At 43.3% G+C, this 142359-nt stretch overlaps 8 protein-coding genes and 1 long non-coding RNA gene across 17 annotated transcripts; 3 read left to right on the top strand and 6 right to left on the bottom strand.

Annotated features, from left to right (window-relative positions):
- Positions 1-22114: 22114 nt before the first annotated feature.
- Positions 22115-30646, top strand: sat2a.1 (spermidine/spermine N1-acetyltransferase family member 2a, tandem duplicate 1). Its single transcript, XM_014206882.3, has 6 exons — positions 22115-22327; positions 23095-23146; positions 23550-23633; positions 24730-24831; positions 26480-26520; positions 28587-30646. Exons 1-6 carry the CDS (start codon positions 22265-22267, stop codon positions 28758-28760), a joined length of 516 nt encoding a protein of 171 aa, XP_014062357.1. The 5' UTR covers positions 22115-22264; the 3' UTR covers positions 28761-30646.
- A 3441-nt stretch (positions 30647-34087) lies between these two features.
- LOC106608761 (tumor necrosis factor ligand superfamily member 12) lies at positions 34088-48900 on the top strand. The gene is made up of 6 exons (XM_014206883.3): positions 34088-34900; positions 36464-36545; positions 45796-45852; positions 45969-45992; positions 46226-46356; positions 46502-48900. Exons 1-6 carry the CDS (start codon positions 34700-34702, stop codon positions 46766-46768), a joined length of 762 nt encoding a protein of 253 aa, XP_014062358.1. The 5' UTR covers positions 34088-34699; the 3' UTR covers positions 46769-48900.
- A 1006-nt stretch (positions 48901-49906) lies between these two features.
- Positions 49907-81896, bottom strand: LOC106608762 (ATP-dependent chromatin remodeler CHD3). Of its 5 annotated transcripts, none has more exons than XM_082977469.1 (39): positions 81212-81895; positions 78603-78736; positions 78260-78439; positions 78036-78160; positions 77517-77812; positions 77221-77399; positions 76952-77084; positions 76302-76483; positions 75836-76108; positions 75556-75759; positions 75108-75325; positions 74858-74989; positions 74557-74653; positions 74175-74366; positions 73593-73793; positions 73229-73366; positions 72898-73019; positions 72474-72647; positions 72070-72211; positions 71569-71700; positions 71215-71332; positions 70959-71083; positions 70383-70614; positions 68850-69067; positions 68408-68585; positions 67988-68074; positions 67488-67576; positions 67171-67304; positions 66812-66956; positions 66144-66342; positions 65728-65894; positions 65244-65613; positions 64924-65061; positions 64329-64437; positions 63768-63900; positions 61690-61885; positions 60858-61021; positions 60522-60648; positions 49907-53280 (listed from the first exon to the last, which is right to left on the bottom strand). In XM_082977469.1, exons 1-39 carry the CDS (start codon positions 81372-81374, stop codon positions 53177-53179), a joined length of 6450 nt encoding a protein of 2149 aa, XP_082833595.1. In that variant the 5' UTR covers positions 81375-81895; the 3' UTR covers positions 49907-53176. The 5 variants fall into 5 exon arrangements, with proteins under 5 accessions (XP_082833595.1, XP_082833592.1, XP_082833593.1 ...); XM_082977466.1 differs by lacking the exon at positions 49907-53280 and adding an exon at positions 53706-56841 and having other exon boundaries at positions 81212-81896; XM_082977467.1 differs by lacking the exon at positions 49907-53280 and adding an exon at positions 53706-56841 and having other exon boundaries at positions 67988-68053.
- Positions 81897-82570: 674 nt separating this feature from the next.
- Positions 82571-87435, bottom strand: LOC106608763 (uncharacterized). Its single transcript, XR_001329575.3, has 2 exons — positions 86980-87435; positions 82571-84038 (listed from the first exon to the last, which is right to left on the bottom strand). It is a non-coding gene; the product is annotated as an uncharacterized LOC106608763 (long non-coding RNA).
- A 33-nt stretch (positions 87436-87468) lies between these two features.
- On the top strand, positions 87469-96528 carry lsmd1 (LSM domain containing 1). 3 transcript variants are annotated; one of them, XM_014206806.3, is made up of 3 exons: positions 87469-87587; positions 94209-94354; positions 96097-96528. In XM_014206806.3, the coding sequence occupies exons 1-3, from the start codon at positions 87571-87573 to the stop codon at positions 96219-96221; spliced, it is 288 nt and encodes a 95-aa protein (XP_014062281.1). In that variant the 5' UTR covers positions 87469-87570; the 3' UTR covers positions 96222-96528.
- A 1336-nt stretch (positions 96529-97864) lies between these two features.
- dnajc3b (DnaJ (Hsp40) homolog, subfamily C, member 3b) lies at positions 97865-104992 on the bottom strand. The gene is made up of 12 exons (XM_014206889.3): positions 104487-104992; positions 103967-104077; positions 103515-103639; positions 103262-103336; positions 102760-102903; positions 102341-102522; positions 101937-102056; positions 101019-101124; positions 100664-100784; positions 100240-100372; positions 99848-99996; positions 97865-99625 (listed from the first exon to the last, which is right to left on the bottom strand). The coding sequence occupies exons 1-12, from the start codon at positions 104569-104571 to the stop codon at positions 99483-99485; spliced, it is 1494 nt and encodes a 497-aa protein (XP_014062364.1). The 5' UTR covers positions 104572-104992; the 3' UTR covers positions 97865-99482.
- A 296-nt stretch (positions 104993-105288) lies between these two features.
- cldn15a (claudin 15a) lies at positions 105289-108033 on the bottom strand. The gene is made up of 5 exons (XM_014206890.3): positions 107570-108033; positions 106864-107028; positions 106463-106544; positions 106191-106298; positions 105289-105947 (listed from the first exon to the last, which is right to left on the bottom strand). Exons 1-5 carry the CDS (start codon positions 107784-107786, stop codon positions 105851-105853), a joined length of 669 nt encoding a protein of 222 aa, XP_014062365.1. The 5' UTR covers positions 107787-108033; the 3' UTR covers positions 105289-105850.
- A 7100-nt stretch (positions 108034-115133) lies between these two features.
- Positions 115134-120237, bottom strand: LOC106608767 (mitochondrial fission 1 protein). Its single transcript, XM_014206891.3, has 5 exons — positions 120107-120237; positions 118547-118679; positions 116875-116951; positions 116596-116701; positions 115134-116418 (listed from the first exon to the last, which is right to left on the bottom strand). The coding sequence occupies exons 1-5, from the start codon at positions 120149-120151 to the stop codon at positions 116312-116314; spliced, it is 468 nt and encodes a 155-aa protein (XP_014062366.3). The 5' UTR covers positions 120152-120237; the 3' UTR covers positions 115134-116311.
- Positions 120238-134091: 13854 nt separating this feature from the next.
- LOC123743747 (transmembrane protein 272) lies at positions 134092-140125 on the bottom strand. Of its 3 annotated transcripts, XM_082977465.1 has the most exons (7): positions 139984-140106; positions 139833-139854; positions 139525-139608; positions 139384-139434; positions 139046-139237; positions 136978-136998; positions 134092-136451 (listed from the first exon to the last, which is right to left on the bottom strand). In XM_082977465.1, the coding sequence occupies exons 3-7, from the start codon at positions 139577-139579 to the stop codon at positions 136216-136218; spliced, it is 555 nt and encodes a 184-aa protein (XP_082833591.1). In that variant the 5' UTR covers positions 139580-139608; positions 139833-139854; positions 139984-140106; the 3' UTR covers positions 134092-136215. The 3 variants fall into 3 exon arrangements, with proteins under 3 accessions (XP_082833591.1, XP_082833590.1, XP_045577666.1); XM_082977464.1 differs by lacking the exon at positions 139833-139854 and having other exon boundaries at positions 134093-136451; positions 139984-140125; XM_045721710.2 differs by lacking the exons at positions 136978-136998; positions 139833-139854 and having other exon boundaries at positions 134097-136451; positions 139984-140123.
- Between the last annotated feature and the right edge of the window lie 2234 nt (positions 140126-142359).

Genomic DNA, 142359 nt, shown 5'->3' with positions numbered 1-142359 from the left:
CTCCTTGTACCCCACATCATAGTTGTGCTCCGCCGAACTGAGCTTCTTCGAAAAGAAAGCGCAGGGGCGGAGTTTCGGCGGCACACCCGAGCGCTGTGATAGCACGGCACCCACCCCAGCCTCGGATGCGTCCACCTCCACTATGAATGCTAGAGAGGGGTCCGGGTGTGCCAACACGGGTGCCTCGGTGAACAGCAGCTTCAACCTGTTGAAGGCGCTGTCCGCCTCAGGCGACCACCGCAAACGCACCGGCCCCCCCTTCAGCAGTGAGGTAATGGGAGCCGCTACCTGGCTAAAGCCCCGGATAAACCTCCGGTCGTAATTGGAAAACCCTAAGAACCGCTGCACTTCCTTCACAGTGGTTGGAGTCAGCAATTACGCACGGCCTTAACGCTGTCACACTCCATCCACACCCCCGTGGTGGAAATGCGATAACCCAGGAAGGAGACGGCTCGTTTGGAGAACACACACTTCTCAGCCTTGCCGTATATGCTCCAGCAATCTCCCAAGCACCTTGCGTACCAGGGACACATGCGCGGCGCGGGTAGCGGAATATATCAGAATATCATCGATATAGACAACCACGCCCTGCCCGTGCAGGTCCCTGAGAATCTCGTCTACAAAGGATTGAAAGACGGCTGGAGCATTCTTTAACCCATACGGCATGACGAGGTACTCATAATGGCCCGATGTGGTACTAAATGCTGTCTTCCACTCGTCTCCATCCTTAATATGCACCAGGTTATACGTGCTCCTGAGGTCCAGTTTTGTGAAGAATCTGGCTCCGTGAAATGATTCCACCGCCGTAGCGATGAGAGGTAGCGGGTAACTATACCCCACCGTGTTAGCATTTAGACCTCTGTAATCAATGCATGGACGCAGACCTCCCTCCTTTTTCTTCACAAAAAATAAACTTGAGGAGGTGGGTGAAATTGAGAGCCGAATGTACCCCTGTCCCAGAGATTCCGTGGCATATGTCTCCATAGCCAACGTCTCCTCCTGTGACAACGGGTACACGTGACTCTTGGGAAGCGCAGCGTTTACCTGGAGATCTATCGCACAGTCCCCCTGTCGATGAGGTGGTAATTTAGTCGCCCTCTTTTTACAGAAAGCGATTGCCAAATTGGCGTATTCAGGGGGAATGCGCACGGTGGAAACCTGGTCTTGACTCTCCACCGACGTGGCACCTATGGAAACTCCTATACACCTCCCTGAACACTCCTCTGACCACCCCTGGAGAACCCCCTGTTTCCACGAAATCCGGGGATTGTGATCAGCCAGCCAGGGAACCCCCAGCACCACTGGAAACGCAGGCGAATCGATAAGAAAGAGACTAATCCGTTCCTTATGATTCCCCTGTGTTACCATGTCCAGAGTCGGAGGAGCCAGAGGGTGAGAGAGGAGACCAATCCTCTCCCATCGGTCCATCCTCTCCCTCATTTGGTCCATCGCGGAACCAATCCGATGGAGGACTGAGGTGTGATGGAGCACACGTTCCTCCATCGAAGGAAGGGGGTTGTCAGCTGCTCCTGCTGACTCCATCTTGGTGCGGGATTCTGTAAGGCGTGGGTGTTTGCTGATGAGGAAGTGCAGGAAGCAGCAATGCAGGGTATTGGCTTTAATAGGCACAATGGCTGAAACGACAAGCCAACCCAAACAGCGGTCAGAGCGCACAACAAAACAAAGTGCCCCAAACACAAGGGACAAAACACAGCTTGCGCGAAACACACGCACCACTGAAATGTACAACAACAGCGTGTCACCACGCACAGCATACAATGAAACAATCCCGCACAAAGAGCAGGCGGGCCTACTGGCTAATAAAGCCCGCTAATCAGCCCAACTCAGCCCAACTAATAACGAAAAGGGGGAAAACAAAAAGGGAATCAGTGGCAGCTAGTAGGCCGGTGACGACGACCGCCGAGCGCCACCCGAGCAGGAGGGGGGGCAACCTTCGGTAGGAGTCGTGACAGTAATTGGTATTTCAGATCAAAGTATTAATATGAGGCAAATGTATAGCTGTTGTTTCTGGGTTAGAAAATATCCTAAAACAACAGTTTGCTGTTTAAATATTTGCCTGTCACATTCATCTTTTGATCTGAAATACAAATTCCATGAGTAAACAGCAAGTATTACCAACTTTACCACACTGTTCCTATATTTATGCCTCTAACTACACAAGCAGTATTTAGTTAACATAAATCTCACCTTTTATGGTATCATATCATGTTAAGCTTGTATATGTTGTTTTTCTCTTCCCTTTCAGAAATGGAATCAATTTAGCCAATCAGCTCACAGGAAGGAGAGGAAGAGGAGAGGAGTTGTCTGGTTGTTGTTTTGACCTCCCTCATTGTACCTTTCTTTTCACACATGTCAGTTCCATTTAAATTCAGTCAATTCATAAAGTAATTTGTTTATAAAGTCTTAGGATAGCATCCATTATTAGTGTTACATAGATTTCTGAATTGACAGAATTGAAACTCATACACCGGAGAATTGAGATGCTCTTGTTGGTCTCTTACAAGACTAAAGGTCAATATACACTGCTCAAAAAAATAAAGGGAACACTTAAACAACACAATGTAACTCCAAGTCAATCACACTTCTGTGAAATCAAACTGTCCACTTAGGAAGCAACACTGATTGACAATAAATGTCACATGCTGTTGTGCAAATGGAATAGACAACAGGTGGAAATTATAGGCAATTAGCAAGACACCCCCAATAAAGGAGTGGTTCTGCATGGGGACCACAGACCACTTCTCAGTTCCTATGCTTCCTGGCTGATGTTTTGGTAACTTTTGAATGCTGGCGGTGCTTTCACTCTAGTGGTAGCATGAGACGGAGTCTACAACCCACACAAGTGGCTCAGGTAGTGCAGCTCATCCAGGATGGCACATCAATGCGAGCTGTGGCAAGAAGGTTTGCTGTGTCTGCCAGCGTAGTGTCCAGAGCATGGAGGCGCTACCAGGAGACAGGCCAGTACATCAGGAGACGTGGAGGAGGTCGTAGGAGGGCAACAACCCAGCAGCAGGACCGCTACCTCCGCCTTTGTGGATGGAGGAGCAGGAGAAGCACTGCCAGAGCCCTGCAAAATGACCTCCAGCAGGCCACAAATGTGCATGTGTCTGCTCAAACGGTCAGAAACAGACTCCATGAGTGTGGTATGATTGCCCGACGTCCACATGTGGGGGTTGTGCTTGCAGCCCAACACCGTGCAGGACGTTTCGCATTTGCCAGAGAACACCAAGATTGGCAAATTCGCCGCTGGCGCCCTGTGCTCTTCACAGATGAAAGCAGGTTCACACTGAGCACGTGTGACAGACGTGACAGAGTCTGGAGACGCCGTGGAGAACGTTCTGCTGCCTGCAACATCCTCCAGCATGACCAGTTTGGTGGTGGGTTAGTCATGGTGTGGGGTGGCATTTCTTTGGGGGGCCGCACAGCCCTCCATGTGCTCGCCAGAGGTAGCCTGACTGCCATTAGGTACCGAGATGAGATCCTCAGACCCCTTGTGAGACCATATGCTGATGCGGGTGGCCCTGGGTTCCTCCTAATGCAAGACAATTTTAGACCTCATGTGGCTGGAGTGTGTCAGCAGTTCCTGCAAGAGGAAGGCATTGATGCTATGGACTGGCCCAGACCTGAATCCAATTGAGCACATCTGGGACATCATGTCTCGCTCCATCCACCAACGCCACGTTGCACCACAGACTGTCCAGGAGTTGGCGGATGCTTTAGTCCAGGTCTGGGAGGAGATCCCTCAGGAGACCATCTGCCACCTCATCAGGAGCATGCCCAGGCGTTGTAGGGAGGTTATACAGGCACGTGCAGGCCACACACACTACTTAGCCTCATTTTGACTTGTTTTAAGGACATTACATCAAAGTTGGATGAGCCGGTAGTGTGGTTTTCCACTTTAATTTTGAGTGTGACTCCAAATCCAGACCTCCATGGGTTGATAAATTGGATTTCCATTGATTATTTTTGTGTGATTTTGTTGTCAGCACATTCAACTATGTCAAGAAAAAAGTATTTAATAAGATTATTTATTTCATTCAGATCTAGGATATGTTGTTTAAGTGTTCCCTTTATTTTTTTGAGCAGTATATTTCTTTCATTTAAAGCCACTTGAAAACCAGGGTGTTGAAACTGTTTGTGAAGTTATATTCCATCGACTGGTCCATGACGTCCAGGGGCTATTTGTTTGTTTAGCTGTGTTATGGCTACACATGATTTAATTTTTTCAGAGACAGACACACACACACACCTCTTCTCCACTCCTCTCTGTCCCTCAGATTTCCAGTGCCATGCCCTCTCTCTCTTTATGGCCATGTCTGAAGTTCCCCTACTACGTCTAGGCTACATGAGTAGTCCCTGTATCGGTCTGCAGTTGTGCCAAAATAACACGCTCTTGTTGTTCTCTTACAGATTACAGGCTACACATTCATTATTTTTATTTTTTTACAAGCACACACACCTCTTTCAATAGTTTTATTTTTTGAAACATTTTTACAACACACATACCTGTCATGTTCTTTCCTGTACTTGAATACTTATTACCGTAATTTCCAGACTATTAAGCGAACCTGAATATAAGAAGCACCCACTGAATTAAAAAAATAATATTATTTTGAACATAAATAAGCCGCACATGTCTATAAGCCGCAGGTGCCTACCGGTACATTGAAACAAATGAACTTTACACAGACTTTAACGAAACACGGCTTGTAACAAAAATAAATAGGTTTTAACGAAACACGGCTTGTAACAATTTTTTTTTTATTTGCAATAAGCTTTAGTTGTCTTTTTACACTGAGTCAATTCCTCACGCTGCTGTTTCCAACGTCTTATCATCGACTCATTAAGACCAAGCTCTCGTGCAGCAGCTCTATTTCCTTTTCCAACAGCCAGATCAATCGCCTTCAACTTGAAAGCTGCATCATATGCATTTCTCCGTGTCTTTGCCATGATGAGGGTGACAAAATGACTACCGTAATCAAAATTATGGGAAGTTTGAAAGCGCTCGATTTAATCTAAACAGTAAACAAAAAAGTTGTTTGACCTTAACCCGTTCGGCAATTTCATTGGTCTAATGAAAGCTTCATGCCGCCAAAAAACTGAGCACGTCACAGAATGTGTTTTTTAAAAAAAAAAAAAAGTAAAGCGGGAAAAATCCATATATTAACCGCATCATTGTTTAAGCCGCGAGGTTCAAAGCCTGGGAAAAAAGTTGCGGCTTATAGTCCGGAATTTAAGGTAAATTATGTTTTCATAGTCAGTTGTTTCAGTTGTTTATTAATATCTCATTTAGACTTAAGCTTCTTATTTCTTCCCTACATCTTTGCAGATCTTTTATTGTATTTTTATTTCACCTTTATTTAAGCAGTAGGCAAGTTGAGAACAAGTTCTCATTTACAATTGTGACCTGGCCAAGATAAAGCAAAACAGTTCGACACATACAACAACACAGAGTTACACATGGAGTAAAACAAACATACAGTCAATAATACAATAGAAAAATAAGTCTATATACAAAGTGAGCAAATGAGGTGAGATAAGGAAGGTAAAGGCAAAAAAGGCCATGGTGGCCTGGATTCACCTTTACATCACCAGAGGAACAGAGGAGGAGTAGGATAAGGGTACGGCTAAAAGCTATGAGAATTGGTTGTTTATGACGTCTGGAATAGAGAGTAAAAGGAGCAGGTTTCTGGGGGCGATAAAATAGCTTCAAGGTATAATGTACAGACAAAGGTATGGCAGGATGTGAATACAGTGGAGGTAAACCTAGTCATTGAGTGATGATGAGAGAGATATTGTCTCTAGAAACATCATTGAAACCGGAAGATGTCATAGCATGTGTGGGTGGTGGAACTGAAAGGTTGGATAAGGTATAATGAGCAGGGCTAGAGGCTCTACAGTGAAATAAGCCAATAAACACTAACCAGAAGAGCAATGGACAAGGCATATTGACATTAAGGAGAGGCATGCTTAGCCGAGTGATCATAAATGTCCAAGTGAGATTCAGACAGCTAGCCGGGCCATAGGTAGCAAGTTGTCAGAAGATGGAGGGAGGTCTGTTTTTAGCCACCTCGTGCGTTTCCGTCTGTAGATTAGTGGGGTTCCGTGTGGTAGGGGGGACCAGTCCAATTGGAAAAATAGTTATAGTTATAGTGGCCCAAGAAAATTGTCCGATTGACCTATTCAGATAGCAGCCAATAAGACAGCTAACGATTAGCGGGCCGCAGAGGTTACGTTGTGACGGAGGGGCCAGTTGGATAACTCCCTCGGGCAGATAACGTCGGTAGTCCAGTCGTGAAGGCCCGATGGGGCTCCGCATCGGCAGTAAAACGGGTCCGGATAGGCGATTGTAGCCCAGGAGTGGCTGATGGAACTCTTCAGCTGGCTAGCTCCGGAATAATTGATGTGAGCTCCGGGACCGACGTTAGCCAATAGTCACTTGGGTAGCAGCTAGCTAGCTGCAAGATCCAGGTGTAAATGTCCAGAGCCTGCGGTAGAAATCCGGAGATATGGAGAGAAAAATAGGTCCGGTATGCTCTGGTCTGAGTCGCGCTGTACAAAACAGGCAATAGCTTTTAGAGGTAAGGGATAGCTGATGACCGCCAACCGTGGCTAGCTGAACTCCAACGTTAGCCAGTGAACTGGCCAGCCTCTGGCTAACCTCTGGCTAGCTTCTGTTGTGGATTTCAGATTTGAGGTAAATAATACTTAAAAAAAAAAAAAATTGGTGAGGTGGGTTGCAGGAGAGTGTTTTGAGGTTGAGTTTTTAGAAAAAAATATATAAAAAGATATGCGAAGAAAAGATGTAAATATATATATAAACGGGACACAACAAGAGGAGGACAACAGACGTCTGATTGCTATGCCATCTTGGAAATCAACCAAAGACAAGATGAAAGTAAAAACACATTCTCTTCCTAATCCGTTTTTTCCCCCACCTATATTTTGTCAGGCCAGTGAACATGGTGGTAAACTGTACTATTTGTATGGACCCTAGGTTACCCTTTCCCTTTGTTATCATACTAACTGTATGTCGTATAACCTTAATTAGTGCTCCTGCTCACCTGATGTACCATGCCAGGTGTGTATAATACTGACGTTAATGGGAGAGGGAAGAGGTTTTAAGGTGTGGTCTTTACTCCCAAATTTCACTTAAATATAACTTCCAAATGAAGAGAGACAATGATACATAAAGTAATCTGGGTGGATGGTTCTTAAAATAACCTTTGTGTTAGGGGGCTCTTAAAAGAGCAGTTTCACTCCACGGCATATTGCCATGGAACTTCACCTGCTGGCGATGAGAAGTAGGTGGTCAGCTTCTCCCTCACCTGGAGTGCCTGTCTGGGGGCGTTGTTGGCACCTGCCCTGGTGACATCAGGCAGGTGACCATTTGGTGTGCCCCTCTCCATCCAGAGCGGCTCCTGGAATGACCGCCGCAGGTAGTTATAGAGAACACGTGGCCTTCACGCAGGCATCAACATTTGAGGGGCTGAAACCAAGCACTCTCCAATACATTCTCCACCGGGCTGCCAGAATCCCCAAGGCGCATTCAACAACTAACCTTGCCCTGGACAATCGTTTGTTAAAGATCCTTACAGGCTTTGGCAATGGCAGCTGGCGTCCAGCGTAGGGCCTCATGAGGTTGGGTCTTAAAGGGAAGGCCTCGTCGCCGACGAAGACGTGGGGAACAGGTCCCAGGTCTTCAGCTCCAGGGAGTGATGCTAGGTGGTGGAATCTCCAGGGTGCCATCCTGAAGTGCCTGGCCGAAGGCAGAGTCCCGGAGGGTCCCGCCATCACTTCCCTTGCCATAAGCACCAACATTGACAACACAGAAATAGTAGATGGCATCTACAACAGCCAAGAGTACAACTTAATATGTTACCTTGTTGTAGAATTGCGAAGCTGAGCACGGTGGAGCCTGGATTACTACATGTTTCCCGTCAATGGAGCCAAGACAGTTGGGGAAATTCCACCTCTCCAGGAACTCAGCAGCGATGGCCCTCCAGTCTTCCTCCTTGGGGACAGGCATGTATTCACCAACCAGACAGTCCCAAATGGCTTGTGCCACAGAGGGGACAATGCCTGTGGACCGTCCAACTCGGAATCTGAATCCATTGGTCCTGTAGGAGTCCCCTGTCGCCAAGAATCTAGAATATAATTCCAAATAATTATCAATATTGTGTGTAACTTCAATTCCACCCACATATTATATCTACTCAGATAGCTACCTCATTACTGTTTATTATGCTCTACTAATTATATTGTAATACTCATCAACCATCATTAACAATGCCTTGAAACAGTACAATTCAGTCTATGACTATATCATTAAACTGTAGCCCAGGCCAACTCTACTCTTAGAAAGAATGGTACTATCTACTTAAAAGGGTTCCCCGGCTGTCCCCATAGGAGATCCCTTTTTGGTTCCAGGTAGTACCCCTTTTGGTTCCAAGTAGAACCCTATTGGGTTCCATGTATAACATTTTCCCCAAAGGGTTATACCTGGAACCAAAAATGGATATCCCATGGGGAAAGCAGAAGCACACTTTTGGAACCTTTTTCTCTAAGAGTGTATGTGAGTCCAATAAGAATGTAATGAATGACTGTAACTGTCTTGAACAACAATGGGTCCTGGAGAAGACTAGCCTACCTTCATCAGGGCAGAAGGCACCTCAACTTTCTTTTCATTTGGTAACATTGCATAATTAAAATGTCACGCTCTGACCAGGTGAACTCTTCTATTTTGGTCAGGGTGTGGCATTTCTATAGTTTATTTTCTATGTTTTGGTATAGCCTTGCTTTGGGGCGTATTTCTATGTTGGGTTCTGTAGATTCCCAATCAGAGACAGCTGTCGCTAGTTGCCTCTGATTGGGGAATCATATTTAAGTTCCTCTTCCCCCCACGATGTTTGTGGGTTGTTGTCTCTTTCGTTGGAGCAGTAGCGATACGTGTATTCTCTGTTTTGACCGTGTTATTTCAATCTGTAATAAATAACATGTGTTCGCTCCCAGCTGCGCCTTGGTCCACTTCTTCCTTCCTGCACGACGATCGTTACATAAAAAAGGATTATAAACCAACATTGGAAAAAGTTATAGTCCTAATGAACATTCTGTAAAAGTACATCTGATATCAAATAGGGACTATTAACTAGAGAGCCCTTTAGCTAGCTAGGTTGCACATAAAAACAATGTATCAATCAATTATGGTATCAAAGGCTTTAAAAATGTACTAGAATGTAGCTTACCGGAGACAAATCGCCAGGCATTCAACTGGGCTGATGGACTCCCGGTAGTTTGTATCCATCCGGGCGATCCTGGCTCCAACCATCTGGAGCAGGTGATCGAACTGGCTTCGGTCCAGACGAAAGTAACTTCGGAATTCCTCTCCAAACATTCAAAGCTCTTGAATGAGACAGTGGAACTCCCCTGTCTGCTTTCGGGACTTTAACCATCTCTGGAACCACACAGACCTGCGCTTTCGGCGGGGCTGGTCCTGGCCCAACAGCGCTATCAAGACCACCTTCCTCAGTGTTGGTCTCATTGTTGAAAGAGCCTATGCTGCTATCTTGACTATTTATTATTGCATTTCGCTCCAAAACTGCATTTGAGGGAAATTATATTATAGGCTCTCACAATTAATTTGTGGATGTCATCGAATAAATAATATACTTGGCAAATAAATGAATAAAAAATGTAAAGAAATTCTCCAGTCAAACTGTTTTTATTATGTAATCCCACATTTTTTTTACTGGATATGTGTGCAACAAAAATTCAACATTCACATTTTGCTACTTTCTGTCAAGTCTACGCATACAATTTGATGCATATGTTCGATTTACAGAACGCACTGCAACTGCCTCTGCAACGCAATGCTGCAAGGCAAACGCAGCATTCCATTGGATATGAATGTACTTCTGGTGTATCGAAACGCAATGACACAGTCGTTGTGTTCGAAGCGTAACATTTAACCAGGTGATGATATGCCAAGTAGAAGTGTTATAAAGTGTTGTTATTTTATAAGCTACAGGTATGGTGCACGAGCCCAAATATAACCACCGCAAAACATTGTTGATATATTTTTAATATACATATTTGATAAACTTTTTGCGAGAATGACGCTGCAATGAATAGCAGCTGTCTTACAGGCTCCTGACCAATTATGTTATTTTGTGTTTTTTTGCGCTGATCTGAACTTTTTTGGTACATAATGTTCCATCGTTTCATATGACAGAAAAGAGCTTCTGGACATCAGAACAGCAATCACTAACCTTGATTTGTATGAAGTTTTCTACTTTAACAAGTCGGAGGCGCAGGACATACTGCTGACCCCAGATCAGGCCCTTATCCAAGAGAAAAAGGCGGTGTAAGAGACTACATTGGCGAGTACATAAACTGCCTCTACCCTTCATTCTATGGGTGAACGTACAATCACTGGAGACCAAATAGGACAAGCTCCATTCGAGACTATCCTAACGGGACCGGAAGAACTGTAATATCTTATGTTTCTTGAGTCGTGGCTGAACAAGGACATGGATAATATACATCTATCTGGTTTTTCTATGCATCAGCAGGATGGAACGGCAGCGTCGGGTAAGCTCAAGGGGGTAGGTGTGTGTCTCTTTGTTAAATACAGCTTGCACTGACACCGCACTCAACGAGCTGTATAGGGCCATAAGCAAACAAGAAAATGCCCATCCAGAGGTGGTGCTCCTAGTGGCCGATGATTTGAAAGCAGGGAAACTGAAATCTGTTTCATCTCATTTCTGGCAAAAAAACTCTAGATCACCTTTACTCTGCACACAGAAACACATACCAAGCTCTCATTCGCCCTCCATTTGGCAAATTTGACCATAACTATATCCTTCTGATTCCTGCTTACAAGTTAAACTACAGGAGGACTGTTTCGCTAGCACAGACTGGAATATCTTCCGGGATTCATCCGATGGCATTGAAGAGTTTAACACATCAGTCTTCAGCTTCATTAATAAGTGCATCGACATCGTTGTTCCCACAGTGACCGTACGTATGTACATATCTCAACCAGAAGCCATGGATTACAACCAACATCCGCACTGAGCGGGACACTAATACGGATGCTTATAAGAAATCTTGCTATGAACTTTGACAAACCATCAAACAGGCAAAGCATCAATACAGGTCTAAGATCGAATCCTACTATACCGGATCTGATGCTTGTGTCAGGGCTTGCAAACTAGCACAGATTACAAAGGGAATTGCAGCCACGAGCTGCCTAGTGACATAAGCCTACCAGATGAGCTAAATGCCTTCTATGCACGCTTCGAGGCAAGCAACACTGAACCATGCATTAAAACACCAGCTGTTCAGGACGACTGTGTGATCACGCTCTTCGTAGTCGATATGAGTAAACCTTTAAACGGGTTAACATTCGGATTACCAGGACACATACTCAGAGCATGCGCTGACCAGCTGGCAAGTGTCTTCACTGACATTTTCAACCTCTCTCTGAACCAGTCTGTAATACCTACATGTTTCAAGCAGAACACCATCGTCCCTGTGCTCAAGAACGCCAAGGTAACCTGTCTAAATGACTATCGCCCCGTAGCACTCACATCTCCTCATGTTCTGTTTTAATATCCACCCTGCACAGCCAGAAGAGGACTGGCCACCCCTCATAGCCTGGTTCCTCTCTAGGTTTCTTCCTAGGTTTTTGGCCTTTCTAGGGAGTTTTTCCTAGGGAGTTTTTCCTAGCCACCGTGCTTCTTTCACATGCTTTGCTTGCTGTTTGGGGTTTTAGGCTGGGTTTCTGTACAGCACTTTGAGAATATCAGCTGATGTACGAAGGGCTATATAAAAATAAATTTGATTTGATTTGATCTGTAGCCATGAAATGCTTTGAAAGGCTGGTCATGGCTCACATCAACACCATTATTCCAGGCACCCTGGTCCCACTCCAATTCGCACACCGCCGCAACACATCCACAGATGACGCAATCTCTATTGCATTCCACACTGCCCTTTCCCACCTGGACAAGAGGCACACCTGTGTGAGAATGCTGTTCATCAACACCATGGTGCCATACAAGCTCATCACTAAGCCAAGGACCCTGGGACTAAACACCTCCCTCTGCAACTGGATCCTGGACTTCCTGATGGGCTGCCCCCAGGTGGTGAGGGTAGACAACAACACATCTGCCATGCTGACTCTCAACACAGAGGCCCCTCAGGGGTGTCTGCTTAGTCCCCTCCTGTACTCCCTGTTCACTCATGACTGTGTGGCCGAACACGACTCCAACACCATCATTACGTTTTCAGACGACATGACGCTGGTAGGCCTGATCCCCGCCCACAATGAGACAGCCTACAGGGAGAAGGTCAGAGACCTGGCAGTGTGGTGCCAGGACAACAACCTCTCCCTCAACATGAGCAAGACAGAGGAGATGATTGTGGACTACAGGTAACAGAGGGCTGAGCATGCCGCCATTCATATTGACTGGGCTGTAGTAGAGTAGGTCGAAAGCTTCAAGTTCCTCAGTGTTCACATCACAGATACATGTTCAGTACCCCCCCCCCCCCCAAAGGTGCGGATTCCGGCCGCAAAACCTGACACTAAAGGGGAGGGTCCGGGTGGGCCTTCCTACGGCGGCGGCTCTGGTGCGGGCCGTGGACCCCGCTCCACCCTCGGCTTAGCCCACTTAGGTAGTGCCCCTGGCTGCGCCGGAGGACTGGCGGGCGACCCTGGCGGCTCCGGACTGGCGGGCGGCTCTTGCGGCTCCGGACTGGCGGGCGGCTCTGGCGGCTCCGGACTGGCGGGCGGCTCTGGCCCAGGATTCACCAGGCTGGGGAGACATGCAGGAGGCCTGGCTCTGGGCGCAGGCACAGGACTCACCAGGCTGGGGAGACCCACAGGAGGCCTGGTCCGAGGAGGAGGCACAGGATGTACCAGGATGGGGAGACCCACTGGAGGCCTGGTCCTGGGAGGAGGCACAGGATAGACCAGGCTGGAGAGACCCCCTGGAGGCCTGGTCCTGGGAGGAGGCACAGGATAGACCAGGCTGGAGAGACCCACTGGAGGCCTGGTCCGAGGAGGAGGCACAGGATAAACCGGGCTGTGGGGGAGCACTGAAGTTCTGGTACGTAGGCTTGCCACCCATACTCCAGGCTGAATGCTCACTTTTGCCCGGCACGGGTGGAGCGCAGGCATAGGCCGAACTGAGCCCTCCCAGCGCCCCGGAGACACAGTGCGCAGCGCCGGTGCAGGATAGCCTGGACAGAGACAGCGCACCGGAGACCAGATGCGCTGAGCTGGAACACTCCGACCTGGCTCGATGCCCACTCTCGCATGGCACTTGCGGGGGGCTGGTCTATAGCGCACCGGGCTATGAACGCGCACTGGAGACACCGTGCGCTTCACAGCATAACACGGCGCCTGACCAGTACCACGCTGCTTCCGGTAAGCACGGGGAGTTGGCCCAGAATTCCATCCTGGCTCTGCCACACTCCCCGTGTGCCCCCCCCAAAAAATGTTTTGGGGCTGCCTCTCATGCCTGTTGCGCTCCCTTGCCTCATACCAGCGCCTCTCAGCTATCACTGCCTCGATCTCCCACTGCGGGCGGCGATACTCCCCAGCTTGAGCCCATGGTCCTTTTCCGTCCAGTAATTCCTCCCATGTCCACGAGTCCATACTGCCCCTCTCCTGGTGCTTCTCCTTCCTACGCTGCTTGGTCCATTGTTGGTGGGTGATTCTGTAACGGCCTTCGTCAGAAAGAGACCAAGATGCAGCGGAGGATGTGTTCATCATTAGGAATTTTAATAAATGAAAGAACACTACAAACGAAACATGAAAAGAAACGACAGCCAAGCAGTCCTGTCAGGATTAACTCTACACAGAAAACAATCACCCACAAACCCCAAAGGAAAAACAGGCTGCCTATGTATGACTCCCAATAAGCAACAACGAACTACAGCTGTTCCTGATTGAGAGCCACACACGGCCAACCAAAGAAACAAACCAACATAGAAAAATAAACATAGAACGCCCACCCATGTAACACCCTGGACTAACCAAAATAGAGAACTAAAAACCCCTCTCTATGGCCAGGGCGTTACAGGTGTGCCTTGTTAAAATTGAATTTGTGGAATTTCTTTCCTTCTTAAATCGTTTGAGCCAATCAGTTGGGTTGTGACAAGGTAGTATAAAGGCACAGGGTGAGACCCAGATGCAGACACAGGAGGCAGATAGTCCAAGTCTCTGATATTTATTGTAATACAAGGGACACCTGGAGGGGGGTGGAGACAAGCATAAAGACGTTCGAAACAGATGCGGGTGTGACAGTACCCCCCCCTTTAGGGGCACCACCTAGGGTCCTACCTGGGCGCATACCTGGTTGACCGGGGTGCCGGCAGTGGAACTAGGTGATGAGGGCCAGGTCCAGGATGTCCTTAGCGGGGACCCAGCACCTCTCCTCCGGGCCATAACCCTCCCAGTCAACCAGGTACTGGAATCCCCTGCCCCGAGGTCGAACCCTCAGGAGGCATCTCACCGTGTACACCGGATGACCGGCGATGAGATGGGGAGGTGGTTGGGCCTGGAAACAGGAGACAAAGAACTGTGAGACAAGGGCTTAATCCTGGACACATGAAAAGTGTGATGTATACGGAGGGTACCGGGCAACAGAAGACGAACAGCAGTGGGGTTAAGGACTTTGGAAATGGGGAAAGAACCAATAAAACGGGGGGAAAGTTTACGGACTCTACGTGGATGGGCCGGAGTCCGGTGGCGGTCCGCTTGTTGACAATACCTGGAGGTGGCCTTGAGAAGAGCAGATTGAGCTCTCTTCCAGGTACACCGACAGCGGCGGACCAACATCTGGGCCGAGGGTATGTTGACCTCTTCTTCTTTCTCTGGGAAGAGCGGGGGCTGATAACCCACGGAGCACTCAAAGGGTGAGAGCCCAGTGGCTGAGCAGGGAAGAGTGTTTCGGGCGTATTCCACCCACACAAGTTGTCGGCTCCAGGTGGTGGGGTTGGTTGAAACGAGGCACCTAAGCGCAGTCTCCAGGTCTTGATTGGCATGCTCCGACTGGCCGTTGGACTGGGGATGAATCCCGGAGGACCCAATGAGGGTGCAGAACGCCTTCCAGAATCGGGGCGAGAATTGAGGACCACGATCAAAGACAATGTCGACAGGAAGTCCATGGATTCGGAAGACGTGCTGCACCATGAGCTGGGCCGTCTCCTTTGCTGTAACTTGGGGAGAGGGATGACATGGGCGGCTTTGGTGAGGGAACCTATCCACTACTGTCAAGATAGTGGTGTTGCCATCAGTCGGAGGAAGCCCAGTGACAAAATCCAGAGACATATGGGACCAGGGGCGATGAGGAACAGGGAGTGGCTGAAGGAGGCCAGCCGGAGCTTGCAGCGAAGTCTTATTCTGGGCACACACCGTGCATGTGGTGACGAAGGCTGAGATGTCAGGAACCATAGTGGGCCACCAGAAGCGTTGTCGGAGGAAGGCCAGGGTTCGACAGGAGCCGGGATGGCAGGTGAGCTTGGAGGAATGAGCCCATTCCAGGACCTGAGATCCGGCCGAATCAGGGACAAACATTTGGTTAGCCGGGCCCCCTTCCAGGGTCCGGCTGGGAACTTTGTGCCTTGTGGACCAGGCTCTCGATAGCCCAGACAACTGTAGCTGCCAGACATGAGGTAGGGAGGATCTCAGAGACAGATGGTGAGGTAGCGGAACTATACAGGCGAGACAGAGCATCCTGCTGTTAATTCTTGGACCCTGGACGGTAGGAGATGGTGAAATTGAACCTGGTGAATAACAGGGCACAACGGGCCTGCGTAGAATTAAGGCGCTTGGCAGTGCGGAGATATTCAAAATTCTTATGATCAGTCCACACCAAAAATGGATGTTCCGCCCCTTCCAGCCAGTGCCGCCACTCCTCCAAAACAATCTTGATCGCCAGAAGTTCCCAATTTCCTATGTCGTAGTTTCTCTCAGCATGGTTGAGACGATGGGACAGGAAGGCACAGGGACGCAGCTTTTGGTCTTGGGCAGACCGCTGGGACAGGACGGCCCCACTCCAACGTCAGAAGCGCTGACCTCAACCACGGACTGACGGGACGGATCTGGATGGATGAGGATGGGGGCTGTAATAAACCGACACTTGAGGTCCAAAATTCCCTGTCAACGGCTGGAGACCATGTGAATGGCACCTTGGGAGAAGTGAGTGCAGAGAGGGGAGCTGCCAGTGTGCTGTAGCGGTGGTATAAATTAGCAAATCCCAGGAAACGTTGCAGCTGCACTCTGGATGTGGATTTGGGCCAATCCACCAACCCTCTCGCCTTTTTAGGATCCATCTGAACACTCCCTTCAGCGATGATGTATCCCAGAAAGGAGATAGTGGAGCGGTGGAATTCGCTCTTCTCAGCTTTCACAAACAACTGGTTCTCTAGGAAGCGCTGAAGGACGTGTTCTTGAGCAGAACAGGAGAAAACAAGGATGTCGTCGAGGTAGACAAACACAAATCTATTCAACATGTCACAGAGCACATCGTTCACCAGGGCCTGGAACACTGCAGGAGCGTTGATGAGTCCAAATGGGCATGACCAGGTACTCATAGTGTCCACTAGCTGTGTTGAAGGCCGTCTTCCACTCGTCTCCTTCGCGTATCTGAATTATGTGGTAGGCTTTCCGAAGATCCAACTTGGAAAAGATGGTTGCCGCCTGGAGAGGTTTGAAAGCTGAGGAGAGGAGTGGTAGAGCGTAGCGATTCTTCACTGTGATGTCATTGAGGCCTCGGTAGTCGTTACATGGACGCAGGGTCTTCTCCTTTTTTCCACAAAGAAGAACCCTGCGCCGGCAAGGGAAGCAGAAGGACGAATGCACCCAGCAGCCAGAGTCCTCAATGTACTCCTCCATGGCCTTGGTCTCAGGGCCAGACAGGGAATATAGTCGCCCACAAGGTAGTGTTGCTGTTCTTCGTCAGAATGCACTCCCAGGACTTCTACTTCAACAACATATGTTGTTTTGGTTCGAAATAATCCAGAGTTATATTGAAATAGCTCCGTTTTGTTCGTGCGTTCAGGTCACAATCCGAAGGGTGACGCGCGAGCGCATTTCGTGACAAAAAAATTCAAAATATTCCATTACCGTACTTCGAAGCATGTCAAACGCTGTTTAAAATCCATTTTTATGCAATTTTTCTTGTAAAAGAGCGATAATATTCCAACCGGGCGACATTGTATCTTCTCAGGTTTTGGCCTGCCATATGAGTTCTGTTATACTCACAGACACCATTCAAACAGTTTTAGAAACTTTAGAGTGTTTTCTATCCACATCTACTAATTATATGCATATTTCCCTCATTAGAATGCAAATGAATTTATAACATTTTTGACATCAGTTTTTCTAGATTTGTTTGTTGTTATTCTGTCTCTCACTGTTCAAATAAACCTACCATTAAAATTATAGACTGATCATTTCTTTGTCAGTGGGCAAATGTACAAAATCAGCAGGGGATCAAATACTTTTTTCCCTCACTGTAGCTGTGTCCAAACTTTTGACTGGTACTGTATATAAGCAAAGAGCCTATAACAATTGAGATGCACAAACTATGGCATAAGTGAATGAGGCAATCCATAATTTCGATTAAAACATTACTGAGCGAGCTAAGACGGACATAGTCAATATAATTATTTGTTCTGCACTTTTGAAATGTACAGCGACAGAATTCAGAACATGGGCCATTCTTTGTGTCCTCCCTATACACCAAGTCAGAACCGTAAGATAAATAAAGGGGGCATGTAAGCAGACAACGAAAGCTCTTACAATATTCGATGATGACATTTCTCTAAAACAGGCTATAGGCTACATGTGCACCACCAAGTCAGAACAGTAGGCTAAATTATGAGAGGGAAAGGTACCAAATTATTAGTTTGAGGCACATGGGCTACTAACAGCTTATGATACAACATACACTTAGTATTACTTTCTTAGCAACAGTATACATATCTCCCTGGCATATTACATCATTTATGCAACAGCATACAAGACATTTTTGGAATTACTGTTGTTGTGCTGTGCTCACTTGAACAGGAAGGTGGCGCGAATGTCCTAGCATTCTCTGGATTTATGGTGCTTTCAAGACAACTGGGAACTCGAGAAAAAAAAACATTGAATCATGACGTCAGTGATCTTCAGGTCGGATCTCTAGAAAGAGGCCAGAGTTCCCGACTTGGAATTCCGACTTGGATGACTGTTCTAAACAGACGTTTTTTTCAGAGTTCCCAGTAGTCTTGAACTCACTGAAGTCTAAGATTTCCCAGTTCCAAGTTTCCAGTTGTTTTGAACGTGGCAGAAGTCATGCTGGATTGGCAGTATGGCCAATGCATTCAACCGTTTCTGGCCCATGGTGTTGCATGTGAATGTTTATCCGTTTAAACTTGGAAAAGAGACCCTTAAACCCAGATTTGGACCACACACCCTCTCCACCGAATAGAAGACATGGGAAGCAAAATAGTGATTGCTTTGCAATGCTTGATATTTTCCGCTGGCTGCCCCTCCACCACAGAAAGAACTGAGCTAGGCTGAAAAACCTGCATTTTGGAACTGCCTTATTCAAGAAAGCAAAAAAGAGACCATGATTTTAACTCAATAAAAATGTTTGACATTGTTTGATAAATTGATATGTGACATGTATTAATGTCAAAATAACATGCAAAACACTCAATAATAATAATAATCAAATAAAAATCGTATCTTTTAGCTAAACAGTTGGGGCTCAAAAATCTAATCAAATTAAATCAAATTCAATGTTATTGTTCACATACACATATTTAGCAGATGTTATTGTGGGTGTAGTGAAATACTTGTGTTCCTAGCTCCAACAGTGCGGTAGTATCTGACAATTCACAACAATAATCACAAATCTAAAAGTAAAAGAATGGAATTAAGTAATGTATAAATACTAGGACGAGCAATGTTGGAGTGGCATTGACCAAAATACAGTAGAATACAGTTTATATACAGTTGAAGTCTGAAGTTTACATACACCTTAGCCAAATACATTTAAACTCAGTTTTTCACAATTCCTGACACTTAATCCAAGTAAAAATGCCCTGTTTAAGGTCAGTTAGGATCACCACTTTATTTTAAGAATGTGAAATGTCAGAATAATAGTTGAGAGAATGATTTATTTCAGCTTTTATTTCTTTCATCGCATTCCCAGTGGGTCAGAAGTTTACATATACTCAATTAGTATTTGGTAGCATTGCCTTTAAATTATTTAACTTGGGTCAAACATTTTGGGAAGCCTTCCACAAGCTTCCCACAATAAGTTGGGTGAATTTTGGCCCATTCCTCCTGAGAGAGCTGGTGTAATTGAGTCAGGTTTGTAGGCCTCCTTGCTCGCCTACGCTTTTTCAGTTCTGCCCACAAATTCTCTATGGGATTGAGGTCAGGGCTTTGTGATGGCCACTCCAATACCATGACTTTGTTGTCCTTAAGCCATTTTGCCACAACTTTGGAAGTATGCTTTGGGTCTTTGTCCATTTGGAAGACCCATTTGTGACCAAGCTTTAACTTCCTGACTGATGTCTTGAGATGTTGCTTCAATATATCCACATAATTTTCCATCCTCATGATGCAATCTATTTTGTGAAGTGCACCAGTCCCTCCTGCAGCAAAGCACCCCCACAACATGATGCTGCCACCCTGCTTCATGGTTGGGATGATGTTCTTTGGCTTGCAGCCACCCCCTTTTCCTCCAAACATAACGATGGTCATTATGGCGAAACTGTTCTATTTTTGTTTCATCAGACCAGAGGACATTTCTCCAAAAAGTACGATCTTTGTCCCCATGTGCAGTTGCAAACCATAGTCTGGCTTTTTTATGGCGGTTTTGGAGCAGTGGCTTCTTCCTTGCTGAGCGGCCTTTCAAGTTATGTCGATATAGGACTCGTTTTACTGTGGATATAGATACTTTTGTACCCGTTTCCTCCAGCATCTTCACAAAGTCCTTTGCTGTTGTTCTGGGATTGATTTGCACTTTTCGCACCAAAGTACGTTAATCTCTAGGAGACAGAACGTGTCTTCTTCCTGAGCGGTATGACGGCTGCGTGGTCCCATGGTGTTTATACTTGCATACTATTGTTTGTACAGATGAACGTGGTACCTTCAGGCATTTGGAAATTGCTCCCAAGGATGAACCAGACTTGTGGAGGTCTACAATTATTTTTCTGATGCCTTGGCTGATTTATTTTGAGTTTCCCATGATGTGAAGCAAAGAGGCACTGAGTTTTAAGGTAGGCCTTAAAAAACATCCACAGGTACACCTCCAATTGACTCAAATGATGTCAATCAGAAGCTTCTAAAGCCATGGCATCATTATCTGGACTTTTCCAAGCTGTTTAAAGGCACAGTCAACTTAGTGTATGTAAACTTCTGACCCACTGGAATTGTGATGCAGTGAATTATAAGTGAAATAATCTGTCTGTAAACAATTATTGGAAAAATGACTTGTGTCATGCACAAAGTAGATGTCCTAACCGACTTGCCAAAACTATAGTTTGTTAACAAGAAATTTGTGGAGTGTTTGAAAAACTAGTTTTAATGACTCCAACCTAAGTGTATGTAAACTTCCAACTTCAACTGTATATGCCCCACCTGCCCCAACTGCCTGAAGGCCAGCATCCCGGAGTCGCCTCTTCACTGTTGATGTTGAGACTGGTGTTTTGCAGGGTACTATATAATGAAGCTACCAGTTGAGGACTTGTTAGGTGTCAGTTTGCGCTGTTCTTTGGAGAGAGTAGTACACAGCGTTGTACGAGATCTTCAGTTTCTTGACAATTACTTAAATAAAATAGCCTTCATTTCTCAGAACAAGAATAGACTGACGAGTTTCACAAGAAAGTTATTTCTGGACGTTTTGAGCCTGTAATAGAACCCACAAAAGCTGATGCTCCAGATACTCAACTAGTCTTAAGAACGCCAGTTTTATTGCTTCTTTAATCAGAAACAACAGTTTTCAGCTGTGCTAACATAATTGCAGAAGGGTTTTCTAATGATCAATTAGCCTTTAAAAATGATAAACTTGGATTAGCTAAAACAACGTGCCATTGGAACACAGGAGTGATGGTTGCTGATAATGGGCCTCTGTAAGCCTATGTAGATATTCCATAAAAAATCTGCCGTTTCCAGCTACAATAGTCATTTACAACATTAACAATGTCTACACTGTATTTCTGATCAATTTGATGTTATTTTAATGGACAAAAATGTTTGCTTTTCTTTCAAAAACAAGGACATTTCTAAGTGACTCCAAACTTTTGAATGGTAGTGTATGCTGCTGCTACTCTTTATTACATGTCACTTCATTCCTTGTTATACAGTATTTACATATCTACCTCAATTACATAGTACCCCTGCACATCGACTCGGTACTGATACCTCGTTTATATAGCCAATTTATCGTTACTCATTGTGTATTTATTATTACTTTTATTATTACGTGTTTTACTTTTCTATTATTTCTCTATTTTCTTTCACTCTGCTTTGTTGGGAAGGGCCCGTAAGTAAGCATTTCACTGTTAAACTACACCTGTTGATAACAAAGCATGTGACAAATAAAATGTGATTTGATTTGGCATTACACACATATTTCAAAATACAAAATGTAATGGATGTCTCAGCAGATGTGGAAAGAATTTTAAACCGGGCTGAGGTAGAGCAGTGTTTATGAGACAAGGGTGGATCCCCAAGGGTTATCTACGAAAAGCTGACACAAACATGTAACATGTTTTGCTCTATGACGCTCATAAGTCGTTAGGTAAGGGGTCCTTCTACATAGATCATAGGAAATCCAAGGACATAGTGCCTATAATATTGTAATAAGCTCACATAGTTGCTGTCACAAACTCCAAACTCCACACATTTGTCACTAGCTAATTGTATATTAATTTCCCACTAAGAAAAAAATTCCTGTACTTTTTTATCAGGTTTCTGCTTTTTCAGACCGTATTTGGCCCAGTATAATTTCGAGGTCCACTGGTGCTACTGGGGTTGACTGTGTTTCCTGGCGAGTTCCCACGGTCGCCACCTACGCACGGAGGGCGCTATTAAATTATTAACAGCCTAGACTTTACGGTTGTGATGTAAAAGCGATTTTTTCACGTTCCGGCACTTTTTCGGATTACTGTATCTTGGTCTGACCTCGGTCTATCTTTTAATATTCTACATCCTTGATATATATTTCATAATATGGATTTCTCAATTCGTGCTTCTACACTGGAAGACTGCAAAGATATCGCGCGGATGATCTTGGTGAGCTGTCACAGATGCGCGTGTGCATGGCCGCCCCGCACGTGCTTGGAATTTGGAGACATGAATGATTCATTTGCATAGAAATATTACGTCAGTATCCACAATACATAGATCGCTGTTCCTCATCATGAGAAATAAAATAATTTGTTTGCAGCTACTGTTAGACTACATTGTATCCATTCTTTGTCTGGCAAAACAAAATAATGTTATTCGATATGCTACAGTAGCCATATTTGTTCAGTTATTTTTATACAAATGTTTTTTCAAAACTGGCCCGTTATGTTGCCAAACGTTGTCGAACGTTGGACCAAATGCCATAAATGGAGCCAACATGATTCCTTGGTCTATATATCGGGGAGAGGCATGTTTGTTCTATATTATGTATTTCTACCTGAACCTTCCAAAACGTGTGCTGGGGTCTATTCATTAGTCAGATTCTGTTGCAACACATTTGGTCTGTTGTAAAACTTTTTGCAACAGAAAACGTGTCCCTAGTGTCAGAGAGTCTTTTATAAACTGGGTGGTTCAAGTCCTGAATGCTGATTGGCTGACAGCTGTGGTATAACCCGTATACAACGGTTTACTGCTCTGGTGGTAACCAGTTTATAATAGCTAAGGCCTGTATCCAGGCACTCCCTCGTGCCTTATTAAGAATACAAGCCTTCTATGATAGTCTCAGTGCTAAATCAAAGTTATGTTTGGAATCAATAACACTAATGCTATTTTGTTAGGCCTAATTTGTATTTTATGTCCTCATGTGTCCTCAGGAACTGGCTGAATACGAGAAAGTATTGGACCAAGTGAAAGTTACACAGAAAGGTAGATTCATTCATTCCGGCTATTTAAAAAAAATCCCTATTTAATTTTTAGTAATTTAAATGCCATATTTTAATGTACTTTTTCTTTCACTCAATAATGAGTTTACACTCTTTGAAAAAAGGTGCTATCTACAACCAAAAATGGTTCTTTGGCTGCCCCCATAGGAGAACCCTTTAAAGAACCCCTTTTGGTTCCTTTTGGGTTCTATTTAGAACCCTTTCAGCAGAAGGTTCTACATGGAACCCAAAAAAGTTCTACCTGGAACCAAAAGGGGTTCTATCTAGAACCAAAAAGGGTTCTCCTATGGGTTCAGCCGCAGAATCCTTTTGGAATCCTTTTATTCTAAGAGTGTAGATCACTTTAACCCTTTTTGTTCTGTATCTTTGTCATCTCTCCCCTCCAGATTTGGAGCAGGATGGGTTCATTAAAAACCCATTCTTTCATGGTATCGTCGCAGAAGTACCCGAACAACACAGGACCAAAGAGGGTGAGAGAAGAACTTACCATAGACACAGTTTCTATGTGCTGACATGACCAGGGTTGGGGTCAATTCCCTTTGAACTCCATCAATTCAGAAAGTGACTAGTAATTCAATTAATGTCTTCAAAAAGAGATTGGAGATAAATTATACTTTAAATTCATGAATTGAATTTCAAATGATTTACGAAAGCGAAATGGAATGGGCCTCCACAATGCTGGTTTTGATTTTCCCAATTCGGAAACCATGTTTCATGAACTTCCAGGATTTCAGATATATTATAACTTCTTCTCCATCTACCCTCCCCATCATAGTAACCAGGCTGGCTCCATATGTTAATTAGCTCTCTTTTTGTTACCTAACCATCCTCTGTCAGGGCTGACTATGCTGCTCTCTGTCTGCCCACTCATTATCTAAGGGGCTTGACATATTTTTTTATGAAGCCAGAAGAACAAGAACATTATGCATTCCAACAGCTGCCAGACTCTTTCCCTTCCATAACACGCCTCTTTTTACACATTCAGAACAGAAGCTGCCTGCCTGGCCAACTGGTTCATTTCATTAACAGACACCGCTTCACATCTATTGCTCTGTCTTTATGGTTTCTCTCTATCTCTGTGTGTGTGTGTGTGTGTGTGTGTGTGTGTGTGTGTGTGTGTGTGTGTGTGTGTGTGTGTGTGTGTGTGTGTGTGTGTGTGTGTGTGTGTGTGTGTGTGTGTGTGTGTGTGTGTGTGTGTGTGTGTGTGTGTGGCCTGCTCACGTACCTACGCCTGAGGATAGGTTTTAGTTCATCTGTGAGTGTGTGTCTGTTTGTTTGCGGACATACACACATGTATATGTGAGTGAGTTTTAAGCGTGTGTGGACATGTTTTTCTGTGTTCAGTATTACAGTATGTCCTGAGGCATAGACTTGACCTTAGTGTCTGTCTGCTTGCTTGCCAGCAAATGGGCCGTATGTTTGTGTTTATGTGTCTGCCTGTCTGTCTGCAAGCGTGAGCAGCATGTGTAAATGTATGTGTGTTTTAAGGGTGTGTGCAGTCAATATTATTGATATTATTATTAGAATTATTGACCTTGACTTTGATACCTGTGTGTTTGTTTGCAGGCCATGCCAAGGTGGGCTACGCACTTTACTTCTATACCTACAGCTCGTGGAAAGGACGGGCCCTCTACATGGAGGACCTGTATGTGATGCCTGAGTTCAGAGGTTAGACAGCTACATCTGCTGGCAAGCAGACTGAGGCCCGTCTTCACAAAGCATCTCAGAGTAGGAGTGCTGATCTAGGATCAGCCCTCCCCCACCAACCTCTTTATTCATCATGATTTAAAAACTGATTCTAGATCAGCACTCCTACTCTGAGATGCTTTGTGAATATGGGCCTTGGTCTTGACCAGTTTTGTTTTAATCAAACTAGAGAGCAGGATTCAGAATATACAGTGCCTTTGGAAAGTAATCAGACCCCTTGACCTTTCCCACATTTTGTTATGTTACAGCCTTATTCCTCATCAATCTACACACAATACCCCATAATGACAAAGTGAAAACAGGTTTGTTAGGGAGGTGATCAAGAACCCAATGGTCACTCTGACAAAACTCAAGAGTTCCTCTGTGGAGATGAGAAAACCTTCCGAAAGGACAACCATCTCCGCAGTACTACTCAGGAAAAGGCCCCCATTCCAGACTGAAGCCACTCCTCATTAAAAGGCACATGACAGCCCACTTGGAGTTTGCCAAAAGGCACCTAAAGGACTCTCAGTCCATGAGAAACGAGATTCTCTGGTCTGAATGCCAAGCGTCATGTCTGGAGGAAACCTGGCACCATTCCTACAGTGAAGCATGGTGGTGGCAGCAGCATGCTGTGGGGATGTTTTTCAGCGACAGGGACTGGGAGACTAGTCAGGATCGAAGGAAAGATGAACGGATCAAAGTACAGAGAGATCCTTGATGAAAACTTACTCGAGAGCCCTCAGGACCTCAGACTGGGACGAAGGTTCACCTCCCAACAGGACAACGACTCTAAACACACAGCCAAGACAACGCAGGAGTGGCTTCGGGAGAAGTCTCTGAATGTCCTTGAGAGGTCCAGACAGAGCCCGGACTTGAACCCAATCGAACATCTCTGGAGAGACCTGAAAATAGCTATGCAGCAACGCTTCCCATCCAACCTGACAAAGCTTGAGAGGATCTGCAGAGAAGAATGGGAGAAACTCCCCAAATACAGGTGTGTCAAGCTTGTAGTGTCATACCCAAGAAGACTCAAGGCTGTAATCGCTGCCAAAGGTGCTTCAACAAAGTACAGAGTAAAGGGTCTGAATACTTATGTAAATGTGATATTTTTTTTTTTTTATGGATTATTATAAATGTGCAAACATTTCTAAAACATGTTTTTGCTTTGTCATTAAGGGGTATAGTGTGTAGATTGATGAGTGGGAAAAAAACAAATTAATCAATTTTATAAAAAGGCTGTAACAACAAAATGTGGAAAAAGTCAAAGACTCTGAAACCTTTCCGAGTGCACTGTACGTGGAGGTCTTGCAGTTCACCTATCCTGCTGTCAATTTCCTGCACATCTGTTAAACTAGTGTGATGCAACATGTGCCTGATCCACAGTTTGCACCTGTTTCTCTCTCATTTCCACCAGTGTACAACAAAACAAATTCTAAAAGTAGAACTCGCATCGCACCCAAATAAATGAGTCTAGATGGTCTCCAGGAACAATATTTGTCAAACAAAAAAACGTGGAACGCACATTGATTTGCATTTTGCTTAATCAGTTTATTTATACCAACAGCATTAAGCCGATAAATAACCCTACGTTTCGTATCTCATGTATATCTCTCTTTTGGCATCACAGGTAAAGGTATCGGGAAGGCACTGATGAGCAAAGTAGCTCAGGTGAGTGATGCTGCCCTGTTACTCAAGTTTGCCATATAATTAAACCCTCTGGCTGTGGTGTAATTGTATTGACAAAGCTTCCCCTTGAGTGCAATTGATATGTGGACCTTTGCATGTGGACCTTTGCACACCTGTGTGTTTGTGCATATGTGAATATGTACAGTTGAAGTCGGAAGTTGACATACACTTTAGCCAACTAGATTTGAACTTAGTTTTTCACTATTCCTGACATTTAATCCTAGTAAAAATTATCTTTCATAGGTCAGTTAGAATCACCACTTGATTGTAAGAATGTGAAATGTCAGAATAATAGTAGAGAGAATAATTTATTTCAGCTTTTATTTCTTTCATCACATTCCCAGTAAGTCAGAAGTTTACATACACTCAATTAGTATTTGGTAGCATTGCCTTTAAATTGTTTAACTTGGGTCAAACGTTTCGGGTAGCCTTCCACAATCTTCCCACAATAAGTTGGGTGAATTTTGGCCCATTCCTCCTGAGAGAGCTGGTGTAACTAAGTCAGGTTTGTAGGCCTCCTTGCTCGCCTACGCTTTTTCAGTTCTGCCTACAAATGTTCTATAAGCTGAGGTCAGAGCTTTGTGATTGCCACTCCAATACCTTGACTTTGTTGTCCTTAAGCCATTTTGCCACAACTTTGGAAGTATGCTTGGGGTCTTTGTCCATTTGGAAGACCCATTTGCGACCAAGCTATAACTTCCTGACTGATGCCTTGAGATGTTGCTTCAATATATCCACATAATTTCCCCACCTCATGATGCCATCTATTTTGTGAAGTGCACCAGTCCCTCCTGCAGCAAAGCACCCCCACAACATGATGCTGTCAGCCCTGTGCTTCACGGTTGGGAGGGTGTTCTTTGGCTTGCAAGCCTCCCCCTTTTCCTCCAAACATAACGATGGTCATTATGGCCAAACAGTTCTATTTTTGTTTCATCAGACCAGAGGACATTTCTCCAAAAAGTACGATCTTTGTCTCCATGTGCAGTTGCAAACCGTTGTCTGGCTTTTTTATGGCGGTTTTGGAGCAGTGGCTTCTTCCTTGCTGAGCGGCCTTTCAAGTTATGTCGATATAGGACTTGTTTTACTGTGGATATAGATACTTTTGTACCTGTTTCCTTCAGCATCTTCACAAGGTCCTTTGCTGTTGTTCTGGGATTGATTTGCACTTTTCGCACCAAAGTATGTTCATCTCTATTAGACAGAATGTGTCTTCTTCCTGAGCGGTATGATGGCTGCGTGGTCCCATGGTGTTCATACTTGCGTACTATTGTTTGTACAGATGAATGTGGTACCTTCAGGCATTTCGAAATTGCTCCCAAGGATGAACCAGACTTGTGGAGGTCTACAATAATTTTTCTGATGCCTTGGCTGATTTCTTTTGATTTTCCCATGATGTGAAGCAAAGAGGCACTGAGTTTGAAGGTAGGCCTTGAAATACATCCACAGGTACACCTCCAATTGACTCAAATGATGTCAATTAGCATATCAGAAGCTTCTAAAGCAATGACATCATTTTCTGGATTTTTCAAAGCTGTTTAAAGGCACAGTCAACTTAGTGTATGTAAACTTCTGACCCACTGGAATTGTGATACAGTGAATTCTAAGTGAAATAATCTGTCCATAAACAATTGTTGGAAAAATGACTTGTGTCATGCACAAAGTAGATGTCCTAACCAACTTGCCAAAACTATAGTTTGTTAACAATACATTTATGGAGAGGTTGAAAAATGAGTTTTAATGACTCCAACCTAAGTGTATGTAAACTTCCGACTTCAACTGTATATACATCTGTAGTTTATTGTAGTTTATCCTGAAGCCTTAGCTTTTCTCGTGAGGCCAAGTGCAAAATACACAATCATGCATGTTTCCTTCCGTGTGTGCGCCGCTGTGTATTGCTTTTTGTTTGTATGTTTGTTATTATTTATGTTTGTGACAATATGTCACTTTATTTTATCCTCAAGCATTTTTTTCCCTCATTTGACTTTATTTGACATTTTCCTCTCTCTCTCTCCCTCTCACACACACACACACACACCCCTGTACTGTAGTTGGGCCTGGCCGCCGGCTGCACCCAGCTCAACTTCGCCGTGCTGGACTGGAACAAACCATCTCTGGATTTCTACCTCAGCCAGGGATGTTTTGATGTGACGGCAGACATGGGGTACCACTGCATGCGCTGTGAGGGGGCAGCGCTGGAACAACTGGCCCAGGGGGACACCTAAACACCCCCCTCCCCCCACTGGGTTGACGTCTGACCATTGCAATACTGAGGTCAACCTAGAACATATGCAGGGATAAAGAACCAACTCAAAGCCCCTGTTACAATACTTAAAAATTGCACCTTTCCTTTCCTTCTTCTTTTCCTTTCCTGAAGTAAAGTAGTCACTGATTTAATATGATTGAATAGGTGAACATTAGGGAATTCTTTGCATAGTTCTCATTCATTTACTAATATCAGATCAGTGATTACCTTTAACGAAACGAGGAAGACAGGATGTATTTTCAAAGTGTTGGAACGATGCCAATGCAATGCAAAAAGGTTGTAGCTGAACTGACAGTTCACCAACTATCTTATAGTTGTTGACATTAGTTGTGTGAACAGTAATGTGTTGTTTACCTGTGACCCCATAGCACCTTTCCCTGCTTTCTAAGCTACGGTAAGAGACACCCATTGATAATATGTGAGAAATCTGGTGAAACGGGAACCTATACAATACTATAAAATCACATGTCTTATACACATCGAGAGCTTGGGACTATAAGGTTCTACAGTATGTGCATTTTTGTCAACATTTTGTTATTGACATAACCATGTTCTTTCTGTTCAAAGTACTCTTAATTCCCCAATTCCTGTTGTTAAGTTCAAAAGAATACAAGATCAAAATGTCTGACACCATTCAAACTAATGGGTTTTGAAATTTAAAGCCAATTATCTCAGAATCAGCTTTTTGCAGATATAACCTTATATAACCAAGCTCTCCACATGTCAATTGATGATTATAACTACTGTGTAATTGTTGTTGTGATGAAGCACAATGTGATTTTTTTCAACTGATTCCTGTTTCACCTTCAACAGGATTGAATGCCTGTTTAAGTTACTTGATTAGCTTCTCCAAGCTCAGACTGTTGCTTTAAGCAAATACGACAAACCAAGGCTTGTAATTTGCAATAGCGATTCATCAATTAAAAAAAAAAATAGATCTCTTTAATGAAAATATGTTTCATCTGAATTTTTTTATCTCGAGATTATCAGATGGTGGCCAATAACACTAAGAAAAAGGCAATTAAATGTGGCATTAGCTTATAGTTCTATTCGTGGCATTTTCCATCAACAATACATTACAATATGTTATTCACCATCAACCTTTAAACTAAGCAAAAACAATCAAGCAAAGCAATTACATGAAATACGGTGATAAAGCCACAGTAGATCAAAGACCAATCTTACCAGCTATTATATTAACGTCCCATATAAGATAATACTCTGGATATGTATTGCAAACAATCTTTTTATGTCTATTGTAAATCACAACTTAGAGAGCTGTTTAGTGTAGAGCGATGATGATGATGATGATGATGATGATGATGATGATGATGATGATGATGATGATGATGTGGACTGGGCAGATACAGTGAGATATATGTCAAGTCTGTCTGTAAAGCTGACATTAGTGTGTGCTCTTTTTCTACGATGGCTTGTCCACTTTCTCTCACGTCCACTTTATAGAGCGCCGTTAGATTCATTGGTAGGTGTATAACTCCTCGATAAAGGTATCACTTTGTGGTATTTGTTGTCCAGCAGCCAAATAGTTTGTCAGAAGCAAAAACGTCAGTGTTGGTATATAGGCTACAAAGAGTTACATGAGTTGAAGTCCATAGTTTACAGTGTTGCTATTAGATTTAAAAAAAAAAATGTTTACCTCCCTTGAGTTGGTGTTTTAAACAAAAGCCACTTAATCCCACTTCTGTTGTCACTAAGTAAAACACTTCGAAATCACTGTAAGAACCTTGTTTTTTGTGTAATCACACTTCTTGTTGCATTGAAGATGACATTATAGGCTACTTGTTGTGTATGTTACACACTGTGGAATAAAGTGATGTGCCAATACAGTTGTGTGCTCATAATATTTTATCATTCAATATATTCCCTTGAACCAACCAGCTATTGATAAATATAAATCTGACATAAAATGTTGTCATCATGGAAATAATGACATTTGGCTACTCTGTACAATAGGCTATTTTGCTAGAATAGCCACAATTTGGCTATATCTTCTAGTAGAATGGGCTGCTTACATTAGATCCTGTGGTAGGTAGGGTACTTGTACTCTCCATCTCTGTAGTTCTATTGATAGACGGGTCATTCCTAGAATCTTCAGGACTTGGACTGAAATAGGTTCAGGTACTAATTTTGGCGGCCGGTACTGTTTATATTTAGGTACAGGAGCTCCACAATACTTTTGAGCTAATATTTTAAAAGAGGAACATGAGTTTCTCTATACTTTTGCCAAAGAGGGTGGAGACAAAGAGACTAACATCATGGCACATTGGGTTGACACTAGCTTCCACAACAGCAAAGTCATAATTAATGGCGAAACCCTGCCTACTTCTACAATTTATCTTCTTAAAATTTGGTTTTAATCCTAACCTTAATTACACTGCTAATCACATCTGGAGGAAACCTGGCACCATCCCTACGGTGAAGCATGGTGGTGGCAACATCATGCTGTGGGGATGTTTTTCAGCGGCAGGGACTGGGAGACTAGTCAGGATCGAGGCAAAGATGAACAGAGCCAAGTACAGAGAGATCCTTGATGAAAACCTGCTCCAGAGCCCTCAGGACCTCAGACTGGGGGGATGGTTCGCCTTCCAAAAGGACAACAACCCTAAACACACAACCAAAACAACACAGGAGTGACTTTGGGACAAGTCTCTGAATGTCCTTGAGTAGCACAGCCAGAGCCTGGAATTGAACCCAATCAAACATCTCTGGAGAGACCTGAAAATAGCTGTGCAGCGACGCTCCACATCCAACCTTACAGAGCTTGAGAGGATCTTCAGAGAAGAATAGGAGAAACTCCACAAATACAGGTATGTCAAGCTTGTAGCGTCATACCCAAGAAGACTCGAGGCTGTAATGTATGTGATATTTCAGATTTGTATTTTTTATAAATTAGAAACATTTTGAAAAATATTGTTTTTGCTTTGTCATTATTGGGTATTGTGTGTAGATTGATGAGACAAAAAATGTGACCCATTTTAGAATAAGGCTGTAACGTAACAAATGTGGAAAAAGTCAAGGGGTCTAAATACTTTCCGAATGCATTATATCCGATTTTGACTTTCTGTGTGGAAACCATGTCATTGTGGAAAGGGGTTGTTTTCTTAAAGGATCATTACTATAAACTAACATGGTGGAAAGAGATACCAGGGACACACAGAAATACAGTAATAATAAATAATAATAAAAATACAATACTCATAAATTTTTTTATTGTTGAGAAAGATTTTAACTAAGACAATAAAATAATTAAGAAAGATTTGCTTTATTTTATTTTATTGGTTATATTTCTTGTATAAGTTGAGGAATAACACCAGGGGACCAGGGGCGGAAATCCCGGGGGGGGGGGGACGGGGGGGACACGACCCCCCCATCCTGGGAAAAATATGATTTGTCCCCCCCAATATATCACTGAAACATAACTATGTAATTTAAATAATATTAATAATACGCAATGAAAGCAATTGTGCTGATTATAGACACTTAATAGCGCGTTTTTAAGTTTCAAAAGATTGCAACCCCCCCACCCTTTGCCTCACAATGGTTTGATCCACTGCCAGTTCCTTAGCTTGCTAGGTAACGTATCTACTGTCTGAAAGGCACTCAATGCACATAACTGACGTGAGGTTAATCCAGTCAATCGCGCACACACACTAGCTGAATATGCAGAGCTAGCGTGCAAATATTAACTATTAAGCTAGCTAGTACCTATTCCATTTATGTGGCGTCGTCAAAGATGGAATCTTTGCTATTATCAATTTATTCCAAGATCAGCATGCACGTAAGTTGGTGCTTCAAAGTCCCTGTGATAAGGTTAGCGATAAACTGAACAGAACTACACTCTCTTCTACCATTGTTTTAAATATATTTAATGGTCTCGTTGCAAAAGCTAAATTGTCGCAAGGGAACTTTTATTTATATATTTTATTTCACCTTTATTTAACCCGGGTAGCAAAGATTATAGCAAACACCACTGAATTGGTGCTCGCTAGCTTTGCAAATTCAGCTATTGTTAGAAGCCAGCCAATATGAAACAAACGATTAAAATTACAAAAGGTTGCAGCATATGTTGTGTAAATGGTGAACTCATACAGCTGTCAACTCTTGTCACTGCAATCCGTTTCACATTTGCTAGCTACCTTTTAGATCGAAGCCCATATAGAATGATAGAAGATAAGATGATAGAAGCCCATCTCCTACTGTAAACAACCTACATACTGTGTGTGTGTAGCCAGCCAGGTAGAAAAATGGCAGAAAAATGGCAGAAAAAAGACGGACATCAGAGTATTTTTCAGTACACCACAACGCAAAGTAAGAACCCTAGTAGCCTAATATCTCAGACTAGTTGATAAAATGTTCATAAGAAAGAAGTGAAATGCTAATGGAATGTTTCACAATTATGTCATTAGGCAGAGCAGGCAACAGATGGCACACAGACAGCAGAGTTGGGGACAGATATGCAGGGACAGACTGGCAGAGACAGGGAGTCTCAGGTAAGTTTGTTGAGTCTTTGTTTGGCAACATTATGAAAGGTTCTCAATTTTTTTTACTTGTAAAATAGGAACATAATTGGAAAATGCCATGGATACCCCCACTCTCAACTTAAACTGGTGACTGAACTAAGATTTGTTAAAGGCAATGGTATTGCTGTTAGGAGTACGGCAAACACCTTATTTCTTTGGTTCCTCAATATACATTTACCATATTACAACGTAGGCTATGTGTTACAGCACTACTTTTGGTGTCCCCCTCAGGAATTGCTCTTGAGAAAATGTAATGTAATTGTCCCCTCCAAAGTTGATATCAGATTTTCGCCCCTGCAGGGGACATTTCAAAAATGCCTAAATGCACTGAAAACAAAATGGCCAAAATGCATACATTTCCTTTGAGATCCATATCTTTAGGTTTTATTTTAAATGACACCTAACCTTATATTTCAAGCCTTTTGTAACCCACATTTTACACTAAATAAGAGGTGATCTTCCTGGGGACAGAGAAGGCACAGGACAGTTGGGTGTGACCCCATTTAGTTTTGACCATGTTATGTACGAACAATCATTGGAGGCTTTGAGTGTGATCCAGGTCATGCGGTGCCTGCGGGTAGCGCTCTGTCTTGCACAATGGGTCTTGCCCTATACACCAGAGCCACCTTGTGGACACTAATGAATTAGTTCAGTCCAAATAGATTCTAGTAGCCAAGGCTACAGTTCTGTTTTGATTTGTGCAATGGAGCAAATATCGTGTGACTAATGCTTTAATATCTACTTAGTGGCTTTGGGGAGTGGATCCAAATTGTGGGCTGAAGGCTTTGCATTCGTGCGTCTGGCACACGACCGGGGTGCATTGACCGGTGCATTAAACTGAAAACCCCTTCTTGGAGAAGAAAAGCTGATGCGACAGTTTGAGTGCAGGATCATACGCGGTACTGTATGTCAACGCCAGATAATGACCCCAGCGAGGCTGCAAAGGCGGTGGGAAGACAAGGAAGTTGACTCAACGAATCAAGTGGCAGAAGGATGCAATCATAGTGGATGTAAACTAGTCGACAACTTTCTATGCACCCTTGCTGCAAATTTCTCAACATTGCGCATTTGGCTACAACCTGCAAGGCAGACAGTCCAAGATATTTCGTCTGTTTAAATTAGTTGATTAAAGCAACAGTATTGTCTATTTAGTTGCTCTTTTGAAACCCATGCAATTATTTCATATTTCACATGATTTCCACTTTTATCAATAGGGCTATTGAGCTCTCATTTGTACTGCTGCCGGTAGCACTTGCACGCCTCGCCAAAATAATGTGAGCATTTGGATTGGATTTCACAAAAAAAGGGAAACGTGTCGCTGTAATGAAGTTAATATGAACATTTCGAATAGTCTGCAATGGTAACCGGGGAATGTGGAACGACCATGCATCGAATTCTGCGGAGGAGAAAAGTGCGCAAACTTCGCTTCGTCTGGGCATTCATGGCCATGGTGGCTCTGTCGCTCTCCGCCTGCAGCGCACTGTTTACGGCGTGGACCTGGAGACAGACGCGGGACCTGTCCCAGTCATTAAAAACTCTGCAAGACCGATTGGAGCAGGTAAGTAGCCGTGCTAAGTAACAATGTAACAATTTTACGAAAGCACTTTGCATTGAATGCATTGCACACTGTCACCAGTTATTCTTTCCATAAAAACAATTTGGAGCTGTTGAAATGACTGTTACGCAACGTCTTTGTGTCTGTTGACTAGTGGTTACAGAAACCATCGTGGGGGGACTATGGAAAATGAAAAGCCACGTTCAATTCCCCCCCTCTTCCCCCCCATCCGTTGGCGTTAAATTGTACACACATAGCGGGCCTCTTCACTGCTGGTGTCCTGCGGATTCTGCAACAGCGGCCGTTTTATTGCTTACCAATAAGTGTACTCAAGCCGCAGAGTTATTGCTTATTCTGCGTCCACAGTCTCTCTGCCAAGTTTAATCGTTCTACCGCCAGTTGTGTTCCAATTTTATCCCAATTTGCTGGATTCCCATGACTTCTTGGCTCGAGAGCGCATTATAGCCAACTGACTTTGCACTGAAGGATTGAGCTGCGTAAAATAGAGTAGGCCTAAATGATTTGCAACATGTAAAGCCCACTTATTGCAGGTGGGCTAGGCTTCAACCAGTGGAATATTCTGCAGTCCTAATGGAATCTGAAGTGATGCTTTCTAAGGCATATTACACTGTAATGCACCCTGCACTGGACTTTTAACAGGAGTTGCTGGTCTTTTCATTCATTCAAAACTCATCCTTATGGATAATACATTATGCATGCGCAGCCTTAGATAGCCTACTCATGCACTTAATATAACTTATGGTGGGGTTGACTGTAACAGTGGGCTGCTCCTGCCCATCTGTCAACCCTTTTTGCTAGCACTCGATGAGCCTGCCGGGACAGTTCAAGTCCCTAGTAAACTCAACCTGAAGTCCAGGCAGGCTACCTCAGTGGACACTATATCAAAACCACCCCATAGGCTGCACTGCCCAGCACACAGAGAAACAGTAGCTGTACATTGAAACCTGCCTCCATCCTCCCCCTCCATCGCTCTCTCTCTCTATTTCAAGCAATAGGGCCCCTTTGGCATATATACGGTAGGCCCCAGTACTTCAGAAAGAACGAGTCCAACTTTGCCGGCTTGACCCATTTCAGTACAGTGTTTTTTTTTCTTCCTGCTTCTCAGTCTCAGCAGGGGAGTTAAGAAATGTGAGGAATGCGGGGCACTAAAAACACGCATTAGGTGTCGCAACCGGTTTAGGAGGAAGTGGTTGACATATTCTAAGCCTTGGCATTGCACTGGCATACTGACATATACTTGGAGGCTGTTTGTTTATGTGTTTTTTTCTGAAATCTTCTGTCTGTGTAAATTTGCAGCAGGAGCCAATTGGACAACCTTCATAATAAACTCAATGGTTTCTCTCTCCTTTTTCCCTCCCGTTCTTTCTCCCTTTCTCGTTTTCTCGCTGTCTGTCTTGTCTTGTCTGCCTGTCCTGTCTATCCCTTTCTCTCTCTCTCTCTATCTCTCTCTCTCTCTCTCTCTCTCCCTTTCTCTCTCTCTCTCTCTCTCTCTCTCTCTCTCTCTCTCTCTCTCTCTCTCTCTCTCTCTTTCCTTCTCTGCAACAGGTGAATACTCAGCGGAAAGCCATTGTCCAACTCATCATGGAGAAGAGAGATTTGCTGGTGGGCCAAAGGGTGAAGAGAGATGGTACATGCGTGTGTGCCTGCATGCTGGTGTGTGTGTGTGTGTGTGTGTGTGTGTGTGTGTGTGTGTGTGTGTGTGTGTGTGTGTGTGTGTGTGTGTGTGTGTGTGTGTGTGTGTGTGTGTGTGTGTGTGTGTGTGTGGCATGCCAGTAAAAAAGGATTCATATAGCACTACACATCAATTACACTCTACCGCAGTCAATGCCTCTTTCTCTGCCTCCCCATCATCATACATGCAATACATAATCAACAATAACCGACCGGTCACAATAGATCAGAGATGATAGATCCCATCAATGGTGCTCTGCTCTGTTTTTTTATGGAGCAGCACAGGATTTAACTACAGGGGAATCTTGGCTGCATGGCACCTTGGTTAAGCCCCATGGGCACTCGCTGCCTGCTGCTAAAAGTTGACACAGGAAACAGTAGGCAGCTGGGTGACTGATGCAGAAATTACAGGTCTGCTTTAGACTGAAGAGAACCCAGAGAAACCATCTGGCACGAGGAGGGAGACCACGTTGCACGCTTCAGGGACCTAAAGTGATCTTTCCCCCGATGAGACTGACAGTAGCTATGATTTGTTGAGAAAGATTGAGCAGATTGGCGATGTTTTGATGATTAAGCGTTAGATTATATATAGGCTGTAGTACCTACATGTTTCAAGCAGACCACCATAGTCCCTGTGCCCAAAAATGCTAAGGTAACCTGTCTAAATGACTATTGCCCCCATAACACTCACATCTGTAGCCATGAAATCCTTTGAAAGGCTGTTCCTGGCTCACATCAGCACCATCATCCCAGACACCATGGGCCTACTCCAATTGCCATACCGCCCCAATAGATCCACAGATGACGCAATCTCTATTGCACTCCCCACTGGCCTTTCCCACCTGGACAAGAGGAACACCTGTGTGAGAATGCTGTTCATTGACTACAGCTCAGCATTCAACACCATGGTGCCCTCCAAACTCATCACTAAGGTAAGGAACCTTGGACTGAACACCTCCCTCTGCAACTGGATCCTGGACTTCCTGACGGGCCACCCAGGTGGTGAGGGTAAGCAACAGCACATCCGCCACACTGACCATCAACACCGGGGCCCCTCAAGGTTGAGTGCTTAGTTTCCTCCTTAGGACTGCGTGGCCGCGCAAGACTCCAACAGCATCATTAAGTTTGCCAACGACATGACGGTGGTAGGCCTGATCACCGACAACGATGAGACAGCCTATAGAGAGGCGGTCAGAGACCTGGCAGTGTGGTGCCAGGACAACAACCTCTCGCTTAACATCAGCAAGACAAAGGAGCTGATCGTGGACTACAAGAAACAGAGGGCTGAGCACGCCCCCATTTACTGTTTCAATTTCCTCGGTGTCCACATCACTAAGGATCTATCATAGTCCAAACACACAACACAGTTGTGAAGAGGGCACGACAACACCTCTTCCCCCTCAGGAGGCTGAAAAGATTTGGCATGGGTCCTCAGATCCTCAAAAAGTTCTACAGTTGCACCATTGAGAGCATCTTGACTGGCTGCATCACAGCTTGGTATGGCAACTGCTTGGCATCCAACCACAAGACGCTACAGAGGGTACTGCGTATGGTCCAGTACATCACTAGGGCCGAGCTCCTTGCCATCCAGGACCTCTATACCAGGTGGTGTCAGAGGAAGGTCCTAAATATTATAAGACTCCAGCCACCCAAGTCACCCAAGCCACCCAAGTCATCTCTGCTACCGCAAGGCAAGTGGTACCGATGCACCAAGTCTAGAACCAACAGGACCCTGAACAAGTTCTACCCCCAAGTCATAAGACTGCTAAATAGTTAGTTAAATAGCTACCAAGACTATCTGCATTGACCCTTTCTGGACTAACCTTTTTGTCTCATCATATACACTGCTGCTACTGTTTATTATCTGTCACTTTATTCCTGTACATACAGTGAGGGAAGAAAATATTTGGTCCCCTGCTGATTTTGTATGTTTGCCCACTGACAAAGAAATGATCAGTCTATAATTTTAATGGTAGGTTTATTTGAACAGTGAGAGAAAGAATAACAACAAAACAATCCAGAAAAACGCATGTCAAAAATGTTATAAATTGATTTGCATTTTAATGAGGGAAATAAGTATTTGACCCCCTCTCAATCAGAAAGATTTCTGGCTCCCAGGTGTCTTTTATACAGGTAACGAGGTGAGATTAGGAGCACACTCTTAAAGGGAGTGCTCCTAATCTCAGTTTGTTACCTGTATAAAAGACACCTGTCCACAGAAGCAATCAATCAATCAGATTCCAAACTCTCCACCATGGCCAAGACCAAAGAGCTCTCCAAGGATGTCAGGGACAAGATTGTAGACCTACACAAGGCTGGAATGGGCTACAAGACCATCGCCAAGCAGCTTGGTGAGAAGGTGACAACAGGAAGAAACACAAAAGAACTGTCAATCTCCCTCGGCCTGGGGCTCCATGCAAGATCTCACCTTGTGGAGTTGCAATGATCATGAGAACGGTGAGGAATCAGCCCAGAACTACACAGGAGGATCTTGTCAATGATCTCAAGGCAGCTGGGACCATAGTCACCAAGAAAACAATTGGTAACACACTACGCCGTGAAGGACTGAAATCCTGCAGTGCCCGCAAGGTCCCCCTGCTCAAGAAAGCACATATACATGCCGGTTTGAAGTTTGCCAATGAACATCTGAATGATTCAGAGGACAACTGGGGGAAAGTGTTGTGGTCAGATGAGACCAAAATGGAGCTCTTTGGCATCAACTCAACTCGCCGTGTTTGGAGGAGGAGGAATACTGCCTATGACCCTAAGAATACAATCCCCACCGTCAAACATGGAGGTGGAAACATTATGTTTTGGGGGTGTTTTTCTGCTAAGGGGACAGGACAACTTCACCGCATCAAAGGGACGATGGACGTGGGCCATGTACCGTCAAATCTTGGGTGAGAACCTACTTCCCTCAGCCAGGGCATTGAAAATGGGTCGTGGATGGGTATTCCAGCATGACAATGACCCAAAACACACGGCCAAGGCAACAAAGGAGTGGCCAAGAAGAAGCACATTAAGGTCCTGGAGTGGCCTAGCCAGTCTCCAGACCTTAATCCCATAGAAAATCTGTGGAGGGAGCTGAAGGTTCGAGTTGCCAAACGTCAGCCTTGAAACCTTAAATGACTTGGAGAAGATCTGCAAAGAGGAGTGGGACAAAATCCCTCCTGAGATGTGTGCAAACCTGGTGGCCAACTACAAGAAACGTCTGACCTCTGTGATTGCCAACAAGGGTTTTGCCACCAAGTACTAAGTCATGTTTTGCAGAAGGGTCAAATACTTATTTCCCTCATTAAAATGCAAATCAATTTATAACATTTTTGACATGCGTTTTTCTGGATTATTTTGGTTGTTATTCTGTCTCTCACTGTTCAAATAAACCTACCATTAAAATTATAGACTGATCATTTCTTTGTCAGTGGGCAAACGTACAAAATCAGCAGGGGATCAAATACTTTTTTCCCTCACTGTATCTACCTCAATTACCTGGTACCCCTGCACATCAACTGATACCTCGTTTATATAGCCAATTTATCGTTACTCACCGTGTATCTATTATTACTTTTATTATTATGTGTTTTACTTTTCTATTATTTCAACAACAAAAAATATCTCTCTGCATTGTTGGGAAGGGCCCGAAAGTAAGTAGTTCACTGTTAGACTACACCTGTTGTTTACAAAGCATGTGACTAATAAAATGTGATTTGGTAACATTTGATTTGAGATTAGGCAGTACACATCATCTCTGTGCATCGGGGAATAATTCTGAGGATGGACAATAGTAAACTTGGGTTGAAAATCACTAGGAGGAGACTGCTCAAGACTCAAGAGTTGATGCATGTTCAATTCAGAAGCAAGATATACGTGAAAAAAGGCATCAGTAAACATGTAAATGATGGATCTCTATGGCAAGACGCGTCATTCACCCAAGTTTTGTCAATATCAGGCCAGTGGTGTCTGAGATATCTCGTGTGACTAATGTACTTACAGTTGATTACTATAGCACCCCCCTTGGGCCAGTCAATTTAGTAAAGGGGCGATCTCTATGGCAAAATCGGGCCGGTGGTTTCGTAAATATCATGTGGGTTAGCTAGACTCATATCCCTGGGCATGTGTGCCAAATTCTATCACTCTGAGTCAACCGGATCAAGAGATATCAACATGTGCACGTTATAGTCCCACGGTGAGGTCGATATGTTCTCGCATACGTTGAGTCTTGACAGTGTTTGCAACGTGTCCCAAATTTTGTTACAATACGAATGTCCTTGACTGATTTATATGCATTTATGTGCCAGTCCACGCCCACGTGAACGTTTATTGGTCAATGTTGTTTTCGGTATTAGTCTGAAAAGTGTTGCGTCGAGAGACCTTTGTCCATTTTGCAAGAAGACAAAAGTAGCCTAGTAGTAGCCTTGTGCAGGAATATATGATGACACTCTTATTCAAAACCAAAAAAGCTGGCAGCGAAATATAATAGAAATATGTAATCATTTGCTGTTAGTGAGAAGAGTAAAAATCCTCACCTTTTCTGACTGTGATGGTTTCATATTTGCGAAATAGTACTGAATAGAACTGATATGCAGCCAGGACACTTCAATTGTAAATAACCTCAATAAGAAACAATATTGTTGCTTTGATCACATCAGAAGATATCCTCCACACAATCTCCAAAATACAACAGCCACAAGACAACTTTGTTTGGACGTCGTAAAGGACCATTCGCTGAAACTGAAGAGATATAGCTAGCTCCTCCTTTTCCACGTGAAAAAAAAAATGTGGACAGAGACTTGCTAGCTACAGCAACTAGCTAGCTGAGATTTTCTACAAGGAGTCTGCTTCCTGAAAAAAAAAGCTTCTCCCAAGTGGGTGTGATACCTACTCCCATTCTCTGCTGCACTGCTGCTTGGATTCCACCTGGCGATCTGTTCTCCGTCTGCCCTGGCCTGTCTCCCCCTGTCTGGTATGGGTAACCCCGCCACACTCCCACCTCTCTCTCTCGAGCTTTCGCTCGCCTCCAGCACACACGCACTGTTGGGGCGAGTGACTCTGAACTTACAATGGCTAGCCCCAAGTCATCATTTTTTTTCTTGTGCTTTATGCTATTTGCCTCATGACTCCTGCGTGCTTTGTTGACTATGAACTTGCTTGTTTACTCAACCGTGGGCCAGACAATGTTTGTTCCCACACTCGGGACTCTGACTCTGTATTGGTTACACGGACTCTTGGCCTCCCATTCTATTCTAACCAGCTCTGGCTGGCTTTGTATTCATGTTACCTGATGAAATTGCTATACAATATGATCTTGTTGCCATCTAATGCACATTCAAATGTAATAAATCAACACTGCAGAGCTCTCCCTGTTCTCTGCCGTGCCCTGATTGTATTACTGCTGATGATATCTGGAAATGTGCGTGTACACCCTGGCCCATCTACTGTTGCTAGCCCCAATTCTGACTAGTGCTCTGATATCTCCTTCACTGATTTCTGCTCTCGTAAAAGCCTTCTTTTTCTGCACGTTTTCTGCACGTTAACACCAAAAGCTTATTACCTCAAATGTATCAATTGAAAGTGTGTGTTCACAGCTCCAATCCAGATGTGTTGGTCATTACTGAGACTTGGTTAAGAAAGAGTGTTTTGAACACTGATGTTAACCTTTCTGGATATAACGTTTTTTGGCAAGACAGATCTTCCAAAGGTGGTGGACTGGCAATTTTACCAAGGAACACCTTCAGTGCTCGGTGGCCTCCACCAAGTCTGTCCTCAAACAATTTGATTTGCTGGTTTTAAGCATTAAACTTTCAAATAGCTCTTTGTTGACTGTTGCTGGGTGTTATCGTTCACCATCAGCACCGGCCTGTACCCTACCTGCCCTAAGCTCTCTCCTGGCCCCTTATACTAAGTGAATTTGTCCTGCTAGGTGACCTACACTGGGAAATGCTTAAACAACCTGACCAAGTCCTAAAGCAATGGGATTCCCTACATCTTTCTCAGATTATTACCAATCCCACAAGGTATGACTCCAAACACCCAGAAAAGGCTACACTCCTTGATGTTATCATCACAAATAATTCTGACAGGTATCAGTCTGGTGTTTTCTGTAAATACCTTAGTGATCACTGTTTTACAGCCTGTGCTCGTAATGGCCACTCAGTGAAACGACCTGTCTTGATTTGTCATAGACGCTTGCTAAAAAACTAATGAGCAAGCCTTCCTTAATTACCTGGTCTCTGTAAATTGGTATAGAATCAGCTTGATCCCCTCTGTTGAAGATGCTTGGACCTTATTTTTTAAATATTTTCAGTGGTATTGTTACAAACACACCCCCATAAAGAAAATGAGAAATAAAACCAGGTTCAGCCCCTGGTTCGACCGTGATCTGGCAGAGTTACTCCACCTCAAGAATTCCATTTGGCGAAAGGCTCGCCACACGCATACTCAGGCTGACTGGCTCTCGATCAGGCAAATGAGAAATAAGTGCACTCAGGCGATCCGGAAGGCCAAAGTTAGTTACTTTAAGGAGCAGTTCTCTCTCTGTGGGTCTAACCCCAAGAAGTTCTGGATAACGGTTAAAGACCTGGAGAATAAACCCTCTTCCTCACAGCTGCCCATGCCCCTTAATGTTGAGGATGTGGTTGGAGCACATGGCTGAGCTCTTTAATCACCACTTCATTAAGTCAGGATTCCTATTTGACTCAGCCATGCCTCCTTGCCCGTCCAACATTTCCTCATCTCCCAGCCCTTCTAATGCAACTAGCTCAGATGCTCCTCCCTCTTTTTCCCCTGCCCCGCTACAGGCGGTCACTGAGTCCGAGGAGCTCCTTAAACTTGACGCCAAAAAAACATCTGGGTCAGATGGTTTAGACCCTTTCTTCTTTAAGGTTGCTGCCCCTATCATTGCCAAATCTATCTCTGACCTTTTTAACCTGTCTCTCCTCTCTGGGAAGGTTTCCATTGCTTGGAAGGCAGCCACAGTGCATCCTTTATTTAAAGGGGGAGATCAAGCTGATCCTAAATGTTCTAGGACCAATTTCTATTTTGCCCTGTTCATCAAAGTGTTGGGAAAACTTGTCAATAATCAACTGACTGGCTTTTTTGATGTATATAGTATTCTCTTTGGTATGCAATCTGGTTAACGCTCAGATTATGGATGTGTCACTGCAACCTTAAAGGTCCTAAATGATGTCACCATTGCCCTTGATTCTGAGCACATGTTATGCTGCTATTTTAATTGACTTGGCCAATGCTTTTGATACAGTAGACCATTCCATTCTTGTGGGCTGGCGAAGGAGTATTGGTGTCTCTATGGGGTCTTTGGCCTGGTTTGCTAACTACCTCCCTCAAAGAGTGCAGTGTATAAAGTCAGAACATCTGCTGTCTCAGCCACTGCCTGTCACCAAGGGAGTACCCCAAGGCTCGATCTTAGGCCCCACACTCTTCTCAATTTACATCAACAACATAGCTCAGGCAGTAGGAATCTCACTCATCCATTTATATGCAGATGATACAGTCTTATACTCAGCTGGCCCCTCCCTGGATTTTGTGTTACACATTCTATAACAAAGCTTTCTTAGTGTCCAACAAGCTTTCTCTGCCTTAACCTTGTTCTGAACACCTCAAAATCAAAGGTCATGTGATTTGGTAAGAAGAATGCCCCTCCACACCGGTGTGATTACTACCTCTGAGGGTTTAGAGCTTGAGGTAGTCACCTCATACAAGTACATGGGAGTATGGCTAGACGGTACACTGTCCTTCTCTCAGCACATATCAAAGCTGTAGGCTAAAGTTAAATCTAGACTTGGTTTCCTTTAACGTAATCGCTCCTCTTTCACCCCAGCTACCAAACTAACCCTGATTCAGATGACCATCCTACCCATGGTAGATTACGGAGACGTAATTTATAGATCGGCAGGTAAGGGTGCACTCGAGCGGCTAGATTTTCTTTACCATTCGGGCATCAGATTTGCCACCAATGCTCCTTATAGGACACATCACTGCACTCTATACTCCTCTGTAAACTGGTCATCTCTGTTTACCCGTCGCAAGACCCACTGGTTGATGCTTATTTATAAAACCCTCTTAGGCCTCACTCCCCCCTATCTGAGATACCTACTGCAGCCCTCATTCCACATACAACACCCGTTCTGCCAGTTACATTCTGTTAAAGGTCCCCAAAGCATAAACATCCCTGGGTCGCTCGTCTTTTCAGTTTGCTGCAGCTAGCGACTGGAAAGAGCTGCAAATAACACTCCAAATGATGAATGGCCTCTGTTCCCCACATTACAGTGAAATGTGAACTGCGTAATCAAAAAACGGTATCGCTTGAGGCTCACCCACAGAAAATCCTAATGCTATGGGGTCACCCACCTGCTAGTAATTTCAGCAGGGGCACAATTTTCCTATGCAAGGCGGCCCCCCCAGTGTTCAATGTTTGCCACTCTTTTTTTCCCACAACATATCCTACAGTGAACTAATCCTGCAGTGAATATATACTGTGTGTGTGTGTAGCCAGAATCAAGGCCTGGAATCACTCCCTGCAGGCCTGATACTGGAGCTAAAACAAACCTCTGGTGAACAACGAGGCCTGTCTCACCCCCCTCTCTCCCTCTCTCCCCCAGTTTTTGAGATGGATTTTATTTATTGTATTTATTTGAACGGTGGCCATGGCTGTTGCTCTTGCCTGTTTTTCCTGACAGGGCCTTCACAGCTCATTTGGGTCATAGAACAGCCAAAGGCCTCTCTCCCTCTCTCTTTTGCTCTATCTTTCCCCCCTCTCTCTCTATCTCTCTCTCCCTAACTGTCTTCTGTCTCTCACATTCTCTTTTGCTTTCTCTCTCTCCCTCTATTTATCCCTATCCTCCCTTTCTCTCCTATTCTCTCTTAATTTACTATGTTTCAGTTGACTGGACCCAGCTGGCACAGAAAGTAGCGAGAAGAGACAGAGACAAAAGTAGGCTAAAAAACAGGAAGTAAAAAAAGACTGATATCCTAGCAGAGTAGAGCAGAGCCGGAGTAGAGGAGAAAAGAAATCCTTCTCCATCTGTTAGAGCCGTTTGAGTATTCAGGTGGTGGATAAACAACCACAAATGAATACATTATGGTTTCTACGACACACAGCTGTGACAAATGAAGGAAAACAAAAACCCCTCTGAATTTTTATCGTCTGTCATATTAACTCATTCGTTCTTCCTTCTTCCCTTTGCAAGGGGGAACTGGGAAAGGGAAGAATGGACATGGAAAGAAAGTGGCTTCTCAGTTTGAGAGTAAGTGACTTGGCAGATCTTCACAGTGTTATAATGTAGCATCTGTTGAAGTGGTTTGGATTGGATGACAGTTCTAAAATCCTAATTCCCCTTTTCCCTCTCTCTCTTTCCACTAGTAACCAAAGAGTCTGTTCAGAAAGGTAAGCTTTATAAACGTGCATGAAGACATTTATGATGGAAAAGTCTTCTGGATTTCTGGAATTGGTTTCGTAAGATCTCTGTCCCCGATGAGTGTTACAAACCGTTAAAAAAAAAATCAGCCCTACACACACAAGCCTACAGTATAAAGAAAGAGAAAATAATATGTTGTTATATTTATGCGTGCACCGGTTCCTCCATCTCAGTGCTTTACATGTGTGTGTGTGTGTTTCAGTGGGAGAGGACGGCTTGATAAAAGGATGGACGGACTCCGAGCACTTGAATATGAGCAAGGCGGTGAAGTACAACGCAGACAGAGGCATCTTCACAGTGGAGAGAACGGGAGTCTACTTCCTGTACTGTCAGGTGAGTCTCTGGGAGTAGTAGTCCCGTGTCCACCTGGACGGAACTACACCTGTCAAACTACACAGGCTTAATCAAATGCTGATTGACCCCTGTTGGTCTGCTCTCTGCTTCTTCTTCCTTCATTTTCTCCATCTCTCTCTCACAGGTGTTGTTCAATGAGAACCAGTCTCAGCTGGTGAAGCTGGACGTGGCGGTGGTGAGGGGGAGCCAGCGGCTTCAGAGGTTACAGTGCATGGAGGGCTATGGGACTACGCCTGCAGCTGGATCACACCAGTTCCACTTCCTCAAACCCTGCCAGGTGTCCGGCCTGCTGCGGCTGGAGAAGGGGGTGGAGCTACAAGCCATCACAGGCCCCGCTTTCAACCTCCACATCACGGGAAAGCATTACTTCGGTCTCTTTAAGGTCAACTGAGCTGCCGGAGAGGATGGACATTTTAAAAGGAAGGAGGAGAAACCTGTTTTAAAGGAAGTGTTTTGTCTTACTCCGACCTGTATCAAAGAGACACACCAATGTGATATTTCCGGATTTGTTTTTATTGTGAAATCTGGACCAACGATCTGAATCGTTGGAATAACTATGAATCATGTTACCTACAGACACTCTGTATGATACCTTTTCAAAGACAGAAACTATAAGGAAGACTTTAAAGTGAAACTATATTATGCACTTCTAGACTCTCCAAGAGTTTCTACCCCTGCTTCTTTAAAGATTTAAAACTAATGGAATATTCTCTGGATCAGTTGATGGAGCTCTTTTGGAGCACAACACATCCACCTGACTCTTCTTTCACCGTGACTTGGCCTGAAGACAGCAGGTGCGCCTCTCTGAGGAGCTAAGCTGGTGGACTACTGAATTTTGGATAATGAGCTCTACAACTCTTGTCTCTTTGCCATTGTAATCCTAGCTTATGTTATTTCAGTAGCTTGGAGATAATATAAGCAGCCCCCCCTTCAGAACAGCCTCAGTTCGTCGGGCTATGAACTATACAATGTGTCGAAAGTGTTCCACACGGATATTGGCCCATGTTGACTCCAATGCTTCCCACAGTTGTGTCAAGTTGGCTGGATGTCGTTTGGGTGGTGGACTGTTCTTGATACACATAGGAAAGTGTTGAGCGTGAAAAACATAGCAGCGTTTCAGTTCTTGGCCACCTACTACCATACAACGTTCAAAGGCACTTACAGTTTTTGTCTTGCCCGTTCATCCTCTGAATGGCGCACATACACAATCCATGTCTCAATTGTCTCAAAGCTTAAAAATCCTTCTTTAACCTCTCTCCTACCCATCACCCCTTTATCTACACTGGTTGAAGTGGATTTAACAAGTGACATCAATAAGGGTATGGATCATAGCTTTTTTATGTCATAGAAGGAGCAGGTGTTCTTAATGTTTTGTACACTCAGTGTATCAGTTTTGTACACTCAGTATATCATCTTACCAAAAGTATGCATCTCAATCTGTTAACATTATAGGCCTATCATATATAATTTTCAGATGCAAATATTGTTCTGTTCACATTCAACTAAACAGCTGACAACGAACCTTTTTAAAGGAATTTTCCCTGAAGTACACCAAGTTCGCATTCCTGGTAAGCGATGCGCACCTCGGCTCAAGCCTTAAAAAAAACGTTGAAAGTCCATGATAGTGCACTGCGCTATGACACGCATTGGATTGAACCCTGACCTGTATGTGAAAATAAGGGTCAACGTGTGGAGATATTTCATGGTGGAAATAGAAATGATTTTGTATATTGTATTCACAATGCTTGTACTCATTCCAAAGCGCTCTTACGTGCCATTTGCAGCAGTATGTTATGAATACAGACAGTACAAACAAAGTATTTCTAGCAGGTGGTTTGGTTTAATGTTTTACCACTCCTACTCTGGTTATAAGTAGTATGTGGGGGACCACATTGGTTTCTGCTCAGCAATTTCCACACGTGCACGCACGCATGCACACACACACACACACACACACACACACACACACACACACACACACACACGCAAAAGTCAAGTTATTCTGGTTTCCAGCTCTAAACGTCATTTCTCATCATTAGATCAAAAGTGTAAAATGTGGTATTGTAATGTATACATAGTTCTTGTTTGATTTCCTAATCCTTCTCCGCTTCGCCTTTGTGTTTACCCCTTTTGCACCTCCCCTCACACACACACACACACACACACACACACACACACACACACACACACACACACACACACACACACACACACACACACACACACACACAGCTCCTCAACTCTCACTTCCTGATTCCAATCTTGAACCAAATAGCTGAAAGCTTTTGATGAAAAACATGCCGGGCACTTCCCTCCCCAATTCCTTTTATTTGAAATGTCAAAGTTTATTGCCACTTTAAAAAGCCTTATTTTGCACAAAGAGGCCTTTCGCTGAGAAGTCTAACAAGTAGGGAAAGGTTGAAGAACCAGTGAGGGGATATTGTGTATATACATGTTTGCGAAATTATGTCTGCAACGCTGGTTGTTGTTCTAAACTCACTTCCTATAAAAATGTTAACCTTTTTAAGTCTTTTTCCGTTTAAATATCTCCTTGTGTTCGCTTTTGACTCAGACCAGGGATTACTACTGTACAGAGACAGGATCTTAATTTGAGCCATTTTGCTACAGCAGGAAAAAAAATCCTGAAGCAACAGGAAATGTAACTATTATGTGGATTATAATTAAAATACATTTTTGTAGGGTTTGATACAAATTTCAAAGTGGAAATTACAAACTTCAGAAGCCTTTTTTAAACCTCAAATACACTACAAGTTTTAGATGTCCTGAATTGCAGGAAAGATCTACTGCAACAGGGTGATCAAATTAAAATCCAACATATGTACTATGATACAGTATGACACAAAACCAATAAATCAACTTCTTGTCATCTTCTAACCCCATTCTTCTCCGGCTTCCCTCGATGACATCACTGTATTGATGACATCACTGTATTGCTGAATAGAATGCGTGGAATCCTGCTCTGTTCTAGTTCTTTAATCATGACTCACACACTACTGTGTACTCAGTCGTCACCACCTGTGATTCATAGATCTGTAGCTTCTCAAGGTCTGGACTGGGATGACCTCATGTGGGGGCTAGAGAGGACTCAGTCACAACTTACCTGCGTCACGTTATATCCTGTAGCGTAGCGTCACTATGCTCCCTATCCTATTGTAGTATCCTGTAGTGTAACCGATGTGAAATGGCTAGTTAGTTAGCGGTGGTGCGCGCTAATAGCGTTTCAATCGGTGACGTCACTCGCTCTGAGACCTGAAGTGGTTGTTCCCCTTGCGTTGCAAGGGCCGCGGCTTTTGTGGCGCGATGGCTAACGATGCTTCGTGGGTGTCAGTTGTTGATGTGTGCAAGGGTCCCTGGTTCGAGCCCGGGTTGGGGCGAAGAGAGGGACGGAACCTACACTGTTACAGTAGCATGGTATAGTATTCTATAGATTTTTACCCATGATCACTGAATCAGTGTGTGTGTGTGTGTGTGTTTTCCTTACTGTTGCTATTCAAGCATCCATTCATAATTTTTTTTAAATGTGTTTATTTTTATTACAAACAAAACCCCAAATAAAAGACAAAGAGATGCATTATTATTGTGGCATCACTGCCACTCATTGTTTCATCGATCGGCATCATAACAACGTACACAGGAACACAAGATATCAAGAAATGAAAAACAAAACAAAATCTGAAAAAAATAACAAAAAAATAAAATGAGAAAAGAAGTGCTTGATTTGACAGTATACATTCTAGTTACGGGGTTGCAAAACACTTCCTACGAAACGTAATTAGTGAAATGTTGTTTAGACTCTTCAACTTGGAACATCACTGTGGAGTATCCAGGGTGTTAGCTAAATAAATTAAATGTTTCTACTTTAATTATTTGAAATAAGTCCAGGGAACTAACTAAAAGTAGACTATTTCAACTAGCATATATAGAGTTTACATCTCCTGATCTATTCAGGTTTAACACACTTAATTCAGACATAACTTTCTTTACAGTTATTTCAGCTATGTTATGTTTAAGGCGTATTTGTGGATACAGTATATAAAATTGACTCGATTCAACTAACAGCTTCTGAGTTTCCAGAGAATAATGAATTAATGTACTTTAACTGTTAAGATAGTACACAGTTTCATTTTGTCTTAACGCATTTAAGGTTACATATGTAATCTATTATAAAGATTATTTGCAAGCCCCAAATCTAGAATGTAATTTTTTGTTGTTGTATTATATCTATTTACGAAGTTCAAAGGTCAACCTCTGTTTGCTTTCTGTTCTGACTATAAGATGTCAGATGCAGCATAAGAAGTGCACCGAATCATAAGATTTTATCGTTTTCTCAATTTCTCATTTGGTAAAAGCTCTTTTTTCAATAGTAACAGCAAAGACAACAGCAACGTCGACAACAACAATAATAATCATAGTCGTAGTAAGTTAACAAGAGTAAAAACACAAGAGAACACGAATGAGCCAAGTTTAAATATGCAAAGAATATCACAGAATTCGTAGAAAGAAGTAGAAACTCGAAAAAACAAACAAGGAAGAAAGGGTTGATCGAGGGGAAGATGAAGAGGAAGGGGGATAGAAGCCATAGGAAGGTAGGACAGAGAGAGCAAGGGGAGAGGAGGACTGTAGTTGAGGGTAGTCAAGAAGCTTTATAACACTGTATGAGTTGCCTATGAAAGGTTGTGACCATTCACAGGGGTACTGAAACTATCCATTTGATTGCTGTGAGTGAGACCTATCCTGAACCAGCACCGGAACCTCCCATCCCAATAAAAAAAACTAAATATGCACCCTGATCTGTAAGAACATCCACTGGCATAGGGGCTATACGCTATACCTCACTCAGTCAAGTTGGAGTTGAACTGACTGACTGTTCAGTATTTCTACATGGACCATCAGGTCAACATGAAAGGGAAATGGGCTGAGAGTTTCCTGCCAAGTTTAGAGCCCCCTGAGTCCTATAATACTTCACATCAATTCTCCAACAGGACGATCGATGGTTTTCGGCAAGCCTCTCGAGACAGCGCTAGAAGAAATACTGTAGGCACAACTTGAATGATAACACACCATTTTTAGTGAGTATTGCATGCGTCAAGAGGACGAATGGCAGGAATGGTGTTAAGAGTCAAATGTTATACTGTTATATTACGCAGCTTCCTGTTACTGGAGCGACCTGTGGAAGGGTCAAGGGTCGGGCTCTGTAGTGGTTATTAGTTCAATATATTTGGTGTTGAGAGGTTGAGGGTCTGTGAACGGTGCCAGGATAAAGAGGTTCTAGCTTATGGTACTACATGTATATTGTTCTGGAGTGGAGTGGAGCCCTATGAGTATTAGTAGGCTGCTTGTGAGGAGTATTGGTTGGTTTGAGGCAGACAATAAGAGATTGAGCAGGTGAGGGTATGTATGTATGTAACAGCGGGGACCACGTGTGTGTGTGTGTGTGTGTGTGTGTGTGTGTGTGTGTGTGTGTGTGTGTGTATGTGTGTGCACACGTGTAAATGTTAATCTGTTTGTATGTGTGTTTGAGAGTGTGTGTGCGTGTCAAGGTTATTATAGTAAATGAAAACTGAAACGAAAAGGGGAATAAAATAATTAACACATCTGTTTGAAAAACTAAAACTATACTGAAACTATTATCTTTGACTCCAAAATGAATTAAAATAAAATAAAACCATCATGAATTATGTTCAGTTTGATTTAAAAACATTTTTTTTTATTACTTTGAGCAAAAATCAAATGGAGTTTTCAAGCTTCTGAATCTGTTTCAAATAGACCTAGCTTGTGCATCACTATAACTAGTTATTACCAGAAATACTTTAAGATATTAGGAGATGGGAAACTCGTGTATGTTGCCCGTATGTTGTCAATGGGCCGTGCGGTGCATTCGGAGCGATTCTGGGAAAAGGAGTGCAACTCCTTCAAGGCTTGAATGGGAGTCAATTGGGTGCTAGAAAAAAATAAAACATTAGCATGAATTCCAGGCTGTATCACAACCAGCCGTGATTGGGAGTCCCATAGGCCAGTGCATAATTGGCCCAGCGTCGTCCGGGTTTGGCCAGGGTAGGCTGTCACTGTAAATAAGAATTTGTTCTTAACTGACTTGCTTAGTTAAATAAAGGTTAAATAAAAATAATTCAAAAATACAAATATAAATTAGCCTACCAGAACAAAAAACACAATATTACACATATTTTTCAAGATGTGAGATAATGAACTTGTTCTCTGTAATATCGTATAGCTTAGAAATAGTGACATTACGTACATTCGAGGAAAATAAGCAGGTTTCTAGACTCATACCCTGACTTTTACAAGGGATTGCGTGACGATTACCTTAGCAACCACATTACACAGCATGACAACGTGAACGCGATTGGTCGACAGTCTGCTGGGCTGGGTGTTATACGTGCCTTCATTCCTTGACCAATGAGATTCCACTCCTCATTTCTTAAAGTATTTCTGCTGTCACTAGCTAACATGGAAGAAATCCACTACTTTCTGTCGCTAAAACTAAATAATATAAAACAAAATATAAATACTTTTATAAAACTCAAACTAAATAATAACTAGTAAACACTGACACTAAACTGAATATTTGTTATTTTTTTTAAACATGAATAGAAATAAAAACGAATAGAAAAACACAAAACTATAATAACCTTGTGTGTGTGTGCGCGTGTGCAGTATACGTTTGCGTGTGTGTGTGTGTGTCTGTGTGTGCACGTGCAGTATATGTTCGTGTGTGTGTGTGTGTGTGTGTCTGTGTGTAGTCAGTGAGTGGTGTTATTTAGTCGTCGATACAGATGACTTCCCCAAAGCGCTGGTCTCTCCTGCTCAGGAGCTGCTCTGCTTCCCTCTCCTTCTTCACTGACAAGGGAGGCCCGTTCAACACTGTAGGGGGAAGAGAACACACGCATGAGCACATACACACACAAACATGTATACGGTATATGCTTACTGTACATTCAGAAACATTCGGTCAGGCATACAACACACACTCACTCACTCACTCACAGAACACGTCGAACCCTTCACTTTGTTTGATGTCCTACTCTTTAACTTTTCTCCATGATTAACTGAGACATTATGTGCTGAATCAAAGCACCATCTACCACAAGAATGATCACAATGTCACTCTATCACTCTCTGAATTATTACCCTGAACTCTCAGATTCAAGTATGTGGGAAGGAGAGAGAGAGAGCGAGAGAGGAGAAACAGACACACACAAACACAACATAACAAGACGCACACACACACACACCACAGAGAATTTAGATGACACATACTGCACTGATGAATAGACAGACACACCGGCTACCGAGCACTTATGGCAACCTTTTTAATGAGCGAGCTTGCATATACATTCAGAATATCATACATTAAATGTCATGGTAACAATACGAATGAAAAACAGCTTATATAGTTTAATGGGGGTCTTCTTGAGGACACACACACACATACACACACACACACACACACAGGCAGCTCCTGTCTGCTCTGAGCGGCGTGCCCCCGGGAAGGCATAAATTGTCATAACACCCCCGTATATCAAAGTACTGATAGTGTACTGTACAAGAGTGGTGGGTGTGATGATATGATAACTACTGCTGGTGTGGCTGCAGCTGCTGTACATATAGCCAGAGAGAGACAGAGGGGGAACAGGGAAACCTTATGGCATGTGGCCCAGTGGAGGCCACTGGAAGGGAAGGAAGGCAGAGGGACTACTTAACTTAGTGCTGTGTGACTGTGTGTGAGAGTTCAAATCTGATTACCAGCAATACAAATAAAGCTGGATAGTTGGAGTGAAGGGGAGAGGGGTGGGGGGTTTAGAGAAAGAGAGGGAGAGAAAGGGAGATGACAGACGTAAAAAGTGAGAGACAAAAGAAAGAAAGAGGGATATGAAAAAAGACAGAAAAAGACAGACAGGGAAAGAGAGGGAGAGAACAAGAACGAGAGAGAAAGAGAATGCGAGTGGGGGGAATGTTATGGATCACTTGTGCTGTTACAAGATAAAGGCTTTTCCTGACTCAGATACCTCATATCATCTACTTCACTCTCACTCAAAACCAATCCAAGCATGTCGCTCTCCCTCTCTCTCTCCTCCCTCTCCCTCTCTCTCTCCTCCCTCTCCCTCTCTCTCTCCTCCCTCTCCCTCTCTCTCTCCTCCCTCTCTCTCGCTCTGACTCCAAAGTCACCCCGTGCACTCATCCAACACTTTCAACTCTTCACTCTGACTTATCTCCCCCTCTTTTTCCCCTCCCTCTCTCTCCCTTCTCAGGAGTGTAGTCTAATCCCTCGTTCATTCTGCTCTACCTGTTTCCTTTGTTCGAGCAGCTGTTTCTTGCCTATCAGAGAGAAAGAGGGAGAGAGAGAGAGAGACAGAGGGAGAGAGAGAGAGTGAGAGACAGAGGGAGAGAGAGAGTGAGAGAGAGAGACAGAGGGAGAGAGAGAAAGAGAGAGAGAGACAGAGGGAGAGAGAGAAAGAGAGAGAGAGACAGAGGGAGAGAGAGAGTGAGTGAGTGAGTGAGTGAGAGAGAGAGAGAGAGAGAGAGAGAGAGAGAGAGAGAGAGAGAGAGAGAGAGAGAGAGAGAGAGATAAGATGAGACAGCACTGACAGTCAAGACTTTGTGGGCCTGATCCTCTAAACAGCCAATGCCGTGGTGCAGTCTATCATTCACCTCAGAGAGAAATGAAAACCAGAAAGAGAGGGAGGAGGAGGAGAAGACCTGGCAATGAAAATGAGAGCAGGCAGCAGATGTTTTGTAGACATAGTTGTCCATTTAGGACAAGAGCAGTCCTGGAGAGACAGACTTGCAGCTTGACTTAGCATAACAAGAATATCCACAATTACTCTATCAGAGTTGTTTTTGTGTGTGTGTGAGTGTGTATTCCCACATGTGTGTATGCCAACACTTTCGCACCTGCATGAGTGTGTGTGTGTGTGCACAGGCATGTCCTGTACAATATCACTTTCCCTTTTGCAGATCCAATCGAATCTTTTTGTAATGTCATTCCATTAAAGAATTTGGGCCGACAAGTCAAGCCACACTTTGTGCTTCGAGGTACAGGAAACGCCAGCTGAGCACTTTTTCACACGTATACACTTCATGACACTACACCACATCGTCGTCCCAATACCAGACCCCCTATTGCCTGCGTTTCCTTCTTACGTCCATCAAGATAAAGTGACCCCATATAAAGGTGCTACAGTAAGTATGATTGGCCAATACAATACAAAGAATACAGGTCCCTACGCCAAGCTCTCTTCCCATTGGTCACTGTCCTCTTCACATCTCATGTTGATTGGTTCATTACGATGACAACAATATAAAAACAGGAAGTACTTTTGTTTCTACATCTGTGCTGCTTTACGCTTGGTTGGGCTTGGAATCTGGAATGCCGAGGGGTGATTCAGTCCAGGGACAATTTTTCCTCATTCTAATTTTTGGGGGTTGAAATGAGAAAATCCAGCATGGTCCACTTTGGCTTGCATTTGCATTGCAGTGCCTTGTATTGAACAGAGGAGGGTAGTGCAGAGAGAGACCAGTCTTAGTAGGTTTAGGTAATGTTGTGTGCAAGGTCTGCTGTGTGTGTGTGTAAGAGAGAGGGAGGATGAGGAGTGCAGGACTGAGAGAGGGATTGTGGAAGAATGAAGGAGTGCAGAGTCGAAGTGCGGAGTCGTTCACTCAGCCGTCGGATAAAGAATGATTCCGGAGGGGAAACGTTGGGGCAGAACGGGAGAGAGAAGGGATAGAAACGGGCCAGTAGATTTGTCTGACGCAGAGAAGGAGGAATGAAAAAGAACAAATCTCCCCTTTCTTTGCATGTTTCTCTCTTTCAGCTGCTCATACCTACATTCTTGAAACCCTTTTCTCTTGATTACATTAACATACTCTCGCTATTTTTCCTCGTTGCCTTTTTCTCTCTGCCAACATTTCTCCCCCAGAGTCAGCTTACGGGCCTCTTTCCCTCTTTCCCCCTCTATTTTTTGGCCAGACAATTCACCTTCCTCTCACTATAAATTGTCCATGTTTTACTTCAAAGCAGTGCCTTTTAGATTCTCTCTCTCTCTCTCCCTGCCTCCCTCCATCTCCCTCTCTCTCTCACTATCCGTCGTCCATGCTTTACTGCAAAGTGCCGTCTCTTCTCTTTTCCTCCTTTTGGATTCTGTCTTTCTCTGTGCTTCTCCACCTCTCCCTCCATCTCTCCATCCCTCCCTCCTCAGGGTTTCTTGGGACGTCCGTTGCGGGGCAGGTTCTCCACGGTGTTACTGAGGCGGTACTTGACGATGATGCTGTGCACCGTGGACTTAGGCATCCTCAGCTCCTGCCCGATGGACCCCTCCGATTTGCCGTCCTTCCACAGGTCGACCACGCGTTGCCGCTGCATGATGTCGTGCTCCTTGGTCTTCAGGAAGCCGGCGCCGCCGCCACCCGGGGCTTCTGGGGCTTCTGTGGGGGCAGACAAGCGGCAGAGCTGTAGAGACTGGGTGGGACTGGGAGGGAGAGGTAGGGGTCACCACGTCAACGCCACGGCAACACCCCAGCAACGCCATGGTAACACGAGCGACAGTCAGTCAGTTCAGGCAGTCTGGCCCTCAAAACTCCACTACTGAGGGTCAGCTTCCTCGAGGTGTCATGGAAACAACAACAACCACAACATCATTGTTACACTTCCCAAAGGGCAACCCATTTTGAGGGACAGTCAATGTTGTTGAAAGTTTGTGTTGTCACAATTCAGGTGTGTTGAAATGCCTTTACGTTTTGCTTGGAGTTCACCGAGGTTAGCTACAGTTACACAGTGAGAAAAGACGCAGGGCAGACAGAAGTTGTTTATTTTGACTCAGTAGCAGCTTTGCGTACTCAGGACTGGGATGAGGTGACCAGACTGTTGAAGTGAGGTTATTATCAGGTTATTATCAGGTCATAGAAGTGTTAGCTTTTTCCATTCACTGTTTTTCCTCACTCTCTCCCTCTGCTCCTCTCCTCCACACTCCTCTCTGTCTCTCTTCTCTCCCCACTCTCTCATCTTTCTCCCCCCTCCTATCATTTCCTGCTCTCTCTCGCCCCCTCTGCTCTTCTCTCTCCTCTTCCTCTCTCCCCCTCTGTCTCCCTCTCTTCCTTTTCTGTAAAAAGGGGTGACCAACCAGAGCTACCCTAATCAAGACAACAAACCCAACGCACCCCCATATACCAAATATTTATAGCTCTACCCAGAGAGCGCATTCATTCGTTCAGACTGTCTGTGTGTTCAGCTGCTTAGCGTTCATCTCAGCACGGTCCCCTCAGACTCAACACCCACAGAGAACAGACAGACGGTGTGTGATCTAGCGACTATTTCTGAACACCAGCGTTCCGCCCAGCATTCAGTTCAGCCAAGCCTCAGAGAGTTCTGGTTCACATGTCACAACAAGGAGTTTACACAAGCAACTTCTGTGTGGTTTGGTGTCCTCTTAAAATACCTTCGTACAAAGTCCCTGGAGACTGAATTACATCTTGGCACCGCGACGCGCTACGAAATGAACTAACGGCACATTTTTCAGAAAAAGAAAAAAACGAATCTCCCAGAATGCTATGTCTCAGACTGATGGGTCCCACTGCAAATACATAAATCAAGATGTAGGAATGCAGGTCCACACTACAGACGGACTGGATCACAGCACCCTGGATCACAGCATCCTGGATCAGTCGGGCCCAATACAGAGTAATACCAGTGGGGAGTATCAGGTTTACCAAATATCTCCTCATCACTGTTAGAGTTCTGTTACACACTCCAGAGCAGACGTATCTGGTCAACATCTGCTGTAGCCAAACTAAATGGAGGGAAAACAAATTGTTGGCAGTTGGAGTGGACTTAAAAACGACTGAAGGAGCTGGACAATAAGCCCCCCCCCCCCAAAAAAAAAGGTGGAGAGTTTGAGGTGGAGAGTTGAGAATATTTTAATTATGCCAATGAGTAGAATAAACCTTTAGGAGGAAAAAATCAACATCTGCAAATATTCTTCCAAAATTGTTTGTGGGGCTCCAACGTACTGGACACCTTCATATTCTTGCAAGCTTGGTTCAGAATAGCTAATAGAAAACAGTTTGTAGGTTTTTCAACAATTGAAAAGATAAAAGGGCAAATCCTTCCACCAAGTAGAATTTTCAAATCTCCCAATATTGACATCAATGCATGACTAAGTGAAAGTTCAATTTAAGCGGAAGGATTGACCATAGAAATAGAATGACATCATTCCAGTTCTGAGGGATCCGCCCCAAAGTGACAAAAACATATTGACATCAGAGATTGTGATTAGCAGTGAACCTGACTACTTCAGGCGGTAATCTGACAACACTAACAGCAACGAAAACAAAGACAAAGATAAAGTGGATCTCACTGATCTAAGTGTCTCCGGCATTGCCAGGGTTTATTGAGCCATGACAGATGAGGGGACGTTCTCAACTCAGTTTTCTTCAATAAATAGTGCTCAGAAGGATGTTACAAACCAGGGAGTAATCCCACAGTGCCATTTGAGAAAAAAACTGGTGACTACTACACACTACCTAGACGCGTTCACACTGCGACTTAGCCCTGGGCTAAGAGACATTTTAGCCCGGGGCTAATGGAGTGTTCACACATGCACATTTTAACGTGGGCTAGCGCCAACCTTAGCCCAGGGCTTTTCGGGGGCTAGCGCCAGAAACACGGTGCCAAAATAGCCGGTGTGAAACGGGGTCGAGAATAACGCATAGAATTGTCACTGTCCAATCACAAAAGCTGCACTTCCTCTTCATTTGCATATGCTTGTGATGCCTGTGATGCGTTCTGCACACTATTTTGATAAGTACATTTATACTATTTCATCTTTCCATCTGAGGACAAAAAAAAAAATACGAAATACTTTAATCCGATCAGAAACAAAAACGGTTGCTACGCAGGCTGGCCAACGTCTTCCCACTGGGCACACATGGGTTGAATCAACGTTGTTCCCACATAATTTTAATGAAATTACATTGACCCAACGTGGAATAGATGTTGAATTGACATCTGTGCCCAGTGAGTTTCATTTAGCTAGCCTCTGAAGCCACAAACTCTACAGCTAGAAGGGCAGCAAACGCTTCATTTCCGTCTGTTTTCATAGGTTTTCTATTGACATTTAATTGTATAGAGCTATCCATGATAATAATATTGTTGGATGATTTTGCCTGGATCAGAAAAGTCGATGTATCTTCCCTGCACAGCATTCTCTATACAGAGCAAGATCGCATTTCAAGTGAGAAAAATTGTTTCCGAAGGTTCGGACAGGCAGACAGCAAGGTTTATACAAACCATCACTGTTGAAAATAAAACGCTAGGCTAGAAGCAAGAGGGAAATGAATATGTTAATAAATGCCTTATTGCTTAGAAAATTGGTCACGTTGCAGAGATAGAATGTTGGTCGCGTGTTGTGTTTGTCTGTTATCCCAGGGCTTTGGAATACAAGTGTGAATCCTTAGCCCATGGCTAAAGCTCAGCCCAGGGTTAACAAATGCTTGTGTGACACAAAGGATAAGCTAGCTCAGGGCCAGTCTTAGCCCGGGGCTAAGAACAACGCAGTGTAAAAAGGCCTAGAAGCATTAACCTCACAATAATGAACTATATAGCAACAGATGCAAATATCTCACTACAAAATGTATGACCATATAAAGATGCTACATTTCCTATGCATTATCTGGTACAGATTTGACCCATCTGTCCAAGATGCCAGAGCCAGAAGCTAACGCATTCTAAACTATACCTCATTAGGTCTACATCTACATAAATATACACTGGTAATACACTGGTATAATACATACTCTCAGAGGTACTGCAGCTTAAGCTAAATGGATTTGTCTTCTCTGCTTGGACTGTACAGACGCCCTACTTGGAACGACTACACACACACACACATAAACACAAACCACATTTTTTCCAAAGCTTCACTGATGAAGGAATTCTAGTGACTTGTTGACTTTATCAGATAATAAATGTAGGATTTCGGCAAGAAATGCAGCAGCTGCAGAGTAGCAACCCATAAAAAACACTTCTAACTGATAGGAACATCATTCATGAGTAGTTTTGGAAAGACCTTTTCAGTAAATGGGTGTTACAGCACAGTGTAGCCACTGACCTGATACGAAAGATCCAGGGGGCATCTGGCTGTAGTTGGCCCCTCCCATGGGTAAGACTCCCGGGGGGACGGGGGTGAAGGCGGGTCCAAAGTTCTGAGGAGTGGCGTAGGGTCCTGGAGGGATGGTCTGGAGGGAGAGGGAACAGACTGTCAATTTGATGATCGATCGAAATCAAAAAGAATAATTAGAAGCCTGAGTGTGTGTGTGTGTGTGTGTGTGTGTGTGTGTGTGTGTGTGTGTGTGTGTGTGTGTGTGTGTGTGTGTGTGTGTGTGTGTGTGTGTGTGTGTGTGTGTGTGTGTGTGTGTGTGTGTGTGTGTGTACTCAGTCTACTTACCGGGGGAGTGTGTGTGTCGGTACCCTTGCTGGCTAGTCTGCTGAGGATGCTCCTCTCTGACATCTGCAGGCGTGCGGCGATGGGCGGGACTCGGGACAGTGTGGCAGGGAGCCGCGTCACGTCAGCCTTCATGTCACTCAGCAGCTCCTCCAACTGGTTCAGCACTGAAATTACAACAACTCAACGGTCAATTCCTTCCATTAGCCATTCCAAGCAGCTATTAGATTAGTCAATCACTGTTAACCATTACAAGCAGCTATTGGTGTGTTAGTATTAACCATCAAGTACGTACTCTATCAGTCTCCCACTAGGTTTGAGTTACATTATACAGTGAGACAATTTAGGCCACAGGGCATGTAGAATCGGTTGTGTTGGAAGCAAAGGCCTGCCCCCACTGAAGCACTACAATATTGAATGCTCGTTTTTGTTTAATGGCACAAAACCGACATGGCACATTTTGTGTAAACGTATCTCTATCTTTCAGGATTGTTGTAGAATACTGAAAAAGTCAAGCCAGTATGTTGTCCTTTCAAATGAGCAATACAAGCATACCAACTCATCAGAGATCGGATGAGGACATTTTCTGAGCTAACAAACAAGTCTGGTAACTGAGATTGCAACTCTATCCTGAAGTTGATATTGTGAAATGTTAGCTTCTGGCAGCAGCAGCTCTGTGAGGCTGACAGATTCAGGTCAAAGAACGTTGAAAAGATGTAGTCTGGGAGATTGTTTCTTTATCTTTATTTCTAAAATAAATGGGTACAGACGCACACCACACACACACACAGAAAGGGGAGGGAGTTTTGGGGGTTTGTGTGTGTGTGTCCCTCACCCTTGTGCAGCACTGCGTTGGCAGGTTTGTTCCCGGCCAGGGACTCCTTGCTGAGGTGCTGGTGGGACTCAGCTAAACACTCCACCTCGGCGAAGCGGGCGTTCAGGGCCATGGCGGGGTGGACCGGGTCCTGGGTCATATTCAGGTATGCTGCCCTCCTCAGCTGCTCCTCGATCACCAGGGCCTGCTCTAATAACTGGGGGGGGGGGGGTCAGTTCTTTCATCAAGGATTGTCATAAAACTGCTTCTTGACATATATCTGGCCAACATGTACAGTGTGTACTGCATTTCATGGGATGAAAGTTTCATTGAGTTGAATTCATCTGAATCGTAATGAGGAAGATGTTCGAGAAAAAATAGGAAGAAAGAGGAGAGAGATAAACAGAATGTGAGGATGGCACGAGGAGGAGAGAAGAATGAGTCAGAAAAAGACAGATGATGTGGGGAGAAATTCTAGGAAAAATATTCCTATTTACAGTGTTATTTTAGCCACCATCATTGTGTGTGAGTGAGAATGCGGATGTTGAGGTCAGGGCACGAAACATGTGAGGCCATCAAAAACAGGATGAGTGCCATTTCACAAACGCACCGGTCAGCAATACCACCCTGGTATCTGTCTGTCAATTCAATATCTGTCATTCATAGGGTCTCAGGCTTACATCTTTCAAACAGATGTGTTCTATTAGATATTGAACTGTACTTAAATACAGTGAGCTCCAAAAGTATTGGGACCGTGACACATTTTTCTGGCTCTGTACTTCAGCACTTTGGATTTGAAATGATACAATGACTATAAGGTTAATGTGCGGACTGTCATCTTTAATTTGAGGGGATTTTCTTCCATATCGGGTGAACTGTTTCAAAAGTACAGCACTTTTTGTACATAGTCCCCCTCATATTATGGGACCAAACTCACTTTTTTTTTAACTAGGCAAATCAGTTAAGAACAAATTCTTATTTATAATGACAGCCTAGGAACAGTGGGTTAACTGCCTTATTCTGGGGTAGAACGACAGATTTTTACCTTGTCAGCTCGGGGATTTGATCTAGCGACCTTTCGGTTACTGGCCCAACGCTCTAACCACTAGGCTACCTACAGCCCCACTTAAATGTGTATTGAAGTAGTAAAAGGTATTTGGTCCTGTATTCCTAGCACGCAATGACTACATCAAGCTTGTGACTCTACAAATTTGTTGGATGCATTTGCTGTTTGTTTTGGTTGCATTTCAGATCATTTTGAGCCCAATAGAAATGAATGGTAAATAATGTATTGCGTTATTTTGGAGTCACTTTTATTGTAAATAAGAATAGAATATGTTTCTAAACACTTCTACGTTAATGTGGAAGCTACCATGACTATGGATAATCCTGAATGAATCGTGAAGAATGATGAGTGAAAGATACAGACGCACAAATATCATACACCCAACACATGCTAACCTCTCACCATTACAATAACATGGTTAACAAAATTTTTTTTGGGGGGGGGTATGAAACACAACCAAAACAAACAGCAAATGCATCTCACATTTGTAGCGTGACAAACTTGATGTAGTCATTGCATGCTATGAATATGGGACCAAATACTTAACTTTTAACTACTTTAATACATATATAAGTGATTTTGTCCCAATACTTTTGCTCCACTAAAATGGGGGGACAATGTACAAAAACTGTTAGAATTTCAAAACAGTTCACCCGATATGGATGAAAATACCCTAAAATGTAAGCTGACAGTCTGCACATGAACCTCATAGTCGTTGTATCATTTCAAATCCAAAGTCCTGGAGTACAGAGCCAAAACAACAAAAACAAAATGTCACTGTCCCAATACTTTTGGAGCTCCTTGTATGTCCTGAATTGTGTTCATCTTGTCTGTGTCATGGTTGTGTGGTGTCATAGTTATGTGATGGTTATGTTACAGTATGTCATGTGATGTGTAAGGCCCAGAGTGTTTCCTGGCCTTTTAGTTATTCTACGCTATGTATGCTATGCCATGCTACACTGCTATGCAATGTCATGTCATGCTATGTCATGTCAGGTTATGTCATTTTATGTCACGCCATGTGGTGTCGTACCTTGAAGCGGCGGGCCAGGAACTTGTTCTTCATCTCCAGGAAGTTGCCCTTGTTGGCCTGCGACTTGAAGGGCTCATTGACAATGGCGAACTGGGGGTCGTTCTGAATGTCCTGCCACCTCGCGTACCCATGACTGATACAGAGAGGTCAAGGGTCATACAAGCTCAATACATCATTGGCAAATCCCAAACAAACATCTAGCTTGTCAGTGGTAATAAGTATTTTAGCACAACTTCTACTAAGCCTATGAATAGGGCTATCATCATCATGCTTATTCCTATCGAATTCTTTCAAATCTTTATAGTGTTTCTTGTGTTAGGAGGGCTAGGGTTAGATTCGGGATTGGGAATTCTAGTGAAAGTCACAGAAATAGAACAAACAGAAAGGACTTCCAATCTCTATTCCGCGTGTAGATCTCTGCAGACACATTCTAATACTTCTCTGCTATACAAAGGCATCAGTGGATGGACTTGTTGACTTCTAACAAGAAGCCCCTGCCGCAGCAAGATCAATAAATAAACACGACAAGACGGTCTCCTTGGCAACTGCTGTCAAGGATACAGAACGATTCCCGCCAGCAGCCAGAAGTCGTGCCGCCGGTGCCAGATCTCATTCATCTTCCCAGAGGAGATGGCCGCCCGCTCCTCGTTCTGCCACAGCGTATGCAGCTCTGCAGGGTGAAACATCAGCATAATGTTGTGTCAAAGTTATAACAATGTTAAAACAACCTGTGATTTCTGCCACAGCGTGTGCAGCTCCGCAGGGGGACAACGTCAGCATAATGTCAATGTTATAACGTCAACATAATGTTGTTTTACTGTTAAATGAACAACGTGTGTTCTGCCACAGTGTGTGCATCTCTGCAGGGTAAAGTCAATATAATATTGTATCAATGTTATAACAACAACCTGTGATACTGACTGAGGGTGTTCTGGACCTCTATAGGAAAAAGTCAACACAACGTTGTGTCAATGTTAAAACCCTCATGCTAAAGCAACCCATGATACTGAATCCCTGTGTGTGGAGCTCAGTGTGGGTGAATATCAACATAACATTGAATGAATGTTGAAACAACCCTTGATACAGAGTGAGTTCTGCCACAGCTCTAACACACAGTACCAGATATGACAGGGGTCATATGATAGGGGTCATTTACCCGTGAAGCCTCCGTCAGCGATGTTGAACATGAAGCGCCGTCGCTCGGGGGGGATGATGGGGGGTTTCGGCAAGGTGTCTTTGGCAACCTCCTCCTTCGCCACTTCTTTCCCAGCATCCTTTTCACCTTTTACTTCCTCTGTGACCAAGAAGAACACAAGCAAGTTCCTTTAGATCAGTGGATGCCATTGAAATATACCTAAGAGTGTACATATATCTACCAGTGACTAGTCAGTGAGTCACTAACTAACGAACTGACTAACTAACAGACAGGTACAGACAGATGGACGGACGGATGGACAGACAGGTGAGGTCACTCACCTTTCATCATGTCAGAGGGTTGCTGTCTGTCCATCTTCTCCTTGTTGTCTGATGCTTCTGTGGCGACAGGGGCTTCCTCGCTCTCCTTGTCGTTCTCCTTCTCTCTCCCCTTCTCCTCCTCCTCCATCTTCTCTCCAGGTGAGAGCGTTACACTACCTGGTTTCTCATCTTTGACCTCCGACCCTTGTTTAGTTGTTCCTCCCGGTGTGCCCTCCGTACTCTCCTCTTCTCCTTTCTTCTCCTCCACTGGGGCCGGAGGGGTGTCAGTCGTTTTTGTTTCTTTCCCCTCCTCTTTTGTATCACTCACTTCCTTGTCTGTTGTTGTACTAGGGGATAAATCTTGTGGAGCTTCTTTCGTAGGGATTGGAGGCTGGGGACAGGACAAAACATAGTGTTCAGTGACAGTCGTTGGTATAACTGTATGTAAATTAGCAAGATGTATTAAGACTGAGAACTGTGTAATTAACAGCATTCAATCTCTCACCACTTCAGGATCTGCACTCCTGTTGCCCTCTACCGCTTTACCCCCTTCCGTCTCTTTCTCTCCATCTTTCTCTGGCTCAGACGCGGCCTTACCCTCCTCCTTCTCTCCCTCCTCCTTCTCTCCATCTTTCCCGTTCTTCTCTAGTTTCTCTGAGGGAGCAGGGGTAGCTGAACACAACACACAGGCAGAGGGTCATCCCTCGCTCACACACACACACAGTTATCACAGTCAGACTTGGAGTGCCCCCTGCTGGATATGTTTTGAGCTGCGTGCCTGCCTACGTGTGTGTGTGTGTGTGTGTGTGTGTGTGTGTGTGTGTGTGTGTGTGTGTGTGTGTGTGTGTGTGTGTGTGTGTGTGTGTGTGTGTGTGTGTGTGTGTGTGTGTGCGTGCGTGCGTGTGTACTTTGTTCACCCACCTGGTTTGGAGGTGCAGGGGGTGTTGTCTGAGGTACAGCTGGGGTCAGGGGTGGGCGTAGCGGTCTTCATGGTCCCTCCAGGGGAGGAGGCTCTGGAGGAGGAAGACACACTGACCTCTGGCCTCAGAGCCTCAGGCTTCATCTCTGGCTTCAGCTCTGGGAGACTCCACCGCCCGTTGATGTGCTCAAACTCCTGGATCTGAGGAGAAAGGAGGGGAGGGGATGGTTCAGAGACAGGACCATGCAGCTGTCAATCATTGTTGACTGGCAATAAAGTATTCTATTCTGTACTGTACTGTGCTGTTCTGTACTGTTCTGTACTGTCCTATACTGTTATTTTCTGTACTGTTCTGTTCTAATTCTAGTCTAGCCAACAGTCTCTTTCCCTGGGAAGAATGGGCTCTAATTTCTGTGGCTTTTCATTGATGTATCTTTGTGTCACGAGGAAGTCACAGCCTGGGAAAATCTTAGTGGAGAGGAAAGAGGTCGAATGACTGTAAAATATCTCTATTTCCTCATTTAATTTCCTTTGTTAGATTCTGGTCTGACAGGTCTGAATGGGTGACAGCTGTGCTAAAAAACAAAAAACAGTTGCTATTGGTTGAAATGTAACTAGCTAGCCTGTTAGCTTAGCATTGTGGTTGCTAGGATACACTTTGACCCCTGACCTTCTTCTTGACCAGGGACATGACCCCGATGCGGGTCAGCACGGGCTGACGGCACAGGCCCTCCCTCGGCACGCCGTCGGCGAACGTCTCGGCGCCGTCGGCCACGGGCTCACACAGGTGACGCATGAACAGAGACACATATGCCCTGAAAGAGAAAGAGGAGAGAAGTGAGGGAGAGAGAGGAACCAGGCAGAGAGAGGCAGTAGGAGAGCAGAAAAGGAGGAGGGGGGGACGAGAGAAAAAGGTTTCAAAAAACAGCAAACAAAGAAGGACCAGCAACTACATTGTAATAAGAAGATCTCAGCGCAAGCGCATACTGGAGCCAGAGACGCAAACGATCCCAGTTCCTCTCCACTCACTTGAACTCCTTCTCACTCTTGCCCCTCAGGTCTCTGACCAGCCACTGGCAGGAGAAGGCGTCCTGGGCGGGCATGCCCCAACGCATCACCGCGTTTAGGAAGGCCTTCCGCTGGCGCGTGTTGAAGCCCAACACCTAGAGGGGTAGAGGGGACATAAAGACATTATAACACATTCACAACCCATACACATTGCATTCGTATGCAGTTCATAAGCCATGAGAGGGGGAACGGCGAGAGAGTTGTGCCCCAGGTGAAAGGTACCTACATAAGGACTTCATAACCCATACACAGCAGAACAGAAGGTTATTTTGTCTAACCTCCAGGTTGCCGGCCACTCTGGCCAACAGGGGGGGCAACGGCTTGTCTCTCTCGTTCCTCATCTGGCGGCGGGACTGTCTGCGAGAACCTGGAGCGAGAGAGAGGAATCAGGTAGAGAGAGAGAGAGAGAGAGAGAGAGGAGGAGGAAAGTCAGGAGCGTGGCTGGTAACCTGCATAGTACTTACGCTACCAGTTGACTTGGACTGAAATAGGTTTGGATGCCGGTACTATTTAGGTGCAGTAGCTCCACAATACTTTGGAGCTAATATTCTATAAGAAGAACAGGAGCTCAAGCAGTAGAACATTTGAGGTGCCAGTAGTTAGCTCCGCTGGGCTGCTGCTCAAGTCAAGCACGGGTACTAGTAAAGCAGACATAATATCAATCTAGTCTCTCCTTTAAAATCTAAACACTAAATTGAGAATAAAATAATCTATCACAACACATTCAACAGAGAAGGGTTCATTCCAAATGTGTTGTGCCTTGTGTACTTTGGCCTACCTTCTGGTCTCTCGTCGAAGTCTTCATCCTCCTCCTCGGAGCCCACAGAGTACTCGGACTGGTTATCTGAAATACCAGTATGCCAGTCTGAAACAGCACATGGTGTACCGTCAACAGGCTAGGCCCAGTATCCCCATGCGGCTACTACTAGCAATACTTTAACAAAGCTTCAGCATTACTTTAGCATCACCTAACGTATTGCACAAAGACCGTGTATGAAAATATCGAAATCTAACAAAGAGCACAACATTCTTTTATCAACCATGAATGAACCAATACATGGACATGACACAAAGTCTATCAACAACAAAAAGTTATTCAGAATGCCCCAGGTTGCCATAGTGATGCCCCAGGTTGCCATAGTGATGCACCTACACCCATCTCCGTGACAACCACGACTGATGGTTCCCAACTACCTACCTTGGTCCTCCTGTGCTGCGTCGTTGTAGTTGACAGGCTTGCGGTTCCTCTTGCCCTTGCCCAGTTTACTAGCCAGGTCCTCCTGTTGTTGCTCATAGTGATGTCTCAGCAGCTTCTCCCAGTATTCTGGGTCCACACACTCCTCCTGCTTAATGATCTCACGCTCCACCTCCTCAATCTGGATACACACATGCAAGAACATGGACGAACAGTTTACATATAACCAATGTGATATAATCTACTTACAAACTCTTCTATAGTTCAATGGAAAGTGTTAACAGTTTAGATTAGCATAAGAGGAACAAAAATACACCAACGTACCATATAATATTTCTGTATAGATGCAAGCTTATAAAAAGTTGTAATCTGAAACAGCAATGTTATCACTTCTCTCTCTCTATCCTGCTCTCTCCATCCCTCCCTCCCTCCCTCCCTCCCTCACCTTATCCTCCTCTCGGACCATGTATCGGGCCACTTTGAAGGAGCTCAGGTATTCGTTCATGTTCTGCATGTCTGTGTCATCCGTAGCGTCCTGGCTCCGGTCCAGCAACCTCTCGATGGCCGAGCTGTCGTAGTGGATCACACTGCCCTCATCGTCCCTGTTGTCCCCCGCTGGACACCGTAGGGGAGAGAGGGTGGACATACGTGGTGGTGAGAGGACTTTGGGAGAATAGGAAACGGTGATGAAACAAAGATGAAGATGTGACTAAAATCATTCCATATACAGATGTATGTAACAACCCCAAAAAAGAAAGTGTAGTCCCTAAAGAACCCCTCATATTAAGAACATAAAGAACCCCTCATATTAAGAACATAAAGAACCCCTCATATTAAGAACATAAAGAACCCCTCATATTAAGAACATAAAGAACCCCTCATATTAAGTCACTAAAGAACCCCTCATGTTAAGAACATAAAGAACCCCTCATATTAAGTACCTAAAGAACCCCTCATGTTAAGAACATAAAGAACCCCTCATATTAAGTCACTAAAGAACCCCTCATGTTAAGTACCTAAAGAACCCCTCATATTAAGTCACTAAAGAACCCCTCATGTTAAGAACATAAAGAACCCCTCATATTAAGTACCTAAAGAACCCCTCATATTAAGTCACTAAAGAACCCCTCATGTTAAGAACATAAAGAACCCCTCATATTAAGTCACTAAAGAACCCCTCATATTAAGTCACTAAAGAACCCCTCATGTTAAGTACCTAAAGAACCCCTCATATTAAGTCACTAAAGAACCCCTCATGTTAAGAACATAAAGAACCCCTCATATTAAGTCACTAAAGAACCCCTCATGTTAAGAACATAAAGAACCCCTCATATTAAGTACCTAAAGAACCCCTCATATTAAGTCACTAAAGAACCCCTCATGTTAAGAACATAAAGAACCCCTCATATTAAGTCACTAAAGAACCCCTCATATTAAGTCACTAAAGAACCCCTCATATTAAGTACCTAAAGAACCCCTCATATTAAGTACCTAAAGAACCCCTCATGTTAAGTACCTAAAGAACCCCTCATATTAAGTCACTAAAGAACCCCTCATGTTAAGTACCTAAAGAACCCCTCATGTTAAGTACCTAAAGAACCCCTCATGTTAAGTACCTAAAGAACCCCTCATATTAAGTCACTAAAGAACCCCTCATGTTAAGAACATAAAGAACCCCTCATATTAAGTCACTAAAGAACCCCTCATGTTAAGAACATAAAGAACCCCTCATATTAAGTCACTAAAGAACCCCTCATATTAAGTCACTAAAGAACCCCTCATATTAAGTACCTAAAGAACCCCTCATATTAAGTACCTAAAGAACTCCTCATATTAAGCTCTCCGCCTCCTATCCTCGCATTTTTCCATCTGATATCCCTCCATCCTCCTCCTGCTCTTCCCCTATCCTTCCCCCTTTCTCCTATCCTCCTTCCATCCCACATCAACAGGTGCCATAAAATGCTTGCCAATAACTCACATTCAATCTCGTCCTTGAACAGCTCCTCGGTGCCAAACTTGAGGATGTCATCCAGCTCCTGTTTGGACATGGATCCAGCCTTGGAGCCCAGGCCGGGCCGTACCACGAGGTGGGTCAACATCATCTTCCTCTTGGCCACCTGGGTGATGCGCTCCTCCACACTGGCACGGGTCACGAAGCGGTATATCATCACCTTGTTGGCCTGCCCGATGCGGTGAGCGCGACTGAACGCCTGTGGGGGAGGGAGGGTAGAGGGGGGGGAGGAGTGAGACAGCAGGGTGGGACAAGGGAGATTGAAAGAAGCAGAGGGGGGTGAGACAGAGAGGGGTAGAGAAGAGATAAGACAAAAAAATACATACAAGCTTTTAAAAATATTTGTATTATTTCTTATTGTTCTTGCATTGTCGAGAGGGAACATGCAAGTACATGTGTATCCTGTGCATATGATAAATAAACATGACTTGATTTGATACAAGAATGCTGTCAAGACTTGTTTCCATTGATGGAAATGTAGATTCATGGCAGATCTGAGTGCATTGTGGGCTATAGAATGGCAGTGAATGGCAGACATTCTACCTGGATGTCATTGTGGGGGTTCCAGTCTGAATCGAAGATGAAGACGGTGTCAGCTGTAGCCAAGTTAATACCCAAACCCCCTGCCCTGGTGGACAGCAGGAAACAGAACTGAGGAGCACCAGGAGCTAAGAGAGATAGAGGGAGGGTGGAGTTGTATTACACACACCCAAATCTCACAAGAAACTGAAAAGGCCCCTTTCATCTATAGGCGTGGCTTTTGTTTATAGAGCCCTTAGACTATGAGTGTCTCCCTCACCATTGAACCTGTCTATGGCCTCCTGTCTCAGAGCCCCTGTGATTCCTCCATCGATCCTCTCGTACTTATAACCCTCAAAGTCCAGGAAGTCCTCCAGCAGGTCCAACATCTTAGTCATCTACCAGAGAGAGGAGAAAGAGGGAGGAGAGAGAGAGAACAGAGAAATGGTTACGGAAGTGCTAAAAGTTCCCGTGTGTGTGTGTGTGTGTGTGTGTGTGTGTGTGTGTGTGTGTGTGTGTGTGTGGTGCGTGTGTGTGTGTGTGTGCGTGCGTGCGTGCGTGCGTGTGCGTGGGTGCGTGTGTGCGTGCGTGTGCGTGGGTGCGTGCGTGCGTGCGTGCGTGTGTGTGTACCAACCTGTGAGAAGACGAGCACGCGGTGTCCTTGGTCCTTCAGTTTTCTCATCATCTTTTGCAGAAGAGTCAGTTTCCCAGAAGCTTTTGTGAGGTCCGTGCCCTCGTACGCTCCGCTTGCAGTCTTACGGGCTTCCTAATACCACGGTAAAGACAACACACCGTGTCCATGTGATGACATATACACAGATATAGCTTCTTTACTGAACTTGCTTATTTTAAATCCTCGGACAAGGTCATCTGATAAATAACTGAAAGAATATCAACTTTTTTTATTCCATAAACATCTATGTTTAGACATATTTACATTCATGCATATTGCTACATTTCCCCCCTGGACTGTAATAAGCTGTAATAGGCTGGATACATTTGTAGCTATAATACTCAAACCTACCAGAAGGTGTCACTGTACTGCAATTCAGAGGTTAATTACAGTCTTACAGTGGAAAATGTTGATACAGTATTCCTGTAACATAAATGACTATATAATTATGACGATAGTTACCATGGAGGCGACAGGGAAGAGGTAGGGGTGGTTGGCACACTTCTTCAAATCCATCATGATGTTGAGTAGAGACACCTGGTTACCTCCTCCTTTCGAGTTCAGAGCCTCAAAGTTCCTCGTCAGAATCAACTTGTAGTATTTCCTGTTAAAATACATCAATTGAGATGGGCACAGTTAGTGTGTGATTGTTTTTACGATTAACAAGTCAAATACTACCTCTCTCTCTCTTTTTCCATCTCTCCATCTTCCACACTATTCACCTTCCCTCCCCTCTTCTTTCCGCTCTTCCTTACGCTCTTCCCTCACTCTTTTATGACCTTTCTTTCATCACTACCTCTCTCTTTTCCTGTCCTCTCATCCTTCCTTACCCCTTCCTTCTTTCCCTCCCTCCCTACAACCCTTACTTCTGCATGGGGCTGAGTTCCACTCGTACGATGAGCTCTGTCTTGGCCGGCATGTTCTTGAAGACGTCAGCCTTCAGCCTCCTCAACATGTGTGGGCCCAGCAGGTCATGCAGCTTCTGGATCTGGTCCTCCTTGGAGATGTCGGCAAACTCCTCCAGGAACCCCTCCAGGTTACTACAGAGAGAGGGTGGGGAGGGGGGAGGGAGGTAGAGCGAGAGAGAAAGGATGCCAGGTGAGTCGGGGCCATTTTGGTTGAAAACATGTAAGTAGAGGTAGAGATGTGTGACTGGTTATGTCTGTTAGCGTGTTTCTACGAGTGTATGCATCGATACATACAGCACGTCCAAGTGTGTATCAGTCTATAGGTACATGTTATGTGTATGTGGTTCTATGAGTGAATATGTGTGTGTGAGGCTGGCCCTACTTGAAGCGGTTGGGAGTGAGGAAGTTGAGCAGGTGGAACAGCTCCTCCAGGTTGTTCTGTAGAGGAGTACCAGTCAGCAGCAGCTTGTGGTCAATCTTATAGTCATTCAGACGTCTGAAGAACTGATCAGGGAGAGGAGAGAAATCGCAGGCAATAATTCATTGATTATTTCATTTATGACTTTTATTGTCTTTCAAGAGGAAATTCAGTAAGGTTATATACAGTACGCACACACACACACACACACACACACACACACACACACACACACACACACACACACACACACACACACACACACACACACACACACACAACAGAGGGAGCCAACCTTGCTCTGATTGTTCTTGAGGCGGTGGGCTTCGTCCACCACTAGACAGGCCCAGTCTATAGACTTCAGGGAGGTCTGGTCTATCGTCACCAGCTCATAGGAGGTCAACAGGACATGGAACTTTATTGGGGCTTCTCTCTGGAGGAGAGAGAAAGAGAGGGAGGGAGATCGAGAGGGGTATGTGGGGGGGGGGGGGAGGGAGATTGTATTGGGAGAGAAGTGGAAGGAGGAGGAGGGAAGGAGATGCTGAGATTAGTCGAGGTCGTAATAAAAGGATACAAAGATTGGAGCTTTCTCTCATCTCTTTTCTATCACCCTTGTCGTTCCTCTCCTCCCTCCCTCCCTCCGTCCCCCCCTTCCTCACCCTCAGTTTGAAGGCTTTCTTCCCTCCCCTAACGGCCGTGTCGTCAAAGGTCAGCTCATTCTCTCTGATGATTGCTCTGCTGTCCTTGTCCCCTGTGTAGGTCACCACGTAGAAGTCCGGGGCCCACATCTCAAACTCTCTCTCCCAGTTAATGATGGTGGAGAGGGGGGCACTCACCAGGAACGGGCCACGGGTGTGGCCCTTGGTGGGGGGAAGGAAAGAGGGGAGGGGAGGGAAGAGATGGACCATATTTCCAGTGGTGACTGTGATGCAGAAAGACCCATTGTAATGCATAGAATAGAGCAGAATACGTTAAGAAGGAATTTGCATTGCAATTTACATTTTTGTCATTTAGCAGAGATTCTTATCCAGAGCGACTTACAGTAGTGAGTGCAAATATTTTCGTACCTTTTTCGCACTGGTCCCCCCATGGGAATCAAACCCACAACTCTGGCATTGCAAGCGCCATGCTCTACAAACTGAGCCACACAGGACTAGAAGCACTAACAAGAACTAGAAGCACTGGCAATACCAAATACAGGTGTACATAGTACACATAGCCACCTGACAGTGGCGTCCTACCTCTTTAAAGAGTGAGTAGAGGAAGACGATGGTCTGGATAGTCTTGCCCAGCCCCATCTCGTCGGCCAGGATGGTGTCAGTGCCCTGTGCCCAGCTGAAACGCAGCCAGTTGAGCCCCTCCAGCTGGTACAGGTGCAGAGTGCCCCCCGTCGCCGTCACAAAGTCTGGCTGCTCCTCGTACTTTATCGTAGGCTGGAAGATAAAGACAAGGAATGAGTAGGCGGGATGTTGATGTAAGGGGAAAAAAATGAGACCAACATAATTGGCATACAAGTAAAGAAGGATAGTAGAGTTTTGACTTGGAAGTGTTAGTTGATTGGCTACCAGAATGACGACCAATAGATGTGGCTGTTACAGAGTGAGTGAGCCAATCAGAACTCACGTCGTTGACAGGTGATCTGTGGGGGTCTTCGTTCTCCTCCATCCTCATGCTCCTCATCCTCCTCGGCATGTCTGGGGCCTCCTTCATCACCTCATCCCTGAATCAATCAATTAATCAACCTATCAACCTATCAAATCCAGTGTCCTAGAGCCATATACTATAGCCTACAGAGTTGGACAAACTTGGTGTGAGATTAACTTCCACGGTTCCCATATTGAGTCTATAAATACAAAGACAGTTTGAATGTTTTAGTGTCTGGTGCCAACATGGATGCCAGGTGGCCAGTACAGTAGTCTAGTACCTGTGTGCCCAGTAGTTGGCCTTGTGGATGACAAACTCTGGCATTTCCAGATTGTCTCTCTCCCATGTGCACTGGTCATAGGTCAGGTCTCTCCACTTGACCAGGTAGTGGTATATTCCCTTCTTGTCCACACTGGGAAAAACACACACATTACGGCCTCAACTGCAGACATACCAATCAATAACCCCCCCCCCCCCCCCCCACACACACACACACACACACACACACACACACACACACACACACATACCTGTGGTTGATGATGCGGTGGACCATCATCCATTCAGGCTTGATGCCATATTTATAGAACTTGTCATCCAGGGCAGCATAGTCTGGGTCTTTCAGCCTCCTCTTCTCACTCTTAACACTCTCCTCCTCTCCCCCCGACCCATAGTCCAGACTGGGAGGCTCATCCATATCTGTCTTCCTCTGGTAGTTACGGAACATCACAGAGTGGAAGATCTCCAGCTAGACGGATGGAGAGATGAAAAAGAGGAGAGGAATAGAGAACATTTGTTCAATGAAAACAAGGAAGTCAAGACAGACAGGTGGTAGACACACTTGCATGCCAAGCATTTCAGCTGTTCATACTATTTCATCAGCCTCTTCTCCAACTGTTTCACTCTCTTTCTCAGCCTCTCTCTCTCTCTCTCTCTCTCTCTCTCTCTCTCTCTCCACACACACACACACACACATACCTGTAGTTCAGTGATCCAGGTACAGTGCCAGTAGGACTGTCCGGCCAGCTTGACAAAGAACTCCCTCTCAGCCCTGCCCTTCATGGGGGGTGGCGGGGGAGCATCAGAAGGGGAATCGGGGGCGGGGGGCACGGGTACAGGATCGGGGGGCTCGCCCCATCGCCAGTGGAGGATCCTCTGTACCCTGCCTTTGATGCTAGGACACTGGGGGAAGAAGACGAAAATGAAGAATAGAATCAAAGCTCTCCACACAAAGTAGAAACAAACAAACATGACTTACAGTGCAGCGCGGACACAGCCACTCTCCGTTGGGGATCTCAGGCAGGGGCGGGTTGAGACAGTGGATGTGGTAGGAGGAGGGACAGGTGTCGCAGCATAATAGTTCCCCCCCATCCTTACAGACCCTGCAGAACTCCATGTGCTCATCCTCCTCTTCCTCCAGTCCTACCAGCAGTCCAACCCCAGGTATTTCTGGTACCACCATGTCCTCACTCTCCTCCTCAAACTCCTCAAAGTCCTCATCCTTCGCTTCCCACTGGATCCCCTCTTTCTCCTGCAGGAGAGGAGAAGAGAAGAGGAGGAGGACAGGAGAGGAGAATGAGACCATGGAGAATGAATAGGTGGAGGAGCACTTAAAGGAATAGTGTGTATATGGTGCGAAATGGTAATACATTATTCCATACAATAATATAAATCAATCGTAGACATGACGATTACAACCAATTTTGAGCATTACAGTAACTCACACAATGGGGGCAGCTCCACTTGCCCTCGGGGGCCTTCTCCAGCTCAGGCTCCAGACAGACCAGGTGGTAGGCTCTGGGACAGGTGTCACACAGAATGATCTCCCCTCCCTGCTGGCACACCTCACAGTAGTCCTGGTGGTCTGTCTCATAACCATCCACCTCCACATCACCCTCACCCAGCACTGACAGAGAGAGAGAGGGGTGGGGGAGAAAATTAGGGAGAATAACAATGTGATGGAGAGAGGGAGAGATGTTGTGGAGAAACAGAGACCATAGAGAGAAAGATGGAGAGAAAGATAAGAGGGAGAGAGACGCAAGGTACTCTTAGAAAAAACGGTTCCAAAAGTGTTCTTCGGCTGTCCTCATAGGAGAACCCTTTTTGGTTCCAGGTAGAACTCAAAAGGGTTCTACCTGGAACCAAAAAGGGTTATTCAAAGGGTTCTCCTATAGGGACAGACAAAGAACCCTTTTAGGTTCTAGAGATGAGGCAGAGAGAGAGAGACCCGGGAGAGAGAGGACGAGAGAAAGAGAGAGAGAGATAGAGAAGAGAGGGAAAGAGATAGAGGGAGTGAGAAAAAGAAAGAGGAAGAGATTGGGAGACACCAGATTAGAAAAGAGAGTTGACTTTTTCTGAGGAACATTTAGTTTACTTTTCTTCTTCTTCTTGGCGGGCCGTCCTCTTTTGTTCTTCTTGACGCGGGGCGAGCTGTCGGAGCGGACCGAGGAGCTGTGGACACTGGAGTCCTCCTGCTCCGAATCTTCCTCCTCAACATCATCACCACTCTGAGAGGGAGGGGGGGAGGGAGGGAGGGAAACAGTCAAATCTGTCGACTCTCACACACTTGCATGCTCCCACAGACAGTAGCCCACACAGCACATCTATACATCCATATACATTACATAGCATAGTGAAACTCACAGAGCTGCTCTTCTTCCTCTTGTTGCCTAGGGCCCCTAGTTTGATGCGTATGGGAGCCATCTTCTTGGCCTTTGCTGCTGCTGCCGCCGCTACTGCTGCTGCCGCAGCCGCTGCCACCGCTTTCTTCCTCTCAGCCAGAACACGAGGACTCTTACTGCGACTCTTCTTATATCCAGGGCCTGAAAAACAGGGAGAGGACCGGGGCAATTGGTTAGGACCAAACCCATTCCAATTCAAACCCTGCTTCTGTACACATACTATTACAATAGACGCTTCCGCCCTCATCTTTTTCTAACCTTTGCCCTCTTTGGTCTTGGCCTTGCGGAGTGGGGGCGGCGGGGGTGGTGGCTGGGGGGCCGGCCGGGGGGTTTGGGGCTGCTTCCGGGGCGGAGGGGGCTCCGGGGATGGGGAAGCGGTTGCCGCGGAGACCTGCTCGGCGACGGCAATGGCGGCGGCCGCGGCTGCAGCTGCCACGGCCGCAGCACCTGAGCCCTTGAAGGGGTTGTTGGAACTGAACTCCCTCCACTTGACCCCCAGGATGGTCATCATCTTGGACATGGGGATCTTTGGGTTCTTCTTGGCGATCATGGGCCTGCGAGGGGCGATGAGGAAGACGAGGAAGAAGAGGAGTAGGGGGAGAGGGGAAGCTAAATGAGTACGTTAGGAATCTAATCTCAATCAATAACTCAGTAAATTGTCCCCTTTGACTGAGAACGAGGCGCAATAAGCTACATGTTTCTAGGCTAAACATTCTGCCACCGGCCCTGTCTGATTTCAAGTTAAATAGAGTCAGCTGCGTGACATCTCCACAGTACCTCATGGACTGGCTGAAGGCTTTGTAGTTGGTGAGTGTGCGGTAGTCATCTTCAGTGAAGGTATGATCCACATCCTCCAGACCCCAGTCTTTAGCCAGCTGGGCCGACGTCTTCTGTTCTATAGGCTGGTGGAAGGAAACAACCAATCAGAGCGCTAGACTTGAGCCATCAGAGAGGCCAAGTAGAAGCAAAACAATGACAACACTTTTTTGTTGTGTCCTTACCTTTATTGTCTCCTCTTGCATGCTGTCCCCATTGTCTTTTTTCATCTTTTGTTTTTTTTTCTCCTTCTTCTCCTTGTGTTTCTTCTTCTTCTTTTTCTCACAAGCAAAGATGCTGGCTGCACTGTCAGAGTTCTCTCCATAGTCTCTCTCTCTCTCCGAGTCTCTCTCTACATCACTGTCCTGAGAGGGGAGAGGAGAAGAGAAAGGGAGAGAGGAAAAGAGAGAAAGGGAGAAAGAAAGAGAGAGAACGTAAAAGGGGGGGGGGGACCATGAAAATAGAATGAAGTGTGATCAGAAAGTATGGCTATAGATGGAGTGATATGGTCATGTCCGAGAAGCTTACAATCTTTTTCCGTTTTTTAGCTTTGGAGAGTTTTCCTTCTTTCTCTTTCTCCTTCTTCTTTGTCTCCTTCTTCTTCTTGGGCCCTCGTTTCTTCCTCCCTAGACTGTCCCTGTCCAATGCCTCCCCTTCTTCCTCTACGGCAGGTTGAAGAGAAGAGATGTGGATGAAAAGAAAGAGAGCGAGTTGTGACTAAATCATATTGACTATAATCCTCTTTGAAGGCTTTGAATTGTCAATCTAATCTCTTCTGAACACAATTAAGCACAACAGAAGCATCTCACCATCCCGCTGTGATGTGTGCATTGACACCACATGTGTTATGGGAGGGACTAGTGTCTAAACATGACTTTCTACCTTGACTGAATTCTGACAAATGTTCAATTCGTTCCAGTCAGTGTGTTTGACAGATAAGTGTATTTGACAGCTGCTTGGTATTAGTTCAATGAAAAGCAAAGCCATAACTGTCTATAGTTGTATAGCACAATAATAGTATTCATGGTGGTATTTGAAAACTGAGGCTGTCATTAAAGTAAGGCTTATAATACATGTATACCCATAGCAATATATTCGTCCTGCAATAAACAATTGGGGAAATATAAACCAATCAAACATGTCATAGCTTTATTTCGAAGACAACACCACCGAACGTTTTGAGGATCTGTTAGTGAGTTTTCAAGGGACTTCCAAATGAGTCTTTCGACCCTTTATTCAGGTTTTTCACTGGGCAAAGAGAGAGACAGTTGCCTTTTTGAGAGTGAGAGAAAGATAAGCCTATGTATTGTCAGGAGGGTGGAGAAAAGGGGAAACACATCACTATCGCTTACGGCCACCATGCACATCGTATACATTAGTTCGTTTTTATTGTTTGTCTTTGTTGGGCGCCTACAGTAGGGTTACAACACGCAGCGCGCTCCCAAGCAAGGTCTCCGCATATGTCTGCTGCAGAGTGCAGCCCGTCGGCGGCAGCAGCACGCACGCGGGGCTCGGTGATTCTAAGGCCGCAAGCCAGTCTGTCTATATCTGATGAACTGAACCGGAGAGGAAGAGGCGAAGCGAGAGGGATAACTAGGCCCAAAATCTGTCTTCTCCAGCAGGTGGCGGTTTTCCGTTTTTTTCGCTCACCAAGCGAGGGGTTTGTATGGAGATCAATGAGAGTGTCGAATTTGGTTAAACAAATATGTAAAGGCTTATTTGTTACTTGTGGCTTATTTGATCGAATAGAAGTTTCGTAATGCTTAGGTTGCTACTAGTGTACTGATATAAGTAGCACATGTGACATACCGGGAACTTTGAGAAAAAAAACACTTTATATCGGAGTTGTGCCTGTTGTTCGCAGGCGTATCTGCCCTCTCATTGGCTAAAATGCTCCCACCTGCTCTTGCCTCCTCCCGACTGCCTTCCATTTTATTTACATGTATTTTTATTGATAGAGCGGCCACTTGAGTATCTAGTCAATACAATGGGTAATCTGTGACTGAAACAACTCCCTACCCCAGGCTACTTCCCGTTAACTCCAAAACCTGGGTCCTGACCACAAGAGCGACAACCGCTGGCGGAGGTCGCTGGGGGTTGGCCACGGCGGGAAGCGCACTAATTGATTCGCGCGCTTGTCCGTCTCGAGACAAGCAATTCAGTGATTCTAAATGGGCCCTTGTTGAATGTCCCAAAATCATGATATGCAATAGCCTATCGAATGCTACTATTGAATAGGCTACATGCACATGCATTCTATTTAATTAGACTAATTCAAATGAACTGTAAAATAATGCGAGCCCGTTAGTAGGTTTTCAGGAACCAGGTAGGCCTGATCATAGTCCCTCAAAAATAAACTTATTTTGAGAAGAAGAAAAAAAATGTTTTGCACATTACATTGTTGTAGGCAAGTCCTTTCTTTTATGTGGCTATATTTATTATGTTTATTACATGCTTACTTGTTAAATATGTGCTAGTCTGCTATGAACGAAAAGAGAGGGAAAACAAAGGCCCTGTGGGCGACACATAACGGTTCTATTCATAACTTGAGTAGAGTGTCAGTGTCCTATCATGAACCGTCCCTGTCAGTGTGGAGACAGTCAGGGGGTAGGGTCAAGTTTATTTACACGCTGTCATGCCAGCTCTCACTCCATCATCCGGTTTTAACGCTTACGCCTTACACATCACTATTCTAAAGATCACTATCAGAAAGCGTATTGCTGGGGAGTCCATGTTTTCTAACAGTGATGTCGTGAGCTTTACCCTTCACGTCGACCTATTCATATTGAGATATGATTTATATTTATGAATGTGGCACCATTATACGGATGAAAAGAAAGTCGAGGAGGATCAACTTTGTTCATTGTAGGCAATATATATGGGATAAAACGAAAAGAGCATTCTCAAGTTGGTTTAGAAGTTGGAATCCTTAACTCTTTCTATTTCAAAGCTGCGCTATCCTCTGGAGCAACCGGGGCGCAACTAATTATATTGTAGCAAAAGATAACTATTGAGATGAGCGGCACAATGTGTCCTGTCTTACTTTTTTTCACAATTTGGAGTATGTGTTTCTATTTTGTGTGCGCGCTCCCGAGTCTTTCGCCAGTGTATGTCTCCTGTAGCCTAGTATAGCCTACCTGGCGCGGCTAGTGTTGCAGTTTCTCGAGGCGCCGCCGGCGAGTTTATGTCGCTTGCGTTCTCGTCTAGATCTCCGTCGTCCTCTTCTTCATCAAAATCTCCTCCCTTGGAATTAACCAACATGCCCTTGTATTCCTCACAGGACCGGAGAGGAGAGGACATTATATTCCTGTCATCGGCTCCGTACTCGAAATCAGAAATCCTCCGGAATTATGATATTTATTTAATATTCAAATCGACTCCAGAAAAAAAGTGGGGGGCGTTTTGGAATATTTTACACTACAACGCAAGGAAACAAAGATGGCCGCCCTTATATTTATTTTTTAACAACCCCCCCAATAAGAAAAATCCCCTTACATAAAAAATGGCTGACTATATTATTGCAGAACGCCCCCCCACCACCCCTCCTCCTTTCTCTCTCTCTCTCTCTCTCTCTCGCTCTCTCGCTCTCTGCCTGGCTCTCCCTCTCTCCGCGCACCCCTCCCTCCTCAAAAAACATTCACATTGTTACAAGAAAGGGGGTGTATGACTGCTTGTATAAATTGTTACTTGTTTGTCCCCCCCCAAAAAAAAAATCAGACACGAAGGCAGACTTGCCTGGTAACTGTGCCTCAAGATCACACGAAACAACGCTCCCTTTCTACACTGCAGAACACGACACAAATCTATGAAGTATTCTTAAAAGCCCCCACCGTAGTATAAAATTATACGTGTGTGTGAGAGAGCGAGAGAGAGAGAGAGAGTCGGGGAGGGAGCTTGAAAGCGCGCGTGTGTGTGTGCGTGTGTGTGTGTGGGGCGGGGGGGTTGGAAAAATCTGCCGCAGCCATGCCCAGACTTTACATCAGATTGGATTGCTTAAAAATTAACCACTTGTGGTGGGGATAAAAAACAATGCAATATGCAGACTCATTTTTTTCAACTGTAAATTATGTCGGATTAAAATATAAATCGAATAAATTATTTTCAAGATGGTGAACACAGAGTAATGAAAGAGGACACATTTTTAACTCATCTTGCACTGTTTCACAACAGTCCCTCTGATCTGGGTGGCAGTAAGGTAATGTGAACTCTAGTAGTCAGACTGATTAAGGTGTCTAAGGTCAGGCAGTTCAGTTTTGATGAAGAGGTCTAGATCAAACATACTGTCCATACAATCCCTTCAGGAAGTATTCACACCCCTTGACTTTTTCCACACGTTGTTGTTACAGTCTGAATTTAAAATGGATTACATTTAGATGTAGTTTTACTGGCCTACACAATAACTCATAATGTCAAATGTTTTGAGATACAGGCGTCCTTCCTAACTCAGTTGCCGGAGAGGAAGGAAATAGCTCAGAAATTTCACCAGGAGGCCAATGGTGACTTTAAAACAGTTATAGAGTTTAATGGCTGTGATAGGAAAAAACTGAGGATGATCAACAACATTGTAGTTATTACTCCACAATACTAATCTAATTGACAGAGTGAAAAGAAGGAAGCCTGTACAGAATAAAACATATGACATAACATGCATCCTGTTTGCAACAAGGCACTAAAGTAATACTGCAAAATATGTGGCAAAACGAAATTAAATGTTCTAGTTACATGGCCTAGTTACAGTTTTGAATAAAATCTTCTTGAAAATCAATGCAAGACTTGAAAAGGCCTGTCTAGCAATGATCAACAAACAACTTGACAGAGCTTGAAGAAAGGTTTAAAGAATAATGTGCAAATATTGTACAATCCAGGCGTGCAAAGCTCTTCTTAGACAGACAGACTCACAGCTGTCATCGCTGCCAAAAGGTGATTCTAACATGTATTGACTCAGGGGTGTGAATACATATGTAAATTTGATATTTTTGTATTTAATTTTCAATCAATTTTTACACATTTCTAAAAACATATTTTTACTTCGTCATTATGGGCTATTGTGTGTAGATTGGTGAAAAACACATCAATTTAATACAAATTGAATTCAGGCTGTAACACAACAAAATGTGGAATAAGTCAAGGGGTACAGTATGAATACTTTCTGAAGGCACTGCATGCACATTTTACAGTAAAAAATGTGTGTGTGTGTATAATTGTGAATTGTGATAAATAAACTAGACATTGATAACAATGACACGTCACTGATTTAAAGAAATATGTGTAACATGGCTTTTCACAACTGACTAAAACTGCTACTGTTACAGTAGATTTGGTTTCCTGCACATTCTGTAGTACAGGAAATTAAAACTCAGCAGAGCCACAAAGGAGCTGTTGAGAGGAAGTAGCCTACTATTAAATATCACATAAATGATTACCATGGTTACCATGCAGTTTTACTACAGTTTTGGCAGACTATTGTTAACTTATTAATGTATGTTGGCCTATTGTAGATGCAAGAAGGTTTGAAGGAATGACAAAAGGAAGACACTGGGATAGAATGGCAAGGAAAGGATGTTGATTGTGAGGTTATGAGTTCTAGTCCTTTACGGGCTCAAATTCGCTGTAATAAAATGTTAATAACAATATCACAATATAAAATAAATAAAGGACATGTATTTTGTAAGTCAACCTTTTAATAGGTTGCTCATATTGCTCATCACCATTTTCTGACATCCTTACATATGAGGTCAAAGTTCAGTGGGATTGTCATTGAGTAGAGACCGATGGACTGGGAGAAGAGGTCGTGGTCCATGCGTCCGCTGTAGAAGTCCTCATCCTTGTCGAGGATACCGTTCTCCTCCAGTGTCCTACTAATGTCCCGGTTGACGCAGTTGTGCTTCCAGGTGGAGCTGGCGGCGTGGGAGCCGTTGCGAAGTTACCGCTGGGGAATCTCATTCAAGGTCTCCTCGGAACACACTTGGGATAAGAGAGAGAGAGAGAGAGAGAGAGGAGGTAGGATTTGCTGTTTTAGACCTTATTTTACTTTTCCAACCCATGTACAGTGGTTATTGACTGTAGCTGAGATCAGTTGCAGCAGTTTTAGATTTAGAAACTACAGTCAGTACACTAAACATTAGGAACACCTTCCGAAAATTGAGTTGCACCCCCCTTTTCCCTCAGAACAGACTAAATTTGTCGGGCATGGACTCTACAAGGTGTCGAAAGAGTTCCACAAGGTGACTCCAATGCTACCCACATTTGTGTCAAGTTGGCTGGATGTCCTTTGGGCGGTGGAACTTTGTTGATACACACGGGAAACTGTCGAGCATGAAAACCCCAGCAGCGTTGCAGTTCTTGTCCCAAACCGGTGCGCCTGGCACCTACTACCATACCCCGTTCAAAGGCACTTAAATCTTTTGTCTTGCCCATTCACCCTCTGAATGGAATACATACACAATCCATGTCTCAGTTGTCTCAAGGCGTAAAAATCCTTCTTTAGCTTGTCTCCTCCCCTTCATCTACACTGATTGAAGTGGATTTAACAAGTGACATCAATAAAGGATCCAGCATTCAGCTGGATTTACCTGTTCAGTCTATTTAATGGAAAGAGCAGGTGTTCTGTTTTAATGTTTTGTATACTCAGTGTATAGCTTATATTTCTGATACAGTATATAAATAGTCATTGTAATTTTCTATTTTACCTTTATTTAACTAGGCAAGTCAGTTTGGGGCTGCAGCGTAGCCTAGTGGTTAGAGCGTTGGACTAGTAACTGAAAGGTTGCGAGATTGAATCCCTGAGCTGACAAGGTACATATCTGCCGTTCTGCCCCTGAACAAGGCAGTTAACCCACTGTTCCTAGGCCGTCATTGAAAATAAGAATTTGTTCTTAACTGACTTGCCTAGTTAAATAAAGGTAAAATAAAGTTAAGAACAAATTCTCATTTACAATGACGGTCTAGGAACAGTGGGTTAACTGCCTTGTTCAGGGGTAGAACCACAGATTTTTACATTGTTGGCTCGGGGATTCGATCTAGCAACCTTTCCCCAACTGGCCCAACGCTCTAACCACTAGGCTATCTGCCGCCCCGGCTACCAGCCACCGTCCTCTAATGATAAGAGGATTTTAGGATTTTTCATTCAAAAAACGGTATTTTCCATTGGTTTATCTATGAAAATCATTCTGTGGACTATGGGCAAGTTTTGCAACAGGCAGTTAAACCACTCTAGCTTGGCTTCCAGGATTAAAAAAAAAAAGAAAGGAATTTGTTTATGCAGGGTCCAATGGGCACATTTGCCAAGAACCACTAGAGAGAAAGTGAGGGGGGAATGAGGGGGGAGGGAGGAGGCAGGGCAAGAGAGAAAGAAGGAGGATAGACTGTTTGAGGAAGAGAAAGAGAGTGTGAGTGAGTATGTGTGTGCAGGGACAGTGTGGGAGAGAAAGAGAGAATTTGTGTGTTTTGTGTGTGTGAGAGAGAGAGAGAGAGCGAGAGAGAGAGAGAGAGACAGAGAGACAGAGACAGAAAGACAGAGGGAGAGCATGTGTCTGACTGTGTGAGTAGAGAGTGGAGCACCCACTCTAAGCCTCTGGCTCAGTAGAAGACTAGTAGTGCCAGCTGGGGCGGGTTGGCGGGAAAGCCTGCTCTCCCACCGTGCTCTCCCACCATGCCGGAGAGGAGAGGTGTGCTCAGGGTGTGAGTGTGCTGTGTGCTGTGTGTGTGTGTGTGTGTGTGTGTGTGTGTGTGTGTGTGTGTGTGTGTGTGTGTGTGTGCTGCAGGGGGAATGAGTGAACCCAGCCAGGACTCACTCATATGCCCCCAGGGTTTGACAGTGACACAGTGCACTACTAACTCCACCTCGTCGTGTCCCTTTGAAAGCGAGTCATGTACAGGCCAGGGCTCCCGAAAGGGCAGTGTGGTAACCCATATTTTATGCAGCCAGTGGCACACAGAGGAAGGGAGAAACAGCACCTGTGCTCCACTCAGTGATATTATGCTGTGTGGGTGAAACCGTGCCAGATGAATGGACACACTCCCAAAAGACTGCTACTGTGATATGCTAAGGAGTAGAGGTGAGGGAGGGGGTAGGAGGATAAAGCTTGAACAACTACAATAGAATGCATGATGGTTATATATAAATGACACATGTATGCATGTAGGTGATATGTATGTGATATGTAGGTGATACGTAGGCAACATGTACTGTAGGTGATATGTATGTGTGCAGAATGATGTCTGTATATTGTCTGCATATCTATTGCACATGTATGATGCATGTATAATACATGCATGCAGCATTGATGGCATCTAGGTAAGACACTAGGCCTCGCTTGCCAGGGGATGGTGTCAGGCCAAGTGAGATTAGTATGATAACACATGTAGCCTATACATGTGGCATGTACACATGTAGCTTCTTGTGATCTATGCATGACATTCTCCCTAATCTGAATAAGGATATTTGACCTCCAGCGTATACTCCTGGGATGTGAGGGTGTTGATGGTCTTGACAGAATAGTCCCACCTCATTTTGGGTATCCATCCACCAGGGTTGCCCAAAGTCATTGGTCCAGTCAGTACTAGAGCAGGGAGACGACATGTGCACAGAGCTCCCCCTAGGGGTGTAGTACATCACACAGTCGGATAGTGGGTTAAGGTGAGCCCGAATCTAAGAATACAAATTGGGAATTTACCCAATAAATTTTAAGAAGACAAATACGCTAAATTCTTGATAAAGATTATTTTCAGATTATTTTCTCACTCACAAATTTTGTCTTTAATTCAAACCAGTGACTGATGTGAAATTCCTGCACAGTCAATAATAGGTTTCAGAAGTACATCCCCTGAAAAATAATTGTGTAATTGAATCAACTTTTGTAGCCTAATAATAGCCTATTATAAATACATGCATCTAACAACTCACCTTTAAAGTCATTCACCAGTAGTGTCAGGTCGTACACAAGTATGACACCCACAAGTCGCCAAGGCATGGTGTTATGAAAGGACACCTCGTTCGGAGTGAAATACTTTGGTCGCGGCATTTGTATTACTTCTGAAAGTTTACCCAATGTATGGAGACCTATAAAAGGTCATGTAAAATGTAACAACTGAGCATATGTCATAGATATAAAATGTTATTTAGTTTCTTTATTTGCAAGCTCAGTCGCTACATTGCATTAACAAACAAGCTTCGTTACTATGGTAACCACGGAAACATCTGGTACAAAGAAAGCACGACCCTCAAATCAGCTTTGCTGCATCTCGTGAGCGGTTGGACAGTCCATAAATCACAAGACAGACATTTGACTAATGTAATGTTCAATTTGAAAAGTAAATAGGTGAAAAGTTTCAGCAAAGTTTTACCAAACTTCAAATTGTTCATACCTACCTTGCATGCTACAATACCCATAATGCAATGTATTCCCTGATGCATTTCCGGTTGTACGTCATAGAAATGATTCCGCAAGAAAAATAGAATCAAGAAAGGGTGGAATGGCAACAATGATTGAAGAAAATGGTCCATCAACTCATGTAGGGGTGATATACGTTTAATATTCTCGTACTTTATACACTTTTAACGCATAATATTCACTTTGCCAAACTGAAAGGAGAGCGTGCGCAACTGATTCATACATTTGTTGGGCAAGTTGGATCCACTAGCTAGCTATGCTAACGTAGCTACAGTAGTAGCTAGCTAACGCTATTTGTCTAGAACCTACAGTACCATTAGCCAGCCGATCCGAATTCTTGCAGCTGCACTAGGGTCGGACATACTTCCTGTGTAGATTAAAGGGTTTATGTTTTGTTCTCTGAATTGTCCCATTATCCCAACTATTACAGCGAGAAGATTGAACAAGATCTGCTAGTTTTGCCGGAAATCTGTCAATTTCACCCTCATGCCAGGTAGCAGAAGCCACAGCAGCACTTTTGGAATGGTAATGTCAGCCAATCAGCTCCTTTGTTCAACAGCACGTTCCATTCCATAATGGCTGCCAGTGCTGTGGCTACCGCTATCTAGCATGAGGACGAAAATCAGCAAATCGTTCAATCTTCTCGGTGTAACACTTGGGATAGTGGGACAATTTGAAGTACAACACATTTCTCATCCCTGGATTGAGGTACGTTTTCCGAGCCATATCTTGTGCCGGCTGTGCAGGGTCTTAATCTACACAGGAAGTCTGTCCGACCCTAGTGTAGCTGTAAGCAAGCGGGTCGGATCTGCTGGCTACAGTACTATTGGCATTACCAAGAATAGTAGGACCAGAAACATCTGTTAAATGTGATACGCTTTTGCATTTCTTAAAGGGTGCATTTCAATAGTCTAAAGTAGCTTCTTCTCCATAGTTATAATCTAACCCAAAGGCTGGCAGATGGCGATATTGAGTCGTTTCGTCTTAAAAGCTAATTTAAGCTTGATCTGGAAATGTGGGCCGGAAGCTCCGTACAAAGCGTGTGACGCAATTGCGGCCAAATGAAGCTCAGTACTGCATCGCCGTGCACCTCCCAAATGTTGTAACAATGCGGAGGGCTCCGTATAGCTCCGCATTGAAATGATTGGTTGACGGTAGTTGGGGGCGGTATGTCCTGTATAAACACACTCACTTCCTTGACAACTTCCTTCACAACAGCTCTGCAAAGCACAATAAGTAAGAACGCCCTTATATAAATTTGTCCCAAGGGCCGCCAATTGGAAACCCTGTTGTACGGCCAATGCAGACGCCAGAATGACCATAAATCAGCTTTACTAGCCAAAGTGAGCGTATGCAGCCGTCTATAAACTCGTCTCCCCCGTGGATCAGTTCGTACGTTAAACATTCTCCATTCCGGCGTCAAATTCCCCCATATATCGGTTTAATGGCTACAAGGCTGATTTTTTGGGGGGGAAATATGCGTACTTTCTTTTATGAAGCACAGTTTTCACAACCATGCTAGAGTGGCTAACGCTCGTCCCGCATGTTGCATATTGCATACAGTTGTTTTTTTTTCACACCTGGTCTGATTGGCTGAACACAGTAGGCAACATCCGGGGCTATAAGACAAATTACTTTTGAGCATTTTGTTTACTAGCTCTGGTCCAATGTGCATGTATATACAACCAACACATGTGCATGGACCAGGCTAGGTAAATTGGGCTCCCGGGTGGCACAGCGGTATAAGGCACTACATCTCAGTGTTAGAGGCGTCACTACAGACACCCTGGTTTGAATCAAGGCTGTATCACAACCGGCTGTGATTGGGAGTCCCATAGGGCAGCACACAATTGGCCCAGCGTTGGCCGGGTTTGGCCGGTATAGGCCGTCATTGTATATAAGAATTAGTTCTTAACTGACTTGCCTAGTCTAAAAAAAAAAATGTTCAAACGTCGTGTCTCCTTGTCAACCTTGCAAAGGGGAAGTTTGACAAGCATACAAGGAGAGGAAGCCAGATGGTTGAGATGCACCCAATATCACCATTATGCTTCTTTTACTTGTGGGTAAATCAATTTGAATTCAATCACTTTTTGACAGCACCCCTGTTGATTTGAATGAAGCCTTTCATACATACTTGCCCATTTTAGAAGTGCTCAGAAAGTTACTGAGCCCTTTAGGGGTCATGGTTAAAAAAAATCCCACCAGGCTAATCCATTCCCTCAGTTTTATTATCCATTCCCTCTGATTTATTTATCTGTCCCTCGTTTTTTTATTAGTTCCCTCAGATTTTGTATTCGTTCCCTACATTTTTAAAAATCAATATCCACAGATGTTTTATTTGTTACCTTGTTTTTTTATCCATTCCTTTTTTTCATTCATTCCCTCTTCTCCATGACAGTCCCACTTGGCCAATAACATATTGCAGCCCAATTGTTATTCTATTTAGTTAATTACATGCTTCAAATGGTGATGATCACTGACCATTCATTAGCTCATTTCCAGTTTCAGTGTTTTCATATGTCTCCGAATCATAAGGACAAATAATAGGTAACGGATGTGCAAAACCACTCAAGGTGCAAATACAGTGCTCTCATCCCTAGGCAATAAATCCGTCTGGCTCTGCTTCATGACCTTAGCTGTTCTGTCTATTTTCCGAAGGATTTCTTTAGCTACATCAGCTGATTTCCAGGTGAACGTATTGTCATCGTAACCAAGCAAATAGCTATCCGTTTTAGTTATAAACATACCACATAGAGCCAGAGCTGCTTTAAACCATCTTTCTTTGTGCCGGGTTGGCTATGGCAGATGTTCACCTGCCTAGTGCAGGGATGAGAGCGCATCATTGCACCAAAATGATGCACAGTAAATTCGCATGCCTTTTCTTTCTGCCACCGGTGAGTCACATGCACGTTGCGTTTGTCTGGACCATGTTTTACTGGACATATGTCCCTGACTTAATGCACAAGGGGTAAAACACTGGGTTGCGGGGAGGAGAGGTGCTCAAAATGGATCCAAGTGGCATGAATCCGAATATAACCTATCTGGTTTGCATCCTAAACATGCATCATTCATTTATGACTGCGAGTGATGCTCCTGGCTTTTCAGGCATATGAACACACCGTTTGGAGCATGTAATAACTAAATACAATTACATTTAGGCTGCAATATGTTATCGGCCAAGTGGGACCGTCATGGTAGCCTACATAAGGAGAAGAGGGAACGAATAAACAAATAAAACAGAGGGAAAGTATAAATAATCAGAGGGAATGGATAAAAAAAAACTGATGGAATGGATTAGCCTGTTTTTTAACACACCATGACCCCTAAGGGGCTCCATGACTTCTACAATGGGCATATATGTATGGAAGGTTTCGTTCAAATCAAAAGGGGTGCTGTCAAAAAGTGGTCTACTTCAAATGCATTTACCCATAAGTAAAAGAAGCATAATGGTGATATTGGGTGCATCGCAACCGTCTGGCTTTTTCTCCTTGTATGCTTGTCAAACTTCCCCTTGGCAAGGTTGACAACATGACATGACTTTTGAACACTTAATTTACCTAGCTCTGATCCATTCACATGCGTCGGATACGTACGCATGCGCATGGACCAGAGCTAGTTTGATGGTAAACAAAATGCTCAAAAGTAGTTTGTCTTATAGTCCTGGACAGTCATGGTAGCCTACATAAGGAGAATGACGTTTTTAGGCCTAGAGATAGGCTACTTAAATCCACAAGGACTTCAGGAGTAGCTTATAAAAAAAATTGTAGGGAACGAATAAGAAATTGTAGGGAACAAATTAAAAATTGTAGGGAACAAATAAATAAATTGTAGGGAATGGATAAAAAAAATCGTAGAGAACGGATAAAAAAAACTGAGGGAGCAGATTAGCCTGGACTTTTTTTCTCACCACCATGGCCCATAAGGGGCACCATAGAAAGTGACTTTTTGGATCTGAATGCCAAAACATTCAAGAGATAAAAGTGCTCAAAATTGACCCATTTTGCATACCCCACCATACCATGAGACATCCATATCTTCATCACTGGAAAATATACTGCTCAAAAAAATAAAGGGAACACTTAAACAACACATCCTAGATCTGAATGAAAGAAATAATCTTATTAAATACTTTTTTTCTTTACATAGTTGAATGTGCTGACAACAAAATCACACAAAAATAATCAATGGAAATCCAATTTATCAACCCATGGAGGTCTGGATTTGGAGTCACACTCAAAATTAAAGTGGAAAACCACACTACAGGCTGATCCAACTTTGATGTAATGTCCTTAAAACAAGTCAAAATGAGGCTCAGTAGTGTGTGTGGCCTCCACGTGCCTGTATGACCTCCCTACAACGCCTGGGCATGCTCCTGATGAGGTGGCGGATGGTCTCCTGAGGGATCTCCTCCCAGACCTGGACTAAAGCATCCGCCAACTTCTGGAGAGTCTGTGGTGCAACGTGGCGTTTGTGAATGGAGCGAGACATGATGTCCCAGATGTGCTCAATTGGATTCAGGTCTGGGGAACGGGTGGGCCAGTCCATAGCATCAATGCCTTCCTCTTGCAGGAACTGCTGACACACTCCAGCCACATGAGGTCTAGCATTGTCTTGCATTAGGAGGAACCGAGGGCCAACCGCACCAGCATATGGTCTCACAAGGGGTCTGAGGATCTCATCTCGGTACCTAATGGCAGTCAGGCTACCTCTGGCGAGCACATGGAGGGCTGTGCGGCCCCTCAAAGAAATGCCACCCCACACCATGACTGACCCACCGCCAAACCGGTCATGCTTGAGGATGTTGCAGGCAGCAGAACGTTCTCCACGGCGTCTCCAGACTGTGTCACGTCTGTCAGGTGCTCAGTGTGAACCTGCTTTCATCTGTGAAGAGCACAGGGCGCCAGTGGCAAATTTGCCAATCTTGGTGTTCTCTGGCAAATGCCAAACGTCCTGCACGGTGTTGGGCTGTAAGCACAACCCCCACCTGTGGACTTCGGGCCCTCATACCACCCTCATGGAGTCTGTTTCTGACCGTTTGAGCAGACACATGCACATTTGTGGCCTGCTGGAGGTCATTTTGCAGGGCTCTGGCAGTGCTTCTCCTGCTCCTCCTTGCACAAAGGCGGAGGTAGCGGTCCTGCTGCTGGGTTGTTGCCCTCCTACGGCCTCCTCCACGTTTCCTGATGTACTGGCCTGTCTCCTGGTAGCGCCTCCATGCTCTGGACACTACGCTGACAGACACAGCAGACCTTCTTGCCACAGCTCGCATTGATGTGCCATCTTGGATGAGCTGCACTACCTGAGCCACTTGTGTGGGTTGTAGACTCCGTCTCATGCTACCACTAGAGTGAAAGCACCGCCAGCGTTCAAAAGTGACCAAAACATCAGCCAGGAAGCATAGGAACTGAGAAGTGGTCTGTGGTCCCCACCTGCAGGACCACTCCTTTATTGGGGGTGTCATGCTAATTGCCTATAATTTCCACCTGTTGTCTATTCCATTTGCACAACATCATGTGAAATTGATTGTCAATCAGTGTTGCTTCCTAAGTGGACAGTTTGATTTCACAAAAGTGTGATTGACTTGGAGTTACATTGTGTTGTTTAAGTGTTCCCTTTATTTTTTTGAGCAGTGTATAAACAGTTGAGATTGATCTCATGTAAAAGCTTACAAACAGGATTGTCAAACTATTAGATAATTCCCCCCCCCCCACACATTTTTTTTATGCCAATTATCAAAAAATGCATGAACTCAAAATTCTTTTCATATTTGCATATGTTGTAGCCTAGATCCTATTTTACATAATCTAAGGTTTTTGTGTTTTGTCTGCTAACGTTTGAGATACAACATGCTCTTGAATACAGGGTGAGTTTCATGTTTTGGGTGATAAATGTACTAAAATGGGAATAAAAAAATGGACATTTCTACTTTCAAATGGTACCACAGAGATGGTTGGAGGTCCACACATCAGAGAATGTTGACTTGAATGGGAATATCTGTAGTTTTAAATTATACTGCCTTTCCTCTATAGGAAACCTATTGAAATCATAGAAATATAGATAATAGAATAGACATGATGTTTTACGTTGACGTTCGACGGTGGGTGGACGAGCGGTCATCTTGTGATAGTAATTAGAAGTTACAATTTAAATTTAAATGTCTATGCTGTACCAGCTAAATTGCAGTGGTCTGAACTGGGATAGGTCCATTCTTTTAAATCTATTTCTATGATTGAAATGACACCAACCCTGTATTTAAGAGCATGTTGTCTCAACTGATGGCTGTCACAACACAAAAACCTCAGATAATGTGAAATAGGGTTTAAGCTACAACCTATGGGAATATGATATTTGGGGGGGAGTTTATCTGTACTTTTTATCATTTACGTTAAGGTTTAAAAATGACAATTTGTGTTTTAAAACGTTTTTCTTTTCAATAAATAAAATATTTTAACAATGTAAGCTTTTAAATGATATAAATCTCAACTGTTTATATTTTCCAGTGATGAAGACATGGATGTCTCATGGTATGGTGGGGTATGCGAAATGTGTCAACTTTGAGCACCTTTATCTTCTGAACTTTTGGCATTCGCGTTCAAAAATTAAATTTCTGACCGGAAGGGATGCTGTCAAAAAGTGATTGAATTCGAAGGGATTTACCCTTGAATGATTATAGGCCTATCATCTAATTTCTCCCCAATCCCTATTTCTAGGGGCAGAGTGAACTGTCATCCTCTTCTTCCAGAGTGCGTCAGAAGCTGGAGAGCCTGCTGAACAAGAACATGAGAATCAGAATGACAGACGGACGGACGCTGGTGGGACTGTTCCTGTGCACAGATAGAGACTGCAACGTCATCCTGGGGTCCGCTCAGGAGTTCCTCAAATCCTCAGGTAAATAAAGTACATATTAGGCCTACATACTCTAGCAAGTTCACTGCTCTTCACCCCTGTTCCTGCAGAGCAGTCGGGTTTTGTCCCAACCCAGCACTAACACACCTGATTCAGCTGACCAGTCAATCATTAGTTGATTTGCTGTAAAAACCTGCAATCAGAAATGCAATCCATATTTCCACGTTTTATTGTGTTACGGCCTGAATTTAAAATGAACTAAATGTATCTGTTTTTTTCACTAGCCTACACACAATACCACATAATGTAAAAGTGGAATTATGTTTTTCGATTTTTTTCAAATCAATTCAAAATGAAAAGCTGAAATGTCTTGAGTAAATAAGTATTCAACCCCTTTGTTATGACAAGCCTAAATACGTTCAGGAGCAAACGTGTTTAACAAGTCAGATAATGAGTTGCATGGACTCTGTGTGCAATAACAGTGTTGAACATGATTTTTTTTATGACTACCTCATCTCTGTTCCCCACACATACAATTATTTGTAAGGTCCCTCAGTTGAGCAGTGAATTTCGAACGCAGATATTCAACACATTTTTCCAATGCCTCGCAAAGAAGGGCACCTATTGGTAGATGGCAAAAAAGAAAAGCAGACATTGAATATCCCTTTGAGAATGGTGAAGTTATTAATTACACTTTAGATGCTGTATCAATACACCCAGTCACTACAAATATGCAGGCGTCCTTCCTAACTCAGTTGCCGGAGAGAAGCGAAATTTAATTGCTCATGGATTTCACCATGAGGCCAATGGTAACTTTAAAACAGTTACAGAGTTTAATGGCTGTGATAGGAGAAAACTGAGGATGGATCAACAACATTGTAGTTACTCCACAATACTAACCTATTTGACAGACTGAACAAAAGGAAGCCTGTACAGTATTACCTTAGTCCAACAAAGCATGAATAAAAAGTGTTATGTTGAGGGAAAATCCATTACTGAGTCATGTTATGGGTATGCTTGTAATCGTTAAGGACTGGGGAGTTTTTCAGGATAAAGAAACTGATTGGAGCTAAGCACAGACAAAATTATAGAGGAAAACCTGGTTCAGTCTGCTTTCCACCAGACACTGGGAGATGAATTCACCTTTCAGCAGGACAATAACCTACAACACAAGGCCAAATCTACACTGGAGTTGCTTACCAAGAAGACTGTGAATGTTCCTGAGTGGCCGAGTTACAGTTTTGACGTCAATCTACTTGAAAATCTATGGCAAGACCTGAAAATAATTGTCTAGCAATGAACAACAGCCAATTTCACAGAGCTTGAAGAACTTTGAAAATAATAATGGGCAAATGTTGCACAATCCAGGTGTTTAAAGTTCTTAAGAGACTCTCAGCTGTAATTGCTGCCCAATTAGCTTATACAAAGTATTGACTAAGGGGTGCGAATACTTATATAAATAATATATTTCATTTTCAATAAATTTGCAAATATGTCTAAACATGTTTTCCCTTTGTCATTATGGAGTGTTGTGTGTAGATGGGTGAGAAAAAAACATTGAATCCATTTAGAATTTGGGCGGTAACACAACAAACTGTGGGGTAAGTCAAAGGGTATGAATACTGAAGGCGCTGTAGCTCTCTGGGACCGGGAGTAAACACTACTCTAGCTTCCCCACATGATATGTAGTTTCTATTTTGTAACATGACCATTATTACACTGTGTGTACAGATCCATATTTAAAATGTATTTTGTGTGCTTGTCTTGCTTGTTTTTTGCATCAGACTCCTTCTCCCAGGGTGAGCCCAGAGTGCTGGGGTTAGCCATGATTCCTGGCCACCACGTGGTCTCCATCGAGGTGGAGTCAGACACCCTGGCCGACACACAGGGGTTCGGGGGCAGCCACTGAAGAACAAGCTGAGCTCACCCAAAGTTGGAGGACAGTATCCTAGAAAAGGCTACAGTACAGACTTGAAATGGAGAGTTCAATCAAAGGAATTCCAGATGCAGCTGATCTCTGGTGCCAGTGTCATGGGTTTACCAGTCAGAGCCAAGATGTGTGCGAAATGTAACCAGGCATCCCCAGTGACATTAGTGTGTGTGAAGTTAATACAGAGTATAAAAGGTATTTGTGCAATAAGGGGCATGGGACTGAGCCAGACTGTACAGTATATGTCTGTGTGATAAATGTTTTTCAATACATTTCGGTATCTAAACCTGTGTCTGATCTGTCAATGTGGAACGATGCAGACTTTCCTTACATACTGATAGTGCAGCAGTTACAGATATTTCAGAGCATATGAATAGCTAAAGTGAATTACTTACTTGACTTAAAACCCTTGGCTCCTATTAGAGCATAGGTTATTAACGAATGTCCTCCATCTCACTCATCAGGGTAAGTCTTTCCAGGTCACACCATTTGAGGCCATCCGTTAGCTGTTCAGTAGAGATCAAGTCAAATTTTATTGGTCACATATACATATTTAGATGTTATTGCGGGTGTAGCGACAGTGCAGTAGTCTCTAATAATTCACAACAATACACACATCTAAAAGTAAAAGAATGGAATTAATATATAAATATTAGGACGAGCAATGTCGGAGTGGTATGGACTAAAATACAGTATATACATATGAAATGAGTAAAGCAGTATGTAAACAAAGTGACCAGAGATTCCTTGTCTATGTATATAGGGCAGGGTTGAGTAACCGGGTGGTAGCCGGCTAGTGATGGCTATTTAAACGTCTGATGGCCTTGAGATAGCCGTTTTTTGGTCCCAGCTTTGATGAGCTCGGGTGCTGTAGATGTCCTGAAGGTCAGGCAGTGTGCTCCCGGGGATGCGTTGGGCTGACCACACCATCCTCTGGAGAGCCTTGCGGTTGCAGGTGGCGCAGTTGCCGTACCAAGCGGTGATACAGCCTGACAGGATGCTCTCAATTGTGCATCTGTAAAAGTTTGTGAAGGTGTCAGGGGCCAAGCCATATTTCTTCAGCATCCTGAGGTTGAAGAGGTGCCGTTGCCATTTCCTGAAGTCCACGATCAGCTCCATAGTTTTGTTGACGTTACTTTCCTGGCACCACTCCGCCAAAGCACTCACCTCCTCCCTGTAGGCTGTCTTGTCATTATTGGTAATCAGGCCTACTACTCTTGTATCGTCTGTAGACTTGATTGAATTGGAGGCGTGTGTGAGTGAACAGGGAGTACAGGAGGGGGTTGAGCACGCACCCTTTTGGGGCCCCTGTGTTGAGGAGCAGCCAAGTAGTGATGTTTCCTACCTTCACCAGGGCAGGGTTCAGACTCAGGGCCCCGAGCTTGCATGATGACACAGGATTGCAAAGGTTAGCTATTATTTTCTGGTAATGTGTTTGGTATACTCAGTCAAATAGGTCAAGCACACATGAACATTTTCATGGAACTAGACAGACCTGCTTGCTACTGGAAGATGATTTGCACAAAAAAGACATGAGCTAGAGATGGTATTCCATCAGTATAGTACTAAAATTATACCTGAACCATGAATTTATAACAGTGTAAAATAACCAGAGAACAGGGTTGTTTGTTTCCATATTTTAATAGTTTGAGCATTTTAGTTCATTCTGTTTGGCAATGAGAAAACCCCCTAGAAACAAACCTGTACCAGGAAGTTATTCAACAGTGGTCACATTAAAATGATCACGTAGTTGAGCAGTCGGTGACATAAAAAGCTTTCAGTTACAGCTATACTGCATCCTTAGAACTCATTATGTTAACAGTGGACTTGACAGGATGATATTGACAATCCATCATTTGGTTGTAGTCCATAATTTGTTTGATACACTAAAATGACGCAAGTCATCTGTTTGTCGTTGCAGGGAGTCCCTTCAGTTGCTTTGGACTGGGGAACACAGGAGGATTAGTTATTAAAAAGACCGGTAAATGAAAAAGTTTTCAAAAGACACTTTCAAATCAATGAAAAGGGAGAGATAACACAGGCTCTTTCAGGAAGTAGACAGACATGCTTCATCCACTCACCCTTTTGATTGGGTACACAACCAGGAAGGAGTAGGTCACCAACTCTTCCATAACACCTGTTGTGTCAATTAAGTCAAGTCAAGGGTATACTCAGTGGAGAACATTCAAAGCTTTGCAGATAGAAATATAACAAACATTGTTTAGTGAAGAAGAAAACGACATCAATCTCTTCTAAAACATTCTGAAAGCTCTGAATATAAATCAGTTTGAGTAGCTTGGGTGTCAGTCTGAATCTGCTTTTATCCGACTTGAGCTTATCCAAGTATTATTAAAAAGGTCCAATACAGTGTTTTTATCTCAATATCAAATCATTTTTGGGTAACAATGAAGTACCTTATTGTAATTGGTTTCATTTCAAATTGTTTTCTTTGAAAATTGTAATTTCTCAAGCAATAATTTTACTAGGACTGTCTGGGAGTGGTCAAGCTTTATTGGCAGAGGGGTTTGTAACTCTTTCTTATTGGTCACCAGGCAGGCCAAAACTCCATCCCACCAAAACAGGCTGAAATTTCAAAGAGCTCTTGTACTAAAAAGGGCATTATACAATTTTCACAATATTAATCCATCCTGAGAGAGAATATATATATATATATATATAGCAGAGGAAAATAACATTTGACTGCACTGGGCCTTTAAATAAATGGAGAAACAGTCCAGCATCCAGGCTAGTCGAGCAAAAACCAAAAGAGCTACGTTGAATAGACGAAAAATGGAAGAAATACCAAGCAAAAGTAAAAGCAGCAGCAGACATCCCAAAGAAAAATAACATGGAGGGATGCAATGACAGGATCAACAGCCTGGGCCAAGTTGGGAGGACTGAACAGCGCACCAATTCAGGACTTTATTTGCTCGTCTTCGACCGCTCAAGTCAACAGCCGACAACATTGTCACTTAGTTTCATCCATGTAGAATCTGTGGTAGGAAAGTTTAACTCTGTACAACTCAACCCCTCGCAGTACAGTAGTAGTCCAACGCCTTTGACAGTGTCATTCACATCCCCATTGTCTCACTACATTACCCACAACACCCCATATCCAACCTGAATCCCCCAAATCCAACCCCTGGGTACATCCACCAGTTACTCCACGGGTTGTCATAGCCCTAAAATCCTCCAATTGTCAGTCAGCCCCCCCCCCCCATGGTTCTTGTCTCGTCCTCACTAGTGGTGGAACTTGAAGTGGTAGTTGCCGCCAGACTCGAAGGGGTTGAAGTGGAAGGGCCATCCCTGGCCACCCTGACCGCCTCCCTGTTGACTCTCTGGGTCCAGGGGGTCCTCACCGGAGTCAAACTTCTGGCGCATTTCTAGCGGTTCGGGGTAGGGAGACATGAGTAATGTACAACAAGCTACGTTTTCAACACAAATGTAGATTCCAGGAAAGAGGCCCGACAGGACGTTATCATACTGCAAATAGTTTACAGCTTCCTAAATACAGTCATAGATTTTCCAGTATGGGACAGTTTAGTTAGTAGTGATCTTATCTACCAGCTTGAGCAACATTATCAGGTACATATACAGTTCATTACCTGGGTCGGTGAGCACCTCTTTAGCAGAGGCGATGTCGATAAACCTCTTCTCTGCCTCCTTCTTTTCCGACTCCTCTCTGAAGTTGTCAGGATGCCACTGTTGGGCCAGTTTCCTGTACGCCTTGATTATTTCCTGTTTGTTGGCACTCCTGGAGAAAAACAACATGTTGGTAAGGTAAAAGCTTGTTTGAATACAAGGAGCAAATGCATCCCCCATTACCTTGAGGTGATCACAGATGGTGAAAATAATAGAATATCATTCAATAGAATCAACTTGTCACTTGTCTAATTGCTTATAGATCATAACTACACTGTAGATTATGCCAAGGAAGGAAGGAATTATGCTTTGAAGAAGTATTTGAACAGAGCTCCCTTCTCTAGGTCAGTCATACCTATTGACACCTAGGATCTTGTAATAATCTCTCTTCCGGGAGAGCTTGAGCAGTTTCTGGGCTCGCTCCAGACCTTCCCTGATCTCATTGTTCTCCATATCAAACTCCCTCGCTTCCTGGTAGTCCTCCACCGCTAGAGAGAGGGAGGGCAAGGTAAGGAGAAAAAAAAAAAAAAAAAAGGCAGAGAGAGAAAGATCAAAATGGATACTTGACAAAGCTGTTACAATCATCCAGCTGGGATTTGGATGTGCAGTAATCAGGTCGGCGTTAGACTGGTCCTGGCTACAAAACACCGGGTTTGTTTACTTCGTAGGTTTGAAAGCCATTGTTTGAGTACTTGACGGAGGGGAAACAAATGCGGCACAAAGTCTTATCCCTACGTGTCATCATTCTCTTTGTTACAGTAATAGCATGGTGAAAGTACCTTTCTCGTAGTCCTGGTTGAGGATGAAGGCCTCAGCTCTGTCGCGGAGGATGTTGATGTTGCGTGGGTCTCTCTGGTGGGCCTCCGAACAAATGTCTATTGCCATAGCAGGCATCTTGTTCTGGTGGAGACAAATGGAGTAACACTTATAAGCATCATCATTGTTTCCCCATTCTATTTGTAATTACATAATTAGTAATATCAGCAGTTGTAAAAGTAATTAGGAGAATTTCCAATACACTAACAATTGACTTGACTTCAGTAGAGGGACAGGTCATGCTAATCTACATACGTGACTATGGTCACAGAAATGGCCCACTCCATGGGTTAAACGTGTCAATGTGATGGGACCCACCTTGACCAAGCAGAAGCAGATTCTCTCCTTGGCCTTATTGGTGTAGTATGGGACATTAGGCTCTGTCCTCATCACTGACTCATACTTGTCTATGGCATCCTGATACCTGAAAACAAACATTTAATAACATTCATTTTAGGACAAGAGTTAAATAGAACTGCCGTACAATAGTCATATATATAAAATATATAAATCAACCAGTGGATACAAATAGGTTTAGTGATAAAACTGTCAAAGAAACCTCAAATATAAACCTGTCGAGGGAACACAGGAACTGAAATATAAAACTCCCATAGGGACTGAAACATTGCCCACAGGAAGGGACTACCACAGAGATGGGCTACCATATAAGCTCACATAGGGAGGCAGGGATTGACCTTAAGGGTTGCCCTATTGCTTGGGGTATATGAACTGAGCCGTTGCTCAAGTTGAAGTTGCCCCATTAGGCAGGTGATAAAAAAAGTGAAAACAACCAAACTGCATTTTATTCCAGTAGCCTAAAACATACTGTTTCTTTCTGGTTCCTCCCCATTGTTTAAGTGAAAGATAGACAGTTTAGGGTATTTAGGGCAGACGGGCAAGTTGAGCCTTCTCCAATATGTTTTTTTTTAAAATTTTTTACTGATAACAACCAAAATACAAAGAAATCCAGTACTGATCTTTGTCTACTGCCCTATGTGTTGATGAAAGGCAGGCAACATATGGCACTTCTGCGTGTAAATAGCTAATTTACATTTTCGGGCCAGTGATCATAATTTCAGGGCAACCCCAACCCCCCCGAAAAATGTAAACAATTAAAATACTTCCGATTTGTCTGATGGGCAACGGCATTTCAGTCTTTAATGTCAATCCCTAGAACCTAAGAGATACCCTCACAGGGACTAGACTGCCATACTAGCTAGATGCAGTGGTACTGACCTTTCCTCCTGGATGTGCTCCTCGGCAGAGTCCAGCTGCTTGCTGAGCTTCTTCACCCGTTTGTAATGGGAGAAACACTCCTTGTCGTCCTGATCCAGCTTCAGACACTCCCTGACATGACTGCAGAGGGAAAGGAAGGAGAGACAGACTTACACATTGCAAAGCGGTTTGAGATTTTTGCCTGTCAAATAAAATTGAAAGTGTTAGTATGTTTGAAAGAGAGTGAGCATTCTTTACTAACTCTCAAACTTCAAGTGTCAAACATCAACCACAGATACAAAAACACAAACCAATGTTGCTCTGAAGATTACAACCTCTTAATTTACATGTATTTGCTTGGTAAATGTGGTTGTTTGTTTAAATCACTCCACCTTATTACTAATACCATTTTCTAGTGAGCGTACCCTAGTGACTCCTGGTGCTCCCCCAGGTCATAGTGCAGGGTGCTGAGCTTGAGGAAGGCAGCTCGGTTGTCGTTCCTCAGCCGGGTGGTGGGGGTCAGGTCCTGGATGGCCTTCCGAGGGTCTCCCAGACGAATGTAGCATTCAGCCCGGAGCTCCCGAGACTCAGGGTCCCAGGGGGAGAGCTGGAAAGAGAGAAGGGTGGGAGGTAGGTAGGTAGGGAGAGTTCAGTGGTGTGAATTTATGATTTGATACCAAGTCTGTTGAAGTATAGTGCACCACAGATTGATGAAGGTATTGAGGATCATGTTTAAGAGGCTAGGTGAAATAGAGTTCTCAATGTCTAGGCCCTGTGGCAGAGCTAAACCCTACCTCCATGACCAGGCCCAATGACTAGGCCCTGTGGTGGAGCTACTCCCTACCTCTACAACGCGGTCCAGCACAGTGATGGTGGTGCTGTAGTCTCCTCTGTGGTGGGCCGCGTGGGCCTCCTCCTGCAGCTCCTCAAGCTCGTTGGCCCTCATCAGCTGGTTCCGCGCCTCGTCCTGGTCAGGGGATCGCTGCAGCTGAGGAAATTTAAAAAAGTAAGGTTTCTGAAGAAACTGTGTGACATAGCAATTATAAATATATAATAGATGACTCATATCAGGTCTATGAATACATAATAGAACCTCATATCAAGTGTATCTAATCCTTCAGATTCCCTTAACCTCGCCCACATCACATAATTGCAAGGACAAAGGGATAATGAATGAGATTTAAAAACAATTGCAATATGAGACAGTTAGAGTATGATGAGGGTATGGAAAAAACAGCAGTGAGATTTTGGTTGACAGATGGATAAGGTGTAACTAGACATAGAAATATAATTAATAGTATGGTAGTTGTAGAATAGTAGCTATATTGTTATGCATCTAGACTTACCACAGCCTCAAAGTCCTCCCGGGCCTCCTGGGTGTTACCCTGCTTCAAGAAGATATTCCCTCTCTGCAGTCTGGCCTGGAAACATGGAGGCAGAGAGAGGGAAGAGGGGATATGGAGGAGAAAGGGATGGAGATCGTTTTTTTTTAATCTATCTATCTCTAAGAGTTAATAACAATTGCACACAATTGTTGTTTATAACCGTGATTTATCACGATAACAGAGATGTTGTTGACAACTGTCTGTGTCCACTCACAGCGAGGAAGTCAGGTTTGAGCTGGATGGCTCTGGTCAGGTCCGGCAGGGCAGACTTGGACTTTCCCATAGCCAGGAACACAGCTGCCCGCTTGTAGTAGGTCAGGTAGTTCTTAGAGTCGCCCTCTGAGGGAAGGGATCGGGTAAAATACAGGAGATAAGTAGGAGAACACAATAGATTTCTACTTTCATGTGACTATTATTTATTAGGCGTACATGGACACATTTGACTGAGAATGTGTAGTTGACTAAATGTGTTGACCTGAAAGAATAAGAGAATAAGGGAGAGAGAGATCTGAAATAATCCATCACTTGAAGGGACTTTGTTATGTGGTAGCAGCTTGACTTATTACAAACAGAGTACAGACAGAGAGAGAGGGAGACAGACAAACAGGCTACATGGGCAGTGATGCTGGAGCTATAATGATGCGTGTGTCTGGTTGGTAACCTTACCCACTGCAGAGTGGTAGTGGGACAGGGCCTCCGCCAGTTGACCGGCAGCCAACAGTTTACGGCCCATCTCCAAGTGCTGCTCAATCTCCACATGAGTTGCCCCCAAGACACCTGAAACAAAACACTTAGTGTGAACCTCTTGGAAGCCCCCATAGGCAATTGCTCACATAACCACTGACCTAAATGAAGGAGACAGAGTAGCTATGTTCATGAATGTTGTGTCATTTTAACAGTAGACATACATTCCTCCCTGTAGATTTAAATCATAGGACTTGTTTGTAAAGGGAGTATGTAAAAAACTAAACCAACAGCCAAAGGGTTTCGATAGCCTAGCTAGCCTACAGTAGTTAACAAGTAAGGGCACACAAAAAACTACCTGATTATCCTGTACAATCGGTCGTAGCATACCTGGCTAAGGAAATAACCGAATACTTAGTTACCGGTATTTTTAAATCAACAACTCTATGCAGACTGAACTATTCGGGCAAAAACACATTGCTATCTGTCTGTCTGGTCTTACCGTCCAACTGGAGGTCCAGAATGACACAGAGCAGTGACAAGGAAGACAGGACCCCGCTGAGACCCTTCCGTCGCCCCGACTCCATACTTATATACTTCACACTTCTCCTGGAGTTGTATATTTCACGTCTCTGATATAATTGAATTGCAAACTACGTACGATATCATTTAAACGGTAATTTTCTTCATAACGTCTTCATCGTTTTGAGGCTATATGTATATGTAGTCCGGCTAAGAAATAGTTCCGAGTGACACCTTGGACAGCTAATGGAAGGTTCCTATAATTTACTCGCGTAGGACAACGTTGTTTAGACAGCCAAAATTGCAATATCGCATGGATCTAATAAATTATTCTAGTTTTCTCTACGTGGCATGACATTGAATAACTTCAGCAGCTGTCAACTTAGGTGCTTTCTAAAGTGAAACTTCACCCGGTCCGGTTTTTACCCCCTCCTTCACGGATTCAAATGCCCTACATTTCTGTGCGGTGAGTGGCCAGTTCTAGCAGCACACATCGTTGTTGCCTACCAACGTGGGGCGGTCTCATTGGATGAACTATTTTAGCTCGTAGATAACACTCCCATGTCCATATATGGCACATAACGCCGTCGCTGTACAGTCACTGGTCAGGCCATAATATTCCCAAAGGAATATTATTGATTAACCTATCCATCAGTGTTATCTGTGGGCCAAACACTATGTCGATTGTCTGTGATAATAATAAACATATGGTTGATCATGTTCATTCCTCACTAGAAACCGTTACGTTAGGTTACTAGATACAAACAAAATAGTTATTTGAGTATTTAAAGAATTATTTTATTGGGTGGAATTGTAAAGAAAACGAATAAACTAAAACAAACATTCAGAATGGCATAGGACAGCCACACCCATCTCAGACATTATAAAACTGTACACACAATACAAAACATCTCGATAACATCAATACTTGAGAATCAAGTCTTAATCTGCTGGTTTGGACATGCCTCTAGATCTAGACGTTTCATTAAATCATCCCTTTTCATGCCAACATGAGCCTATATCATTATGAAAATAAAAAATGGGATATAATGCAGGCATCAGTCATTAGACATCTCAGCTTTTGCACGTTATTTTACAGGCGACATGTTTGCACAGTGCACCACAACCAACCTAACAGCCATAATGTCTTCAATATGAGGTGATTGATCCAAATATGAAAGACATAATCCTACATAGTATAGCACTTAACCTCCCTCGGCACTGTAGACATCGTTTACACGTCTTCAACAACTGTGCGGTCAACAGTGAGTCTGGTTTGTAGTTATTGGACATGGTGGATAAAGGTGAACCCAATGGTTCATTGGTGTGCTCTCTCTCTCTTGTTCAAACGTAGGCGTTCCGGCCATAGGAAGTGGCAGCCTGACTCTGCGATGGTGCCATGCCAGAGTACACTGTGCCCCTCGGCTGGTAGGGGTAATGTCTGAGGAAGAGGATGAGAGGAAGAGTGGGTGAGGAGGGCACACATAGATCAAATAAAACCACCAATCACCAACCCACATGCATTAAGGTTTGAAACACACACACACACACACACACACACACACACACACACACACACACACACACACACACACACACACACACACACACACACACACACACACACACACACACACACACACCACACACACACACACACACACACAGTATCCACTGAACTCACTGTTTCTCAGACGTGCCCAGTTTGCAGGCACATGTCAAACAAGATCCCCCAACGATAGCAAGAACAGCAGAGCACCAGCCAATGTAGAGGCCCTCTCCAATCTCATACCTGCAAAACACAGTAGGTCCTACATTTTGTCAAGTTCATAAACAATAGGCTATTACATGTTGGTTTGGTGACTGCTCTTCTGTCTAACAGACAGCAGAGGACAGCAGTGTGCCAGTAGCCTAATTGCAGAAATTGGAATGGGTGGTAATTTCCTTCTCACTTACTTTATCCCGGGATATAATGGATTAAAAAAGTCCTGGGTGATGTTGAAAGCATACCAAGATACTGAGATCATTGTACACAGGCCTGAGAGAGAGAGATAGTATGTGTGTATGTGTTTTTGTTTGTGTGTGCGTGTGCGTGTGCGTGTGTGTGTGTGTGTGTGTGTGTGTGTGTGTGTGTGTGTGTGTGTGTGTGTGTGTGTGTGTGTGTGTGTGTGTGTGTGTGTGTGTGTGTGTGTGTGTGTGTGTGTGTGTGTGTGTGTGTGTGTGTGTGAGAGGGAGAGAGAAATAGAGACAGAGAGAGATTATTTAAGTTAATTGTGCACAAGATAATTAAGAGGTGGCAGTTATGACTATAAACAGTCATAACTGTTAAAGAAAACAGTTTGAGAATATCCCTTTACCCTGAAGCAAGAATAGGACACCTCCAACACCTGCTATTCTACCCTTTAGAACCATGTTCACTCCAGCTGCTTTAGAACACTGCATCCCGACCAGGGTTGCAAGGAGCCCGAAAGATCCGAAAATAATCGCAGCAATCATTAGTGCTCGAGACGCCTGGATATATCCTGCGGGACAAAGCATATGAATAAACACAAATTGTCACTTTCACAAACAAAATGAATTGGCCTATAACATGTTTTTTTTATACTGTAATAACAAATACGAGGATTATTACATTTGTATCAAATGTGATTTGTAAAGAAACATATTCAGTTCTACACATTTTATAGCCAATAATTATGATGATATTTAAGAATATGATCTACTGAAATGGAACTATCCTTCTGTTTTGTGTTTATTAGAGAAGAAAACAACTCTAAAAACTCTAATTGTGTAGCAAAAAAAAGTCTGATTTGACTGATTTCATATCAACCAATGATTCAACCTAAATTAATTGTTTATTGATGTCGTTCTGGGATGATCATATTTGAACCTTTTGACCTCTCAGTCACAAACAAAACATTTCTAAGAAAAAGTGTAACATATGGGCCTTGGCATATTTGTTTAATGACAACAAAACAATATCATCACAGGCAGTAAATCCATTTTATTCCTTAACATCATATGTCCTATCGAAAATATTATATTTCTCTAGGATGTCCATACCGTTCAGGGCGAGCAGAGAGGGGAACTCGTGGCAGTTGTGGATACCTGTAGAGTCCGTGGCACAGGACATCCATAGGTTCTCATAGATGGTGGAGGTAGTGATGACGCTCCCGTCAACGGTGGAAACCTTCCAGTAACGGTTGGGTATAGCTATCCCCACCATCACCCATCCTATAAACCCAAGCAGCAAGGCGACGACCTCCACTATCGGATCCATTCTGGTTTTTTTCAAGTATTTGGTGATAAATAAATAGAGAAGGCGATAGACAAATAGAGAGAAAGAAACCGGCTATATCCCTTCGTTAGGTTGTATCCTCGTCGATTTGATTAGATTCACTTCTTTTTGTTAAGGATATTCGTGCATAAATAAAAACGAACATATAGTTCGTTGAGTGTTTGTTCCCCTTCTTGGACACGGTTGTGTTAGGTTGCCAATGAGAAAGTTTGTTGAGAGCAACAGATATGCTCAATGATTTATCATTGTCTACCTGTGTTCTCTCCCACCCCCTCACACACAGGCACACACCCACACCTACACACACACACACACACACACACATACTCACACACTCACTCTATCTCTCTCTCTCTCTCTCTCTCTCTCACTCTCTCTCTCTCCAGGCCTATCTGCCTTTTGCATTTTACAGCCTGAAACTGAACAGGTGTCTATCAGGCAACGGAGACTCACGAAAGTCCAATGGTTGCTCTATGCCCGTGGGTTTACAGTATGTCGGAATACATGAAAGTTGACTTAGCCTACATGTATTTTTAGGAAATAAATAATTGAACAACCTGTGGGGTACCACAGGGTTCAATTCTCAGGCCGACTCTTTTCTCTGTATATATCAACGATGTTGCTCTTGCTGCGGGTGATTCCCTGATCCATCTCTACGCAGACGACACCATTCTGTATACATCTGGCCCTTCTTTGGACACTGTGTTAACAAACCTCCAAACGAGCTTCAATGCCATACAACACTCCTTCTGTGGCCTCCAACTGCTCTTAAACGCTAGTAAAACTAAATGCATGCTTTTCAACCGTTCGCTGGCCGCACCCGCCCGCCCGACTAGCATCACTACTCTGGACGGTTCTGACTTAGAATAGGTGGACAACTACAAATACCTAGGTGCCTGGCTAGACTGTAAACTCTCCTTCCAGACTCATATTAAACATCTCCAATCCAAAATTAAATCTAGAATAGGCTTTCTATTTCGCAACAAAGCCTCCTTCACTCACGCTGCCAAACATACCCTAGTAAAACTGACTATCCTGCCGATCCTCGACTTCGGCGATGTCATTTACAAAATAGCCTCCAACACTCTACTCAGCAAACTGGATGCAGTCTATCACAGTTCCATCCGTTTTGTCACCAAAGCCCCATATACCACCCACCACTGCGACCTGTATGCTCTAGTCGGCTGGCCCTCGCTACATATTCATCGCCAGACCCACTGACTCCAGGTCATCTATAAGTCTTTGCTAGGTAAAGCTCCGCCTTATCTCAGCTCACTGTTCACGATAACAACACCCACCCGTAGCACGCTCTCCAGCAGGTATATTTCACTGGTCATCCCCAAAGCCAACACCCCCTTTGGCCGCCTTTCCTTCCAGTTCTCTGCTGTCAATGACTGGAACGAATTGTAAAAATCGCTGAAGCTGGAGACTTATATTTCCCTCACTAACTTTAAACATCAGCTATCTGAGCAGCTAACCAATCGCTGCAGCTGTACATAGCCCATCTGTAAATAGCCCATCCAATCTACCTACCTCATCACCATATTGTTTTTATTTACCTTTCTGCTCATCTGCACACCAGTAGTTCTACTTGCTCATCATCATCTGCACATCTATCACTCCAGTGTTCATTTGCTAAATTGTAATTACTTCGCTACTATGGCCTATTTATTGCCTTACCTCCTCACGCCATTTGCACATACTGTGTATAGACTTTTTTTTTCTATTGTGTTATTGACTGTACGCTTATTTATGCCATGTGTAACTCTGTGTTGTTGTTTGTGTCGCACTGCTTTGCTTTATCTTGGCCAGGTCGCAGTTGTAAATGAGAACTTGTTCTCAACTAGCCTACCTGGTTAAATAAAGATGAAATAAAAAAATAAAAAAAATGTTTTATAATGGATGTACTAATATAGCTAAAACATTGAGATATTACATTGTCCAACATTACTTCCCAAATATATTTTTTCTCTTTATTCTTAATTTGATACATAGCCTATTCATATTTTTTCAATACGAAATTCAGTTTCTGCATCATTGCAGGTTGACCTATGCCAGTTCCACTAAAGAATACAGGCAACATGATATTGACGCTGACAAACTCCTAACTGGCAGAGTCAGGTGTTGTAAATTGGTGTTTTAAAGTGATCTCTGAGGAGATCTGTGTTCCTCCAGTTATATTTGTTTTGGTCGTGAATTTCATTGCTTCAAGGCCAACTGACACAAGGTCAACTGTCACATTTACCATCCCACTAAAACTGCCCAGTTCCAAGTAACACACCCAAATCACATAGGCTACCATCTGTTGCATGGTTGTTGTAGAGTAAGTGTAACGTAGTCACACACTTACTGGAACCCAGACCCCCACTAATATGCCCATTCAGAACAATGTTAATCCTTAACCTGATTCAGTGACAGGGGGTTGAAGTATTTAGGTTTGGAGAATTTAAAACAAGCAAACACATTTGTGCAAACTCCATGTGAGGACAAGAGGAGGGCCTTTAAAATCAATCCAGAAGAAAACACTGTTGGCCAATAAATATGAGTGAGAGAAGGCAGGAGTGCCAAAGGCCGCACCCTTCCTGGAAATATGGGTACATTTTTCATGAAGTGTCAGGAACTGTTATTACGAAGAGATAAAAGTCTGGTTAACAAATAGATGTGGTTTTAGTGTTGGAACAGAGAAACTACTAATGCATTTGTGTCATCCAATTAGTGAAACACAACACAACACAATCTAGTGAATATCATATGAAGGGTGCATGCTTTACATATTTGAACTGGGCCGTTGTCTTACTATTTAAGGCTGCATCTCAATAGTCTGTGGCTTCCTTTCTTCATCTTCTCATCTCCTCTTCTTCATCTGAATTGATCTGAAAATTACGGACAGGTGGAAGTGATACAGATGCCTGTTGTTGTACATTGTTTTTTGCCCTGTCCAGTTCTTTCATGTCAGTAAATGAGAGAGAAAGCCTCTTTAGGCTATTGAGATGCTGCCTAGTCAATGTAGTCTAGCCTATAGCTTGCTAGCTCTGTTGTCTGCATACACCGGAGTTCACTTGCTCTGAAAAAGAGAGATGAAATATGTTTTCTGCCCATGTTTACCAAAGCCTAATTGTATGGCTTCCTCTGCTCCAGCATGGCTTCTGAGCTGTTGTCCGAACCATTAGTTCTTCATGTTGTTATGACTTTTACTGTCAACATGTTTTTTATATGATTTTTTTATGGAAGGGTGTGTAACTTTCCCTAACTCTTTACAGGTATTTGTCATCATTAAAATGTGATTACTCTGCAAGTGCACTGGCTAAAGCTGTGAGCTAGGGGTTGGTTGGGCATAGTTAGTCTAGACCAGGTTCTTTTTATGACTTTTTCTGCTTGAGACCCAATTGAGAAATTGACCGTCCTCCCGTGACGCAAATCATCCTCAATGACTCAAATGAAGAAGAAAATAGTGTGTGATTATAGATGTATTCTCATAACTAAGGACTCACCACTCACATGCCTAGGGCCCACTTTGGGTTCCGACCCATTGTTTGAGAAACCCTGGTCTCAGTGTTGGAACCCACATGTCTATGTTGATTTCACTCCAGCTAAGTATCAATTAGGCACTAAGTACTGTATCTGCCAATTAACTGAGTGGTTGTAAATTATTAGTTATATGGCTGTGATATTTCATAACATTTGGACTATTTGATGAATCCTTGCGATGTCCTTGGTGTAATAGGTTAAGATAAAAAACAGTCTATTACCATTCCCATAACAGCACTGCTTAGAAAAGTGTGTGTATGCAGGATGTGTGGAAGCCAGTAATCTGATAAATTACTCTGGTATAATGGACAATGCAGAAACTACGTTGGGTTTCCCGTCAAACTCTGTAATGCTTATATTAGCAATTGATGGCAGTGGCTAATTTAACAAAACCAAATTGTGGATTGCAGTCTCTCCTTGCCTTTCAAAGTAATGAAACTAAGGCTGATATTTTTCCACTAACTGTTCTTTTGGCCGATAAGACAAATAATTGGTCAAAATATCAGAATTGGGCTTCCTGTGTAAACACAGCCAAATATACACATTGATTTGTAATTTGGCTGAACTATCCCTTTTATGTGATGTGCTTTTCCTTGTGTCCCTGGCCTTAGCACACCAACCCAAATGAGAATGATTTTGCTCGATGCTTTGTCATGGTGAGTTTCGGTCGTGTCGAAGAGTTAATGAGTAGCTAGCTAACATCGCTGGCGGCTGATAAAGCCTACATAAGTAATAACCTATTATCCATAATCTTTAAACCTTCCTGTTGTAAAATTATATCCACAGTGAGTGAATCCATTCTGGAGCGTTTGACACTAAACTGAACTAGGCTAGTGAACAGCCAAATCAAATGTTATTTGTCACATGCGTCGAATACTACAGGTGTAGACCTTACCATGAAATGATAACTTATGACCCCTTAACCAACAATTCAAAATATATATTTAACCTTTATTTGACTAGGCAAGTCAGATAAGAACAAATTCTCATTTACAATGACGGCCTGCACCTGCCAAACTCGGACGATGCTGGGCCAATTGTGCACAATAAAATAACAATAACGCTATATACAAGGGGTACAGGTATCAAGTCAATGAGCAGTGTATAGGTTTGTCGAGGTAATTCAGGTAATATGTACATGCAGGAAGGGGTCAAGTGACAATGCATAGATAATAAACAGAGTAGCAACAGCATAAGTGAATAGTGTGAAGAAATGTGAATGTAAACTCAGCAACAAAAAAAAATGTCCTCTCACTGTCAACTGCGTTTATTTTCAGCAAATTTAACGTGGAAATATTTGTATGAAAATAACAAGATTCAACAACTGAGACATAAACTGAACAAGTTCCACAGACACGTGACTAACAGAAGTGGAATAATGTGTCCCTGAACAAAGGGGGGGGGGTTAAAATCAAAAGTAACAGTCAGTATCTGGTGTGGCCACCAGCTGCATTAAGTACTGCAGTGCATCTCCTCCTCATGGACTGCACCAGATTTGCCAGTTCTTGCTGTGAGGTGTTACCCACTCTTCCACCAAGGCACCTGTAAGTTCCCGGACATTTCTGGGGGGAATGGCCCTAGCCCCCACCCTCCGATCCAGCAAGTCCCAGACGTGCTCAATGGGATTGAGATCTGGGCTCTTTGCTGGCCATGGCAGAACACTGACATTCCTGTCTTGCAGGAAATAACGCACAGAACGAGCAGTATGACTGGTGGCATTGTCATGCTGGAGGGTCATGTCAGGATGAGCCTGTAGGAAGGGTACCACATGAGGGAGGAGGATGTCTTCCCTGTAACGCACAGCATTGAGATTGCCTTCAATGGCAACAAGCTCAGTCCGATGATGCTGTGACACACTGCCCCAGACCATGACGGTCTGGGGCACCTCCAAATCGATCCCCCTCCAGGGTACAGGCCTCGGTGTAACGCTCATTCCTTCGACCATAAACGCGAATCAGACCATCACCCCTGGTGAGACAAAACCACACTCATCAGTGAAGAGCACTTTTTGCCACTCCTGTCTGATCCAGCGACGGTGTGTTTGTGCCCATAGGCGACGTTGTTGCCGGTGATGTCTGGTGAGGACCTGCCTTACAATAGGCCTACAAGCACTCAGTCCAGCCTCTCTCAGCCTATTGCGGTCAGTCTGAGCACTGATGGAGGGATTGTGCGTTCCTGGTGTAACTCGGGCAGTTGTTGTTGCCATCTTGTTCCAGTCCCGCAGTGTGATGTTCAGATGTACCGATCCTGTGCAGGTGTTGTGACATGTGGTCTGCCACTGTGAGGACGATCAGCTACGTCTCACAGTACAGACATTGCAATTTATTGCCCTGGCCACATTTGCAGTCCTCATGCCTCCTCGCAGCATGCCTAAGGCAAATTCACGCAGATGAGCAGGGACCCCGGGCATCTTTCTTTTGGTGTTTTTCAGTCAGTAGAAAGGCATCTTTAGTGTCCTACGTTTTCATAACTGTGACCTTAATTGCCTACCGTCTATAAGCTGTTGTTAGTGTCTTAACAACCGTTCCACAGGTGCATGTTCATTAATTGTTTATGGTTCATTTAACAAGCATGGGATACAGTGTTTAAACCCTTTACAATGAAGATCTGTGAAGTTATTTGAATTTTACAAATTATCTTTGAAAGACAGGATCCTGAAAAGGGGACGTTTCTTTTTTTGCAGAGTTCATGTGTGTGTTTGCCGTGGGGCGGAGTGTCAGTTTAGTACGTATGTGTGAGTGTGTGGTTAGAGTCCAGTGAGTGTACAACGAGCCTGTGCAGAAGAGTCAGTGCAGAAGAAAAAAATTAAATAAGAATACAATAAGGGGGTCAATGTTAATAGTCCTGGTAGCCCTTCGATTAACTGTTCAGCAACCTTATGGCCCCAGATTTGGCGCTCCGGTACTGCTTGCCGTGCGATAGCAGAGAGAACAGTCTATGACTTGGGTGGCTGGAGCCTTTGACAATTGTTAGGGCCTTCCTCTAACATCGCCTGGTATAGAGGTCCTGGATGGCAGGAAGCTTGGCCCCAGTGATGTACTGGGCCGTACGCACTACCCTCTGTAGCGCCTTGCGATTGGATGCCGAGCAGTTGCCATACCAAGCGGTGCTGCAACCAGTCAGGATGCACTCAATGGTGCAGCTGTATAACTTTTTGAGGATCTGAGGTCCCATGCCAAATCTTTTCAGCCTCCTGTGGGGGAATAGGCTTTGGGGAGTGCTCTACATGACTGTATTGGTGTGTTTGGACCGTGATAGGTCCTTAGTGATGTTTACACCAAGGAACTTGAAACTCTCGACCCGCTCCAAACAGAAGAAAATGGACTGAAACAGGGAGGAGCTACATGAACTAGGGCTACCTGAACTAATAAAAAATGCTTGTTTTTGTTTTCTGTTGCAAAACCTTTTGCTATGGTTTGCCATAATGAACACAACCCTGCCACATGCTCGTCAACAGTAAAGAGAATGCCAGTTAGACGTGTGAAAATAACGAGGAGGTCAGGGAGGAGTGCAAACTGTACTTTGGTCAATCAATAGACGATCCCTTTAGAGAATGACTTTGATAGATTGGACAGACTGGGAGATGGGTCTGCCAACATTGTGTGTGTATACTAGCTATGCCCTTTAGTCATTTCCTTCCATCCTGTTGATCATTTATAACAATTCAAAACACAACAAAGCATGCAGTGACCCAAACGTGTGGTTGGTTTACACTGAACATCTGCAAGGATTATGATGACAATGATGTATCTTATCCCCAATAGTGCATTCCAAATGTGTACATTAAGAAACCATACAAACTTTAAATTAATTATTTTACAATCAAAAGTTGATAAGACTTGGTATTTTGATGTATTACATTACACCAGATACAAAAACAATCAATCATGTTAGTATCCTGTTATTACAATCACTTGAGTAAATGGTGCTACATTGTGGATAAATACTGTTATTTTTACATCCACACTGCAAATTAAAGACAAATTATTTGGGTATTCATCTTGACCCTATCCTTAAGGCAGGTTAGTGATTTTTGTCATTAATCTTATTCTGGAGGCAGCTCTGCAGAGTGGTCACCAGCTGGCACAGCCAAGTAATACATTCTGACTTTAAACATAACCCTAACCACACTGCTAACCCTAAACTTAAATTAAGACCAAAAACCTATTTTTTGTTATCATAAATGTTAACAATATAGACAATTTTGACTTTGCAGCTGGCCGATCTAGCGGAAATTGCTCACTTCTGCCTCCAGGACAAGACTCATCCCAATAAACGTCAACTTGCATCCCTAAGACAGGATGCCCCCTGGGGCATTATATGAGTGGCCCACATCACAGCTGCCTAATTCTGATCAACTACACCACACAATAGAGACACTGCTACCGGCTTGGACACTACATCACAAGTACACTTTCCTCTAAAACTAAGACACTTCCCTAAACAACAATGCTTTCGTTCTAAATGAATGATGCAGACAACAATAATAATTGAAGTATCATTGCACTTATAAAGAAGTCAATTACAAAATCCACCACATACTTAAATGCTAACTTGGAAATGATATGCTCAGGAGGCATGCTAACTAACATACTGAGGGCGGTAAGTCAAGAAATGCCATTCAGCTACATATTTCATCATCCTTATTTACACTGTATAATATGGAAGAAAAAATGTGGCACAATATACTTCTGTATGAATATACATATGTCAAATTCACTGGAATCAAAACACCTGTTAAAATATAAAGACAACTTAAGTGAAATTAAGGCTATTTTCAGAAACCAATCCCCAAACATTATTCCATGGACAATGTGAGTGAGATGTTTTTGGAAGATCATCGGGTGATCTTCTCATCCTTGGAAACACCATCCATTTCCAAACTTAGTTGAATTTGTTATGGGGGAGAAGTTAAGAATGCATGTTGTCAGTCTTTCTTTGAGGTGTGTAAGTAAAGCTAAGTCCCTCCACACTTCATATTAGGACCTCGGACCATGACCCTTAGACACAGCCAATCCGATGAGGCCTGCTAATCCGGCCACGCCCAGGCCGATTCCCCCGACGATCGCCATGCCGACCAAGCCATCTGTGTGGAAAAAAGTGAATGTCAAAACATGAACATTGCCCTTATTACTTACACCTATCCAGCTTCTACCCGTCATGTCCTGTCACATCAGTGATCATGAAGGAGACAAGGAAAGGATTCAAATTAGAACTACTGCGTTCCAGCCTTCATATATGCTCCCTGCTCTTCGCCATTCACCTTTTTTTAGAGTCTTGTCAATGAGCTTTTCCAGCTCCAAGGCTTGCTTGTTCCCAGGTTCATTCTTCAGGAGAGTGCGGATGTACTTCAGAGCTTTCTCATAATCCTGTGATGATAAAGAGATATATGGAGCGATAGAGAGAGAAAAAATTTAGTAAAAGGTGCTATGATATCTTCCGCAATCAACTCAACAGAGATGGGAGACAGAGTAATCTATTTCATTACAATAAGTTCTCTCTTAAAACCTGGGGGGTAATATAGTAGTACAGTGAATGTCACCTTAAGTCTGTAGTTGGCCACAGCTAGGTAGAACAGGAAGTCTCTGGCATCGTCCTTTGATCCCTTGTTAACCAGGTCTATAAAACAAATTGAGCAACAGTCCCAGTCACATTATTATAGGCGGGTTAAGTAGGCCAATGCACTATGTCAGCATTTCATTCCAAAAAGATCCAATCACTTATATACAGTGCCATCGGAAAGTATTCAGACCTCTTGACTTTTTCCACATTTTGGTATGTTAGGTCTAAAATTGATAAAATTGTCCCCCCCCCCCCCCCCCCATCAATCTACACACAATACCCATAATGACAAAGCAAAAACAGGTTTAGATTGTTTTTCCTCATTTAAAAAAAATATATAAAAATAAAACTGAAATATCACATTTACACAAGTATTCAGAACCTTTACTCAGTACTTTATTCAAGCACCTTTGGAGGCAATTACAGCCTTGGATGGGGAGCGTCGCTGAACAGCTATTTTCAGGTCGCTCCAAAGATGTTCAATCGGGTTCAAGTCCGGGCTCTGGCTGGGCCACTCAAGGACATTCAGAGACTTGTCCCGATGCCACTCCTGCATTGTTTGGCTGTGTGCTTAGGGTCATTGTCCTGTTGGAAGGTGAACATTCGCCCCAGTCTGAGGTCCTGAGCGCTCTGGAGTAGGTTTTCATCATGTACTTTGCTCCGTTCATCTTTGCCTCGATCCTGACTAGTCTTCCAGTCCCTGCCACTGAAAAACATCCACACAGCATGATGCTGCCACCATCATGCTTCACAGTAGGGATGGTGCCAGGTTTCCTCCAGAATTTACGCTTGGCATTCAGGCCAAAGATTTCAATCTTGGTTTCATCAGACGAGAGAATCTTGTTTCTCATGGTCTGAGAGTGTTTACGTGCCTTTCTGCAAACTCTACGCGGGCTGTCATATGCCTTTTACTGAGGGCGGCTTCCGTCTGGCCACTCTACCATAAAGGCCTGATTGGTGGAGTGCTGCAGAGATTGGGTTCTTGGTCACCTCCCTGACCAAGGTCCTTCTCCCCCGATTGCTCAGTTTGGCCAGCTGTAGGAAGAGTCTTGGTGGTTCCAAACTTCTTCCATTTAGGAATGATGCAGGCCACTGTGTTCTCAGGGACCTTCAATGCTGCAGAAATGTTTTGGTACCTTTCTCCAGATCTGGGTAGGCCATCATTGTAAATAACAATTTGTTCTTAACTGACTTGCCTAGTTAAATAAAGGCTCAATAAAATAAATACATAAATCTGTGCCTCGACACAATCCTGTCCAGGAGCTCTACGGACAATTCCTTTGAACTCATGGCTTTGTTTTTGCTCTATCGTGCACTGTCAACTGTGGGAAATTATATAAACATCTCAAGAATAATGGACACAGGATGAACCTCAACTCAATTTCTCAATAAGGCTTTTCTGTTTTTAAACATTTGCATACATGTCTAAAAAAAACTGTTTTTGCTTCGTCATTATGAGGTATTGTGTGTAGATTGCTGTGGATTTTTATTTATTGAATCCATTTTAGAATAAGGCTGTAATGTAACAAAATGTGGAAAAGGTCAAGGGGTCTGAATACTTTCCGAAGGCACTGTACATCATTATTTAATGAGAGGCATTTGTATGGATATCTTATTTTCTACCGAGTACAGAACTACTGTAGGCTACCCACCTTCCAGCAATACGATTCCTTTCTTGATGTCGCCTGAATACTTGCTCCGGGTCAGACACCATGCATATTCAAACTTGGTCTCCTTCGATATGCCCCCCTTCACCAATTCAGAGTTGTACTTCTTCTCAAATTTCTGATGGTCATAAAACAGAACAAATATGGGTACCTTTAGTGGGTTCAGGGTGTTGATAGTCTTTACAGGTGAATTTACTGAAGGCAGTGAGAATAAACAATCTCAATTCTTGTAGCATATTTCAAGACTGTATTCCTGACATAATAATAAAATAAAAAGATTAATCAGGGACCTTTAGTAATGGAAGTTTGATGTTGATAATGTTGACAGTACAGTAGCTACATTAATGCTGTATCATGGTCACGCGTGATACCACTGCGACCTGTATGCTCTAGTCAGCTGGCCCTTGCTACATATTCGTTGCCAGACCCACTGGCTCCAGGTCATCTATAAGTCTTTGCTAGGTAAAGCTCCGCCTTATCTCAGCTCACTGGTCACGATAACAACACCCACCCGTAGCACCCGCTCCAGCAGGTATATCTCACTGGTCACCCCCAAAGCCAATTCTTCCTTTGTCCGCCTTTCCTTCCAGTTCTCTGCTGCCAATGACTGGAACAAACTGTAAAAATCACTGAAGCTGGAGACTCATATCTCCTTCACTAGCTTTAAGCACCAGCTGTCAGAGCAGCTCACAGATCACTGCACCTGTACATAGCCCATCTGTAAATATCCCATCCAACTACCTCATCCCCATACTGTATTTATTTATCTTGCTCCTTTGCACCCCAGTATCCACTTGGACATTCATCTTCTGCACATCTACCATTCCAGTGTTTAATTGCTATATTCTAATTACTTCGCCACCATGGCCTATTTATTGCCTTACCTCCCTTATCCTACCTCATTTGCACACACTGTGTGTATATATATATATATATATATATATATATATATACACATACTTGTTCTACTGTATTACTTGTTCTACTGTATGTTTGCTTATTCCATGTGTAACTCTGTGTTGTTTTATGTGTCGAACTGCTTTGCTTTATCTTGGCCAGGTCGAAGTTGTAAATGAGAACTTGTTCTCAACTAGCCTACCTGGTTCAATAAAGGTGAAATAAAAAATTATAAAAACGCGTGTTGAACAACGTTGGTCGAACAACATTCAAGATGCAATATGAAAAACACAACAATGCGCTCAACACTTGGCTTTTAAACTTTTCGTTGAATTGAAATATCCACCAAAAGGCTTCATACATATCTGTATGCTGTGTATATAGGCAAAACGACCCAACAGAACGCAGCTAGTGTTAGTGATTATGTGTAAGGAATGACAACTAACGTTACTGTAGCTAGCTAGCTAACTACTAGCAATATGGCTAGAAAACGTTAGCTAGCACGTTTCACTTCTACACCTTAACTGTTGTAAACGTTTACTCACATATTAACGAGTGTATCTGGAACGCTGGGTATCTCGATACCGTTTTGTCTAAACATGATACAGCTTTGTTATAAATCAAGAGAATTATAAAACGTAAATTTACCAAAAGGTCTTCGGGAGCTATCAATTCACTCACAACAGCCTCCATGTTTCCGGAAGTAACTGACTGGAAATGCCCACTTTTACCACGTGACAACAGCCTCCAAGTTTCTAGGTTGAAGATACTGTATATTTTCGACATAGCCATGTTTCCGGAAGTAAGTGACTGGAAACTCCCACTTTTACCACGTGGGAAGCATTTTTTTATTTTACCTTTATTTAACTAGGCAAGTCAGTTAAGAACAAATTCTTATTTACAATGATGACCTACCCCTGCCAAACATTAACCCGGATGACACTGGGGCAACTGTGCAACACCCTATGGGATTCCCAATCATGGTCGGTTGTGATACAGCCTGGAATCAAACCAGGGTCTGTAGTGACATCTCTAGCACCGAGATGTAGTGCCTTAGACCGCTGCGCCACTCGGGAGCTCCTAGCTAGCCATATAATTATAGCAAACATGATATTATTTCCATGTTTCCAATGGAAGACGTTTTTGCTAAATCATATGCAAATACAATAATAATAAATTAATACACACAAACGTTAAAATCATATGGTTTTATTTCATGCAAACAGTCATTTTAATGGTAGTTGAACATAGTTGTATTTTCTCTTCTGAAAAAAACGTGTATATAATATTTCTAAATATAAATTCTGCCTGGCTGTACCACTACGTCTAAATGGAATGTGGCGAGATGAAGTATTTTGAATGTGAAATATCATATCTATACTGTGTGAATTACTGTAACTGTGTAGACTAACTATGGCTATGTCCATGGCTGTGTCAGTTAATGTCCTAGGTGGGCTGGGGAGAAAGCTAGAGGGAGCAGTTCTTTGAGGCTGGTTTCTTTGTATGATCCATCTGGCTTAGTCAAGTACACAACCCAATCTGTTCCAAACTGGGGAGAGAGAGAAAGAGCGAGAGAGAGAGTGACTTATAACACAGTTGACAATTACATATACATATATATATATATATATATATATATTATATATATATAATGTAACTATAAGAAAGTAGTACCATTTTTATAAAGATTTAGAGGCACATTGTGTACAAACATAATCCTTGCCTGCTGCCTGTGGATCTATTATTATATTTTGTTCTGTGAAATATCAGTGGTGACCTTACCTCAATGAGCACCTGCCGACAAGCTCCACAAGGTCCCACAAAACTATCTTTGATATCACTACAGAACACACACAGAGAGAGAGAGAACTGGCTTTGGCAATGTAAACATATGTTTCACATTCCAATAAAGCCCCTTAAATTGAAAATGTAATTAAATGGAAATTGAATTGAGAGAGAGAGAGAAAGAGAGAGAAAAAAAACAGAGACAGCCAGAGACATGGTTAGCCTGGTTATTAGAGATCATGGTTATAGACAATTCAATATGTTCAGTCTCACCAGTCGTAGAAGTAATTTAGAAGGTATGAATGTGAAGGGCTACTGGGCCAGTATCTCACCACGTAACAGCAATAGCACTGAATTTCCTGTGTCCCTCTGCTATGGCTCTCTGTATTGCTGTTCGCTCAGCACACACTGTGAGCCCAAAAGAGGCATTTTCCACATTGCAACCTATTACACAAACAAACACACACAAAGGACAACATTACTGCAATTAGCATAAAATGTAAAATGTGCTGTTGAGAGAGGAAAAGTGACATCAGTCAGTAATATCTAAGCTCCTTGACTAAGATATTACCCGTAATTATAGCGCCATCTGCTGTCAATATGGCGGCACCGACCGGGAACCGGCTGTAAGGGCAATATGCCATTTCCCGTGCTTGCATGCATTTTAAAACGAGCTCCTTGACTTTTGCGTTGTCTGTGCCTGGGATATGAGTAGGACCCAGAAGAAAGAAAATCAACAGAAACTTACAAACGTAATGCTTTTAACTCTGTCTGTAGAGTCACATTTAGGATTGTCCTACTCTGTGTTTAATACTGTTGGCAATAAAAGATAGTGGTCTCTCTATTGTTAGTGCACTTGCCTGCCATATCAGTTGGAATCGAAAAGGGTCTTCCACAAGTAGGCTATGCAACTTTGAATCCTTTTGAAACTGAAAAATTGGAGATCAGAGTAGGGCAACTTCATTCAAGTTACGGTACCGAGGCAGCAGCGCACAAGTTGGTTTTGTCTTGCAAATGTATCAACTTATATCAGAAGGGACTAACTCCGTCTTGTGTAATGTTGACCTCTACGTCATTGGTTCGTTAAACGTGTGCGTCATTTTGGGGAGATTTGCAACGTGCCAACAGCCACAGCGGAACCAGGCATTTCGTTGTTCTGTTGAGAGACTGACTTCAGTAAACACACATTCAAAGAATACATTCACATACAATTACATATTTTGCAAGGTGACCAGTTTTCTTGCTAGCTTTATTTGTAATTAAAGTGACAAAAGGGCTTGCATACACACACAGTGGTGTAGGGGCTATATGTATATGCCCATATACCCACTTTTTTGTTTGGCGTTTGGTGAGGTTTTTTTCTACACCGCATTTCGATCATCTAGACCTCAAGATGGCGATATTGCACCTTCTCACACTATGTGGGAATTAACTGTCATGTGTGAATACTAATACATTATCCAATTAGTCCAAAATAAATTCCCAACCATGCGGATTGACTCAAAGGAAATGTTTGCCTGCAATTATTCTCATCAGTAACCTACAATTTAGCTTAATGCACATGTCTTAAGGAAATTAGCTATCAACATAAATAATATTTAATTGTCTGTTATCAAGATTATATGAGAATAATAGGCATTTTATCTAAGGAAATGTAATCTATTTCCGAACAAAGTAGCCATTTTTATTCACTATAGAAATACATGTAAAAACGTAAATGCAGAGGATATGGCTTCTGCAAGCACCAGCATCCCTCTCAGAAAAGTTGACGATCCCAAAATGCACACATTATTTAACACACATGGAAAGAACGGAGGCGCAGTCTGTTAAAAAAAAAACTGAAAGCCTCTCATATTAACGTACGAATCAACTAACACTCAAGACCAACATGTTGTTAATGTTTTTTTTAGGAGAGCTTGGTGAAGGCAAAGTTAGTCTAGCTGATAAGGTGTAGGCCTATTTACAGGCAATGAACTATTCAACAGTGTCAGAATAGCTATCATTCAGAGTACCTGCGCTTTTACGCGTGCTTAGTGGAGGCGGAAAAGCATATCTCTCCAAATACTGTGGTCTTAACAGAGTTGGGGAAGTTGTTGGGTTATTTCTACAGCGAATAAAAATAGGCTAGCCATTTATGTTCTGAGAATAGTTGACATTTTCCCCTCTACATTTTCTGATATAAAAATGGCTATCATACATACCCATTAGGGTTGAATATTTCCCGGTATTTTACAAATGTTACATTCGAGAGGGTACCCGGTATGTCAAAATCGGAAGTGTCAATAAAAAGCATTATAAAGCATATAAATATGTCTGGATTTGATTAGAGCTTTGAGCAGCATGCAAATTCTAACCTGATGCTACCTGAGCCTGATGAGACATGTATTAAAAACATTTTATGAGGCCTACAATAAGGAAATGCAATGAGCCCAAGCCAAAAAAATGGCCAAATGATTGTGCCTTTCTCCAATACGTATAGGCTATATCAGTAGTTCCCAAACTTTTTATAGTCCCATACCCCTTCAAACATTCAACCTCCAGCTGCGTACCCGGGTCGGAGCACTCTGAAATGTAGTTTTTTTGCCATCATTGTAAGCCTGCCACACACATACTATACGATACATTTATTAAACATAAGAATGAGTGTGAGTTTTTGTCACAACCCGCCACGTGGGAAGTGACAAAGAGCTCTTATAGGACCAGGGCACAAATAATAATGTAATAATAATCAATAATTTTGCTCTTTGTTTAGCCATCTTACATATAAAACCTTATTTGTTAATCTCAAATTATGAATAACTCACCACAGGTTAATGAGAAGGGTGTGCTTGAAAGGATGCACATAACTCTGCAATGTTGGATTGTATTGGAGGCTCGTCTAAGTCTTAAATAATTTCCTACACACAGTCTGTGCCTGTATTTAGTTTTCATGGTAGTGAGGTAAGAGAATCCACTCTCACAGAGGTACGTGGTTGCAAAGGGCATTAGTGTCTTAACAGCGCGATTTGCCAAGGCAAGAAACTCTGAGCGCAGCCCTAACCAGAAATTTGGCAGTGGCTTCTGATTAAATTCAGTTTTCACAGAACCGCTTGTTGCAATTTCGATGAGGCTCTTGTTCAGATATCGGTTAGTGGACCGGAGGCAGGGCATGAAAGGGATAACGAATCCACTTGTTTGTGTTGTCCGTTTCGAGAAAATACCTGCGTAATTGCGCACCTAGCTCACTCAGGTGCTTCGCTATATCACATTTGACATTGTCCGTAAACTTGAGTTCATTTGCAAAAAAAAAAATCATCAAATCATACAAATCAAATTTCGATTAATATAATAATAAAAAAATGTGAATCACATTTTTATTTGGCGTACCCCCGACGGCATTGCGCGTACCCCAGTTAGGGAATACCTGGGCTATATGATCAGTGGCGACCCATTATTCAAGGCAGGTGTGGCAATGTAATAATAAAATAAAAATAAAAAATAGATATTAAAGCCGCATGCTAACATGGTCTCTTTTTTGCGTTCTTGAGTAAGGCAGCTCCAAAAGGCAGGTGTTTCAACCTAGGTCAGTGCTTTCTGTGGTGGTGGGGCAGCCAGTGGAAAATACAGAGCGTAGTGGTTGGTAATGTTTTCTAGTTGCACCTTGAGTAGCTCAGTGTTCTGTCACTCATGGGAACAATTCTTCACCGCAAAATCTACAGGGAGAGCTCGAAAATCCGAGCCTCTTGTGTGCTGCCATAGATTTACATTAGAAGTGCACATCCAATAAGGCTCAAGGTCATTGGCCACAGATAAAATGATGACAATGGACTGATATCATACTTTCCAAATCTTAGCTAGCTAGCTAGACAAGCAGTCATCATCAATAATCAAGTCGACAATCTACTGGCAAATCCTTTTTAATCCTTGAAGAGGATTTTGCCAAGAGTGTGCAAAGCTGTCATCAAGGCAAAGGGTGGATATTTTAAGAATCTGTTTAACACTTTTTTGGTTACTACATGATTCCATATGTGCTATTTCATAGTTTTGATGTCTTCACTATTATTCTACAATGTAGAAAATAGTAAAAATAAAGAAAAACCCTTGAATGAGTAGGTGTGTCCAAACTTTTGGCCGGTAGTGTAAGTATTCAGACCCTTTACTAAGTACTTTGTTGAAGCACCTTTGGCAGCGATTACTGCCTTGAATCTTCTTGGGTATGATGCTACAAGCTTGGCACACCTGTATTTGGGGAATTTCTCCCATTCTTTTCTGCAGATCCTCTCAAGCTCTGTCAGGGTGGATGGGGAGCGTTGCTGCAAAGCTATTTTCAGGTCTCTCCAGAGATGTTTCGATCGGGTTCAAGTACAGGCTCTGGCTGGGCCACTCAAGGACATTCAGAGACTTGTCTCGAAGCCACTCCTGCGTTGTCTTGGCTGTGTGCTTAGGGTCATTGTCCTGTTGGAAGGTGAATCTTTTCCCCAGTCTGAGGTCCTTAACGCTCTGGAGCAGGCTTTCATCAAGGATCTCTTTGTACTTTGCTCTTTTCAACTTTCCCTCGATCCTGACTAGTCTCCCCGTCCCTGTCTCTGAAAAACATCCCCACAGCATGATGCTGCCACCACCATGCTTCGACGTAGGGATGGTGCCAGGTTTCCTCCAGATGTGACAATTCAGGCCAAAGAGTTCAATTTTGGTTTCATTAGACCAGAGAATCTTGTTTCTCATGGTCTGAGAGTCCTTTAGGTGTGTTTAGGCAAACTCCAAGCGGGCTTTCATATGCCTTTTACTGAGGAGTGGCTTTTGCCTGACCACTCTTCCATAAAGGCCTGATTGGTGGAGTGGTGCAGAGATGGGAGAACCTTCCAGAAGGACAACCATCTCCACAGAGGATCTATGGTGCTCTTTCAGAGTGACTATCGGGTTCTTGGTCACCTCCCTGACCGAGTCCCTTCTTCCACAATTGCTCAGTTTGGCCGGGCGGCCAGGTCTAGGAAGAGTCTTGGTGGTTCCAAACTTCTTCCATTTAAGAATGATGGAGGCCACTGTGTTCTTGGTTTTTGCTCTGACATGCACTGTCAACTGTGGGACCTTATATAGACAGATGTGTGCCTTTCCAAAATCATGTCCAATCAATTGAATTTACCACAGGTGGACTCCAATCAAGTTGTAGAAACATCTGAAGGAGGATCAGTGGAAACAGGATGCATCTGAGCTCAATTTCGAGTCTTATAGCAAAGGGTCTGAATACTTATGTAAATAAGGTATTTCAGTTTTTTATTTTTAATACATTTGCAAAAATTTCTAAAAACCTGTTTTTTTGCTTTGTCATTATGTGTGTAGATTGATGAGGGACATTTATATGTAATCAATTTTAGAATAAGGCTGTAACGTAACAAATTGTGGAAAAACTTAAGGGGTCTGAAAACTTTCCGAATGCATTGTATATGCTCTCTTTGGTAAATAAATGAAACTAGCTCCTTTAGGCTAATCTTTTTGAGTGTGAACTGTATTACTGTAATGTATTGTATTATACTGTATTATATGGACTGGAATTAAGCAGATCATTCAAACAATCGTTCATTTTTTGTGACTTGCAAACCCACTGTAAAATGAATAAGAGTCCCGAAAAGACTAGGAAAGGATGTCAAATCATTATTATTCCCCGTTTGTCATGATAGCTAAGATTCTTTGGTGGTTATTGGTGAAAATTGAGAGGGGCTTAATCCAGGGGACTCGGATGTGGTGACTGGGAGGGCATCAGACACTTGTCTGAGGTGTGCATGGGGCCTCCACTCATCCCATTTCAGTCACTTGGTGGACCCACTCTCCCCAGGTAGACCCCCACCAGCCACTATACTTTAATTTAATTTATAAGGTAATACAAACTGGCCACAGTAACAGTCTTTCTCCAATGTATGTACAATGACATAATCCACATTTTTTGGTTGGTACATTAGGAGAGGAGTTGGAGTTTAAAAGCCCTAAAAAGGCAAAGCGCCTCATAGTACAACGTAGACCAACAAAATCCAATTTATCACATGGAATATGCACGGGCTTCATGATAGCATATGGTTCTTGAACACTTAAAGAGATTGTCAGCAGATGTGGCTTCCTGCAAGAGTTACATATAAAAAAAGGAGAAATGTAATATTTAAAGAGAAGCTGGGTTGTAAAGGCCTATGCTGCCACCTACTTCAGTAACAGCAGAGATAAACAAGAATACATCCTTTTCCCTTATATTCCAGCACACGGACCAAGAAGGCCATTTTGTAATATTGAACTGTACCCTACATGGTGGAAAATGCACATTGATGTCTTCGTATATCCCACGAGGGGCAAATGTTGTGTTTTTAGATAGAATTGAAGTTATATTAGATCAAATCCAGACAGGAATTATTATTTTAGCAGATTACCTAAATCATACATTCGATAAGATTGACAGACATAGCAATAAAAAAGGCCAATTCAAGGAGCCTCCAAAGAGGCTGTAATCTCTACAAATAATCTACAGGATACCTGGAGATTAGTATTCCCAATTACAATTTTTTTTTTTTTTTAAATCACCAAACTATTTACTGGATTCAAATCATTCTCCGGTATCATGCTTAATAACACCAAAAGAAAATACATTTAGCAACAAAATATGGAGAATGAACAGAGCGCATCTTCAAGAACCGAAATGTATTAAATATGTAAATGAAATAATAAAAACCTTTATCATTGCAAATGTAGAATAGAGGATAAAGGTAAGCAGACACCCGATATAATTTAGGATGTGTTTAAGGCATACATTAGGGGAATGACAATCTCATATTCTGCAAAAGTTAAATCTGAGTAAGATATTTAAATGAAATTTAAAAAAAATATTATCGTAGAAAAAGCCCATAAAAATCTTTACAAGGTAATTTAAAAAAAATCTAAACTTAAGGAATATGATCTTTTACTTTTGATTATAGCCAATAAGTATAGGTTAAACTCAAATAAGGCACACTGCTTAATGGCAAATAAACCTGGTAAACATCTCGCAGCCCTCACAAAATGAATACACGCCAAACTAGTTATAATTTTAAAAGATAAAGATACAGATGCTTTAAATTGAAACAACAATGTGATTAATTACACTTTTAAAAGCTAATATGAAAATCTATATAAAATCACAATTAATCAACAGCAGGACCCTACAGACTGACAAAACAATTATTACAAAAAAACAGAGATCACCCAAAAATAAATATTATGCACTGTTAAAACATTTGCGTGGAGAAAAGCACCAGGAATGGATGGCTTTCCTATATAATTCCATTTAACATTCTGGGAGAAAGTAGCACCCCTATTTACACAAATAAAAACACATATGTCACTCAACTCAGTACTTCCTAGTTTCATGTATCAAATGGTTATTTCAGTTATATTAAAACCAGGAAAATCTGGAGAGTCCCCTGCTGATTCAGCCTGCAGCATACCAGCCTGCATCCTACTGCTGGCTTGCTTTAAAGCTAAGCAGGGTTGGTCCTGGTTGGTCCCTAGATGGGAGACCAGATACTGCTGGAATTGGTGTTGTAGGGCCAGTAGGAGGCACCCTTTCCTCTGGTCAAAAATTATCCTGATTCCTCAGGGCAGTGATTGGGAACATTGCCCTGTGTTGGGTGCTGTCTTTGGATGGGATGTTAAATGGGTGTCCTGACTCTGTGGTCACTAAAGATCCCATGGCACTTATTGAAAGAGTAGGGGTGTGAACCTGAGTGTCCTGGCTAAATTCCCAATCTGACCCTCATATCATCATGGTCACTTAATCATCCCCAGCTTCCAATTGGCTCATTCACACTCATCCTCTCCCCTGTAACTATTCCCCAGGTCATTGCTGTAAATGAGAATGTGTTCTCAGTCAACTTACCTGGTTAAATAAAATTACAGACCCAAGTTTAATAAATTGTGACAATAAAAAATAACAAAGCTCATAAGCAATAGAATGGCAAAAGTATTACCAGAATTGATACATATCAATCAAACAGGGTTTATTAAAAATATACACTTGCAAATGCAATAAAATGTTTCAGTTTAATTCAGTATGCTAAAAAACAAGATATGCATTTACCAATAATCGTTGTTGATACGAAAAGGCTTTAGACTGTCTTGAATGGCCTTTTCTATTTAAAACTTTGGAAGCTTTCAGCTTTCCAGCTGAAATAATACATTTAATAAAAATATTATATAAATGTCCTAAAACAAATATATACACAAATAATACATTATTGGATGAAATTGCTTTAGAAAGGGGCACAAGACCGGGATGTCCTTTCTCCCCCTTTCTGTTTGCACTAGCAATTGAACTGCTTGCAGAAAGAATTAGACAGGACCCAAATGTATCAGTATTGATATGCATGAAAATAAACTAAACTTATTTGCAGATGATATCCTGATATACCTGACCAATATGTAAAACTTAATGCCCCCCTTACTAAAAATATTTTCAGCCATAATCTCAAGATATAAAATTAACTTATTAAAAAAAATAATAATGGCAATAGGAAAACTGAAAATAATAACTCATGATCTAAAGCAATCCTTTAAGTGGATTAATATTTAGGATGCTTAATAAGTGACAACAAACAACAAATATAAAAAGATAACTTCATCCCATCACTCAATAATATGAAAGCAGATCTAATTAAACACAGCAATCTTCCCATAAATTTAACAAGTAGAATAAACCTCTTCAGAATTGTATGACTCCCAAAGTTTTTATACTTATTCTTGGTAATACCAATTATCCCACCGAAGACATTCTTTAAAAAAAAGTATATTCGGTCAAAAGTATACTCGGGCTATCCAACTGACAATCTCTTAAGAAAAATAAATCAACTACTGGAAACCAAAGAACTGATATTGGCACAAGATGGAGGGAATGTTGGAACATAACTAATGATATCACATTTAACGAAAAAGTACGCTTAATCCAGTGTAAATCAATGTATATAATTTATTATACAAGAGACAAAATTCACAAATTATACAGCACAACAGCCGAGTCATGTTTGAATTATAAAACTAACAATGACTCAATAATCCATGCCTTTGGGGAATGTAATAACATCCAAAGGTTTCAGGCAGAATTAGAAAGTTGGCTGTTAGAAGTATTACAATGTAAATGTACTTTTTTCTGCCTACAGCCTGTACAAATGCAAAGCACGTGAAATATATTCAGAACTATATTTGGAAAATCATCTGACAGCCAGCAAGGGCATGCAGCTTGAGTTTTTTTAATATAAAGGACGAGGACGGGAGGTTGATAGGTGTCAAGTACAAAAATGGAAAACAATATTTCAGTAAAACATTAGGAAGAAAGTATAAAGGTTTAAGAAACAAAGGAAAAAAACCTGGGATGAGAGGGGATGCTGAAAGAGTACAAACATGGAAAATTGTGCTACAGGAGTTCAGAAGGTGAAACTGACAAGAGGAAGATGGCAGCAGGGTTGAGGGAAGAAGGAAAAACCCTGGGGAAAGAGAAAATGCTGGGTTTCAAGTAATAAAATGTACTTTAGTAGCTCAGAACGAACCGTACTTTAGTAGCTCAGAACGTAAAACTGATGAGAGAGACAAGGAGTTTGAAGAAGTTGAAGAGAGAGAGGATAACGTTTTAAAAATGGAAGCGCGGATTCGGAGCTGCAAGGTGTGGAGGTTTATGTGTCTGAAGAGTGGGAAGAAAGGAAAGGATGACGAAGATGATTCTGGTCCAGTGGGAGGGAGATGTTTTGAGAGAATGGATTTTTTCCCTCTGGCTGATCCATTTGTGGCGTCAGGTTCGGTGGAGAAGTGTTTGGGGACTGTTGAGTCGGTGAAAGTAACTCAAGAGGACTCGTGATTATTGTGTTGCTTTTCTTCCATCCAGAGAGAGTGGGCTCTCCGTGTTGAGGAGGATCAACTAAAATTTAAGATTCCCGGTGTCTGTCACACCACCGTTTGGTGCAACACAGACCCGGTGGAGAACGTGGTGAGAGAAGACAGAAAAGACATTGTCTGTCCTGCTGAGTTTTGATGCAGAGTCTTTACCTGACAAAGTCAAGTTGGGATGCGTTAGTTATCCATTGAGAGCTTTTGTCCCAAACCCATTACGGTGTTTTAGGTGCCAAGCTTATGGTCATGTTGTAGCAGTGTGTAGGAGGGAGATTCCTAGATGTGAGAAGTGTGCAGGAGGGCATGAGACAAAGGAATGTGTAGTATCAGTGGAAAAAGTATGTCAACTGTAGGGGTACCCATGGTGCTGGAGATCAGAAGTGTCCAGTGCGTTCAACACCATAGTACCCTCCAAGCTCATCATTAAGCTCAAGGCCCTGGGTTTGAACCCCTCCCTATGCAACTGGGTCCTGAACTTCCTGATGGGCCGCCCCCAGGTGGTGAAGGTAGGAAACATCACCTCCACTCCACTGATCCTCAACACTGGGGCCCCACAAGGGTGCGTGCTCAGCCCCCTCCTGTACTCCTTGTTCACCCATGACTGCGTGGCCAAGCACGCCTCCAACTCAATCATCAAGTTTGCAGATGACGCAACAGTAATAGGCTTGATTACCAATGATGAGAAGACAGCCTATAGGGAGGAGGTGAGGGCTCTGGGAGTGTGGTACCTGGAAAACAACCTCTCACTCAATGTTAACAAAACAAAGGAGATGATTGTGGACTTCAGGAAACAGCAGAGGGTGCACCCCCCTATCCACATCGATGGGACCGCAGTGGAGAATGTGGAAAGCTTCAAGTTCCTTGGCGTACACATCACTGACAAACTGAAATGGACCACCCACACAGACAGTGTGGTGAAGAAGGCACAACAGAGCCTCTTCAACCTCAGGAGGCTAAAGAAATTTGGCTTGTCACCTAAAACCCTCACAGATTTTTACAGATGCACAATTGAAAGCATCTTGTCGGGCTGTATCACCGCCGGGTATGGCAACTGCACCGCCCGCAACCGCAAGGCTCTCCAGAGGGTGGTGCGGTCTGCCCAACGCATTACTGGGTGCAAACTACCTGCCCTCCAGGACACCTACAGCACCCGATGTCACAGGAAGGCCAAAAAGATCATCAGGGACGTCAACCACCTGAGCCACTGCCTGTTCACCCTTCTATCCTCAAGAAGGCGAGGTCAGTACAGGTGCATCAAAGCTGGGACTGAGAGACTGAAAAACAACTTCTAGCTCAAGGCCATCAGACTGTTAAACAGCCATCACTAGCACATTAGAGGCTGCTGCCTATAGGCAGAGACTAGGAATCACTGGTCACTTTAAGGAATGGAACACTAGTCACTCTAATAATGTTTACATATCCGGCATTACCAATCTCATATGTATATACTGTATTCTATACTATTCTACGGTATCTTAGTCACTTAATAATGTTTACATATCTTGCATTACTCATCTAATATGTATATACTGTATTCTATACTATTCTATGGTATCTTAGTCCCTTCCACTCTGGCATCGCTCATCCATATGTATAAAGTCTTAATTCATTCCTACTTAGATTTGGGTATATGTTGTATAACTTGTTAGATATTACTGCACTGTCGGAGCTAGAAGCACAAGCATTTCGCTACACCCGCAGTAACATCTGCTAATCACGTGTATGTGACCAATAAATTTGATTTGATTTTTGATTTGAGAGTAAGGCAGGTTGAGGTTGCCAGGATTAGAGTAGTACAGAAGGTGTAATATGCTGAGGCAGTAAAGAGAGTAGTAGAGGAAGATGGGTCCAGGCTGCCGGCCAGGTGTAGGATCAGATAGGGCCAAGTAGTGGAATATTGGTGAGATTTTAATGGCTGTAGGGTTAGTTGGTAGGGCACTTTTTTCCCCTTTTCCCAGTCCTTTTTCCCTTCCTTTTTTGTGTGACAACGTGTAATGAATTCACACTCCAGAACAGTAGGCTGAAACACAGGACTAGATAAGAGAAATGTATGAATAGGGAGGCTGTGACTGGCCTCACACTCCAGTACAGTAAGTAGGTGGCGGTGGTGGCACCTCTTGGTTGCGATCAGCCAATACAAAGTTAAAGAAGGAGAAGAAGAAGAGCACACTGCTCTCAAGCGTTTGTTGCATGGAGCAGCTCACAGAAGAATGACATCGGGAGCCTGTAGGGTAGGTAGGAAAGACGTTTCAACTTATGATATCTATCAGTAAATGCTAACTAAGGGAACAATGGTTACCCAAACCAGGTATTGAAAAAGTTTAGTCTGAAGTCTTGGTTGAATCTTTGCGATGCGCAATTCAGTCATCAGGCGCTGTTTGAGTAAACAAGGCTTTACCAAAAAAACATCACAATTAAATGATGACTGCAAAGTAGGCTACCTGACAGAATGATACCATTATGATTTTTATCAATCGGGAGGGCATTCTTCTTTTTTTTTTAGCAAACTCTGCCATCACATTTACACTGTAGGTATACAGTTGAAGTCGGAAGTTTACATACACCTTAGCCAAATACATTTGAACTCAGTTTTTCACAATTCCTGACATTTAATCCTAGTAAAAATTCCCTGTATTAGGTCAGTTAGGATCACCACTTTATTGTAAGAATGTGAAATGCCAGAATACTAGTAGAGAGAATGATTTATTTCAGCTTTTCAAATCAAATCAAATGTATTTATAAAGTGTTTCTTACATCAGCTGATATCTCAAAGTGCTGTACAGAAACCCAGCCTAAAACCCCAAACAGCAAGCAATACACCTGCATTGCTTGCTGTTTGGGGTTTTAGGCTGGGTTTCTGTACAGCACTTTGAGATATCAGCTGATGTAAAAAGGACTTTATAAATACATTTGATTTGATATGAAAAGCTGAAATAAATCATTCTCTCTACTAGTATTTTGACATTTCACATTCTTACAATAAAGTGGTGATCCTAACTGACCTAATACAGGGAATTTTCCTAGCACGGTGGCTAGGAAAAACTCCATAGAAAGGCCAGAACCGAGGAAGAAACCTAGAGAGGAACCAGGCTGTGAGGGGTGGCCAGTCCTCCTCTGGCTGTGCCAGGTGGAGATTATAACAGAACATGGCCAAGATATTCAAATGTTCATAGATGACCAGCAGGGTCAAATAATAATAATCACAGTGGTTGTTGAGGGTGCAACAGGTCAGCACCTCACGAGCAAATGTCAGTTGGCTTTTCATAGCCAAGCTTTTATTTCTTTCATCACATTCCCAGTGGGTCAGAAGTGTACATACACTGAATCAGTATTTGGTAGCATTGCCTTTAAATTGTTTAACTTGGGTCAAATGTTCCGGGTAGCCTTCCACAAGCTCCCAACAATAAGTTGGGTGAATGTTGTCCCATTTCTCCTGAGAGAGCTGGTGTAACTGAGTGGTTTGAAGGCGTCCTTGCTCGCACACGCTTTTTCAGTTCTGCACATTTTCTATAGGATTGAGGTCAGGGCTTTGTGATGGCCACTCCAATACCTTGACTTTGTTGTCCTTAAGCCATTTTGCCTCAACTTTGGAAGTATGCTTGGGGTCATTGTCCATTTGGAAGACCCATTTGCGACCAAGCTATAACTTCCTGACTGATGTCTTGAGATGTTGCTTCGATATATCCACATAATTTTCCTGCATCATGATGCCATCTATTTCATGAAGTGCACCAGTCCCTCCTGCAGAAAAGCACCCCCAAAACATGATGCTGCCACCCCCGTTCTTCACAGTTGGGATGGTATTCTTCGGCTTGCAAGCATCCCCCTTTTTCCTCCAAACATAACGATGGTCATTATGGCCAAACAGTTCTATTTTGTATCATCAGACCAGAGGACATTTCTCCAAAAAGTATGACCTTTGTCCCCATGTGCAGTTGCAAACCGTAGTCTGGCTTTTTCATGCCGGTTTTGGAGCAGTGGCTTCTTCCTTGCTGAGTGGCCTTTCAGGTTATGTTGATATAGGACTCGTTTTACTGTGGATATAGATACTTTTGTACCTGTTTCCTCCAGCATCTTCACAAGGTCCTTTGCTGTTGTTCTGGGATTGATTTGCACTTTTCACACCAAAGTACGTTAATCTCTAGGAGACAGAATGCGTCTCTTCCTGAGCGGTATGATGGCTGCGTGGTCCCATGGGGTTTATACTTGTGTACTATTGTTTGTACAGATGAACGTAGTACCTTCAGGCATTTGGAAATTGCTCCCAAGGATGAACCAGACTTGTGGAGGTCTTGAAAAACAATTGTTTTTCTGAGGTCTTGGCTGATTTCTTTTGATTTTCCCATGATGTCAAGCAAAGAGGCACTGAGTTTGAAGGTAGGCCTTGAAATACATCCAGAGGTACACCTCCAATTGACTCAAATGATGTCAATTAGCCTATCAGAAGCTTCTAAAGCCATGACATCATTTTCTGGATTTTTCCAAGCTGTTTAAAGGCACAGTCAACTTAGTGTATGTAAACTTCTGACCCACTGGAATTGTGAAATAATCTGTCTGTAAACAATTATTGGAAAAATGACATGTGTCATGCACAAAGTAGATGTCCTAACCGACTTGCCAAAACTGTAGTTTGTGAACAAGAAATTTGTGGAGTTGTTGAAAAATGAACTTTCATGACTCCAACCTAAGTGTATGTAAACTTCCGACTTCAACTGTACGTTGTACACTAGGCTACAGCAACCCCACTCGCCAAAAGGTATCTTGCTTGGTGTGCAACTGAATTAAAGGGCAGCTACACCTCCCCAAATATAGATTTTTGCAATTAATTGTGAATACCTGGAAAAATTATGGGAAAACAATTTTTCACACAGTGCGACTTTATTGTGCCAACATTATTGTATACCCACTTCTCCAGGCACCACTACACACACACACACACACACACACACACACACACACACACACACACACACACACACACACACACACACACACACACACACACACACACACACACACACACACACACACACACACACACACACACCACACATAGAACAGAAAAACCATGTTAGTGAGGTTTCTGTGCCACAGAGTTCTCAAGCGTCCACACCATACGATCTCTTATGTGAATGGAGTAAATGGTGTCCCCTAAATGCCATTTTCACACAGGTAAGGAAGAGGAAGTACACTGCACAGAAGAACCCCACAGCCATACAGATGCTGCCCAGGCTGTTGAACCAGAAAGCAAACAGGTATATCTTCCTCTGACAGTACTTCTCTCCACCATTCGAGTCATAGTTCGGGGGATATATGGAGTACACCCACTCACTCCCTTAAGATACAGAGAAAAACAAGGAATAATGTTAGACAATAATAGATACAGTGCATTCAGAAAGTATTCAGACCCCTTGACTTTTTCCACATTTTGTTACGTTACAGCCTTATTCTAAAATTGATTAAATAAAATAAATTCCTCATCAATCTACACACAATACTGTAGCAATATTGATCAAATCAAATAACATTTTATTAGTCACATGCACCGTAAACAACAGAATACAACACTGTAAGGTCTAAAGACTTACGAGCCCCTAACCGACAGTGCAGTTTTAGAAAATATGGATAAGAATAAGAGATAAAAGTAACAAGTAATTAAAGAGGAGAAGAAAAAATAACAATATATACAGGGAGGTGCCGGTACAGAGTCAATGTGCGGGTGCACCGGTTAGTTGAGGTAGTATGTACATGTAGGTAGAGTTAATTAAATTGACTATGCATATATGACAACAGAGAGTGGCGGTGGTATTGAAGTTGCACAGGAAACAGGAAACAGGAAACGGAAACCAATTGTTACTTACCGTCTTCATGTACTTGATGTGCTGGTAAACAACATGCATGGTAAAGTTTGATTAACTATATATCTTTGTCTGTCGTGACTACATCACAAAGCATATTGAAACAAATATTGCATAGTGACAAAGCAATAACAGGTTTTTAGACATTTCTGGAAATATATTAAAAATAAAAACAGAAATACCTTATTTACATACAGTTTAAGTCAGATGTTTACATACACTTATGTTGGAGTCATTAAAACTTGTTTTTCAACCACTCTGGTTGAAAGGGAGGTGACCAAGAACCCGATGGTCACTCTGACAGAGCTCCAGATTTCCTCTGTGGAGCACTCCACCAATCAGGCCTTTATGGTAGAGTGGCCAGACAGAAGTCACTCCTTAGTGAAAGGCACATGACAGCCCACTTGGAGTTTGCCAAAAGGCACCTAAAGGACTCAGACCATGAGAAACAAGATTCTCTGGTCAGATAAACCTTCCCAATTCTCTGGTGTTCAACCTTCCCAAGTTCTCTCACGTCACCCCGCTCCTCCGCTCTCTCCACTGGCTTCCAGTTGAAGCTCGCATCCGCTACAAGACCATGGTGATTGCCTACGGAGCTGTGAAGGGAACGGCACCTCCATACCTTCAGGCTCTGATCAGGCCCTACACCCAAACAAGGGCACTGCGTTCATCCACCACTGGCCTGCTGGCCCCCCTACCTCTGAGGAAGCACAGTTCCCGCTCAGCCCAGTCAAAACTGTTCGCTGCTCTGGCACCCCAATGGTGGAACAAGCTCCCTCACGACGCCAGGACAGCGGAGTCAATCACCACCTTCCGGAGACACCTGAAACCCCACCTCTTTAAGGAATACCTAGGATAGGATAAAGTAATCCCCCCCCCCCCTTAAAAGATTTAGATGCACTATTGTAAAGTGGTTGTTCCACTGGATATCATAAGGTGAATGCACCATTTTGTAAGTCGCTCTGGATAAGAGCGTCTGCTAAATGACTTAAATGTAAATGTAAATAAAACCAATATTGAACTTGTTGGCCTGAATGCCAAGTGTCACGTCTGGAGGAAACCTGGCACCATCCCTACGGTGAAGCATGGTGGTGGCAGCATCATGCTGTGGGGATGTTTTTCAGCGGCAGGGACTGGGAGACTAGTTAGGATCGACGGAAAGATGAATGTAGCAAAGTACAGAGTGATCCTTAACGAAAACCCACTCCAGAGCGCTCAGGACCTCCGAGTGGGGTGAAGGTTCACCTTCCAACAGGACAACGACCATGAGCACACAGCCAAGACAACGCAGGAGTGGCTTCGGGACAAATCTCTGAATGTCCTTGAGTGGCCCAGCCAGAACTAACTTGACCCCGATCTAACATCTTTGGAGAGACCTGAAAATAGTTGTGCAACGACGCTCCCCATCCAACCTGACAGAGCTTGAGAGGATCTGCACAGAAGAGTGGGAGAAACTCTCCAAATACAGGTGTTCCAAGCTTGAAGCATCATATCCAAGCAGACTCAAGGCTGTAGCTGCTGTCAAAGGTGCTTCAACCAAGTACTGAGTAAATGGTCTGAATACATGTAAATGTGATATTTAAGTTTTTTCAAAAACCTGTTATTGCTTTGTCATTATGGGGTGTTGTGTGTAGATTGATGAGGGAAAAAAACGATTTAATCAATTTTAGAATAAGGCTGTAACATAACAAAATGTGGAAAAAGTAAAGTAGTCCCCAATGCACTGTATATACAGATTTTGGGAAATAACGCTACTGTTTACTTTGTGACATACTGTGGAGTCTATGTATTGGTAATGATAATGTGAAGTTGGTGGTGGTAGACTATTCTGCAACTTCCTGTGCTCAAGTGTTCTGGTTGCCCGGTTTGTGCACCAAAACTTCAACACATACTTTCTTGTTTCCCCTAGCCTCTCTACATGGTGAATCCTTTCAGTTAGTCTCCCATTGACATTAATGCTTGAATGAATGTGAAAATTTGACTTAAGTGGATGATAGGATTTGCCCCTATGTGCCTACTGCCACCTCCTTCTCGCTTCCCTCAATCTCCTTTCCTCATCCCTCTTGTTTACCTGTGATGAACCAGCCGAGGTTGAAGAGCTGGAGCAGGAAGATGCAGGAAGAACACAGTAGGCTCAGGAAGCCAGTCTCCAGTGTGTTATTGAGGTAGGATAGGAGCAGGGAGGCGATGGACGTCACCCCGAACACCAGCAGGTAGATGGGGATATAAGGCTGTAAGGGGCAGTCATGTAGGTGCATAGCCCCTAAAGAAGAAAGTGGAGATTGATTATATACACTATGTCAGTTTCTCTCAATGGGTGGTTTTAGGCATCTTGCAGTATCTTATCCACCATCAATGTAATTCTCGCAGTAAGGACTATGGAGAGGAAAGGAAAAATGATGTACACACCTAATCCCACTGCTGACATTAGAAACATCCATACGATGATATTCAGCACAACTGTAGACAGAGAGAGTGAGAGATCACAAACTCGACAACATGCTGAAAACACTGAACACTCATTTGTTATATGAGAGGTAACTACTGTACCTATTATTGAGATCAGAAAGGATGACTGAACGGGAGACCTCTGTGAAGTCTCCATCTTTTGTGAGTCCTTTAACTCTAAAAGGACTAGACACAGGATTGGTCTCTGAACAGTCATTTCAATGGACTAACAATCAGACTTAAAATATTTGATAGATGGTTCCAGGTTCAAAGTTTTTATTTACCAAATTGCAGACAGCAAAGACTCTGACATTTAAATATACCAGTTGCAGTTTATATTCACTTCTATACAATGTGCCACTAATAAATAATGAATAAGATAAAAACTCAGCATAGATAGCAGTTCTTACTTGATTGACTTTATGTCAAATGCTGAAATCATAAATGAATGGTTGTCAAGTGGCGTGGAAATAAACACTGAGCACTCAAATTAGTTGTTGATAAAAGTAGACAGTATTCAATACATCAAATATGTTGTTTTATTTTGTGAGTATCTCTTACCTGTCTCTTTTGTGAAGGCGTGAATCTGTCAAGACTTTTGCTTTTCCGTTACCGTGTAGCCTCACAGCTTGTGCCATAATTAGTCAACTTTGAAACTTCTACCATTGAGGTAGGATGTTTTGAAATGCACCCTATGGGCAAAGCAGTATCATTGCAACACCACATAACCACACGCCACAACACAACTCATACCCTGCATAGAGAATTATTCTTAGCAGCCGTTGCCTTTGCATTTTCTCTTTTCAAAGACTAACATTGCTAAAGCCAGAGTTACCAGACTTACATTACTGAACAGAACGCTAGTTTGTAATATCTTTATTAAGGCAGGATGTTTGGAAATAGTCCTCAAGACACCACTTGATCATTGCAACACTTCAAATTAGTGTTTCCCAGTGATAATGCATGTAGTATGTACTGTATATTTCTCATTGAACTCAATGGGAAAGATGTTATTTGATTTTATTAGCATACCAATGTGTTGATTTACAGTATATGACAAATAGACTGGATGGTTCAGCATCAAGGCAAGTCAAAAACCCTTTAGTCAAAAAGTCTCAAAACCCCCCAAGAATTACTCCCGAGATCACTCCTGTCCAGGCAGCCCGTAAACATTGTCAGCTTGTATGACATTTATTTGAAACAGCTGGGCATGTTTCCTTACATTCCCCACAGCCTGCCAAGGTACTAACGTCCCCTCATTGTTTGAAGTCTCCACAGCACTCCCATAGTTTGGAGTGTTTACAGCACACACCTCCTCCCATAACATCTTCAGCAGCACTCACAGAAAGTAACACTGAAAGTAACACTGAAACTATCACCACAGAAATCAAATTGCTGAAAGAACTTGATAATCCATGCGGACAGTGTCACTGCACTAACAACGTCCAATATGATAGAGGTAGAGAATGTAAACAGTTTTGTCACAGTATGTTTTGCTCCCGTAGGTCTGATCATAGCTGGGTGGATATACACTGTAGGTCATCCCATTCCCTGTAGACAAAGAGAAAAAAAAGAATAATACTGAATTATTATTGATGACTTAAGGAGGACCATGCTAGAATGGCTGGCTCCTATGTCTGTGACGATAACGACATGGCCCTGAATTAAAATGCATTTTTGTCCCATAATTTGTAATTCTAGGAAAGTTCTTATTTTCACTGTACAGGGCCTTTAACAACAAAACATGTTATCAAATCACAATACTCTAATAGAAAGCACGAGCTGGAGCACCCCCAGAGAACATGATTTAGTGTCGAGGTGCTGACTAACTGCGAATAAACTCCAAGCTATAAAAATAAATAAAGAGAGTTGCACACTCTATATACATGTACATACATCACTGTGCCTTCCTCAGGGTAATGTCATGAATGTTTGAACCAGGTTATGTAGACAAGAGGTTCTCAAACTTTATATAGTCCCGTACCCCTTCAAACATTCAACCTCCAGCTGCGTACCCCCTCTAGCACCAGGGTCAGCGCACTCTCAAATGTTGTTTTTTGCCATCATTGTAAGCCTGCCACATACGATACATTAATTAAACATAAGAATGAGTGTGAGTTTTTGTCACAACCCAGCTAGGACCAGGGCACAAATAATAATATAATAATAATCAATAATTTTGCTCTTTATGTAACCATCTTACATATAAAACCTTATTTGGTCATTGAAAATTGTGAATAACTCACCACAGGTTAATGAGAAGGGTGTGCTTGAAAGGATGCACATAACTCTGCAATGTTGGGTTGTATTGGAGAGAGTCTCAGTCTTAAATCATTTTCCACAGACACGTCTGTGCCTGTATTTAGTTTTCATGGTAGTGAGGGAAGAGAATCCACTCTCACAGAGGTACGTGGTTGCAAAGGGCATCAGTGTCTTAACAGCACGATGTGCCAAGGCAGGATACTCTGAGAGCAGCCCAATCCAGAAATTTCGAAGTGGCTTCTGATTAAATAACATTTTCACAGATCCACTTGTTGCAATTTCGATGAGGCTCTCTTGTTCAGATATCGGTAAGTGGACTGGAGGCAGGTCATGGAAGAGATAATGAATCCAGTTGTTTGTGTCATCCGTTTCGGGAAAGTACCTGCGTAATTGTGCACCCAACTCACTAAGGTTCTTCGCTATATCACATTTGACATTGTCCGTAAACTTGGGTTCATTTGCACACAAAAAAAACTTACAATGATGGAAATACCTGTGTGTTGTCCTTGTTAATGCAGACAGAGAAGAGCTCCAACTTCTTAATCATAGCCTCAATTTTGTCCCGAACATTGAATACAGTTGTGGAGAGTCCATGTAATCCTAGATTCAGATAATTCAGGCGAGAAAAAACATCACCCAGATAGACCAGTGGTGTGAGAAACTCGTCATCATGCA

The sequence above is a fragment of the Salmo salar genome, chromosome 07 (genome assembly GCF_965601325.2).
Source record: "Salmo salar chromosome 07, fSalSal1, whole genome shotgun sequence".
In the NCBI taxonomy this organism is placed as follows: Eukaryota; Metazoa; Chordata; class Actinopteri; order Salmoniformes; family Salmonidae; genus Salmo; species Salmo salar.
The sequence above is the reverse complement of the archived record's forward strand: the minus strand, read 5'-3'. Positions and strand labels throughout refer to the sequence as shown.

Excerpts from the sequence above, each read along its gene's own strand:
- cldn15a (XM_014206890.3), bottom strand. The coding sequence starts at position 107,786 with ATGGATCCGATAGTGGAGGTCGTCGCCTTGCTGCTTGGGTTTATAGGA. Across the intron at positions 107,029-107,569 it reads CTCTCTGCTCGCCCTGAACG|GATATATCCAGGCGTCTCGA; the intron begins GTATGGACATCC and ends TTTGTCCCGCAG. Across the intron at positions 106,545-106,863 it reads TGTCCTATTCTTGCTTCAGG|GCCTGTGTACAATGATCTCA; the intron begins GTAAAGGGATAT and ends TCTCTCTCTCAG.
- LOC106608762 (XM_082977466.1), bottom strand. The coding sequence starts at position 81,374 with ATGTCCTCTCCTCTCCGGTCCTGTGAGGAATACAAGGGCATGTTGGTT. Across the intron at positions 78,161-78,259 it reads TGCAAGAGGAGACAATAAAG|CCTATAGAACAGAAGACGTC; the intron begins GTAAGGACACAA and ends TCCTTCCACCAG. Across the intron at positions 68,075-68,407 it reads CGCAGCACAGGAGGACCAAG|ACTGGCATACTGGTATTTCA; the intron begins GTAGGTAGTTGG and ends GTGCTGTTTCAG.
- LOC106608761 (XM_014206883.3), top strand. The coding sequence starts at position 34,700 with ATGGTAACCGGGGAATGTGGAACGACCATGCATCGAATTCTGCGGAGG. Across the intron at positions 45,853-45,968 it reads AGTGGCTTCTCAGTTTGAGA|TAACCAAAGAGTCTGTTCAG; the intron begins GTAAGTGACTTG and ends TCTTTCCACTAG. Across the intron at positions 46,357-46,501 it reads TCTACTTCCTGTACTGTCAG|GTGTTGTTCAATGAGAACCA; the intron begins GTGAGTCTCTGG and ends TCTCTCTCACAG.
- dnajc3b (XM_014206889.3), bottom strand. The coding sequence starts at position 104,571 with ATGGAGTCGGGGCGACGGAAGGGTCTCAGCGGGGTCCTGTCTTCCTTG. Across the intron at positions 103,337-103,514 it reads TCAAACCTGACTTCCTCGCT|GCCAGACTGCAGAGAGGGAA; the intron begins GTGAGTGGACAC and ends CCATGTTTCCAG. Across the intron at positions 99,997-100,239 it reads AAGATCCTAGGTGTCAATAG|GAGTGCCAACAAACAGGAAA; the intron begins GTATGACTGACC and ends GTTTTTCTCCAG.
- LOC106608767 (XM_014206891.3), bottom strand. The coding sequence starts at position 120,151 with ATGGAGGCTGTTGTGAGTGAATTGATAGCTCCCGAAGACCTTTTG. Across the intron at positions 116,702-116,874 it reads TGGCCAACTACAGACTTAAG|GATTATGAGAAAGCTCTGAA; the intron begins GTGACATTCACT and ends TTATCATCACAG. Across the intron at positions 116,419-116,595 it reads TGACAAGACTCTAAAAAAAG|ATGGCTTGGTCGGCATGGCG; the intron begins GTGAATGGCGAA and ends TTTTCCACACAG.
- sat2a.1 (XM_014206882.3), top strand. The coding sequence starts at position 22,265 with ATGGATTTCTCAATTCGTGCTTCTACACTGGAAGACTGCAAAGATATC. Across the intron at positions 23,147-23,549 it reads AGTGAAAGTTACACAGAAAG|ATTTGGAGCAGGATGGGTTC; the intron begins GTAGATTCATTC and ends TCTCCCCTCCAG. Across the intron at positions 23,634-24,729 it reads ACAACACAGGACCAAAGAGG|GCCATGCCAAGGTGGGCTAC; the intron begins GTGAGAGAAGAA and ends GTTTGTTTGCAG.
- LOC123743747 (XM_082977464.1), bottom strand. The coding sequence starts at position 139,579 with ATGGAGACTTCACAGAGGTCTCCCGTTCAGTCATCCTTTCTGATCTCA. Across the intron at positions 136,999-139,045 it reads CCTCGGCTGGTTCATCACAG|CACATCAAGTACATGAAGAC; the intron begins GTAAACAAGAGG and ends GTTGTTTACCAG. Across the intron at positions 136,452-136,977 it reads ACATCAAGTACATGAAGACG|GGAGTGAGTGGGTGTACTCC; the intron begins GTAAGTAACAAT and ends CTGTATCTTAAG.
- lsmd1 (XM_014206805.3), top strand. The coding sequence starts at position 87,549 with ATGGCAACAATGATTGAAGAAAATGGTCCATCAACTCATGTAGGG. Across the intron at positions 87,594-94,176 it reads GTCCATCAACTCATGTAGGG|GGGCAGAGTGAACTGTCATC; the intron begins GTGATATACGTT and ends CCCTATTTCTAG. Across the intron at positions 94,355-96,096 it reads GGAGTTCCTCAAATCCTCAG|ACTCCTTCTCCCAGGGTGAG; the intron begins GTAAATAAAGTA and ends TTTTTGCATCAG.